Here is a 141,378-nt window from a genome sequence, read left to right on the forward strand (position 1 = left end):
GGACCTACCCTGGTCACGTCTGCATATTGATTATGCGGGACCTATAAATGGTTATTTTTACTTGATTATTGTAGATTCCTTTTCAAAATGGCCAGAAATATTTAAGTTTAGACATCCAACAGCAAAAAACACTGTGAGTGCGCTTAATGAAATTTTTAGCCGTTTTGGAGTGCCAAAAACCTTAGTGAGCGATAATGGAACAGCATTTACTGCTCATGAATTCAAAGAATTCTGTGACTCACTAAATATTCTACATATGACAACACCTGTGTACCATCCACGATCGAATGGGTTGGCCGAAAAATTTGTAGATACGTTTAAAAGGGCACTTAAGAAAAATCTTACTACGGACACAGACGAACAATGTATTCAAACATTTTTAGCAATTTACAGGGTGACACCAAATCCTAATAATAATGTCAATTCTTCCCCGGCTGAGCTAATGTTTGCAAGAAAGATAAGATCTGTCTTCGATAGGCTGCTACCAGAGAAAAAGAAAGTTTTCAAAAAAGAAAACCTTAATACCAAGTGCTTCTCCCCAGGTGAAAATGTATATTTCAAAAATTTTCAAAATGGACGAAATCAGTGGGTTGAAGGTATTATCAAAAAAAGGATTGGGAGCATGGTCTATACCATCCAAGGATTAAGTTTTGTCTGCAAAAGACACAGAAATCAAATACGTCCCAGACTGTCTCCAAATGTGGAAGAGACACCAATGGAAACATTGTGCGATATTTTTGATATACCAAAACCAGCGTGTGTACCGCAAACAATGAATATTTCGCCTGAACCGACCATACGGGCTGGACAGAAACCTTTACCCCGGGTAACGCTGACCAGAAGGAAAAGCGCAAGAAAGAGAAAAGTTACCAGGAGATTAAGCCCTGACCCTAAAAGGAAGAGGTATTTAAGCTAAAATCAGGAAGATTTCAGCTTCAGGGGGAGGTGTTGTGAAGGAACATAACTGGCTATACACCGGTTACAAACTGTATATATATATTGGACTGTTTGGCAGACAGCGGCAGACAGCGGCAGACAAGCAGTCGCAGTAAGACGGATAGTCTTACGTGTTGATTATCAGACTTTCTTCCCCATACTTGTTACTATGTACTTCTATTTACCTTAGGCGAGCAGCCTTACGTTTCTGTATTATAAATAAACCCCATTACACATACCACTCGGTGTAACTCACGTTTGTCTTTATTTCCTAAGTATTTAGGAATATAACAGTTTTCATACAACAGAAGAATGCATAACCTATTTCTTTCAAAACATAATAAGAAGGAAAAAGGAGATGAAAACTTTAATTTGAATAACCTATATAATAAAAATTATTTATCCTTATTAAAACAAAACTTTGGGTGAAAAATATAATTTTAGGCTAAAATCTATGCAAATATAATTTTGAAAATCCTGAAATGTTTCTATTTCAATAATTTTTGTTTTTTTCCCTTCAGTGAATGACTGTCAAATTGAAAATACTTTTTATAAAGCTGGTCAAGTATTCTCTATGAGACGAGGCAGTTTAAATTTTTCTTGCATCTGCATCGATAATGACCAGAGCATTTATAAATGCTGGAAGACGTGTATGTATAGAATTTATTATTTTCTTTATTTATTCAATTTTTAAGAATGGGGGGGGGGGGGCATTGCCATTTGAAAATATAAGTACAGGATAAATAATAGACATAAATAATATATGGCATAAACACGACGCATCGGTTCACAGCAACGTTGACCCTGGTTAGTACCAGATGGGTGACCATTTGGGAATATCAGGCATTTTATGGAGGAGGGTGTTGACACCTCCCTGCAAAAACATACCATCGTCATCTTCCTTGACTGTGATACACATGTGACTGGGGATCGCTTGTGAATTTAATATTCCCTTAACATTTCCTCCTTCGGAAGAAACCGGTTCAAACCCACCTAGGGTGAATACTACTGACATATAGCAAATAATAAAGATATTAAAAAATAAAAATCTGTTTTTTTTTTTAATAATAAATGTCTGCCATGTGGAGCTTTTGTGATACCCTGGTGGTACCAACTCCTTGATTGCATGTTTCAAAAACTTAAGTATGTCCTAGTATTGAAAAATATTAAAAAGAGAGATAGTTTAAATATGAATGATTGCTCATCCCCTCCAATATGAATACTAGGAATTACCGCCCCCATTATCTACACACCACTATTTTTTTTAAAGACTCTTTCTTCTTCTATAAAAGATAATTGTCACTGTCAGCTAAATATTCTTTAAATAAATAAAACAGATATATCTCTTCTTTCTGTATTTATTTAAAATTGTAGCAATTTGATTTTTAAAAAATAAATATTGTCTGTCTTCTTATGTAAAAATAATTGTCAGTTAAATATCTTTCAAATCAATAAAACGAATTTCATCTTTAGAAATATATTTATTTAAATTTATTTATACTGTTGTAGTCGACGGGATGATAATTTGATTTTTGAACAATACATATTGAAATAAGTAAAGTCGGATTTTTTTTAACTTAACTACATCACCTACCAATTACTATATTTTTTAATCAGATGATCTCATATTTTAATTTGTGTGAAAAAATTATAATGTACATACAAATATGAAGTGCTTCAGTAAAAAAATAAAAAATAATAATAATAATAAAATAAAAAAATAATAAAATAAAATAAAAAAATAAAAATAAATAAATAAATTTTTAAAATATCTATAATTTTGAAAATATATTAAATTAAATGTTAATTTTTCATTTATTTTCAAATCAAGCACCCTAAAATAATTTAGGTTTCAAAATATATTAAACAAGAGAAAGGAAGGACTTTATAATTATGTTAGAAACTGGTAAGAGTATATATGTATAGTTTTGTTTGTTTTATCACATATCAACCAATTTGGAATTATTTAATACAGGAAAACAACACCTATTGTATACAATCATTTGTACACAAGTTGTTATTTTATGTGGCAAAAGTATATTGAGTGGCATGCAGAGGTCTCGTGTTGACAGAGGCCAGCTTCTTAACTGTGTGCCTCAAGTATAAGTCTTAGTACTGAGAAATATTATGAGAAAGTGGGGTAGTTTGAATATGATTGGATGCCCTTCATCTACAATTTGGATGCCTGGGCTCATCTCTATCTATATGCTACTTTATGTATTGCATAGTCGATATGCTTTTTATCTAAATAGATTTCACATTCTCTCAAGCTTTTCTCTCAGAGTATTCATATACAAGACTTATGCTGATCATTAACATAATGAAACGACTACATTATCCTGTCTCAATGTGGGACTCTAAAATCATTTAAATCGTTAAGATAAGAACGTGATTTACATTGCCTCTGGTTTCAAATTTCGAGCAAATTTTAGATTCAAATGTAATTTTCGTTTTGTTTCACTTTTCACTTGAAACATGTGTTGCCAACTTTAGATATGAATATTGCTATAAATCTCATTTTGCCCCTTGGCTCTCCGTACACATTGTCTGAGTGTGCATAACATTGAGAACATTTCCGTTTAGACAGCAGATAATGATTCATGAGACTAACTTAGAAAATAGTCTGTTCTTTATAATTTTGCAATTGAAAACCTTAAAAAAAAAAAAAAGAAAAGAATGGCTGCTCAGTATTTAAAAATGGCCTTCAATAAAAATGGATTAGCATAAGAAAAACAAGGATTTTTTTTCCTTTATATAAAGAACTAAAAGAATAGTTATGCCAGGACAGGTCAAAATGTTTTCTGCCAATTTATGCCATTTTACAAAGATTCAAATCAACATATAATGATACTAAACCTCATGTCTAGAATCTTTATTCCAATTTTGATAAAAATCCATTAGATAATTTTGATTCTACAAAATGTCTAATATTTAAATTAAATTTTCACAAAGATCTTTTCATCTCTAAGTGGATATAGCCCACATGACCCACACTTATGTCTAGTAGCTGTGTTTCAAAAGTTATAATGATCAGTTAATTATTTTAGGAATGTATCCTGTTCATATAAATATACAAACATAAACACATACCTAACTTTATATAAATAAAGAATTGCATTTGGTGAGTATGACTTAACATTTAAAGAAAAATATCTTTAATATCTAAACCAAAACATAAAAAGGGCAAACTGAATCCACAACATTCTATGATTTGATTAGAATTTAAAAATAATGATTATATAAAAAATAAATGGATTGACTATAGTCAAGGACAACCTGAAGGATCCCTTTTCATGGACTATTACATTAAGATTTAGAGGAGGACACCGCTGCTTTCTCTGGATTGCTCCACTTACCCTTGATTATCACTTTATAATACTGGATGCTTAAAAAAGGGGCATCAAGTATCATTTTCTAAAATACATTAAATAATGATTTACATGAAGTAAACTAAATTCCATATTTTAAATAGATGTATTTATTTCTAATCATAAGATTACAAAATAATTTTTTATTTTTGTTTATAGAAAACTATTTTTCATTCGATGAAGAGTAAATTAATAAAAATATTTTTCATAATCGTAATTTATAACCTGATAAAGTAATATTTTTATTAAATTCCTCTTTATTCTAGGAAATATCAATTATTAATTCCTATAACTAAGCATTATTTAAATTTTAAATCCTTGAACGAGGATGTTCCACTACTTTGTAACTAATCTCTATTTTCACCTATTATATCTGGGGAGTCTCGAAAGTGAAAAGTAAACAAAATACTTGTAAAAACCCACCTAATAAATGTCATGATTACTCAACACTACTTGTATTTCAAATTAAATAAACGCTTTAAAATAAGTTAAAACACAAGAAACTTATCCAGGACGTTTGGTAACATTTGTTATATATTTATTTATTTATTTTTACTACATTTTCGTTTTGTTGATTATACTGGAAAATGATCACCAAAATTACTGCGAGTAATAAAGATTTAGCAGTTAATTTAACTGCCAAATCTTTATTGGAAACCTATTTTCAATTCAACATTTTTGCATGGAATTATAAACTAAAAGTAACTTTTTTAACATATTAGCAGCTTGTACAACTAGCCGTGCACAAACAAATTTAATTAACTCTGAATTCATAATTGTTTCAGTTACTTGATTTAGAAATTATATTTTTGTTCTAACAATGAAAAAACAAGTAATATAAATTTCATTAATAAATTTACAAATTATTTAATTAATAAATTTTAACTTTATTTAAGAATTAATTATGTATGAAGAAAAAGTATGTTGTGCGCAAGAGAAAGCGAAATAATAAATTTTTTTTATTTTTTTTTTTTTTTATTACATTTTCACCCCAAACAAGGCACATTGCCACTTTGGTGTAGGGGGCTACTATCAGGGGAAACATCTACTGGGGCACTATGTAGGGATTAGGGCAGCGAGATGTTGGTTCACGTTGCACTTGAACTTATGCATGTCAGTACAGTTGGGGAAGCAGTGACCTGGAATGGAATTCCAAAGTCTAGCAGTTCTGGGGAAGAAACTACTGGAGTAGAACGATCTTTTACATCTAGGGATCTCTACAGTGTGGGGGTGGGATTTTGCAGCTTGTCGGGTCTGTCGAGGGTGTTCACGTCGTGGGGGCACAAGTGCTTGCAGTTCTTCAGAGCATTCACCATTATAATACTTGTAGAACAGGCAGAGGGATGCAACGTTTCGACGATGGGACAGAGGCTGAAGTTTTGATGCCAGTTTAGGGCCTATCAGATTTGCGACTCTCTTTTGAACCCTGTCAAGGAGAGAGAGACTAGTAGCCGATGCACCGGCCCAAATATGACAGCAATACTCCATACATGGGCGAATAGTGGCCTTATAGAGGTACAGGATACTTTCGGGTGTTAGAAGTTTTCTAGCACGGTAGAGAGAGCCCACCTTCCTCGCAGCGGCCCTGGTAATGCCCTCGATGTAATTGTTCCAGCTCATGTTTCCTGTGAACGTTAGGCCAAGGAGCTTGAAAGACGTACTCTCAGATAAAGAGTTGTTGGCCATTGCTATAGGTGGTAGAGAAGGTTTCCTGTAATTATTGAATGAAACCAGTTTTGTCTTGGTGGCATTGAACGTTACCATCCATTTTTGTCCCCATTCCACTACTGATTTGAGGTCATCCTCTAGTGTTTCTGCCATTACTTTAGATATATGTTCATTTGTTTTCCTGTCGTGCCTGCTATAGAGTGTGGTGTCATCAGCATATATACCCATCTCAGAGGCAATTTTATCGGGGAGGTCATTTATGAATATCAGGAACAGCAGAGGACCAAGGATAGATCCCTGGGGCACTCCGGCATTTATATTATATTGTTTAGACGTACGACCGTCGAGGACAACCTGGATTTTTCTCTTATCTAAGAAGGATTTAATTATGTTAAGTATTCTACCAGTGATACCGTAAGATCTAATCTTCCTGAGGAGACCCTCATGCCATACCCTGTCAAAAGCCTTAGATATATCTAGAGCTACCGCTCTGCCCTCTCCCGCTTTGTCCAGTGAATGGTATATGCGTTCAGAGATTACAGTGAGGATGTCTGCCGTGGAACGGGCTTGTCTAAATCCATATTGATGGTCGGTCAGAAGTTTAGCATCTGTAAGGTGCTGGACTAGAGCATGGTTAATTAAGGTCTCAAATATTTTGGCAAAAAGTGGGAGGAGGCTAATAGGGCGATAATTTAATGGGTCAGTTCTTTCGCCAGAATTCTTGAATACTGGTACCACAGAAGCAGTTTTCCAGCAGCTCGGAAAGCAAGATTCATTAAGGCATTTGTTGTAGAGTTTGGAGAGAACTGGAGCTACTTCGGCTGAGCACTTTTTTAATAGCACAGCTGGGATGAGGTCGGGTCCACATGCTTTGGAAGTGTCAAGGTTTTTTATGATAGCATGCACCTGAGCAGGGGTGATTTCCAGATCGTCTAGCTTGGCGTCTGTCCGCATAGGAAAGTCAGGTAGGGGGTGGTTTAAAGGGTCCAGTGTAGAGTTGGAGGCAAACCGACTGGCAAGCATGTTAGCCTTCTCGGTTGCTGAGCAAAGAACCTTGTGATTGTTGGTTAGTGGGGGAATCGTTGATTGCCCATTATTTACTACACTGTTGTAGATTTTCCAGAAGTCACGAGTTCCTAATTTTTGTGCTTCGATGCGTTTTTTAGTGGTTTCCGTAAATTCCCTCTTAGCTGTCGCTATTTCTTTCTTAACGTTACTTCTAGCTTCTATGTACTTTTGTCTGTTTGAACTGGACTTATGTCGGTTAAACCTTCGGAATGCATGCTGCCTTTGAGCAATGGCAGTTGCGCAAGTCGAAGTAAACCATTGGGGAGAGTGGGGCTTGCTATAGAATTTCCGCATGGGAACATGCGCTTCGATTGCAGTTTTGAACCATTCAGTGGTCTCAGTTGCACACTGTTCAGCAGGAAGAGAAAAAATATTTCCCCATGGGGCGTCTCTGATAAGATCTCTGATAGCTTCCCAGTCAGCCTTTTTATAATATCTCGTTGTTTTGAGCACTGGCTCTTCAGTTTTGGGTCTAGAGTTTAGGGCGATTTCAACCATTATTACCGCATGATCAGCGTTCCCAAGTGGGCTGTCGGATTTCGTTACACAATCATCAGGAATTGTGGTCAAAAACAGATCTAATAGTGATGCGTGTTGTTCTTCCTGATCAGGGAAGCGGGTTGGAAAAGTAACAATTTGCGATAGGGAGTGAGATACAGAGAAGCTATGAGTTGCGCTGCCTGCTGCATCTGTATAAGTAGAGAATCCAAGCCAGTTTTTGTGATGGACATTAAAGTCACCAAATACATGTACTTGGGCGCTAGTGTCGAAGGAGAGTGCTGTGTCTATGCTGTCAGATACTTTGTTTATTATGGTGCAGTCTTGGGTCGAAGGAGAGCGGTAGAGAAAGTAAAAGTAGCTAATGTTGTGTTGCATGATTAGTCTAAAGCACATAAAGGCTTGATCATCCGATTCTAGGTTTTTTTCTCTAGTCAGGGGAAGGGTATTACGAATGTAAACTCCAAGTCCGTGCATATGTCTGTCAGAGTCCTTACGGCAGAGTGGGAGATATCCAGGCATGTTAAAGTAGTTAGAGGGGATGGAGGAGTGTAGGTTAGTCTCACTTAGTGCTAAGATATCCGGGGTATTTGTTAGGAGAAATGCTTCAACATTATTTAAATTAGTTCTAAGCCCACGGATATTTGTGAATGCAAGCCTCAAGGGAGGAGGCAAGTTGAATTTGTTTGACCCTAAGCCTGGTTTAAGCTTATTTTTAGATTGTACTGTCATCATGTTTTTTAACGAGTTTCAGTTGGGTTAGGGGAAGCCGAACAGGAGGTTATGCAGAATATCACACATGCATCACAAGTAGACCATCAGCTGACCCACCATCAACTAGGACTGTGGCCTCAGGAAAGCCCACCGGGGATGAGTGCAGGGTCCCTTTCCATGCGCGCCATGGCACTGCAAACATCCTGATATTATTCAACTGTTGATGGAGCAGCCGCTCTAAGCGCTACCAAAGAGTTAGGGCTCCTGTACTACCAGTCGGAAACAGCAGCCAGTAACTGTCAATCTGGTACCCTCAACCCATCAGAGGAAGGTCAACCCAATCTAATTGCTCAGGCATATGTGGTACTCAAGCATTCTCAAATGCCCAGCTTTAGGGGTGGGGTGTGTCGGGAGTGGGGGAAACGGCGTTCATTGCCCTAGACAAGAAACAAGATCTACCAATGGGTGTTTCTGTCGAATCACTGATAGCATCTCTGCGCCTGACTAATAGGCAAAGAAGGAGTGTGGAAGCCGGGCGATAGGCAGGACCTATCTACTCCTTAAGCAATTTAGGTATTGCAAACCGGTAATTTGTTTGAGTCACCAGCTCTAGGAAGGCTGTCATCCAAGACTGAAGAGGCCTCCCTCCTCTTTGGTTTAGTTTCAGAGTTTTCCTTCTCCTAGACGGATGATCTGAGAAGATCTACTGGGTCCGTCACCACTGAGAGGGTTTGCTCCGCGCCTGGGTTCTAATCCAGGTATTTCTGCGACCCCGCGTGGTTAGATAATGTTATTGGGTTAGTTTGTAGAGGTTATATCTGCTAAATAGTTACACTCCTCAAAGTGGATTAGGGATATTGTTATTTTATTGTTACTGGATAAAGGGGTTGAGTAGAGCTCATGCAGTGTAAGCAACTATGATTGTAAGGAGGCTTGTTAGGAGATAGTGTGGTTAGAGGCTTTCATTTTTGTTTATGAATATTTTTTTCTCATTTTTTTTTCCTTTTTTATTTTCTTCATTTTTTTCCATTCTATATTTTTCTTCTTTTCCACTACCAAAGCATCTTCCTTATGCAAACATTTTAAGCACGGAGTCATTTCACACCTTTTTGCTAAGTAGTCATGCTAGCATCCTCACTGAACTCAAAACAACTTACAGCTGTTAGATATACATGAGTTATTTCCCTTTACCGTGTTACTCATACTATTCCTCATACCACAATCTCCCGCCACGTAAGAGACAATAAACGCAGTTCAATAAATATTTTGTAGCGTTCAAACGTGTCGATTGTTCATCATACTATCGACTACAAACCTAATACCAAATGGTGTCAGAACACTTTCAACATTCACAGAAGTAAACCCGGAAAAAAGCCCAAAGAAACATGGAATTGCTACCGCATCCAAAGGAGTTAAGCTTGTCATCAGACAATCTCAGACAAGAGTGGGAGATATGGAAAAACCAATTTGATTTATTCGTAGTAGCTACAGAGTCAGATAAAAAAAAAACGGTGAAGGTAAAAACATCAATTTTATTGGTCTGTATAGAAAACTAAGGAAGGAAAATCTATAGTACAAACAAAACGAAAACCAAAGGTTCAACGAATATGTGATGGAATTGTGGCAAAAAGCCAACAAATGTGAGTTCGAACAACTCACAGACAGATTTATAAAAGACATTCTCATATGTGGCATTAATGATAACATGCTACAAGAACGGTGCTAAGGGAGCCAACATTGGACTTGCAAAAAGCCATCCAAGCAAGTCTCAGTGCCGAAGAAACCAAAAGGCATTAAGAAATAATGACTACATCGGACACATATCCATGATTTGCAACACAAAAAGGAAATGTTACAAAAAAATAAGAGATTGACGATGATGTAGCAAGAAGACAAAAAAAAAGAAGAAAAATCAATGCACGTATTGCTTTGACTTACATCAGAAAAATAACTGTCCTGCATATTACAAGAATTGTATAAATTGTAGAAAAAAAAAGAACACCCAATATACCGTTGGCTATCATTAATACCAGCTTAGATTAATCTTAGTCATTTATTCATGCATTTGGGTTCGCTGCTGTTGAGTGAACAGTTTCTCAGAAATGCCAGATTTTGGCCTAAAACCTTGAACTTTCGGCGGGCGAGTAAGGAGGCTTCCCAGACGTGAATTTGCCACACCCAGTAAAAACTCAGCAGTAGCAGCAGCTGTTCAAACAGCCCTTGTCAGGGCTACCTCAGAGAGTTTTTTTCACAACAAACCAACAGCCCTTTTCAGGGCTAACTTCTGGAAGTTTTTCTACCTTCACTGCCTGCACTCTGAGACGCCTGCCTACTCCTTCAGCTGCTTCCAATACCTCCTGCAGCCTTCCAGCAGCCCTCGGTACTTCCCACAACTTTTTCAGTGACTCCTGCAGTTCTCAGCTTTCTAGTGCCGGTCAACGGCAAGCTGCCCATTTCAAAGCCTGTCAATGTCTGGTTACCCGTTCCAGTGCCTGTAGACGTCAAGCTACTCATTCCAGGTCTGGTCGACGTCAAGCTACCCACTCTAGAGCCTGTCAACGTCCGGTTAATTATACCAGAGCTCACTGACGTCCAGATCAGCAGCCCATTGACGCTCACCTTCCAGAGCCTACTGATGTCCAGCTCAGCAGCCCACTGATGCTTACCTTCCAGTGCCCACCAACATCCAGATTCCGATCTTGACACACTACCCTGATGTTTTTTTTTTTTACCTTATGATCTTTCGTTTTTGATTGTCAATAAAAAAAGGACGGTTCCTACCTTTCTTTTTGAACTGAAACCTGTGTTTGTCATTTCTTCTTTGTCTTTGCTGTTACCTTCCTTTGCCTTGTGCCTAATATTTTAGGTGTATGGTCGATTAGTTCTATCACCTTTCGCTCCCCTCTGCAACAACAGTTTGCTCAGATGTGCTGATTGTACAATGTCGGAAAACCGATAATTCAGATTACGTGGAGTCGGTACAATACAATATGGCTGCTATATTGAAAAGAAAATACATGTGTTATGGACAGATAGATATAAAATAAAATTACAAGTAAATTAGGCATCAGTAGATTTTAAAATTGACACTGGGGCAAAAATAAATGTATCACCAGTAAAAATATATAACAATATAAAGCCCAATTAAGAAAGACATCAGTAAGACTAACTGACTAATAGCATGAAAATTCCAATAACTGGCAGCTGCATCGTACAATTATAAAATAAAAATGTAAAAATAAATTTGCACTTTATTATAGCAGATACTAATGCAAATGCAGCCATTGATGCAGAAACATCAGAAAAACTAGGATTAATAAAAAAAACACACGAAATAATCAAAATGGATATAAAAGGCTTGATAGTAAAATATGAAGATTGCTTTGGCGACATAGGCAAATTACCATTCAACCATCATATTATGGTGAACCCGAACGTGAAACCAGTTGTTAATCCTCCAATGAATATACAATTTGGTATGATACCAAAATTAAAAAAGGAATTAGGAGAAATGACAGAAATGTGAATAATAAAACCCATTCAGAAACCAACAGATTGGGTAAATTCTCTCGTAATAGCGGAGAAACAGAATGGCAGGCTAAGACTATGTTTAAACCCCAGAGATCTGAACAAAGCTATACAAAGTGAGCATTTTATGTTACCTACTGCCGAAGAAATATTTGCAGAAATGAAAAATCTGAAGTATTTCACAAAACTGGACGCATCAAATGGACATTGGCATGTACCTGTCAACAAAGAAAGCTAAAAACTTCTAACATTTAATTCGCCATTTGGTCGTTATTTCATTTAATCACTTACCCTACGGAATACATACTGCATCGGAAGTTTTTCATGTACAAGTAACGAAAATAATAGAATTTATAAAAGGAACAAAGAATTCGCAGGATGATATAATGATATGGTGAGAAACATTAGAACATATAAAAATTGTTGAAAAAGTATTCAGATAACTACGCAAAGCTGGTTTGAAATTAAATAAACCAAAATGCAAATTTGCAACAAAGCAACTGAGGTTACTCATCAAAAAATAAACCAGATCCTTCTAAAATAATGGTCATTACAAAAATACCTTTCCCGGAGAATAAAAAAGATATTCAACGATTTTTGGGAATGACGAACTACTTGTGTAAATTCATACCAAATTACTCGGAATTGACTACATCGTTAAGAGAACTCCTACACAATGAAACACTTTGGTTGTTCGATAAACCTCCGATAGAGGCAGTGGAAAAACTTTAAAAAATAATTCTACAATTTTATGATCAAAGTAGAGAAATAAAAATCACTACTGATACTAGTAAAAAAGGTTTAAATGCAATTTTACAAAAAAAAAAACATGGAGGCACATGGTTACCAGTATCATGTGCATCACATTTAACAACTCCTGCAGAACAGAATTATTGCCCTATTGAATTGAAAACACTCAGTATAGTGTTTGCCTGTAAAAAAAAATTCACCAATTCGGTTATGGGAAACATTTTCTCATTGAAAAAGATCATAAACTGAATTATGACCCCCCCCCCCCAAAGAATAGGGATATTTCTATTCCTGCTGCAGAATATAAATTGAGGTGATATATATCCTGGGTCATGAATCAGTAACTGCAAATGCATTGTCACATGCATATTTACCGTACAAGAGATACCAGATACAGAGATGGATAAATATATTCATATAATTTTGAAACAGTATCCAATGAGCAATCAACAACACAACATATACCAAAAAGAAACTAGAAAAGATCCAACGCTACAGATGCTGATGAAATAGTTGTGAAGGGTCTAATATTAAAAGGCAGACGAATAGTGGTCCCAAACTCTTTAAGAAAAGAGGTTTACAAAAGATTTATACTGGACATATAGGGATAGAAAAGTGCATTACAATGGCGAAGATAGTCATATATTGGCCCAATATAAACAATCAAATAAAAAATATGGTCAGCACATGAACATATTGTTTAAACCATAGAAACCAGCAACCATCAGAATTGTTAATACATCATGAAATACTTGTAAAGCCATGGATGAAAGTTGCGACAGATGTTTTTTATCTTTATAATAAGGCATATGTGGTAATCATAGACTATATATACAAGATATTTCAATATCCATAAATTAGACAACTGTATGTCACGCACAGTGATTAACAAAATAAAAAACACATTCTCCAAGTTTGGTATTCCACAAATAGTGATCAGTGACAATAGACTGGAATATGGATCATTGAAATTTAAACAATTTGCTAAGGAGTAGGAATTCAAGTATATTCCAACAAGTCCGAATTTCCCACAAGCAAATGGACTGTTAGAAAGAAACATACAAACAATAAAACCGATACTAAAAAAGTCTTTCAACCTGGATTCATTTTTAGCAATGTTAGCATTAAGAATTACTCCATTAAAAGATAAATCGCCGTCATCGGCACAACAGTTAATGAAAAGAACTCTTAGGACAAATCTTCCTAACATTTTACACAGCAAAATAATGAAAAGGCATGAATCAGGCAAGAAATTTAACAAACTACCAAGTCTAAACAAAGAACTGGAAAGGAAAGGTAGTCAAAAAATTTGAACAGCTTTGTTCGTATCTAATAAGAACAGAACAAGGAAGGTATCTAAGATGCAATAGATGTCATCTTCTAAAAACGAAAGAAAATCTTTCTCACGTCATCACAACTACACAAGATGACTATGAAAATATATTTAATGGAGAAAATAGTCAATGACAAAATGCCTCAGAAAAACAAACACAAATTGAGCAATAATTAATTGCACAAAGGGAGGAAGAACAATCAGACTTCCTGCTAGATATAGGCAATGAAAAAACACATTTAATAAAAAAAAAAAGAAACTAGATTAGAGATATATGAGTTATTTCCCTTTAATCGGGATTACTCATACTATTTATTATACCGCAACTTCCCACCATGTAAGAGATAATAGATGTCGGTTGACTACTATATTTCGGAGTTCAATAAATATTTTGTAGTGTTCTCATGTGTTTGCTGTTCGCGATACTAATCCGCTACTAACCAATTGTAAAACAGCGAGATGTGAAAAGTGAACATTTTAGACTCAAGACCTTTAAAGAGAATGCACTGATTATTACCATATTGGTCTACCATACAAAAATTATTCACGTTCGATTTTAAATATTTTTTTTATTCATTCATTAACCAAAAGACGGCATTGATTAAAAATAATAATTACTTATTAACAGTAAGCTTGTCTGTTTAATATGGTACAATCACGTTGACACACTGGTTCTCATTAGATCACTGAAGTTAAGCATTCTGGCGAAAGAACTGACCCATTAAATTATCTCTTCCTGCTGAACAGTGTGCAACTGAGACCACTGAATGGTTCAAAACTGCAATCGAAGCGCATGTTCCCATTGAGCCTGGCCAGTACATCTTTTTCTCAAGGGTAGATGAGACTCTCTTAAGCCATGAGAGGCACCCCGTCTAGTGATGGCGTCACAATAAAAAAATACCCTTGATAGCCCTGGCGAAGCATCAAGTATTCAGCTAGATTCGAATTACACTACAAATTCATGTAGTGAGTTCAATCTTGGCTATAGCCACACTGGATGAATTATCTGTTTATTCATAATAAGTTTTTTAAAAGCAAATTTTTCACACTTTTATCATGAACCTTGATAAATTTAATCATTAAAAAAAATAAGAAATAATTTCGGAAATCTTTTGAAATTACACAGGTAAAAACTGTTTAATGTAAATAATAAATAATTTTTTAAAAATTCGTATAATTTAAATTATTTTAATACATTTTCCAACTTCTTTTTTCCGAAAAATCGATAAAAATCATAAATCAGCCATGTTTATGACCCAAAATTAAATATATTTTATTTCATCATTCCAGTATATTTTAATATGTAAAACAACTAAGATGTGAATCCCCTCACCCAAAAAACACAAATTCTGATAAGATTACGTATGGAGAGGAGGGGGGAGGGGGAGGGGGGGGGGAATGAGAATTTTGTATATTATTTTATTTGGGTTTATATATAGTTCAGCTTTTTTGTTTTAAAAAATCAGTCTAAAAAAAATTACGAAATTGATTGATGATTTGATTTTTGAGAGAATCTAAAATGTTAAATTGTTTTCATTGTTTATGTCCAAATATAGAGAAGTTACATGCGCTTCCATTTTCTCGTTTTTAGCTTTTTGAGGAATTTTTTGAAAATTCACTGATTTTACAGAGAGTAAAAAAAAGTATTTTTAGTTAATTCGTAATATCAAGCCATTCTGTAACGCATTATCCTATTCCTAAGGCAACATAAAAATAAAAGAGAGAAAATTTTATTTTACTTTTATATTTACTTATTTATTTACTTATTTATTTATTTATTTTCTCAATTATAAATTTTAAGGAAAAAACATTAAGCCATATTAACTCCTTCCAACAGACCTGTTTGCAAATATAGCTGCTTCCACTGCATGAACTCTTACTCACCCCCTCCTCCAGTAACAAACAATGAAATAGCAATGTCCCTTAATCACTTTGAGAAGTATAATCTTTCAGTAGATATATAACCTTTATAAACTAACCCAGTAACAACACTAACCACCCTCGCGGGGTCGCAGAAATACCTGGATTAGGACCCAGGCGCGGGGCACACCCTCTTGGTACTGATGGATCCGTAGATCTTCCCAGGTCATCCGTCTAGGAGAAGGAAAACTCTGAAGCTAAACCTAAGGGGAGGAAAGCCTCTCCAGTCTTGGATGACAACCTTCCTAGAGCTGGTGACTCAAACAAATTACCGGTCTGCAAACCTAAACTGCTTAAGGAGTAGATAGGCACTGTCTATCGCCCGGCTTCCATACTCCTTCTTTGTCTATTAGCCAGGTGTAGAGGTCGAACCACTGGGAGTCGACAGAAACACTTGGTGGTCGATCTTGTTTCCTGACTAGGGCAATGAACGCCATTTTTCCCCACACCCGACACATCCCAACCCTTAAACTGGGCAGTTGGGAGTGCTTGAATACCGTAATGCCAGTACAAGCAGATTGGGTTGACAATTATCTGATGAGTTGAGGGTACCAGATAGACAGTTCCTGGCTGCTGTTCCCAACTGGTAGTACAGGACCCTAACTCTTTAGTAGCACTTAGAGTGGCTTCTCCATCAACAGTTGTATAATATCGGAATGTTTGTAGTGTCATGTCGTGCATAGAAAGGGACCCTGAACTCATCCCCAGTGGGCTATCCTGAGCCCACAACCCTAGTAGATGGAGGGACGGCTGATCATCTGCCTTTGTTGCATGTCTTGTATTCTGGATAACCACTTGCTCAGCACCCCTTACCTAAACTGAAACTCTTAAAAATAAAAATGACAGTACATTAAAAATTTATGCTAAAACCAGGCCAAAAGTCAAACAAAAACAACCTGCCTTCTCCCTTGAGGCTCGCATTTACGAACATCCATGGACTTAGAACTAATTTAAATAATGTTGAAGCATTTCTCCTAACAAACACCCCGGATATCTTAGCACTAAGTGAGACTAACCTACACTCCTCCATCTCCTCTAACTACTTTAACATGCCTGGATACCTCCCACTCTGCCGTAAGGACTGACAGACATATGCATGGGCTTGGAGTCTACATTCGAAACGCCCTCCCCTTGACAAGAGAAACTAAACTAGAATCAGATGATCAAACCTTTATGTGCTTTAGACTTAACATTCAACATAACATTAGCTACTTTTATTTTCTCTACCGCTCTCCCTCGGCCCAGGACTGTACCCTAATAAACAAAGTCTCTGACAGCATAGATACAGCACTTTCCCTCGACACTAGCGCACAAGTGCATGTATTTGGTGACTTCAATGTCCACCACAGCAACTGGCTTGGATTTTCTACTTACACAGATGCAGCTGGTACCACAACACGTAACTTCTCTATATCTCATTCCCTATTACAACCCATTTCCCAGACCAGCAAGAACAACATGCATCATTTCTAGATCTGTTTCTGACCACAGTTCTTGATAACTGTGTAACGAATGTCCACAGCTCTCTTAGGAATGCCGATCATGCAGTGGTAATGGTTGAAATCACCCTAAACTTTAGAACCAAAATGGTAGAGCCACTGCTCAAAACAACAAGATATTATAAAAAGGCTGACTGGAAAGCCATCAGGGACCTCATAAGGGACACTCCATGGCAAAATATCTTTTCATTTCCTGCTGAACATTGTGCAAATGAGACCACTAAATGGTTCAAAGCAGCAATTGAAGCACTTGTTCACATATGCAAATTCTATAGCAAACCCACTCTCCCCAATGGTTCACTTCAACTTGTGCAGCTGCCATAGTGCAAAGGCAGCATGCTTACCACAAATTTAACCGACATAAGTCCAGTTCAAACATTCATAGAAGCCAGAAATAACTGTAAGAAAGAAATAGTGACAGCTAAGAGAGAATTTACTGAAACCACCCAAACACACATTGAAGCACAGAAATTAGGAACCTGAGACTTCTGGAAAATTTACAACAGTGTAGTAAATAATGGGCAATCAACAATTCCCCCACTTTCCAACAATCATGAGGTTGTTTGCTCAGCAACTGAGAAGGCTAACATGCTTGCCAGACGGTTTGCCTGCAACTCCACACTGGACTCTGCTAACCACCCCTCCCTGACTTTCCTTTGCAAACAGACGCCACACTAGACGATCTGAAAATCACCCCTGCTAAGTTGCATGCTATCATAAGAAAGCTTGACACTGCAAAAGCATGTGGACCTGATCTCATCCCGGCTGTGCTATTAAAAAAATATAAAGTATGCCGCCAAAGTAGCTCCAGTTCTCTCCAAACTTGGCAACAAATGCCTTACTGAATCTTGCTTTCCTACCTATTGGAAAACTGCTTTTAGTGCCAGTTTTCAAGAATTCTGGCGAAAGAACTGACCCAGTAAATTATCGCCCCATTAGCCTCCTCCCACTTTTCGCCAAAATATTTGAGACCATAATTAACCAAGCTCTAGTCCATCACCTTACAGATGCTAAACTTCTGACTGACCAACAATATGAATTTAGGCAAGCCCGTTCCACAGCAGACATCCTAACTGTAATCTCAGAATGTATATACCAGTCACTGGACAAAGTGGGGGAGGCTAAAGCGGTAGCTCTAGATATATCTAAGGCTTTTGACAGGGTATGGCATAAAGGTCTTCTCAAGAAAATCAGATCATATGGCATCACTGGAAGAATACATAACATAATTAGATCCTTCTTAGATAGGAGAAAAATCCAGGTTGTCTAAGCAATATGATATAAATGCGGGAGTGCCTCAAGAGTCTATCCTTGGACCTCTGCTATTCTTAATATTCATAAATGACCTCGCTGACAAAATTGTCTGTGAGATGGGTATGTATGCTGACGACACCACGCTCTCTAACAGACACGACAGGAAAACAAATGAACACATATCTAAAGAAATGGCAGAAACACTAGAGTAAGACCTCAGATCCGTAGTGGAATGGGGACAAAAATGGATGGTCACATTCAATGCTGCCAAGACTAAACTTGTTTCCTTCAATAATTACAAGAAACCTTCTCTACCACCAATAGCAATGGCCAATAACTCTTTATCTGAAAATACATCTTTTAAACTCCTCGGCCTAAAGTTCACAGGAAACATGAGTTGAAACAATTACATTGAGAACATTGCCAGGACCGCTGCGAAGACAGTGGGTTCTCTCTACTGTCCTAGAAAGCTATTAACGCCTGAAAGTATCCTATACCTCTATAAGGCCACCATTCGCCCATGTATGGAGTATTGTTGTCATATTTGAGCTGGTGCATCTGCCACTAGTCTCTCGCTCCTAGACAAGGTTCAAAAGAGAGTCACCAATCTGATAGGTCCTGAACTATCAGCTAAACTTCAGCCTCTGTCCCATTAACGAAATGTTGCATCCCTCTGCCTGTTCTACAAGTACTTTAACGGTGAATGCTCTGCCAAACTGCAAGCACTTGTGCCCCCTCACAAACCTGACAAACCTGACAAGCAGCTAAATCCCACCCCTTCACAGTAGAGATCCATAGATGCAAGAAAGCCTTTTACTCCAGTAGTTTCTTCCCCAGAACAGCTAGACTTTGGAATTCCCTTCCGGGTCCCTGCTTCCCCAACTGTACTGACATGCAGAAGTTCAAGTGGAACGTGAACCGACATCTTGCTACCCAACTTCCTACACAGTACTCCTGATGCTTATGTCCCTGATAGTAGCCCCCTACAACAAAGTGGCAATGTGCCTTTTTTTAGATGAAAATGTAATAAAAAAAAAAAAATGAGATTTTTTATAATTTTTCTCCTTGAGAATACTGCAAAAATTACAATGAAACAACTTTACAATTTTTTACTGTTATTATTTGTTTATAAGGGTCGAAAATTCAACCTTTATTATTGTCATACCTAAATTGAACTTACCTCAAAACAAGAAAATTTATCTTATAATTTTACAGCAGAAATAGTTCCCTGATTTTCTGATTAAAATATTTTAATTCAGAGATAATTTTTATGCTCTGCAAACTGTATGACAGGTTCGTTGAATAATGTGATTATTTCATGAATCCATTAACAATAATAAACAAAAACCAACGTCATGATCTTATGTATCGTCGATGGGAAAGCAGAAAAAGAAAAAAAAAACATAAATAAAAGCTATTCAAAATATATTTGTCAACTCAAATAAAGTTATGTAGCAGATGAAATTGCAATGAACACAAACAGGAGCGAATTCTCACGGCTGAAGATTTTGAATACACTTCCTTTCTGGCTTGTCCAATCAGAAGCCAGCTCTCAGTCACATGACCGAGTTTATAAAGATTAAACTGGCAACACACTTTCTCTCTTTCTCCCTAAATCTTGAACTGACAACAACTCCTCGTGGAACGAACCTGTTACCCTCAACTTCTCTCTTGGGACTAAACAGAACTCACCCGGCCAGGGTTTGACTAAGACGTGAATATCAGCAAGCCAACATGGCTATCTCCAAACACGGACTTCCACATGCAGTACACACACACATACTCTCTTTTTACCACAGGACTCTGTAATCTTTTTCCCCCATCCATAGATGGACGCATGCTCTGCCTACCAATTTCGACACATATCCACTGAACACTTTTCTCTTTCAACAGACTTGTATAATAATCAACGTCTCTACATAGAAACTTTTTTTGTGACTAACTTATTTCCTTTATTCTTACTAACAAATATGATCGATAACGTTGTTTTTAAATGATAGAATGAGATTTCTCGTCAATATCTTTATTGGTGACCCCAACCTGATGGCGAACATGCAACGTTTGTTGACACCTTATTCTAAAGATATTTTCATCCTTTATTAAGAGTAAATATGGAACTCAGTTGGGTGGTAGATAATGAAAACGCAAACAGGTCTTTTTAGGTGTGTGTTGATTTGTATTCTCTTGAATGATAAATAAAAACAAAGAAAAGCATTTTTATGTATACTGTATGTTAAGTTGTATGTGTTTTGTGTACCGAAAAGCGTGGGAGTACTTAAATCAACAGTCTGTGAAAATATTTAAAAGAATGTCTAGAATGTGTGTTTCATTATATAATCTACACATTTAATAGCTGAAAATGTCATACAGTTCTTATTGTTGTCCATGAAGTTGACGAAATTGATAATAAATACCACTCTGTATCCAACACTTTTTGTCAAAACAGCGTTCGGAGTTATTGCATTTTTTATATTACTTATGCCATACAAAGACCTGTGCTTTGATTTAAAATCATTCATGTTTTTAGATCGTTCCTGAAAACTTTGTGAAATTGTATCCATGAATAAATAGAAAAATTCACGACGAAACATAGACAACCACAAGTCTGATTGATATGATTTGTCTGCCTATTCGTATCTGAAGAAACGTTTTTTCTACTCCTTGGTTTTGAATAAGCACGACCCACTTCAAGCCCATCAATTAATTCGCTTGCTTTAACTTCGACTATGGCAAGTTTTTCCTGCCTGTATTGTGACATAAATGACATGCCAGCTTCGACATGAAAAATCTGATCATCGATACAAATTGAAGGACTCTGTGTCGCTTATAATGTTTATTTGAAATAACAAGTCGTACCAGATAATCAAACAAACAAGTAGACGCCAACTCCTTGTTTCAGTAAATTAAAGATTGAAATTCGGTGCTGATAAATATATCTCGACTATCAGAGATTTCTAATTCTTTGACTGCTTCCAAAATTTGTTATCTGAAAATGCAACAACTTAACAGCTTCCATTTTTGCTTCCCATTTGTGTCCAAAAAGCTTTTAACTGTAAGGTTGATCACATGCTTCTTCAGAATAGTCCATTGCTTCGTTGATGCTGCAAATAAGTTGCACATACACAGCAGCCAAAGAAAGAAATAGAAGTAATGTTGGAATTTTTTTTGTACCAATAATGGTGCATCCCCCCCCTGTTTACATTTATTATTTTTTATCTAGTTCTTGTATTCGATTTTTTGTATTTCGTATCTTTTAGATTCTTAGTTTCATACATTTTGGGTTTGTACGAAACTTCCTTTAATTTGGATAAAAGGGAAATGCTAGCTCCGTGATGACGTCATGAACTCAGCGCAAGATTCGCCCTCTTTTTTGGTTCCAGCGACGTGGATATTGGACGTGTTCATTGCCCGGCGCAGACAAGGAATTTTGGAGCCTCCTTCAAAGAAGAAAACCCGGCAACAATACTCCGGGCATGCAACGAGGCATGCTTCTGAAAACTATCTATGTTGCTACGTTTGCACGTATTTTGAAGGAGTGTAATTATTAAAAAAAAAAAAGACCATATTTTATGTGACAAGGAATTTTGGAACCTCCTATAAAGAAGAAAACCCGGCGAGAATACCCCGGACATGCAACGCGGCATGCTTCTGAAATCCATCTGTGTGTCTACGGTTTGCACGCAAATATGGAAGGAGAGAAATTTCTAAAAGGACTTTAAACAAGAAAAAAAAGAAAAAGGCACATGCCTGACTGGCTTTCAATTTGTGAGTACGCTCCTAAAATTTACTACATATGAGAGTGTGATTAAAAACTACTATTTTGAATCTTATTATTGTATTTGTTCAAGGATACGACATCTTCATTATAAGAACCAGTGTTATTTTTTTCATTATATGTTACCTTGTTGTTTTTTAAATTTAATGCCCACAAAGGGAAAAATTTGCAACTAATTTTATTGTGAATAAAATTTCTTCTTCGTTTCAAAGCAAGACCGTTATATCTTATTCTTTACCCCCCCCTCTTTTATTTCATGCTGTCATTTTTTTTCAGGTTAATTGCTTTAGTGTCGAATTTATCTGGAAGCAAGATAAAATTCCGACAGTAACTGACGAGCTTTCAGCATAAGCAATTAAGACATTGACTGGTGCATAGCATGTATACAGCTTTTTCATCGATTTCCAAAAAAATTTTTTTTTTTTTACATAGGCATCACCACTTATCAAGGCCAAGAGGCCACTCGAGGATAAGGGTTAAAGAGTGTACAGTAGAAATTGGACAATATAGTAATCGTTAGTAAATGGAAATTTGATAAATTTGTTAACAAGTGGAACGGCTATTCAAGAACTTGTTTACTTTAGACTTGAAGACACCCATATTGTAGTCAGCTGGAAAGCAGGAAAACGGAAGACAATTCCACAGGTGTGCAGTTCTAAGAAAGAAACTTTGTTCATGGAATCTACATTTAGGTTTAGGCACAGATAAAGAGTGGGGGGAATTATTAATATTGTTTTCAGCTAAACGAGTGTTTCTTGTGAAAGTTTGGCGAGGGGGGACCATAGACTGAAGCTCAGTCGAACACTTGCCATGAAAATAACGATACATCAGAGACAAACTCGCAACATCTCTTCTGTGAGATAGAGATTGCAGGAAAGAGAAAAGGACATCTACTACGAGGCTACAAAATCTATTTTGAACTCTATCAAGGCAGGACAAGTCCTTTCTAGCAGCTCCTGTCCATATGTGGCAACAGTATTCCATCCTTGGACTTACCTGGTTTTTATATAGATAGAGAATTGCATCAGCAGTGAAATATCTACTGGATCGATAGAAGGATCCCACCATTTGTCCAGCGGCCTTGGCAACAGATTTGATGTACGTATTCCATTTAAGATCAGGAGTAAAGGTCAAGCCCAGAAGCTTGTCAAAACTTGAGGCCTCCTCAAGACGAGAGCCATTCATTTCAATTGATGCCAGATGTGGATCAGGACGTTGATGATGTAAATAGAGAAGCTTGGTTTTAGATGCATTAAAAGTAACCAGCCACTCCTTTCCCCATTATACCATGTGCTCAAGATCAGAGGAGAGAGAATCAGAGAGAACTTGGTCATTTACTGTCTTAGATGTGCCATCATAAATGGTAGTGTCATCAGCATAAATGTCTACAAATGATGTAAGGATGTGATTTGGAAGATCATTAATGTAGATCAGGAAAAGAGTTGGGCCCAGGATGGACCCCTGAGGGACTCCAGCATTAATACAGTGAGTATTAATACTATCGGATGTAATGTAGTATTTTATTATCACAAGTGAATGTGGCAGAAATGGTACTTGTAGGCTACATAAGATAGCGGCTATCAGGATAGATGCATTGAATTTATGTGTAGTATCTCTTGTTGCAAATCTATGATACTTTGGTCCAGAGGGGAATTTCTGCAATCAAAATATTATATATGGAGATATTGGACCCAATATATAGTAATAATTTAAAAAATTAAAACAAAAAAAAAACAACTCGTGCGCCACCACCGAGAAATGAAACCAAAACACTTAACTTGCAATTTACTTTTTTCTTTTACGTTAATGCCTGAGCTATGAAGACATGTTTGCTGCAAGGCTAAAAATTAAAACATCACTCAATAGCTATTATGCATATTTGGAATGCCATCATTTGACCTTCACCTGGTAAATTCTATTTGTCTAATTTTCACACTTTTGCACCAATTTTCCCAGGCTAAAACCTAAATATAAATTTTGCATGAGTTTGAATACCCTATATATTAAGTTTCATGACTGTCGATCAAAATCTGACAGAGGAGTTTGGTAGGCAAAATTTATTAAACATGTATATGCATACATAAATATATATAGAAAGAGGTTTGTGTTTACTATAACCTTTTTATGCAAATGTTATGCAAGTATAAACCATGTAGAATATCTGCATGAATATAATTACACGTAATATTTAACTAAAGATGAGCATCCCATCAAAAAAACAAAAAGCTAATAGGGAATTAATTAAAATGAATGTTTAAAAGAATAAGCAGATTAGCTAGATCTTGTGTAAATGAATACAATTTCACGACCCATTTATAACAAAATTGTGTTTTCTTTTAAAATAAATATAAAAAAGACACAAAATAAAATTTATAGGAGTGTGTGTGTATATATATATATATATATATATATATATATATATATATATATACATATATATATATATATATATATATATATATACATACATATATATATATATATACATATATATATATATACATATATATATATATATACACATATATATATATATATATATATACATATATATATATATATATATAAAAGTGTGTGTGTGTGTGTGTGTGTGTCAGTCTGCCTGTGTACATTTCCCTACACAATATCTCTGTCAATTTTCAGTCTACAGACTCGAAATTTGATATACAGGGTACTAAGATTTGGATAAATCTTTGTAATCCGTTTTCAACTAGAAATTTGGCTGTTAAGGGGGTCAAAGTTCAACGATTTGACCTTTGAAAACTCTACCAAACTCCTCCGCCAATTTTGGGTCTAAACACTTGAAATTTTAGATATAGGTTCCTTGGCCATGGATCTAACTTAATAACTTGCCTTGAGCCCAAAACAATAAATGTTAAGGGGTCAAAGTTAAAAAAATTGATCGATTTTTTTTTTTTTTGCTCAACATACACCTTCAAACACCCGGGCAACGCCAGTATATATATATATATATATACAGTAATTTATATATGGCGATTAAGCGACACTGAATATTCCGCGTTTTATCCGCTCCAGGATGCTTCTGGCTTATGCACAAATTTTGTGGTTGTCTGTCGTTTTTATATATGCACCTTCTATTGAGATTTTAGTTAGCCAATCAGCTTTCTAGTACCACCGCGCCCTTCCTATCAGCCAATGAACATGCACTTATAGGACAACGGCCCATTTGACCTCTGGTTGACCTGGTTCTTTGTGTGTGTTCTATTTAGTCTAGTATCTTGACCTGTTTTAAATCTAGGTTAGGTTTTTTTTATGTTAGTTTTTTTTTTTTTCTTACACAGTGATCACCACTTATCAAGGCCCGGAAGCCACTCAGGGATAAGGGTTATTGCAAGTACATTACGTTAGTGTGGAGATTTGATGAAATGTTTACATAAGGGGGCGGTTCATTAGGAATTTGTTAATGTTGGACTTGAAGACATCCAAGTTGTAGTCCGGTGGGAAGCAGGCAGACGGAACAGAGTTCCACAGGCGTGCAGTTCTAAGAAAGAAGCTTTGTTCATGGAATCCGCGTTTTGATTTAGGCACAGGCACAGATAAAGAGTGGGGGAAATTTTTCACAGTGGATTCAGCTAGACGGGTGTTTTTCGTGAAAGATTGGCGAGGGGGGACCAGAGATTGGAGTTTAGACGAGCACCTGCCTTGGAAATAACGATAACACAAGGATAGGCTCGCAACGTCTCTTCTGTGGGAGAGAGGTTGCAGGGTAGAGAAAAGGGCATCCCCCACTAAGCCACAAAATCTATTTTGTACTCTGTCAAGGCAGGATAGGCTGTTTTTAGCAGCTCCTGCCCAGATGTGGCAGCAGTACTCCATCCTTGGACGTACTTGGCTTTTATATAGATAGAGAATTGCATCATTAGTGAGATATCTTCTGGAGCGGTAGAAGGATCCCACCATCTTTCCAGCGACCTTGGCAACAGACTTGATGTACGTGTTCCATTTCAGATCAGGAGTAAAGGTCAAACCCAGAAGCTTGTCAAAACACAGGACCTCACCCAGACGAGAGCCATACATCACAATTGATGCCAGATGTGGATCAGAGCATTGATGATGTAAGGATGGGAGTTTGGTTTTGGATGCATTAAAGGTAACCAGCCACATCTTCCCCCACTGAACCACGCGCTTGAGATCAGAGGAGAGAGAATCAGAGAGAACTTTGTCATTTACAGCCTTTGATGTGTTGTCATAGATGGTCGTGTCATCAGCATAGATGTCAACGAATGATTTAAGTATGTGTTTAGGGAGGTCATTGATGTAGATCAGGAAGAGAGTTGGGCCCAGGATTGACCCCTGAGGGACTCCAGCATTTATATTGCAGGCCTCCGATTTTTGTCCATCTACCACTACTCTTATGAGCCTATCGGAGAGAAATGATTTAATCATTGAGAAAACATTTCCAGTTATACCGTAGCTGGAAATCTTGTGAAGTAGACCCTTATGCCATACCTTGTCGAAGGTCTTTGATATTTCAAGAGCAATTGCCCTAGAAAGGAAGCCTTTGTCAAGAGATTCACTAATCCTGTGAGATATAACCATCAGCACATCTGCGGTAGGTCTTGCAGAGCGGAAACCATATTATGTGTCACTAAGAAGGTTATTCCTGCTGAGGTGGTTGACTATTTCTCTATTTAATATGGATTCCAGCAACTTACTCATAACACACAGGAAACTTATTGGTCTGCACTGAGAGGGAGATGACTTATCACCTGAATTCTTAAATACAGGGCAAACTGATGAGGTCTTCCAGGGAGTCGGAAAGCACTTCTCCTTAAGGCAGCGCTTAAATAGTTTCGTAAGTATGGGAGCAAGTTCTGGTTGAAGCTTTTTTAACACTATAATTGGGATGCCATCAGGGCCAGTTGCTTTACTGGAATCTAGGTTCTTGATTAGCTTGGCGACCTCATGCACGGATATTTGTATATTACCTAGCTTGTTCTGTGTTATAGGAGGAAATATGGGGAGTTGATGGCCTTCGTCGCATAGGGTAGAATTAGCTGCAAAGTTCTTTGCAAATAGTTTGGCCTTGTCTGACGCTGACGAGATGACCTCTGGTCCATTGATAATGGTTGGGATAGAACGCACACTTCTGTTCAGGATCCTATTTGTTATTTGCCAAAACTGGTGGGAACCAAGCCGTTGATCAGCTACCTTGGATTTAACAAATTGGGCATATAGCTCTCTTGCATTTTTTATTACTCTTTTACAGTGGTTGCTGGCAGTCCTGAAAGCAGCTTTAGTCTCAGTGCATCTATTACATTGGTAGCTATGGAAAAAGTGATTTCTGTGCGCGATAGCAGCAGCACATTCTGGGGAGAACCATGGCTGGCTGTTAGGTTTTTGTTGGAATTTTTTAGATGGTATGAATTGGTCTATGTCTACAATTAACCATTCGGTCAGATCTGATACTATAGAGGACACTTCCTCTTTAAACATGGAATGCAGAGGTAAATCAGATATGAATGTACGGAAGCTATCCCAGTCAGCCATAGAGTATCGGTATACAGTACGGTGGAGGGGTACGTCTGGGGGCTTCTTACATTTCGTTTTTATCTTAACTAATACGACGGAGTGGTCGGAGGATCCTAGAGGAGAATGAACGGAACATGAACATAGGTCAGGGGAAGTTGAGAGAAAAAGGCCTAGGAGGCTTGCATATTGACCGGGTGTATTGGGCACACGGGTGGGTTCGCGAATAATCTGAGTGAGGTCATAAGCAATGGCAAAATCATGACAAAACCTCCCCTCATCATCTGTCTTATTTGAATGGGTCAGCCATTCCACGTTATTCCATAGTTATATATATATATATATACACACACATACATACATATGTATGATAGTTTTTGTATATGCATGTCTATTTATTTTATTTATTTATTTTCTATTGTTTTTATTAGTTTTAAAGTTATTTTGTATCTCTATCCTAGAGTTAATTTTATCCTATGAACACAGTTGTTCACTATTTCTTTCCTACAGTTTAATAGATGTTGGGGTTCTTTAAAGTACAGGATAGCAAATTTTTCATGAAGGCATAATCTACATGGGTCGTCTAGGTCTCTACAAGTGTTTTTGCTTGTCTTACTATTTTCCATTCGATTACCGGCGAACGGACGCTTTCCTTGAGTTCCCAGTATTTATTTGCTAGCGTTGTTTTCATACAGTGTTTTTTATTGTTGAATGCATACGCCTGAAGAATCCTAGAGTGGATGAAATGCGGAATATTCAGTGTAGCTTAATCGCTATATATATTTATAAATTACTAACTAGCTCTACTTACGTATTGAGCACTTTTGAAGTAAATACTTAAAGTTTACGCATATTTATACTTTTGTATATTGATTTTATGTGAGTAAATGAAGTAGTTATACTTAGCTCCTGAAACAGTTGAGCACTCCCAAAAGAATTTATTTCACCACATTAAAAATAGATATGGAAAGAGTCAATTTCGAAACATCGCTTAAAAACATCCCCACACCTAGCAAGCATAGCTATATTATTAAATTAATTCAAAAACCGATGAACTAATATGCCGAATGCGATGGCGAGCAAATTTCTTCCTTAAAAATGAAAACATAAACAAAAAAGAATCCTATGGTTTTAAAACCTTTAAAAATGTGAAAACAGTAGACCTTTTGATAAACTTTGAAAATGACCTTTTAAACGTAATTAAAAACTTAGAATTCCACAATCAACCTAACAATTTCCAACGAAAACTGCACAAAATCGTTAGAAACATAAACAGCTCTAATAAAATCTTTGTAAAAGCAGATAAAACTAGAAACTTTTATAAAATAGATAAACAAGAATATAACAAACTAATCACAGAAAACATTACAAAAAACTACAAAAAACTAGATAAAAATGAATACGACTACATAGATATAATAAATACTGAAAGTAAACAAATTACCGATAAATTAAAAATTAGTGACAAATTGAAACCTAGAGAAGCATACATTCTGCTCAAAGACCACAAATAGGATTTGAATAATAATCCCAGCACTCACTTGATAAACCCAACTAAACCAGAAATAGGTAGAATTAGCAAAGCAATACTTTCTAGAGTAAACAAACAAATCAAACAAGACCTAGAATTAAACCAGTGGACAAATACTGCCGAAACATTCACCTGGTTTAAAAATATAGACAACAAAAGTAAATGTACGTTTATACAGTTTGACATCATAGACTTCTATCCCTCGATATCCAAGGAACTTTTTAACATTCCCCTAGAATTTGCCGAGGCATACACTGATATATCCTCGGAAGAAATCAACATCATTAAAAAATATAGAAAATCAGTTCTAATAAATAACAATAACCAATGGATAAAAACTAAAATGACAAATTCGTTTGATTTGGCAATGGGTGCCAGGGATTCTGCAGAGGCATCAGATCTTGTGGGATTATTCATTCTATATACTCTCACAAGCATATTTGATACTATGGATATCGGCCTATATAGAGATGATGGATTAGCTATAATAAAAGACTCCAACAAATTCAAGAGAGATAACTTTAAGAAAATCATACACAAGGAAATGAAAAAATTAGGCCTAAAAGTAGACATATTAGCGTACATAAAAATAACAAACTTCCTGGACGTCACGTTAAATTTAGAAAAAAACACATATGAACCCTACTTAAAAGATAATGCTACTCCAATATAAGTGAGCCCTAAGTCCAATCACCCACCATCAATTATAAAACAGATTCCTAACTTGATCGTAAGTAGACTCAGCAATAACTCAAGCGAGCGATGAAAATGCATTTAACAGGTCAACCAATATCTATGAAACAGCCCTAAAAAATAGTGGATACAAAAATATTGATATCCAATATAAGCAACAGAACACCAATAACTATAATAAAATTAAAAATAGAAGAAAAAGAAATATAATCTGGTATACGGCCCCATACAATCAAATGTTAAAAACAAAACTTGGCAAGAAATTTCTAGATCTTATCGAAAAGCACTTTCTCGCAACCAACCCCTTACACAAAATTTTCAATAAAAATACCCTAAAGTTATCCTACAGCTGCTGCGAAAATTTAGAGATGATAATTAAAGCACATAATAACAAAATATTAAATAAAAACAATGTAAACAACAACAAAATAAACAATAAAAGAAGTAGACACCATGACAAAAATAAAACTAACACAAAATTCATATATAACTAGCAGAAATAATAATAATAATAATAATAATATTAATAATACACCAACTCCGGACAACAACAACCATACTAGAAATAAAAATACTAATAACGAACAAGATAAGTGCAACTGTAGATACCGCACATTTGCCCACTTCAAAATAAATGTCTAACTAAAAGCATAGTTTACCAGGCCACAATATTTGCGAAAGAAAACCCGAATAACAAGAAATATTACGTAGGTATGACTTCCTTAGATTTCAAAACTCAATATTATGACCACAAAAGTACATTCAACAATAAAAAACACTGTATGAAAACAACACTATCAAATAAATACTGGGAACTCAAGGAAAGCGGCTATTCGCTGATAGTCGAATGGAAAATAGTAAGACAAGCAAACACCTGTAGATACCTAGACGACCCATGTAGATTATGCCTTCATGAAATATTTGCTATCCTGTACTTTAAAGAACCCCAACATCTATTAAACTGTAGGAGAGAAATAGCGAACAACTGTGTTCATAGGATAAAATTTACTCTAGGATAGAGATACAAAATAACTTTAAACTAACAAAAACAATAGAAAATAAACAAATAAATAAATAAAATAAATAAACATGCATATACAAAAACTATCATACATATATATGTATGGTTGTGTATATATATATATATATATATATATATATATATATATATATATATATAAAACTAACATAAAAAAACAAAAAAAACTAACCTATATTTAAAACAGGTCAAGACACTAGATATCCAGGCTAAATAGAACACACACAAAGAACCAGGTCAACCAGAGGTCAAATGGGCCGTTGTCCTATAAGTGCATGTCCATTGGCTGATAGGAAGGGCGCGGTGGTACTAGAAAGCTGATTGGCTAACTAAAATCTCAATAGAAGGTGCGTATATATAAACGACAGACAACCACAAAATTTGCGCATAAGCCTGAAGAATCCTAGAGTGGATGAAACGCGGAATATTCAGTATAGCTTAATCGCCATATATATTTTATAAATTACCAACTAGCTCTACCTACGTATTGAGCACTTTTGAAGTAAATACTTAAAGTTTATGCATAAATTTATACTTTTGTATAATCATTTTATGTGAGTAAATGAAGTAGTTTATATATATATATATATATATATATATATATGCATTTAACAGGTATATATATATATATATATATATATATATATATATATATATATATATATATATATATATATATATATTATTACTCCGTACATTTACTGAAATAATCAGTTTTCTAAGCTGTGAAATTCCATTCCAGTAGATCTTTTAAAACCTCAGCCATGGAAAGAAATGTTAAAAAAATTGTTTTTTTTTTAAAATGACTTCATCTTATTTTTACTTATTAAAAATAGTTATTTTATTATTTTATTTTGCAGGAAGTTGCTATGATAACAACGAACAATGCAAAAGTGAAGATACTTATGAGCTCCAAGATGGTTTGGACCGTTATTCATGTGTCTGTGTGACTGGGGAAACAAATCAAGTAGTCTGCACACAGACGGGTAAGTTCCACGATAGATTGCCAATCTTTCACGAAAAACACCCGTCTAGCTGAATCCACTCTGAAAAATTTCCCCCACTCTTTATCTGTGCCTAAATCAAAACGTGGATTCCATGAACAAGGCTTCTTTCTTAGAACTGCACGCCTGTGGAACTCTGTTCTGTCTGCCTGCTTCCCACCGGACTACAACTTGGATGTCTTCAAGTCCAACGTTAACAAATTCCTAATGAACCGCCCCCTTAAGTAAACACTTCATCAAATCTCCACACTAACGTAATGTACTTGCAATAACCCTTATCCCTGAGTGGCTTCCGGGCCTTGATAAGTGATGATCACTGTTAAAAAAAAAAACAAAAAAACAAAAACATGTTAAGTTTAATATTTGTTCTGATGTTACACTTCATCTTTTCTCTCCTGGGTCAATTTAAAACAGAGGTAATTTTTGTCTCAATCCAAAGTGTCCTCTTGTGTCTAACTCTGCCCTCATGGGGAACACACCAGAAATAATAATATAAAATACTAGACTACCCGTGACCAGTTGGGTCAGTATATGTTATAGGTAGCTATGGAATAGTGAGAATTAATGTATAAAAGTGCAAGTGAGTGTACAGAATTAATGTATAAACACACAAAAATTGAATGCACGCATACGAAAATAAACATGGTGACCAGTGAAAACAATGCAAAATACATTGGATGATAAAGGTCTTAACATCATTGCTCTTAGGTTAAATGAAAAATCCTTTTTGAAAAAAATTGAAAAAGACAAAAAGAAAAAAATACAAGAGAGAGTATGAGGTTCACACTAGTTTTTTTTTTTTGTTAAGAAACTTAAAAATATTGGGAAATAATAATTAAGTAATATTTAATTTAATGAGACCTTTTCAAAGCAGATCTTAAAAAAAAAAAAAATACCCCACCCCACGTTTTGAAGTGTTTCTACGTATTTTAAAAATGTTTGGAACTTATGATCCCACTTCACCCCGTTCCCTCTTTTTACCCCTCCCCACCACCAAACTTGAAAAAAAAATGCTAACGATTACATGTCTCGTTACGGCTACATGGCCAAGAATAGGGTGCTTATTTTATGTTAAATTTATATAGGAAAGTGATCCCCCACTCTAAAAGGTTAAATTTTTAGTATTTTTAAAAAAATTCCTTCTTTTATATTATCTTTTAAAGGCTGTGTGAAACGTATATTAGCCCAAAAAAGTAGATTTTGATTTCTTATTAGGAGATAAATTACGCTGGGTTATATCGTAAAAAAATACCAATTTTTTTTTTAATATGGAAATTAATCAAGTAGTTTCTTGTTTTGCTTTTTTACATTAGAAAAATATTTGTTTGGTTTTTTGCAACTTGTGATGAAAATACTATCAAAATAATCGTTTTAAAAATTTGGGATGCTAAAAACGTATATGATTTTCGGGGGGGGGGAATCTTTTCCCATATAATCAAAAGCATTTGGGAACAATGTTTAAAAAAATGTTTATATTTTTTAAAAAGAAGTTCTGCATATTTAAAATGGTTAACTTCTGAAATACTAATATCATTGTTTGCATAGTAACATAAGAGTGATTAGGGGAATTTGGTTCCGTTTATGTGATATAGGGACCGGGAGTATTTTGCCACTCAATATCCAATCTTGCCCAATTTTTTATTTTTTTATTTTAATGCGATTTTTTAAAAATATTTATAAGAAAGTTAGATGTTATTATGTGTTGATAGTTAAGTAATTTTATTTTATTAACATGGAATCAATGACTGGGCAAGCTGCTTTTAGTAATTTTAAAGTCTTTAAACTGTCAGACTTTAAAACAGTTTTAATCGCAAACGTATTTGTTTTGTTCTTGTTTGAAAACGATTCCAACTTACAATGAAAAATACAAATAAAATTCGTAAAACAAAAAAAAAGCAAAAGTAATTTGTAGTTTTTCAACATTTACCAGCAAATTATGAAAAAATTATTTGTGTATTATATTATTTTAAATGAAAAAAAAAAAAAAAAGAGTAAAACACTTTGTTTATTTGTAATGCAAACCAATTTTTAAAAAAATTATTTTTGGTTTTAGGAGTGTAGAAAAATAAAATGTATAAATCTATTTAAAAATAAATAAAATAAGAAAGACAATCCTATGAATTGTCAATTAAAAAAAAGAAGCTTTTATGGCTTTGTTTTTATCAAAACTGGAAGTCATAAACAGGAAGTAGATATATTGTTTCAATGCCCAAGTAAAATGAGTTTTATAATTTAATAGATTAAAACAAATTAATAATGTGGAGAGAATTAACTGGAATTTAAAAAAAAAAATCCAAACCTTTTTGGATATCAGAATTGAAAAAAAAATTTGCTTGTTTTCTGATGCCAAAAACAATTCTTTCAATTGCTTCCTTGGTTTTTCAAATTCAATTTTCCATTGTTAATACCAATGATAAATATTTATTAATATTAAATTACCAGTAAAACTAAAAACTATAGATCACTCCTCTCCCCAATCACGCATATTTTTACGTTTGCATGGAATCCGAAAATTAAAGAAAGAAAAAAAAACAAAAAAACTCAGTAACTCTTTATTAAATAAATATTTAAAGATTTTTAAAGAATCGGAATTGTATTGAAATTTGGAGTTTAGAACCAAATCAATAATTGCATTGGTATCGGGGAAAATATTGGAATTGTCCCATCACTACAAATTATAATATATTTGGAATGAGGAAAGGATGGAGCTATTTCAACTTCTAAACATGAAAATAAAAGACCAGAACAAATCTGGTCTGCGATTTTCTAGCAATAGGCAATCTTTGTAATGAGATGTTTTATTTATTTCTTTAATTGCAGCAAGCCACTGTACTGATGGGACTAAGACATATTTTGTTGGTAAACACTGGTTGATGGTAGGAGTTATTCATGCAGATGTCATGCAGAATGGTCTGGCTATCGAATCTGCTTTTTAAATACAACAGAAAACAAGTTTTAAAGTCACTGAAAAAAGAAGAAATCAAATAAAAAAATAATTTACATGTAACAGATTTTGTGTTTTGCTTGTTATCCAAAGAACTTTAGTAGCTTCTGTAAAATTATAGACTGACATTTTTTTTAATTAAAAGTTTGCTTTGCACATCTATTTCCAGTAAAAAAAAAAAAATCTCTAAGTAAAAGGATTCCCGTACGAATTATCCCCCTTTACAACTACAACTCTTTTCAGTGCTTATTTAGAATTACACTTAATTAAAAATACAGAAAGATCTTTATGATGTAATAGCATGCTACCCGGTTCTAATTCTGAAATATATTTTAATTGATGCAGATTTCGTATTTATTATTATTATAGAGTCAATTCTCTATTGATTATTAGATTGTAAACAATAGTGATTTCAAAAGTTAAAAAAAAATATATATGACTCGAGTGTGATCAATACCAAAACGTAGTTCTCCAGCATTATTTGTTACCATCTGAGCTACGTCCTTATGCATATCAAAACATTAAAAAAGTAATTTTGTTAAATGTATATTTGTGCATACAGTGTTTATACATTGTCGAACTATGCCAACCAAGTTACATTTTTTCAATTTTTACTACTTAGCAGCTATTTTTCAGGCTAAAAATCAAATCGATTTTGTTCTACAGTTCTGAATACCAATATATCAAGTTCCAAGCTTGTAGAATAAAAATTGACAAAGCAGTTTAGTAGAGACTATAATAGATCGAGATTTACTCTAAATACAGCTTCAAATGCTATGCAGTTATGCACAATCTAGAAAATATACACGAAGAGAACTAATAGTGAAATTAAGTAAATAATCCAGTAAGAAAATAGAAAAAAACGAACAGTGAATTAATACAAGTTCTTTTTTAAAGAAATATGCAAATTAGTACAGACAGAAATCTGTGTGAAAGGTGATAACATACAAACAAATGTGTGTGAAAAATGATTATGTATGTACAAACAACTGTGAATGGTAATAACATAGGAACATAATGTGTTAAATGTGACAACATATGTACAACCATAAATATGTGAAAGGTGATAAGATATGTACGAACATAAGTGCATGTGTGAAAGGTGGTAACGCACATACAAACATAAATGTGTATGAAAGATGATAATGTATTTACAAATAGAAATGTGTATGGACAAACACAAATGTGCGTGAAAGGTGAGAACATATGTACAAGCATATGTATGCAAATGTCCCTCTCTTTCAAAAAGCGAAATCCCTTGTTTTGTGAGTGAAATAAAAAAAAAAAAATTTTTTTTTTTTAAATCACTTTTAGGATACTACCGGCTCTGTTCAAGATATTAAGCACTTTGGATTATGGCTATATCTAGGATATTAAGAATTTTTGATTATGGCTCTATCTATGATATTTAGCACTTTAGATTATGGCTCTATCCAGGATATTAAGCACTTTGGATTATGGTTCTATCTAGGATATTGAGTACTTCTATAAAGTAATGAGACCCCCAGAGCACTACTAAAACCAATTTTCTAATCCCTCCTCTAGAAGAGAAATTATTTATGTGATCAATGAAAATTTAAAAAAAAGGCCTGTACAGCGCTACTAAAATCATTAAATATAATTAAGGACACCTTCAGAGTACTTTTAAACTCCTTTCTTTGTTGTTAAAACAAAGATAAATTCACACAAAATATTTTTTTTACTTCATTTTAACATGAAAAGTTTGCTAAAAATGATGTCATGATGTTAAAATTTGAGACAGTGACATCTTGACAAGCAAATTCAGTGATTTAATATGATATACTGTCACAGAACAAATTAAGGGATATTTAAAAATTCACATAAATTAATTAAGTAGTTTTGTATTTTTTTAAAGAAAAAAAACAATTTTACAATTTTCAGCAATTAATAATTTTAGGTAGCCATTGATGATCTCTTATTTTTAGAGAGGGTGTTAAGGAGGAGGTAACCAGTGATGAATGTTGCCTTTCAAAAAATGTTTATTTTAAACCTTTTACGTTATTTTATCAAATGATTATTTTGTAGGTTTCATAGATTTTAAACCTTTTATGGTATGTTAATAAATTATTTTATATCATATTGTATGTTGTTTTTCCAACATTCTAAATAAAAAAAGTAAATATTTGTCAGTTTATTGAATGTGCTGAAATAATATTGAGAAAGACATTGTTAGCGGAGGGGAGGTCTAGTAGATCTATATTTAAAAAAAAAAACAAACATGAAAATTCTAGCCCCCAAAAATAGCACAGTTCATAAATATCAGTAGTCAAATCAAGCTATCCGTTCTTTAATTTTAACACATTCTAAAAACTACCATGATGACTCTTCCATTATAAAATTTGTTGTTTTTTTTTTCCTCGCTCTGATTTTGATATAAAAAGTTTACTTTTCTGTTTAAAAATTATTAAAATGAACGTCTTAATATACTCAGTCATGAATATGCGAGCAAATTCATAAAAGGGTTAATTAATTTTCATATTCCTTTGAAAAACGAGCTTTTATTGATTAATTATTTTTGTTTGTTTCATTTACCTATCATGTTTAATTCTTTTTATGCATGGTTTCCACATTGTGCATAATTGTGTAGAATTTAGAATGAAAATGTTCTAGTACACAAACATGTCATTTTTTTTTAACTTTAGGAATCATATTTAGTCTATAATAAATACAAAATTTGCATGAATGAAAATATATTTAAGCATATTTTACCACCGGGCAGTTAGTTTTAAAAACTAGTTGATCAATTTACATAATTTTTAGAATTTGACATCTTTGTTTAGTGATGGGTATGTACACCATAAAGATTTGTCTGTATTTTATTTTTAATTAAATCGAGTTCTAAGAAACAGTATTTTTGCTGTTATTATAAAAACCAGAAAAGTAATAATATCTACAAATTAAAATCTTTAGAACTACGTAATATTGCTGTAAATTACAGGAAAAAATTGTTTAAATTTTAATTAAAATTAATCAGCTTAATATTGTAATTTTAAATATTTAAGCTGAATTCAAGGCAAAATTAGAGTAAAAATATTTATGCCCCAAGTGAGGTTCTGTGTTGGAAAGTGCTAGAGAAAAAGAAAAATATGTATGACAAAAGAGAAGAGAAAATACGTTTATCAGGTAAACAAAATTATATGAAATAGGGTTGGTGAAAAAACAATGGATAGGAAGTTGTTCACCAAGGAAAACAAAAGGAAGCTGAAGTGGTGAAAGTGTGGCAATGATTGCGACAAAGAAAGCCAATATATTTTAGAGTTGGTTTCAGGAGAGTCAAAGAATCTTGCGACAGTTCATGACACTTTGTGGATAGTATTGGGTTTGCGATAGTTACAGTTGAGAACTGTTGCGAGTTGACAGCCAAAGGTAGATCATGGCTCTGAGGAGATGGAGAAAGTAATTTATCAACCAATTGACAAACAAAAGCTTGATTGTAGATGTAGATTTAGTATGTAGAGGGTCTATGGTGTCACATACATGCAACCAGAGTTCAACTGATATTTGCAGAATGTGTGTCAGAGTTTGTGTTTTGTTTTTTATACTTGTGAACCGATATGCACTCTCTCAACAACTGCTAATGTGAGAGACAGCCAGAACAAGAAAAGACAAACAAGACCATGGCACACAATGTTAGAGTCAATGATGTTTTGCACTCAGATCAAACTCTTTACTTGTTTCATATTAATTGAGCCACAGGATCAATTAGGAAATGGCGAAACCACTATCAATAATTTCCCACACTTTTTATCTGTGCCTAAACCTAAACGTAAATTCCATAAACAAAGCTTCTTTTTTAGAACTGCACGCCTTTGGAACTCTCTTCCGTTTGCCTGCTTTCCAGCTGACTACAATCTAATTGTCTTCAAGTCCAACGTAAACAAGTTCTTGATGAACCGTTACCCTAAGTAATCCAATTTACAAAATTTTCACTACTTATGTTTACTACAATATAATCCCATTGACTAAATATATACCCATTAACCCTTATCCTTGAGTGGCCTCCGAGCCTTGATAAGTAGTGATTCCTATGTAAAAAAAAAAAAAAATGCTATTAATTATATAAACCAGAATTGGGGCAGCTGCTGTTTTAGTTAGGTTTTATTTTACCATTCTTCTACCTTTTTACAATTAAATGTGGCTGAGGCTGGTGAATTTAGAAAAATTGTATGCTATTAAATTTGGTCTCAGTGATATGGGCGTCTTATTTAGATTAAACAATATTGCAGTTCAAAATAACACAGCAAGAAAATTATTAAATATACTTACGTATCAGACAAAAGTAAGTGTGTACATAAAATTACAGAAAATTATCAAGTAGAATTTTTAAAAATAAAATTAATTTCTCTTCAAAGTCCATGATTTCCAATCCCAAACCCTGCATGGCGTTTTCATATTAGAAGGGAGATAAGCCTTCTATGATGTGCTGGCTTTGCTTTAACATTTACTCAGAAATATGAGTGAAACATTAATTTTACTTATTACTAAAATTAAACTTGATAACTTTCCATAATATTTTTGGTGTACACAAATACGTTTACCTGATACACAAGTATATCAAATAATTTTTCTGTTATTTTATTGTTAATTGCTATAATTCACTTCTAAATGACAACTGTGGCTTCCGAGTGTTAAGATAAAAGCTATTCCTCTAATCAAAATTAAAATATCAATCAGAACTACAATACTTTTTCTATTTTCAAAAACAGACCAATATTTACCATGTATTATTGATGAAACAGATTTAATTGTGTATCTTTTATTTAAAAGCTATTAATCAAATATATCAAAGGATTAGCTCTATTTTAAATACAATAAAATTCTAAGTTAGTAAATTTCTTTTCTGAAGTAAGAAAAAAAAAAAAAAAAAAAAAAAAAAGACGCCAACAACCATCAGATGTTATTTATCTTTATTATGAAAATTTTAAATGCAATGATGAACATTTGAATGTTTCAGTACAACAGCAATGGAAGAAAATGAATTGAAAGACAAATTTTTGTTGTTTAAAAACAGACAGGAGGAAAATAGACAAAATCCTAAATAACCTAATTTTTTTTAGCAGATTTGAAACTATTCTTTTGTAACATTATTTGGAAATAATAAATTTAAAAAATAAGATGTACCTCACTCCGAAATAAAATTCACAATTTGTTGACATTCAAGAACAAAGGAATGCATTAAAGATTTAGATGATTAAAGATTTAGATGATTTTGTAAAAATAAAAATTTCAATCTTTTTTGTTGGCCTTTTCAAAATATTTCAACTTGTCATTTGGATCAGGTATAATCTGTAAAAGATGAAAAAAAAAAAAAAAGAAGATTTTTATCCAATCAAAATCAATGAAATCTTTTGAAATAAATTTACAAAACTTAAAAAAATAAATGAGAAACTGAAATATATGACTAAATGAAAGATTTATATATTTCTATGTAATGGATTCACTCCTAAAATAATTAACAGATCATTATGAATTTTGGTTTTGTTGTTTTATGGTATATCAACCCTTGTAGGGTTATTTAATGTCAAATCCAATAATTTTGGAAGAAGTTTTTATGCTTCACGTTCTTTATATTTGTTCTGTTTGGTTGTTTTCTAGAGGAAAATGGTGTTTTTTTGTTTTTTTTAAGTTTGAAAAGAGAAAGGAAAAACAAAACACCAGCGCTTGGTGTATTTTAGGTCAGGCAGCCAGTATCTTCAGACAGCCTGATCTAGTAGCACCAGCATGAATTTTGGAATGCAATTGCTGGATATGAGCAATATTTAGATTTATACAAAGAGGATAAAAAAAATTAAAATAAAAGATAGAACTCTTTCATGTAAGTTCAGATACCTCCAATTTTTGTGAAATTTAAACAATAGATATTAGATATCAATAAATATTTCCCAAATTTCAGTTTCTTTGGAGTATTTTAAGGAGTCATAGGGAAGCTCTTATGTGAAAATTGGCATATATCAGATTGGCACTGAATTTTATTTTATAATCAAAAGCACCAATTAAGATTCCATGAATTTCAATTCACTCTCAAGAACCCTTAAATGTAAGCCTTAAATTTTAAACATTTCCTAGAGTCAAAATCATGTAATGGATCTTGATTAAAATTGATAGAAGAAAGTTTATTATCAAATGCTAATCGTAATCTTTATAAGGAAAGTCGTGCAAAACTGTTTGGGAATTAATTTTACGCATCCCTCTTAGTTATAAAATTTATGTTTAATTCTGAAGATTTGAATTCCTGAGCAAAGTTAGCATAATTTTATTGTTTACTGACCGTATCAGCTCCTGGTTTCCAGCCAGCTGGACATACTTCTCCATGACTGTCTGTATATTGAAAAGCCTGCACAAGACGTAAAGTTTCATCAACTGAACGACCAACAGGTAAATCATTCATGGTGATCTGCCGCAGTATACCCTTGGCATCAATAATAAAAAGACCACTGTAAGATATAAAAAACAATTTACAAAACACTTTTCCATGACACACTATAATTTCAATTATAAAATTTGCTTATTACTAAATAATTGGTTTTTCTTCATTATAATAGTGAAATTAAAAAATGGAAATATAATTAATTTCAAGTAAAACCAATGGTATCTACTTAATTATCATGTCATAGAAATGAACATTAATTAATTATTAATGAAAATAGTGTTCAAAGACAATTAGCTAAACTAGAGTTTTGCTAATAAAAAAAACGGAGAGGTCGAATCTTAACAAGGCAGGCAATTTTCCGAAAACTTTAAAAATCTTAGAAAAACTCAACTTTTGCTAATTGTCTTCATAAACTTAATTTTTCACCTTATCATTTTTTGTAACTTTTTTATATGTTCATTACTGTAACATGACAATTAAATAGATATCATTGGTTTTACTTAAAATTCAATGTTTCGATTTTTTAATTTTGCTATTTTAACGAAGTGCAAATGATCTTATTTCTGAAATTCTAATAAACTGTACATGACACATTGAAAAAAAAACAAACTTTATTCCACTTTGACTTCACATCAAAATTTGTAAGCTGTGACATATCTTACGATATTCTAAAAATAATGTCTAACTGAAAATAAGTCTTTTTAAGAGACTTCTTTTTTTTTGCTATTTAATTTAAGGATGTGTTTTCTGGTGTGTAAATTAGATGGCCAAATAAAGCAATTAAGAAATATCAGTGAAAAAAAAAAAGTCAACCTAAATGCTCACAAAAACATTAAAACAAAATATTAGAAAGTGGTTGTATCAACGGTGTGAAAAAGAGCACGAGAAATATATAGATGGCAAAGAGATGGGTAACTTCTATTTAGCGTCACTTATTCAGGAGTCAGACATTTTCTGATTATGCAAATGCATTTTCTAGTTCACACAGTTCAGCGGTGGTCAACTGTTTTAAAATTCCACTCTGCAGCCTTTCAAATATAACTCAATCCCAAAACTAAAGTCTATTTACTATATACTTTAATATAGGAAAAATACCTTCAGCAAAGAAATGTTGATTCATTCAGCTTTAGTATAATAATGAACCATCAAACACAAAAGATGTTTCTGTAAGTTTTCATGTAATGGAGTAAATGTGCATCATTAAATAAACTAAATTTACAGACATTTCTTAAAAACCTTATATTACTTGTGAACGGGATAGAATCGATTGGAGACTCCTTATGCCGGCTTGTACAATTGATTTAATTTGGGGTAAATCATAAAAATAAATTTTCTATCAAATAACTAAAATAATTGGAAAAACATCTGACGAATAAAAAATTACTTCAGTATGTTACATAGACTAGCTAAAATTAAATGTTTGAAAAAAAATTATTTGTAAATATTTAAAAAATTTTATTTCCAATTTTAGAATCGATTATTTGGTTGATTTACAGCATATCAACCATAATGCTGAATCCAGTAATTTTGGAAACAGATTTTATGCATCAAATTCTTTATATCTTAAAATTTTTATTCATGATGTTTGATTTGATTGTTTTATCAAAGAAAAATGTTTTTATTTTTGACTTTGCAGAACAAAAAAAAAACCATCAATGTTTGGTGCATTTTTGATCAGGAAGTCAGTATCTTGAGAGTCTGATCTAATAGCACCAGATATTACCACTGCAGGCCAAAGTGGACCTGGAAGTAATCTATAATATAAATCTCACCTGTCTGTTTAAAATGTATGTATGTATGTTTGTATATCTGCCTAAAACTTTCGACAGATGCGACGGATTTTCACAAGATCGGTATAGTTTTGAATGCACGACCCTTCGGATGACAAATATCAAAAAATTGGCTAAAAACATAATTTCCTTCACCCTCAACTGAGCACTTTTCTACAGGGAGGGGTCGCTTTTTTCACCAATATTTTCGAAAGTCATCCCCTCTTTTCGATTGACTAGCCTTAATTTAAACATTCATCACTTCCGGTTTGGTGATGGGCGCAACAGCAAAGACGTCACTTTTTTTTCATGTTCTTTTCCTCCTTTGTGGTACGGTTTCAAGCCAGCCTGCCGGCCTACTACTACTTTTTTTTTTTTGCTCAACACAAACCTCCAAACACCCGGGCACCCAGGCTAGTGGTAACTAAAAAGCAACTCCACATTCCCCACAACCCCTAAACGGGGCCTCACTATTTAAAAGTTATACCCATGACCTAGGAATGATTAAATTTTCTTTCATCATTTTATAAAATAACTCAAGATTACATTTCCTGTATAATTAACTTTCATAAAATTTTTAAATTTGCATTAAACTTACAGTTTTCACCTCAATCCTTACCCAATTACAATTTCTCTATTAACACTGTTTATCCTCACATGTCCACTTTTATAATAGTTCCCAATCATGTCTAGCTTTTTAGAATTTTTAAAAAATATTTTAAAATAAACTAATCAAAATCTTAGAAATTGAGCAATTGCCATACTTTTTTTTTTCTTTTAAATGCAAAATCATTTAATTTTTTCACATATTAAGAAATGACAAAATATTTGGATAAAGAATATTTTTGTGTTTATTTATCAACAATTTACATTACATTTTAACAACAAAGTTAATTTTGAAAAAAGATAAATGAATGAGGAAAATTAGCTTTCGCCGGTTTCAAAAAAGAGGTATATTTCCAACAATTAGTGGACAACTTGCATTATGTTAAAAATGTTGTTTTTAAAGGTTTCCTTATAACACATCATTGAAGAGAATATTAAGATAGTTTTTTTTTCTGATTGTTAAAAAAAAAAAAAAAAAAGCATATGAAAAAATCAAAATCAATATTTTACAAGTGCTAATAATATCCTCAAGCTTATTTTAAAATCATTTAAATTAAGGCATGGTTTCAAAACCTTGGAAGTTCAATTTATTCTAAATTTTAATTTCAAATTGTCAGTACCAAATATTTGATAAATACACACTTTATATATAAGTGTTCTAAGAAAGCGTTAATTGCTTGAAAATAAAAGGATAATTAAAAATCGTTTCTTACCGTAAACTGTGACCAAGATTCTGCAAATAGACACCATATGCTTTGGAAATTTCATGTGTAATGTCTGATAAAAGTGGAATTTTCAAAGGACCCAACCCACCTTTGTTCCTTGGTGTATTCAACCTAAAAAAAATTTTTTTTACACAAAATGTTTATCCAATTCAAACAGATTTTGAAATCACATTTTTTAAATGAGAAAAGAGGCAAAATAGTTTTAAATTATTAAATTTAACGTAAGCTAATGCTGTTATTGAGAATTTTCATTATTTAAAAGATTAATCTTACTTTTACAGAGGGACATTTTGACATACATAGTTTACTTTCAACTTGAATGCAAAACCAATTCTATTTTAACATTCAACATTTGTTTACTTGTAATTTAATGAAAAGGGGAAAAAACACTTTCATAGACATGAATAAATTTTTTTTTGCATTTTTTGTAGAAGTAACTGTGAGCAATAGAACATGTAAAAACTGGGGAAGTGAAAAACATTTTTTTAATATGATGAAATTGCTAAAACTGATTCTTTCAGTTGGTTTAACCAGGATAGTGCTAGGTGACCTTGCTAGTGAAATGAAAACTTACCAAGCTAAATGAGTAAACTGAGAATCAACAGAACAAGCAACTACTTCAGTGTTTAAGGCTCGGAATTCTTCAACTCTGTCACTGAATGCAATAATTTCTGTTGGGCAGACAAACGTACTGAAAAGAAAAAATGTCTCATTTAAATTCTTTACTGTTATATAAGCAATTGATTTTAAGAAATTGCAAAATTATTTGTTTAAAAAGTTCTGTTAATATATACAATTAAAACAGGATCAGTCTTTCTCAATTTATATTCCATCATTTACACAATGAATTCATGTTGAAAATAAATTTTATTGACAAGGCAATATTTATATAAAAATTTGTAGATAATCTAAGCCTATGAAAAAATATTAATGATTGTTAAGTATTCCCTTGCTAAAAAATGGTGGGTACATCATTCAATTTGCCTAATTTTTCATTTTCAGTCAAAGTTCATTTATCTTGGCCTCTATTTTATCGTAAAGTAGCATCGAAAGGTAAAATATCATTCCTAACAAAATTTTGAAAAAATAAATTCCAGGAATTATCTGATCTTTTCTGCATGTTCGAATAAAAAAATCTTTTAGAAGCTTTTATTAGAAAAAAATTTCTTGGAAGCTTTAAATATTATGATTCTATGAATATACATGTCATTTTCTTTCATATTTGCAGGTAAAGAATACTATATGGATATTTGATTTGCTTAAAAATATAATCTTTAAATTTGAAATGAGATTTTGAATTTCTTCTATACTTCTGTATTAAATTTGAAATTATATGAAGAATTTTAGTAATTTAAAAAAGATTTTAATGAAATTAAAAAAAAAAAAAGAAGAAACAGCTTTTGTTTTTATTATTTTACAATGTGATAAATGATAAGCAAGAAAATCTATGGAGCTACACAATGCAAAGAAATTAAGAAAAATATTAAAACATAGAAAAATAAGGAGAACCAGAAAGGTAAAAGAAAAAATCCTTAGATTAACCAGCTTAGTTCAGAGTGGAAAATTAAATAAATTCTGGTATGTTTATGTTTTGTCAAGATCCATATGCCTATATTAAACTTTTGGATGTAATAAAAATAAAATTTTGGTTTGAGATACCTATTTAATAAGTAAAACTACTAACAGATGGTTTAGTTAATCTGAACCAATTTAATTAGTGATAATTTTGTTTAACTGTGCACTTGAAAACAATATTCAAGTGCTTAGTCTATTTTTTAAAAAATTTAAGTAAAATACAGTTATAATTATGATTACAAGTTAAAAATACCTTATGATTTTAAAAAAATACCTTATGATTTTAAAAAAAATACCTTATGATTTTAAAAAAATACCTTATGATTTTAAAAAAATACCTTATCATTTTCTACAAAAGAAAAAAAACATTTTTGACTTGTGGACTTCCATACTTGGGAATGGACACAAAATGTGGAACAATTATATTTGAGACACCTCAGAATGAGCGATGATCAGAAAGACATTTTGTTTTGATACAGTTTTCTGTTAATTCTAGTTAAATTATAAACAAAAATTGTGCCCAATTGCTTATGTAAATTTTTTTGTTTTATAAAAAAAAAAAAACGTTTTTATTTACAAAACGTTTTGTAAACTTTGGAGAATTTATTAAAAAAAAACAAACATTTTTTTAAAGCTACAAACTTTAAACAAAATGTATCAACAGATGAATCAAATTCAAAAAGTGGATGTTGTGCAGAGATGATTTGAAAACAGTATTTTCTGGGTGTCTTTCATGACACAAATTCTTCAAATGGAAATTTGAGTAGCAATACACACAGCCGATAAAATGCTTTGGATAATTACGGATTTCAAGAGGGTTCTGCTAAAATCGTCATATTTTAAAAACCAAAGCAGCTTAAGTCCTCAAAATACCACCATTTTGTTAAAAAAGGAATATACTTTCCAATCATAATATAATTATATATTTTAAGAGTTTTAAGCAAATAAAGTGCTAAAAATGTTATTAAATAAATCAATCTTTTTACTACATTTATCCGTTAAAAATAAAAATGTAACTGGCTTTATCTTGTGGTACCGAACAATTTAAAATCATGATATCTGGAAAAAATCATTCTATTTTTAAAAAGTATCTAAAAACGATCTGTAGCTACCATCGCTGATATTAATTACTTTACTGTAAACAAACTTTTTTTTTGTTTTGTTTTTTATTCCAGAACAAATTAAAAATTTAAAAAAAATGAAAATATGAATATAATGTTCTTATGTATTTAGTTGGAGCTCATATCATCAAAACATAATTAGCTTAACTAGAGCTATTCAGTTATCAGAATATATAATTTTAAAGCAATCCGGCGTTATTTTTGGTCAAATTTTAAAAGTATACTTGAAAAAAAAATTAAAAAAAAAAAAAAAAAATGTAACTTGCATGCACTTGTATCCATTACTTTAGTTTTTGACGATGAATTAAACAGTTTTTTGTTTGAAAAAAAAAAAAAAAAAATAAATAAATAAAAAATAAATGAAAATGTGAAATATGATTTTTTTTGCTTCATGTGTAAACTCCCAATACATTTTTTTTTTGTCTTTTATACAATTTTTTTCATCGGATTATAATCGAATGGACTACTCAATGTATGTATATATATATATATATATATATATATATATATATATATAAAAATACAAAATCAATATTTAAATATTTGTAGGAGGTACTCAGTTTCTAGTTAAGTTCCTATTTACTTGCCTCCCCATGAGGTCAGTTAATGTGAGGAAAATCCAGCTTCCCAAAAAAGGTCAATCTGAATAGAAACAAACAAACAAAAATTGTCTCGGTCATGAAGGATTTCTCCTTCACTGACAGAAAAGGCGAAGTGTAGCATCAGAATACTACACTGTGATCTTGGCCCGAAGTCCAGGTAGAGAAAAAAAAAAAAAAACGTCTTAAACTGGAAAGTTTAATGAAATAATGTGTCACTCGGACAAGAAATGTAATTGGAAATAAAAACCAAATTTATCAAAAATTTGTGAACGATTTCTTAGCTTTAGCAAAAAATGTTTTTTGATATTTAAATAAGTGGGCAAAAATACTTAAGTTTTCCAAACGTCACGGTTTTCTGTTAGTGATGTCACTTGTTTTAACTGAAATTTATTTTTGTCTATTTTTCGTAATTCTTGTTAAGTTTCACACCCTTTAAGAATTACAACAAATAAACAAAAATAAATTTCATATTTAAAAGTAATTCGATGTCCAAAATCTAAAGCATAACATTTTCAAAAGCCAATAATTATGACACACTAATCGTAAATATGAGGGTCAAACACCTTAACCCCCCCCCAAAAAAAACCCTCCTTTAATCCTACTTCTAACCCTAGGTATGAGTGGCAAGCTCCTCACCAAACAAAGTTCTTTGGTAAGCTACATATAAGTGTCTAAAAAAATCCTTCCTTAAAGAAAAGTGCACCATTTATCACCCATAAAAAAATAAATTAGTCAACTGTTCTAAAACGCTAGAATGGTCTTGAAATGGTAAATTATTTTACATTAAATTTATGTAAAACTAACCACCACTCTAAATTCTAAAATTGTTTTTGTTTCTATCAAGTCTTCAGGGTGTTCACACATAATTTTCCTTAGCTCTACCATTATCCCAAAGTCAGAGTGGCAACCTCCCCATCCTCTCATAATTGCACAAAGACCCTCTTAAAACCACACACGTCTTTAGAAAAAAGAAAGCGCATAGGATTTATCTCCGATAGAAAAAAAATGGTTAACTGCCCTAAAACGCTAGAATGGTTCAAAATGGGGAATCATTTTACATTAAATTCTAAAATAATACTTGTTTATCTTTCATTAAAGTTTTTTAAGGTATTCACATGTAATTGCCTACAAAGGTAAAATCGCATATTTTGGAGAGGTGGTCAGATGGGATGGGGAGTTAACGGAAGGTATTAATCTACAATAATACCAAAGAAATATTGCAATATATTCATTTTTAAACAATCCTAGATTTCGATTTTAGTTATTTGTACATATAATGCATTACAATTCAGCTTTGAGTTCTTTAACTTCTTTTCTTTTAATGAATACATGACATTTTTAAGGAATTGCAGCATATTTATGTGCATTAACTGTAGATTATTTGGAAACCATTAATTTTTGGAGATTTTCAGTAGCATATTCTAATTCTTAGCACAAAAATACACTTATAGGGAAAATTTCATTGCTTAATCTTGTATTTTAACAAAGATATGACATTTTTACTGAAAAAGTAGTGTAAAAAATGTGACAAAACGCATATGATCTTAAAGAGGGAAAAATATTCAAACGTGTGAGGCACAAAAATAGTCATAACTTCCTTAATTTTAATTGGACTTAAAAAATTTAAAAACATTCTTTCTTAGCTCATCAAGCTCTTTCTATAGATACCAATATTGAAATATTTTAAGCTATTTCAATTTTTTCATGTGTATTGCTAAGATCTAAAACCAAGCATTCTGTCAATGAAGGAGAAATCTTTCTAGACTATGGTAAATTTTTTTGTTTGTTCCAATCCAGAATGCCCCTTTTTAGGGGGCTGGATCTTTTCTACATTAAAAATCATATGTCTATTCTTGTGGGGGAGGAAAGTAAATAGTTTGTTTTTTATTTTATAATAAATTTTGAAAATAAAATATTTCAAAAATTTTTATTATGCTTGCAAACAAATATTTAATACACTACTCCCACCTCTGTTTTAAATATAAAAATCTGCAAAGGTAAGTTATAAATGTGCATATTGTTTTGTTTATGATTAAACTGAAAGTAAAAGTTTAAATTGTTGTCAAGACAAAATGTGTCCTTTTAACCACAGCTTCTTCTAAGGTGACTCAAAGTAAAATTGATCCCAAAGTTTTTTTGTTTTAAATATGTTGTGCGATGACTGTTTACTGTAAAGAAAAAAAAGCTTTTTTTTTTAAATATTTTCCAGCATATGTATTTTTTAACACTTAAATTTTTTTTTTTTTTATATTTTTTGTGAATTTTTACATTTACTAATTTTAATCCTCCCAAAATTATTAAATGTTCTTAAAATTTTCATTTTTTTTTTTTATTTTAGTGTATAATTCCAAAATCAGATTATGTATTTAAAATAGAAAAGAAAAATAAAGGAAGATTTAATTTTAAACCAAAGGAGAGTGTATCTTATTTTGTTTTGTCATTGAGGTGAAAAAAAATTGCAAGGAGAGAGAAAGAAAGAGTGAATCTGTAAAGAAAAAGAGGGCAAGCAGACGTTTAAAAGAGAAAGAGAGGGTACACTGGTTAGCACGCATGCATGAAGATATGCACATGTGAAAAAGAAAATGTAAAGAGAGTGAATCTATCTAGAGAGGAAGAGGAGGAATACATTAAGCAGCACACATATGTACAGATATGTGCCATAAAGAAGAAGAAATGGGAGTGAGAACTGCTAGAAAGAGGCAGTGGACAGACCAAGAAGTTGAAGACAACAGGCTGAGGGAGAAAACAGTGAAAGCTCTGCTGTATCTCCAAGTGAGACGAGCAAAGGATACAAAAGAAGAAATGAAGAAGAGAATAAAAAGAAAAAAAAAACTTTTTGGTCAATGACAATAATGTTGAAAGAATGAACAGTTAAAACCCCACATATAAAAAGGAAAGGAACTGAGTTTACACCCTCTTTATTTCTCCTTCTGTCTTACACATATATACCAACAAACTTATTTTTGCTTTGCTTCTTCTTGGGCCATTGATACATCTTCTCTCAGCATATTTACTGATAAATTTTACCAGAAATTGTTTTGCTCAGTTGGATTTTTTTTTTTTTTCTTTTTACTCTTAGTTTGTAAATAAAGTTTATTTGGAAATTTTGAAGTTTGCTTTTCCATTTTCCTTTTTACTGTGCTTTCATCTGTCTACTTCACAATTCATGGGTCTAGAAGAATTTTCATCTTTCTTTTGTGTTTATCTTATATATTGAACACCAAGTCACTTTTTATTTCACTCATAACATTATATTAGTTATTTTACTGATAATTAGCCTAATAAGCTTTGAAATAAAATTGAAATTTAACCATAAATAATTGTCATTGTTATAGTTTTTAACTGAAAAAAATTTTTTAATTAAAAACTAAAGTCATAAAATGCAGCAGCTCATGATTAAGTATGAACGTGAAGAGAGAAGAAAGAGGATAAGGTGAGGGAGACAGTTTCCAACTTACAAATCAAGAGGATAAAAGAAGAATACAAGATATTTTCCTTTAAAAGTTTGCAAACTAATTTCTTCAAATTTCCCATTAATAACGGCTGTACCATTCCAGTTTGGAGCAGGCTTGGAGACTGAAAAATATAATATGGAAAATAATCATTTAGAAAAATAAGATTTTGGTCTATAGTTCATTTTCAAGTTTCGAAATTAGAATGAAAACCTTTAAAAATGCATAAAAATTTGCTACTCTTTTTAAAATTAAAAAAAAAAAAAAAAAACACACACAAAAACAATGTAAATATTATGGATTTCTATAAATCTCCTAACATTCAGTTTTTTTTTTCTCTGATGGAATCTATAAAAATTATGTATTTAAGCTTTACCTATAAGATCCCATCTGATGTACATATTGAATGCAACATAAAATGTTGGTAACTGAAATGTGCTTTTACAACCATCATTGTAAAGAAATTTTGAAAATTAATGGAACATTTCATAAATTAATCTGTGTTTATCTTATGCAAACAATAAAATGCTGTCAACTTGCACGTTTGACGTTCCAATAATTCTTTATGAAATTTGTATTTTTCACTTAATTTATATGATCCTAAAGCTGTACATATGCTACAATTGTAATTTGATGTTTTCTCCCAATGTTAAAACTAGTGCTAGAAGTTTCAGGAAATGTGGCTACTAATATGCTTAAAACAACATAACTTCAAAAACAGCCACTTCATCACACCATTTTGCTGATTTGTATCCATTTATGTCTGGTGTAAGAAAACACCAAAGTCCTTCTCTAGAACCTGGAAGTTTCTATAAAGAAAAATATTTGCAACCATTGGGAGCCAGAGAAATCCAATCCATAGTATCGTAAAATGTGCCTTAGTGAAAATGGTGGTTCAGGTCCCACTGATTATTGCAGCTCTGTCTAGTCCTCAACACAGTAGAAACAAATGCCTTAATATCTGTCATAGTAACCCTATTTGACAGGACTCAGTGATAAATATGAATTCAAGTTTTGATGCCACACTAAAATTTTGATTTTATTTTAATCTGATTATTATTGATTAGTGCCTATTTTATCAGATTATAACAACAAACTGACTTCTGAATTAATAACGCAAAATATGACTAATTTTCTAATTTCCAAGTTATAATTTTATGGCTAATTGAGCTACCTAAATAAATTGGCATGTATAAAGGTTGCGTCCATGAAAGAAGTTGAGAAAAGATGTTTGGGCATTAAAAATGGTTTTATCTTGTTTTTATTCAATATTATTAATAAATATTATAAAATGAGGAATCATTTTAAATTAAAATTACAGTTTTATTTTTAGATAATCATGATATCAGGTCAAATTCGGTGGCCATTTTGTTTCGGCTTCTTATATAATGTTGGCACTAATCAACCGGACTTTAGATGCATAATACTAACTGAATTTGTAATGGAAATGATTTGTCAGTTAGTAATAGATAATAAAAACAAAACTATTTTAAATGACTATGGCCGTGACCTTTATAAATTGCCAATAAATTTTATACCATTGTTTATGTTTTGCAGAGATCTGTATGACGACACTTAATGTTTTTAGAGAATAAAACTTTGATTTGGAATATCTGATACTATAGAAACTTACTAAATTGAATACCGCAACAACTTAAATTATCTATTTTTAAAAATTTGTTTTTTGTTAATGTCTAAACTCTACAAAAGAAACAAATTACATTGAAAAGATAAAATCAAATCTGTAAATACAATCATGTGAATTGCACAGCTGTTAGTAGTTATCTCCACCTCTTTGGATAGATTGCAAGACAAGGTTTGTTTAAATGTCATTCAATGGTTAAAGTCATTTTAAAAATTTATGTGAAGTGACGAGACTAATTGGACAGATACATTTTGATCAGAGCTGCTGTTGCAATGGGTATTAGTGTAGCTAACTAATGCTTTAAAAGTTCCATTCACCAACGTCAGAAATATAGCCCTCTGAATAACTGATGTGAAACAAAAGTTGGGTTGATGGCAAACAATTAGAAGTATGAAACAGAATTCTGGCAATCGTGGCTCAACAAGCCATTTTTGATATACACCAATTACTCAGTCAGACATTGCCAAGGTTGCAGCAAGAAGGTGGGCTCTCTCTACCATACTAGAAAACTAGTCACACCTAACAGTATCATATCTTTACAGAATCACCATTCACCCATACATGGAGTATTGTTGCCACATATGGTGCATCTACCAGTAGTTTTTCACTCTTAGACGGGGTCCAAAAAAACAGTCTCCAACCTAATAGGTCCCGCACTATCAACCAAACTCCAACCTCTGTCCCATCACTGAAATGTTACATTTCTGTGCTTGTTTTACAAGTATTTTCATGGAATGTGCTCCGACGAACTCTTAGCACTTGTGTCCCCCTCAGCATAAATACTTCCAATTAATCTAACAATCAGCAAAAACACTGTAAAGATCCATAGATGCCAAAAGGTTTTCTACTTTAATAGTTTCTCTTTGAACTGCTAGACTTTTGAAATTCTTTCCCAGTTCTCAGGCTGTACTGACATGCACAAGTGTAATTTGAATAGACATCTCGCTGTTCAACTCCCTACATAGTATTCCTGTAGATTTAGTTCCAAATAGTAGCCCCTTATGTACAAATGACACTGTGCATTGTTGAATTAAAAAAAAAGTGCCTAGTAGTAAAATGCCTTAGCCAATTTCATAAGTAAGAATGGTTTGTAAGTAAAAATGAAATACGAAGATATTTTGGTTAAACATATAAGCAGCCTAAACTAGACTTCAAGAAAAGGATCAAATAACCAATAGGACATGAATGCAGGTCATTAAAAAATCGGTTATTAACCAGAAGAATCCTCAAATCTGAATAATGGTCAGTAATATGTAAGAATGTTTAACTCTCATTCACACGGCCTCTATTTTCAATTCTATGGTGTCGTTGGCCTCATTTGACATGAGCAATGAAGTAGACACCACCTCTAACCAATTCAGCATTGTTCAATATTGCCCCCTCCCTCTCACGCCACACACAACTAGCGGTTTTACACGTGGCAATTTCGAGTGAAGAAAAAAAAACAGACACGAATAACAGACGTAAAGCAAAAAAAAAAAAAAAAATTGTCTGACCAAAATCAATTCCGTCAATTAAAGATTGACTATTTACTTCGCAAATAAAACGAAAAATCTTTAAATACGACTAAAACGAGGGAGAATGACAGACTTGACATTTTTGTCGGCTGCTTTAGTTTTCTTTAATATTAAACACTCATTACGATTTGATTCCATTAACCAAAAGAGCACTCAAATTTAATGAAAGTGATTATTTTAATTTAATCGTTGAAATAAATTTTTAAAGCAGAACAATTTTTATTTTTTAATGGGAAATAGATAAAACAAGAACAAATGATAAATGAAATTAATTGAGGAACGATCTTCTGTTTTGTTAGGTGAACTGAACGAAAAACATGTTTATAACATTTTATTTAGGTAAGAAGATTCGCACACAGTTAAAGAACTGTTGGTTTCTACAGAATTTGAACCAAATCAAACCGACTTTTGTTCTTTTGTTATCCAAAGTTATCAAATTGAATCTTTAACCTCTAGAAGAAAGTCATTTAGAACTTTATTTTAAACAAATCTAAATTTTAGTTTAGGATTTTTAAAAAGTTAAAATAAAACTTATTTAAGAAAACTAAAAAATATTCTTGGCTATATATCGCCTTAAATCTGGGCTGCAACAGACAGCTCAACAAGAATTTATTAACATTGAACTTGAAAACGACCACATTGTAGTAAGCTGAGAAGCTGCCCAATGGTCTTGCGTTCGTTTCACAGACGTGTTGCTTCCTCTACACAAGCACAATTCGGTGATGTTTAAAAAAAAAAAAATCTCGAATACCAGCCATATTTGATATTTCTTTTGCCGTAATCTTACTTGAGGTCCAATCTATGCCCCCCCCCCTCGGCCTGACTTTCACGAAAAACACTCATCTTACTAAAACCGCTATCAATACCCCCCACACACTCTGTGTCTAAACCTAAACGTAGATTCCATGAACAAAGTTTCTTTCTTCATTACGCGGGCACGCCTGTGGAACTTTCTTCCGTTTCCCTGCTTTCCAACTGACTACAATATGGTTGTCTTCAAGACCAACATGAACAAATTCTTGATGAGCCATCCCCTTAAGTAATACAATTTATTAAATTTCCACTACTAACGATTACTTTGACATGTTCCCTTTGACCACTGTACACTCATTAACTCTTATCCTCGAGTGGCCTCCAGGCCTTGGTAAGTGATGTCTCCTGTAAAAAAAAGTCTTCATCACCAAATAATCATAATGCGTTGCGTGCGATCCTAGATTAACATAAAACACAAAGTGGTTAAATGATTGATGTGCTTCTACAAAATTTGAACCAAACCAAGTTTCGCCGGTATTTAAAAGGCTCTCCTATCTCCACTCACTTCCTATCCTAAGAATATTATTTTAGCAACGTCCTTACGTTATAACGTAAGAAAAAAATTTGGAACAGGTAACATTTTACTTACTTATCGACCACCAAGATCGTTTAATGAGTGAAGATACAAAATAGTTAACAAAGCCCTGTTAAGAATGGGTTTCTAAATAACGTTTTCTAGAAACGTATCATTAACAATGATGGTAATCGTGAAGAAAGAGAGAGCCTGTTTCCTCCGTTTGACTATAGGTGGCGTTAATGTCTGTCCACCCAGTTACGGAAGCACAAAATGTATATAATGGCACCGTTGAAATAAAAATAAATGTTTAATTTTAAACATGTTTTTTTTTTTTGTTTGTTTGTTTTTTGCAAACATATTTAAGTTTGTTTTTGTTTTTTTTTTCAAACATATTTACGTTTGTTTGGTCGACCTAGACGAGAGGATCCAAAATGGCCGACCAGGACTGAGATATGACACGTGCCGTTGTTTCCTTAATAAATTATTTCAGTTAGGAAGAAATATCTCATGTATTAATAAATGTTAAATAATAATGAAACCTTACCAAAACAAAACGAAGTAAAAAAAAAAAAAAATATTTGACAATTCATCGGCTCTAGCTGAAATAATTTATTAAGGAAACAACGGCTCGAGCTTATACTAATAAATAGCAACTTACACACAAATAAATGTTAAATAATGAAACCTTACCAAAACAAAACGAAGTAAAAAAAAAAAAATATCTGACAATTCATCGGCTCTAACTGAAATAATTTATTAAGGAAACAACGTGTCATATCTCAGTCCTGGTCGGCCATTTTGGATCCTCTCGTCTAGGTCGACCAATTACGAAAAACGATAAGGTATCGTTTGTCGTAATTTTTGGATAATTAACAAATAAATGTTATCAAAGGCAAGATAAGTTACTTTTCTACCTAACTGGATATGTTTTTAGTGTTTTTATTTAATGTAACATGTTTATTCAGCTCGAAAAACAGTGTTTACCGATGTATTGGAAAATTAAAAATGGCGCCCGCCCGACTCTCTTTGACACAGTAAGTTTGGGAAAAGGAGTTAAAAATAAAAAAAAACTAGACAAAATACTGTTAGAAACTCGCTCACTACATGTTATTGTGAGATATATTCGGTGGATTTTTAACAGCATTTTGTCTAGTTTTTTTTAATTTTTAACTCCGTTTCTCAAACCTACCGTGTCAGAGAGAGTCGGGCGCCATTTTTAACTTTCCAATACATCGGTAAACACTGTTTTTCGAGCTGAATAAATATGTTATATTAAATAAAAACACTAAAAACATATCCAGTTAGGTATAAAAGTAACCTATCTTGCCTTTGATAACATATTTGTTTTTTGACAACTTTTTCGAATTTATGTGCATAGTAATACAAACACAACTTGACATTGACCAAAGCGCCATATGACTGGCACTTATTTGTAGTAATAATAATAGTTTTGGGAGAAAAATAGAAACATCTGGAATAAGTATCATTATTATACCATTTTTTTAAATTTCGTCCATCTAGGATGTAACAAATATGATTATAGAGTTTAATTTGAGTGTACGAAATGGGAGTTTCTTTTGAATTTCAAAGATCCACTAAAATCTTTAAAGATTCCGCTGTATTTTAACATTTTAAGATCTTGCAATATTTCAAAGATATCAATTCATATACTTTTAAACTATTGGCAATGAATCTCCATGTTTTCCACACACATAACAGGATATCTCTGGTGCATTTGGTGCTGGTGCTCTGTTAAGATAGAGCTGACATTGATTTTTTTTAATGTCATTTTAAGCAAAAAAAAAAAATATATTACGTACTTAATTGTCATGTCGAAAATAGTAATATATCCAAAAATTACGAAAATTTATTCAGTAGAACTGATATCGTGTTTTTAATTATAAAAATGTAGTGCTGCTACTGCTGGGGCGGGCTGGACTGCTGCAATAGCGCGGATCAGTAAGTGCACTGCCAGTGCACTTACTGATCCGCGCTATTTTTTAAATCGTATTTCCAAGTTTAATTAAAGTTTTATGACATTTTTTTTTGGTATTATTATACAAACACCGTGACAGCGTTAGGGTTAGGATTAGGGTTAGGGTTAGGGTTAGGGTTAGGGTTTAGGGTTAGGGTTTAGGGTTAGGGTTAGGGTTAGGTTTAGGGTTAGGGTTAGGGTTAGGGTTGGGGTTAGGGTTAGTGTTAGGGTTAGGGTTAATTCGCTGTCACGGTGTTTGTATAGTTTTACCTTTTTTTTAAATTCAATTGTAAGGTTAAAGTATAGAATAGGTACAAAACACCCTCCCCATGTTGAATGAAGAATGACTTTTAAATAATAACGTTATTGAAATAATCACGGATCAATAAGTCACTGCGCTAGTACCAAATAACTTTCTATTCAATGAATTTTCATAATTTTTAGATATTATTTTCGATATGACAATCAATTTAAAGTACGTAATATTGTTTTTGCTTAAAGCGACATATTTAAAACAAATCGATCTGTCGACTATATCTTAAGAGCCCCCCCCCCGGGGTTTTTTTTTGGGGGGGGGGTATTTTCCAAAGAAAAATTATAACTAATTATTTTTTCATGTTTAACAGAAATTATATCAACCAAATTATGGGAAGAAGGACACATTTTCTGTCGAGTTTGAATTTTACATTAGAAAGAAAGAAAAAAGCCGGTCTTTTGACGAAACAAAAACAACCGAAGTTTACTTTTTATTTAGAGTGGTAAAAGCAATCATAAAATTTTAGATAAATAACGCATACTTATAGCTTTACTCCATTGGATGGTATGTCCAGAGGTTCTTCTGTCTTCTTGTGGATAAACTTGCCCACCAGCAAACGAATAGCATTGTTCGTTAGCAATGCAAAGTGTGCAACACAATAAAACGAGAAGACACGAAAAAGGACGTAATCGAAGAAGCGCCATTTTGCTTTTTGAGACACGTTGTCTTTAAAATTAAAGTAAAGGCATTTTTTTTAGTTGCGTATACAAAACTTTATAAAATCAATACTAAAAAAGAAATAATTGTCTTTGATTTATTTAAAAAATAAATTTTTGTAAATATTATGAATACTAAAATGTTTTAAACCACTTTTCTTGTTTATTGACATTAAAATTATGTAATATGAAAGTATGGTTGGAAATGTTGTTAATTGTTTACAAGTTACCTTGGCGACGTTATGTGTCTGTCTCCTGTATTTCTGGTGGCGATGATGGCCATGCGATTTTAAACGGGAATAATGTTGCCAGGAACACCACAAAAATTACAAACTGATTCTCAGGCAAGTTAACACTTTTTTTTTTTTTTTATCATTTTGCCTTAAATTCTCACTTTCATTTTGTTTCTTTCCAATAATAAGTTAAAAAAAAAAAATACAGTATTAGGTGCTGCTAAATGCAGTGTATAATGCAGTGCCAGTGCACTTACTGATCCGCGCTATTTTTTAAATCGTATTTCCAAGTTTAATTAAAGTTTTATGACATGTTTTGTTTTTTTAAATTCAATTGTAAGGTTAAAGTACAGAATAGGTACAAAACACCCTCCCCATGTTAAGAATGGCTTTTTAAATAATAACGTTATTATTTCAGCACGGATCAATAAGTGCATGATGAGTACCCAGTATTATTATCATCATTATTCTTTTCTCGTATTTTGTGCTTATTTATTTATTCTTCAATAAAAAAGAAATTACTGAACGCAGATTTCCCACTATCATCATAAAGCGAATGAATTAAAATAAAAGGAAATTAGGCCAAATTAGAATTCTAATATTTGGAGCATGCCTTTCATACTTACACTAGAAAACATATTTGCTAAAAAATAAGTCTAAAATATTTAACAAATTCGTCGCTTTACACGGATATTGTCAGAAATTGATGGAGAAAGATCACAATTTTAAACATGTAACTCTCCATCCAAGCGATATCATTACAATAGTATGTGATCACGTTTATAATGATAAGAAATTTATGGTATCCCTTCTCCATTAACATTATAGGAACTGTAATAATGGAAAGGTCATCTGACTCCAAAGATCGAAGTTTACATAGAAATATTTCTTTTTTTTTTTATTTTGGTTGGAATTAAAACATTTAAGTATCAATCTTTATAAATGGCACCATATGACTTGGAACCTTGACCAAATCGTTGGCGATTTGAAGAAATCGATTAAATATGTCTTGTCCAAACAAGTGTCTTCATTCCAACTGCTCTGAGATCGAAGTTACATGAATGATATAAGAAGAAATCTGAACATTCTTGTGTTCCAACATCGAGACTTCTGATTAGACCAATCACTCCAGTGGTACACTTGTCTATTTACAGCAAAAGAAAATAGTACATAAATATATGTAAGTGATGCATCATTTTAACCATCCACCTTTGCAGCTCATTTTAAAGTTCTTAGTACTAATACTTGACTGAACATTATAATTCTTCTCTCCTTATTTACATTGTATGTGTATGGTAATAACATTCTCATGATTTTGTAAAGTTTTATTGACATACATCTGTATTAATGCTAATTGTAAACCTGTACTTACTTGTAGTTGAAATAGTATTCACCCTCAACACTATGCCTCTCACAAAGGGTGATTAAGGTTAACGATTTGAAGTTGAGGGAGTTAACTGATGCTAGGACAGTATATATGTCCCTTATATGTGTTCTAATTCAAGCATTTACAAATGAAACAACCGACACAGAAACAATAATGCATGCAAAAAACATTTATTCATTGCAAAGCCGATAAGGTTTGCTTTGAGATTTTGTTCAATAAAAATGTGTAAAGTCTAAAGAGGATGTGTGTAGGTGTGTATGGAAGTTGTGGGAAATGTCTTACATATCGTGAGATGTGTATGCTTATCACACACGTGCTGCTGAGTTTGTTCATGAGAAGAGGAGAAAGGAATAAGAGTGAATTTTCATGTGCATGACTTTTTATATCACAGATTATTGTGCCCTCTATCATTGTAAAAAAAGGAAATAATTTGGCATTGAAATGCTGTCTGGTAAGTGCATGCATAAATGTGTAGAAAAAGGTAGAGAATGCTACAAAATTAGGCACTGCCAAAATTGGGGGGGGGGGGGGGTGGAGGCAGGTAAGTACTTTTTTTTTTTTAAATCTACCAAAAATCAGGTAATTATCCAATCAATACGAAATTTTCAGAGATTATTAAGAGAAGAATGAACTTTATAACAGTGTACTTATTTTTCATAAACGATATTTATATTTTTTTCTTTTTGCTTACAAAACCCCCTCTTGTTTTGAGGGGGTTCCAAATATGCTTAAAATAGTCATCTGAAACTGAACAAAACATATTGTCTTGTAAGGGACAGGATTATAGATTAAAAAAAACAACAAAAAACTTGTTTGCATACCTTATTTTGATGTCTGAATATCAGAAATTCGATTGTGTTTAATTATTCCACTTTTGAGTTTTGAAGTGTGAAGTAAAATAATTTTGAAGTGTGAAGTAAAATAATTAATTTAAGTTAAGCAAAACAAAATAAAAATTCTTTTAATATTTATACGAAAAAAGACATTTTAAAATCTTTGATAAATAAATTAACAATTTTTTTTAGCGAGCCGAATAATGCATGACCATTATTAAACAGGGAATGCTTTGAAGAATCGATACAAAAAAAAATCGATAAATATTGTGCCTTTTGTGTTAAAAATATCATAATTTTTTCGATCCCGTTTGAAAACATTTGCCGCCTTTCGACTACAGTGGACCAAACGCGCTGAAATAATTTTTTTTATTCTGCTTTAAATTGCCCCCCCCCATTTTGGGGAGCCTGACCCCCCACACACATACACATTAAAAACCAAACTCATACAAATGGTCACTCATCTGGTACTGGCCAGCTTCAGCGTTAATAATACATTGAAATTTTCGTCACTGAAAAATAAGTTTTTTTTTGCCTGTTTGGTCTTCCATAGTTTGCTTTTTATCAAGTACAAATGTAAACATTGTCTCAAATCGACGCGAAGTAAATGGTTGCCTAGATGAATAAGTGGAATTATTTGAAATTCAGGTACTTATATTATAATATTTTTGCATATTCTCGTAGAAAATCAACCTAAATCTTAGTTAGACAAGAAATAAACAAATTAATTCTTTCAAAAACCTTTTTTTTTTTTTTTTTTTTAACTATTTATATACGTTTTTGTGCAAGCCAAAAAAATGTCAATTGTTAACTTTTGGGGAAATTTTAACATTTAAAATTTAATTAAAAATAGTAGAAAAAGTTTTACATTATTCTGCTTTCTATATGATAAAATTTAGGGTTTTATCTTTCTGGAAAAAAAAAAAGTTACTCAGAAATAATGGATTTTAATAAATGTAATTTCGTTTTAAAAAACAACAACAACAACAACTTGATTTTTCGGCCATTTTTGGTGGTGTCTATACAAAATCAACGATTGGGTGATCTCTAGGTCTAATAGCAAACTTTGTAAACACAAGGGCCGAGGTTGGGTTCTAGGTCAGCTTTAATCATGATCAGCCAAGTTTTTTTGTTGTCCACCTTCACATTTTTAAAAATTGTGCTGAGCTGGGGTTCATAGATGAACTCTACCAGTTGATAGTGGTGGGCATGACTCAGCATCATGTAAGGATGACTTTTCAGAGAGAGTTAATAAACTATTATTTCCCACTAACATTCATTCCATTGACTACTTTAGTTTGACCAATTTAATTGTTTTGATTAAGAGATGATAGCTAGTTTGGAAGAATATTAGGATGAAGACAGCTGTTTAGTAGAGTTGATCACCAAGTCTGAACAAATCTGACTGGAATTAAATATCAAATAAGAAAAGGAGTTATAATCCTTCAAAGACAACACTAACATCTTCACGAAAATATAAATCAACTTTATTCACAGGGAACATTCGAATATAAAGAGAATTGTTTGTCAGGTTGGCTTCTGTCAAAAACAGAATGTGGTATTTTGAAGTTCCATCTCGTCTTGCAGCTTTTGGCATAGGATGAGGACATCTGAGGACATCTTGTTGTTCTGACATCTGGAACTGAATCATCTTTGAGCACTGATTTAAAGTTGAGTCTTCAATCTATGCAAAAGTGTTCTCTTGTCTATGCAGTTACATAAGTTTAGGCATCGCAACACATGTGCTAAGCCAAACTACAACATAACACAAGATATTAAACGTGCATATAAACAAAGCAGATCTGTCATGCAACTGATACACTATAATCTCATTGTGTTGCTCATCAATTCTACCATTTCATAGTCATATGTATTTCTATCATGAAATTCTTTTCCTTCACAAAACTTTGTAGAGGGAGAAAATATCAGATCACCATTTTGCAGTCGGAGTTGCTACATAGATATTCCTCTTACTGAATTTGTTGGATATGAAGACAATGCATTACCAAGTGTTGGTTGAAAAGGACAAACTTTTTTTGTCTACAGTTTAAATCAGTTTTATTCAGCAACACTAAACATGATTGAGAAAGAGTTACGAAGACAGGGCTGCAAAATAAGTTGAGTTTACTGATGTATTTGTATTGTAGCAATGGGATTGAGTTGTCTTTTATCTCACCCCTCACCACAGTCCTGATGAGAGGTAAGAAATGAAATATGGAATTTTATCAACACGATACTCAAAGTCTGACTGCTCATAAATCGTAGGAAAATGTTTGGGTGAAAGGAGAAATTTGCCTTTCCCACAAAAAGTGTTTTTAACAAATAATATATATATATATATATATATATATATATATATCACTCCCTCCACAAGTGAGACATGCAAGTGTGTTTTTATCAGTCCATGGATTAATTACTCTGAAACTGAGAACATACAATGTCTTATCATTAACACACTGTCTTTTTCTGTCTGTTTTAACAATTCAAATATTCTCAACACAGTCAACAACAATACAAAAAAGAAAAGCTAGAATTTTTTCCTGGAAGAATTAAAATTTGCATTAGAACATGTAGCTCAGACTTGGGCGTGCCCATGTCACTCTTTATCTACGAGCTACAGAGTCAGATATTAAAGCTAAAGAATTAATAACCTTCATTCTATTTACATCGGATGAAAGGGTAAATATTGGATCAAAGGGTAAGTATATTTACTAATAATTATATCGTCAAACATACTCAAAGTGCACACTATAATGATATTGCCTACTCTTTCATTCCGGATTCCTGGAACATCAATCTGTTTTTTTTATATGTACAAACATGCATGCACATTATCAATAAAACATACGCCATGACAACTCCTCAATTTAATTAACACACATGTTCGTGTTATCATTATCTATTAATACACATCCATGTGTACCACTTGAGTGACCGACCCATATAACACTACGTGTATAGTTACTTGGAAGTCTTTTTTTAAGGAGTGAATGCATACCTGGAATTAGGTATGGTTTTATCTGGGCGATTCTCCATTCCTTGAAGATGACTTCTTTATGTTGGATTCTGACTGAGGTGGCAGACCTCATCTTAATATTAAAGCAGATCAAACAACATACAACACAGATTGTAATAATATATATAAGAGAATTTTAACTATTTTATTTTGCAAAAATATTACAATATATTACAATTAAAAAATTATTCATGACAATCAAACTTTTAAAGGGCTTAACTAACCTTAACTAACTTATTGCATTGAGAAAGAGGGGGGGCCCTTCCTTTTCGGAGAGACAAAATTGTGCATCTTTACCCCATGCTGGTCGCCGAAAAAAGAGAAGGAGTTCTGGTAAAATGGGGACAGGCAGACAACAATTGTATCTCTACACAGCGGCCCATTCACTATGCAAAAAAAAAAAAAAAAATAGATGTGGCACAACATAGTGTCACACATGCATCACTAGACATGACGCACAGTAAGAAATTAATTTTTTTTTTACTTAATTGCAGAAATTAGGCTCAGCATGAAACAAATAAAAATGTGTGTTCACAAAAATATAAATAACTATCTGGTCATGTGAAGGTCAAAGCCAGATTTATCAAAAACAGATTCTATCACACAGATTTCTTAGCCATAGAGCAGATTTTTAGATAGGGGTAAAACAAATTTGTACTCAAGTGGGGAGACTAACAATGTGGATTAACATAAAAATGTTGGTTTTATTTAGCTTACTCTTTCTATCTCACTGTCCACAAAATAAAAATAATGATTTCACATAAACATGCCAAATTCAACATTTTCGACTAATGAAAATGATTCTCACTTGTTTGAAACAACTCTTCTAATAAATAAATTATATCAAGAATAGCAAATTTTTCAAAGATTTCATGCAAAAAAGTTAAGTGTGCTTTTGCATATAGATTTCCTATATTTGACAACTTGTGATCACGCTGTGAAGCTACATACTGCAATAAAGTAATAAATTCCGTTCATTAGTTTTACACAGTCAATATGTAGCCTTGACCATGTTTTTTGCTATAGATTCATTTTTGCTGGTGCTGTTACTGCATAGCATCTACAAAGTTTCATAAGGTCTTCAATTTCTTTATTCAGGTCAAGACAATAAATGTAACTACTCATAAGGGCCTTCATCTTAGTGATGGAGAAAGAGAAACAAGCATGGTGGAAAAGCCACCAAAAAAACAAGAGCTGAAAGATTACTGGAAGCCTCTGTTTGAGGATGGGGGATTGCAATCAAGAGACCAAGTGGATCCTGGATATAGCCCAAACAAACGGAAGCAAGCCAGAGCCAGAGATAATGTCTGGAATGATCTCATAAAACAAAAGTTGGATCAATTCCAGAATAACAAAAAACCTGGAATAGACAACTCATCCAATTTCTGACTTAAACAACTAACAGCACTTCATGATAATTATAGTAGCTGCTTCATCAGATTGTTGAGGGATGAGGAAGCCACAACAACATAGCTATTAAAAGGTGATGCCATTCTCATACACAAATCGAGATAAGGATATTGGAATGATATTTAGTCTGGGAAAATGTGCCAAGTGCTCACTCGGAACTAGAAAGAAAATTTAAATAGGAAGTATACACCTTTACGAGTGTATTGACATCAAAGACCTAGAAGAACAGAAAGAGTACAAATACCTTGGCGGAATGAGAGAAAAAGTAGACAGAGAATATGTAAGCTGTGTAAGAAAAATTTTCAAAACACAGTCCACAAATAAAAACTAGTAACTGCCATTAAGCAGCTCACTATGCTAGTAGTAACATACAGCTTGGGCATTATTGACATTAACAGGTTAGACACTAAAACAACAACAAAAAAACATTGCTGCCACTGTACAGAGTAATGTAGAGAAACCTGTATCTGCCCAGAAGAGCAGGTGGTATATGAGCACCAAAATACAAGAGCCAATAGAATTACTTTCATCAAAAAACTAGCCAAACATTTTGGACAAAACTGTTTTACAAATGAGACGTGGAACCAACCAACAGTGTGCCAAGTATTTCCTGAAGGCTAAAAATTAAAACAAAAAATGATTTCAAGATATAAAATCTTTCAATACTTTTTATCCAATGATGTTGGTGATCACTACAAGTACATCCTATAAGAAAAAACAAGAAAAATTTTTATTTCATTTCTTTTCTATAAAAAATAATTAAATTTGGTTTCAAACATAATCTTGTCAGTAGTTATTGGCAATTCCGTTTCTGTATTGCAAAGCATGTTCTGATCTTAATGACTGTTTCCTCTAGACATTCACTTAGTTTTGGAATTAATAAAACTGATCATAAATTAATAGGGTACTTTTTTAATTTTCAAAGCTGATTGGAATTTTTCACTGAGTTCATATTAGTGGCCTGGCAAGGCCACAGGGGAGACAATCAAGCGAAAATATCCAAAGCAAAATTCATCTCAAAGCAGCAAAACTAAAGCTTGTTTGCTAGGTTACTATATATATAAATGTATGTTAATTTTGGCATATTTTATTGGTTTGAAAATATAAGTTCTTTTTAACCAATTGTCATAACCATAGAATAGTATTATAATCTTCTAAAAGCCTGCAAATTTTCATCTAGTTTCAGCCCATAGAACCAAAGATATGAGCATTTCACTATTTAAGTTGGTGACGTATAGATATATTCAAATATAGATGTACCACTCTTTGGGTCAATTTTATAAGTTCAAAATCTCAGCAATTACTAATCAAAATTTAACAAATAAAGGCTTGTTGGAAAGCTAATGACCTGAATTGTGTAGTGGGCTCTATGACATTTGCTCCTGAGGTCGCACATTACTGTTTTAAGAAGTGGGGGATCACTTTTTGATATTAATTTAACGTAAAATGTGCACCTTGGCTATAAAATACATGTATATTTTAGGTTAAATTAATAAAGAAAAGTGATCCCCCACTTTTTAATTTCTTCATATCTTGGAAACTACTCATTTCCTGGGATTTTTACTGTTATATTCGTTTTCAGCACCCTCAAAAACCTTAAATAGTGGTAATTTTAAAGTTTTTTTCATGGGTAGAAAGATACTGTACCTTTATCAATACTTCAATTATAGTCATTTGTTTTCCTAGTTTTGCATATGAATTACAAAATATCTGATATTTCCCCCAAACCTCTTGATGGAGGGGAGACAAAAACATGCTGCTATGGTTTCAAATGATCTGAAATAACAGCAAGGGGAGAATTGATTCCAAATATTTCTCATATGTTATAATGTTTTTATACATAAAGTAAATTTCACAGTGTATAAGGCTTATTTGGTACTGGAGATATTCATAATCGTACCCTATTTCCAAAAGAGAGAAGATATAACATGAGACATATTTAGAATTATTGCTGTTATTTCAGATCATTTGAAACCATAGAAGCAAGTTTTTGTCTCTCCTCCATCAAGCCCAGATGTTTGGGAGAAAAAAAAAAAAAAAAAAAAAAAAATATATATATATATATATATATATATATATATATATATATATACATACAGGGTGTCCGTAAAGTTACTATACAGTCTTACAAGTTACTATACAGACACCCTACAGCTACACAAAAATAAATATTAACTATTAATACAAATATGATACAATAAAACTGTATAGTAACTTTACGGACACCCTGTATATATATATATATATATATATATATATATATATATATATATATATACATGCATGCTAGAATGTTGTAAGCAAGGGTTTCTTTTTTGACAGTGCAATAATTTTTCTAGCAGGTGTTGAACCGCCTAGATAAATAACTAATCAGGTGTTTGATATCATTTTAGTCATCTATATATATAAAAGGCAAATGCAGTGCGTGCATTTTCGTATGTCCATAGAAAGGTTATTTTTGCCGGGCTTCTCGGGGGGGGGGTCTATTATGTCTTAGAACTCTTTATATACCCCCTAGATCATAATATGTACGATTTGCGGAGGGACGTCGTGTCTAGATTTATTTTGATCGACTTTTATAAAATTCGCGCTATTTCGCTCTGTCACGTGTTTGTTTGGCTTTTTAGTATAAATAAAGTGAAACTAATCTGAAGCGAAGGTGTGGTTCTCGGCCTCATGCCATGAACGTCCAGAAAGCAATCAGCTTTTTATCAATGCGGGGGGGAAACCCCTTATATCAGACAATTGCTATTCAATTTGGACGAATGGGGAGCAACATCTTGGGGAAATAAAACCAGCCAAAGTTGGGTAAACAAACCAAAAAAAATTGCCTCGCAGTAAAAGTTAACTGCGCTTTTTCCATCTGACCTCATTAAATACACGCACCTGTCAATTCAGTTTTTAATCCTTAAATAAATTCAAACGTCTTTCTCTTACTCTTCTCTGCTGGTCTAGCGGGTAATGTGTCAGGTTTTTTTCACACTTTATTTTCCATCTTCACCTCAAGGCTTCTGGTTTGAGCCTACCTACCTACCAAAACTTTTTTTTTTCTTTTACCACACGGGTGACACTGGGCAGTTTGCTATTTTTTTGGGTTTTTTTTTCCGATTTTTTAAAGAAGTTTAACATTTCTTTTTATATATATATCCACACCTCCCCCCAACACACACACACACACACACACACACACACACACACACACACACACACACACACACACACACACCTCCAAACACCTGAGCAACGCCGGGTACCCCTGCTAGTCTAATATATAAAAGGCAAAATGTGTGTTAGTGCGTGCACATTTTTTGTATGTCCGGCAAAGGCTTTTGGAGGGGGGGGGGGGCTTGGGGCAGTCACTGTTTCTTAGAACTTTTTATATACTCGCTAGATTATAATATCTACGATTTACAAAATGAGGTTGCATCTATCTTTTATTTGAGCAACTTTTACACACTATTTTCGCAATATTTCTTATTCTCTGCATGTTTTCTTTTCAGTATAAAAGTGAAACTGAATCCGAACAAAGGTGTTTACCTGGCACTTGTGCTGGGAGGTCCAGAAAAAAAATCAGCTTTGATCAATGCAAGCAAACCCGTCATATCAGACAATTGCTATTCATTTGGATACTCCCCTTTTATGGGGAGCTGATTTTCCCAAACATCTTGGGGAAACTGGCTTGCAGCCAAAGTTAAGTGCGGGCTTTCATTCCCCTGTCGCATGATGTTTGACCTCATTATATTTACGCACCTGTCACTTAACTTTTTAATCGTTTAATTTCAATCATTCTCACTTCTCTGCCCCCATAGCGTTGCGGTAAGTTATCAGGCTATTTACACCTCCGAACGCCCGGGCAATACCGGGCACCCTTGCTAGTCTATAATATAAATCTCACCTGTCTGTTTAAATGTATGTATGTATGTATGTCTGCCTAAAATTTTCGACAAAGGCGACGGATTTTCACAAGATCAGTATCATTTTGAAGCTTGACCCTTTGGACAACAAATATAAGAAAATTGGCCAAAAACATTCATTCTTTCACCCTCAACTGGGAATTTTTCTACAGGGAGGGGTCGCTTTTTTCGCCGATATTTTCGAAAGTCATTGCCTCTTTTCGATTGTCTAGCCTTAATTTAAACCTACATCACTTCCGGTTTGGCAATAGGCGCCACAAACAACAAACACATCACGTTTTTTTTTTTTTTTTTACATTCTTTTCTTCCTTTGCGGTACAGGGTCGAGCCTGCCTGCCTGCCTGCCCGCCTACCTACTACCATTTTTTTTTTTTTGCTCAACCACACACCTCCAAACACCCAGGCAACGCCAGGCACCCAGGCACCCAGGCTAGTTTTGTAATAAAATGAAGCCAATGCCATGGTCAGTAGCATCAACAGCTAAATGAAATGACCGTGTAAAGTCAGGTTATTTTATAAAACAAATTTTTATTATTTGAATTATTCAGACTACTTTTCTCATCTTGGATGTTATTCTGACAACGTTTCAGTCAATGTAACCTTCAACCTTCTTCAGGTGCATCTTGTCAAACTCAGGAATCTCTATGTGGAACTTTGGAATCTGTATGAAATTTTGAACGGAACCCTTTCTTTACCCCATGGAGGTAGGCTGCTTATTGTTCTGTCATCCATGACTGGGTAAAAGTGTTATGTAATTAGTATCATTTGTAGTGAGAAGGCTGTTACAGATAAAGTGTAAAATAATAATCAAAACTGATTATTATTTAGCACTTTATGCATTGTATCACAGGTTCAAGTTTGGCATAATGATTCCCATGTAAGCATAACAGTAGTCCAAAAATCCAAATTATTAATTCTCAGCTTAAAAATTCTAAAAAAAAAAGTAACTTGGATGTTAGTTCAGATACTGCAATAAATAAATAAATAAATAAATAACGATTCAATAATTAAATTATTATAAAAAAAAATTTGTTTTTCTATATGTCTCCTATTGTTACAAGAAAAGGTTCCCCTTTTCTTGTAAGTAAGAAAAACATTAGATAAGTAAAAATGAGATTAGATAGACTGAGATTCGAACTTTGTAAACAAGGTTCAGAAATGGAATTTCGCATTGTTCAGTTTCACATAAAATAGTTTAGATATTTTGTTGTAAAAGGAATTCTTTTTATGAAAACCGAATTAAAATAAGGTCAGCTAGAGAAGAACGAACAATAGCAATTTAAAAACATATTGTAGAATAAGTTAGGTCGAAAAATAGGTTAGTGAGAATTCTTTGTCTGTAGAAGTGTATTGGGAACATGTGCCGAGCCACGCATGTTTAAGCCATGTGAGACGATCACGTGTGAAGCCATACATATGACGTCATAGCAGGAAAGGAATTTCTCAATATAGGAGTTAGTTTTAGTCAGATCGGGGATGGAGACAGAGCTGACATGGTCAGAGGAGGGTCCCTTTGGAAGCGAAGGGAGAACGTTTAACATGTAGAAACGACTTTGAATTCCTGGATGTGATCATCATTTTGACCGGTCAAATTGAATAAAAGAACATCTCATATTTTTGTTACTGCTGTCTTCGTGTCGTCTCCGCAAATTAAAGGTAATGTGAATCATCTTGTATGAATTTTGTTCCCACTCATCGTTAATAATGAACTTTGTATAAACCATCTTCCAAGTAATGTGTCCCTCTCTTCATAATAAGTAATGACTGTCCCCTCCTGTGTTAAAAGAACTGATCACCCTCACCCTCTCTAATATATGTTATAAGAAGAAACAACCACAGAACTGTATCTCTCTTCTCTTCCCCTCATCAATATGAATGTCCCCTTCCTATCTCTTTAATATGACCCCGGCTATATAACATATTTACCAAATTTGAATGAGGTTTGGTTGGCAAAGTGATCAAGTTGTTATGTGATTGATTGAAATGTCAGTTATTTGGTTTATATTTCCAAAAATAGCAAACTTAATTTAGAATGCGTAACTATTTATTGATGACTTACACTCAACAAGAAATCGATGAATTGTTAATCTCGATCCATTAACAAACGATAGAATGTGTTTATACTTATAGATTTTTTCCACTATCCCCTTATTCCAACTCCCCTACCATTCAATACTGCGGAGTATGTAACATATAAACGTGCTTTTTATGCGACCGAAATTAATGTTCACAGCATTTTCAACTTGTGAATTTTAATTTTTATTACTAAGTTCAGGATCTGGAAAGAGAAGGCTCATCTGGACATTCTTTAGTTCTTTTTCAACATTGACTTATATCTTCGCATAAAGAAAATATTTTACAGTAATAAGAAAAAATATCTTTCAGATAGATGGACTGAAAGGATAATCTCATGATGAAGGAACATATACTACACAAACCTTTTCCCCCAAAGAAGGAGATAATGCCTGGGAGGATGGTATTATGATGAACAAACATATACTATATTGACCCCTCCTTCTCTTAAAGAAGGAGATAATGCCTTGGAAGATAAATTTATGACAACAGAAAAATACTCCACTATCACCCATCTGAATTGAACATAGTAATAGATAATAGTACAGTTTCGGTTTCAGACAGATATCAAATCTTCGTAATTAATCAAGTTAATAGTATAGTTTCTTTTTTTTTTTCAATTTTCACCCCAAACAAGGCACAGTGCCACTTTGAAGCAGGGGGCTACTATCAGGGACTTAATTAGCGGGGTTATTATGAAGGGAGATGAATAGAAAGATGTTTGTTAACGTTCCAAAGACCCGCAGTTCTGGGGAAGAAACTATTGGAGTAAAAGGCTTTCTTGCACCTAGGGATCTCTACTGTAAAGGGATGAGACTTAGTAGCTTGTTGGGTTTGTCGGGGGTAGTTACATCGGGGAGGTACAAGTGTTTGCAGTTCGTCAGAGCATTCACCATTAAAGTATTTGTAGAACAGGCAGAGGGATGCAACATCTCGTCGATGGGACAGAGGCTGAAGCCCAGATGACAGTTCAGGACCTATCAGGTTGGCAACTCTCTTTTGAAACCTGTCCAGGAGTGAGAGACAAGCAGCAGATGCACCAGCCCAGATGTGACAACAGTACTCCATACATGGGCGAATGGTGGCTTTATAGAGGTATAGGATACTGTTTCAGACAGAGCAATAATAAATCTCTGTGTGAAAGGGATATATTTGTTTGAAGTTGATACATGGTCTTGAAAACTATCATATTTATGAACTGAAACATAAAACATCACTCTAAATAGATTTGAATATTTCACTGATATGACAAAACTTCATGGAACACTAGCAAATTTCGTGCCTGCTGTATGTCATCTATTGATATAGGGCTTGATAAGATCGCCACTATGTTCTCAAGTTGATGTCATCAATCCCATTGTTATTAGAGAATGTATGTAATGCTGCATTTTCCTTTGATGGCTTTTGAGTCATCGTCTACTATGTCTTTGATAGCAATTTTTAAAAATAAAAAATAGTTTTCTTTGTGATATACTTGACTTAAATGTATGTGTTAGTGATGGACGATTAAAAAATATTTCCTGATTCTGATGCAATTACTAATTCTGTTCTAAGTTCTCAATTTAAATACAATTACCGATTCTGTTCTAAATTCCCGATTCTTATACTATTACCAATGCTGTTTTAAATTCTCGATTCCAGTGCAATTCCGAATTCCGATTATATTTGTTGCTTTTAAAAATTTTTTAAATTGATATAAAACCTCCACATAATGTCCGTATATTTTCACAAACATTAAAAATTCACCTAGGAGAGAGAGGGGTATATATTACACGAGTAGATCTTTCTAAATATTTTTCTCAAATGTTTTGTAATTCATTGAAATAATGCGGCAACTAAAGATTTATTTCTCTTTTAAAACAAAGCCAATTTGCATTAGTTCATCGTTAGTTGACCCAATGGCTATTCGAATTTTTTCATAAATAATTGAAAATAGTGAACGATTGGTCTATAAAATAAGAAGACGAAGTAGAAACAGAATAGTTAACAAAGCCTTCTCTTCATATCAAAACTGAGTTTCTAAATAAAATGTTACTATTTAGAAAACCATTTTTATCATAAGGAGGCTTTGTTTTGTTAACTATTGCTTTCACTCTTTCAAAGAATGTTCACATTTTTATCCAAGATGTGATGGGTTATTGCTACTGTCAATATAACAGATATGTTCTGGATTGATTTGTTTTACTGTAAAAAAAATTTAAAAAAATAAAAAAAAAACAATATACAGATAATAATAGTAATACTACTAATAATAATGGCAAATTTGTAAATCAACTTCCTCAGCTAAATCACCCCCAAAATGAAAATCTACATTTTTAGGTGATTCCATGTGAACAATTTAAAAAAAATTATATGTGAACTCAAAAAAAAAAAAAAACAATTATTTTAGAATTTAGAGTAAGAGATCCGTTTCATATATAAATTTCATGTAAAATGATCATCATTTCCGGGCCATTCTAACTTTTTAGTGATGTTCACTAATTTTTTTTTTTTCCATTAACATTAAGTCCAACTGGCATTGTTATAAAACCATGCATAATTGCTTAAAAAAGTAGACACCCCCCACCCCCTCCAAAAAAATAGAAGCACATAATTTATCTTGCAGAGCAAAATAAAATTTTTTGGTTAACTGTTCTAAAATGCTTAAATGTTTGAGAAATGGGAGATCGTTTTATGTAAATTTATGTGTGAAATTGATTCCCCACTCTAAAGCTTTAAATAATTTTTTCAGGGTGTTTATAAAAAAAAAGTAAAATCTCATTTTTAGAGGTGAGGGTTATTTAGCAATGACCGGAAAAAAGCCTGCCAAAACAATTAAAACATGGACAAAAGCCCACCAACAAAAAATTAAATTAATTTTGAAAAAGTAAGAAAAAACTCGTTTTATATTTATTTTTTTAATAATTATCAATAAATTTTTATCAGAAATTTTTATTCTTAAGAAGAAAGTTTTTATTTAATTTTTAAACATTTTTCGCGTACTTTATAAATATTACATTCTTATGCATTCTTATGATATTATCAGTTCTTGTTTTCTTTCTATTTTTTGTTGTTAACAATTCGCAATTATAACTTTTTGTTGTGAAACAAAATAAGGTGTTATTAGAGCTTTGCATCCTATGCTAATTCACCCAAAAAGAAAATTCGATTCTCCATTTTTTAGGCAATTACATATAAATAGATTGAAAAACTTAGTTGTAAAAATAAATAAAACAACAAAAAATCGGTTTTGCATATAAATTTAATGTAAAAGGATCCTCTCTTTTTAACCAGACAGCGTTTTAACCATATAACCAATTTTGTTTGTTTTAAATCTCGGCCATTTTCATGTTTCTGATCAAACTTTAGTATAAAATATAGCATTGCTAAAAGTCATAAAATAAATATGTCTCCTTCCTACTACTAATGCTAAGACCAGATGGTAATGCAAAAAATAAATTGATTATGTGTGTTTTTATGATTTGCCAGTTGGAAATATAGTTTGTGACAAAAAATTTAGTTAACTGCAATAAAAAAATTAGAATGGCCCTAAAATGAAAAAACTAAAAAAAAACTAAACCCTCATCACTCTAAATTCTAAAATAATTGCTGTTATTTTTTATTTATGTATTTTTTTTGTGTTAAAAAAAAAGTAGAATCTCAATTACTTTTTGGTAATGGTGATCGTGGGAGTGTTTTAAATAAAGATATAATTTCTTTTTTATTTTGACAAACTTTAAAGCGTTTTCCCTTTATGTATTGTATCCAAGATGTTGATAAACTCATTGTGAGATTTTCATCTATAGTTTTTATTTGTGGCATTTTTCCCCCATTTATCTACTTGTGCCATTCTTACCATTTAGCTAAATTCAGTAAAAATAGCTATTTTAGTTGTCAGTCATGCATTTCCACTAAAAATAATCATGAGGAATAATGAAATAAAAAATCTTTTCATCAATAAAAGTTTTTTTTTAAATACCTTTTTGATTCACAGGAAGCAGCTAAGAGAGCAGCACCGAATCAGCTTACCATTCCGGAAGTTCCCAACCAGACTGAACGGCCTTTGGAATGGAGAGATGATAACCAGATGAACCAAACCAAAGAAAAAACTGAAAATGAAAATATTAATAAAGGTCTTTATTTTAATTACTTTTACTTTATTTTATTTTATTTAAAAAATTTTTTTTTTTTTGGCGTTATCGCTTATCAAGGCCAAGAGCTACTCGAGGATAAAGGCTAATGAGATGGAATGAGTGTAAATTGAGAGATGAAATAATATTATAAGAGGATTGAAAATGATGAATGGAATAAACTAGAATTGATTAATTATTAGAAACGGTTTATGACAAGTATTTGTTAACATTGGATTTGAAGGTGACACTTTTTGAGAAACAATCTTGTGGTGTTATATTCCACAGATGCCTTTGCAAAAAAGTTCTGTTTATGCATAATCTATCTGGTGCTAGGCACATGAACGGGGAAAGCAAAGTTCTTTTTTTCTTTTTCTTTTTTTCATTGCAGTAATGACACTAATATTAATATATGTGGTAGAAGTAATTGATATGTGAAATGAACGAACATAAGCTACTCCATTTCTTTCTCTATTCGTTTGACTTACTCTTTCTTCTTTCCTTTTCACTTCTTTCCTTGACATTGAGATGCGATTTAAACAAATACTAAAAAGCAAATGGCTTTAATTTCTACCCTTTTTCTTTTTCCATTTTGTTAAGATTCCCTCTCTTCATCGCTTGAAAAGCAAGTTGGTTCACGTAAGTGCTTTATGACAAAACATTTGACAACTTTTATTAATGAACATTTTTGTGGAATGAGCATGGGTTCAAACTGACAAAAATTGAAAGAAAATTATAAAATTCTGTAAAGAACATAATTTCAAAATCATTATCTTGAGCTGACTTTGAAATTATAAAAGATACAAAGACCAGTAGACCGATTGTAATTCAAATGAGTCATAATTACTGTTACACAAATTTGGAGTTCATTGAACCACGTTGGTCTGTTTATGTGAAAGAAGCATTGGATAATGCAAGTGAAGGTAATAACTCATCTTTTAATAAATTGAAATTGATCCATACATGTTCGCCATATCTCCCTCCCTCTTGCAATAATCAAAACAGGTGGCAATAAGAGTGAGGCAGAAGTGTCTACCATTCGAAGTAACAGCAGATGAAATCTGCTCTCTAATTGTATGCATATTAAATGGAAGGAGTGACGGCAGCAATGGTGATATTTATGGCAATCTTGGTTCTGATTATTGTGATGCACCCTCCCAGAGAGGAGTTAACGGTTGCACATAGCATGGTGTAAAAGGAACATGTGATGAAGAATATGGTAGTGCATTTTTACGTTTAGAAAAATATCTGCACATTTAATGTGTTTTTACAGTAATTGAGGAAAAAAATAACAACTTTATAGTCAAATATTTCAAGATTTTAAAGAATCGAAATCGCTAATTGTAACAGAATTGAGAATTTAGTATTTACAAACTGCCTAAACGAGATTGTGATGCTTACACTGAAAGAAAAGGAGGAAAGAGGAAGAAAAACGTTGTTTAAGGTTATATAGTATACAAGAATATTTGCAACTGAATATCTCTTTGAGTTGTGATTGGTTGTAAGCAACTATTGATTTGAGCTTTCGTTTAATCAAGCATTGATCCATAAAAACACTCTCTGCTGCTACTTCCAACATCTTTGGCCTTTTGGCCAAGATCCAAGTGTAGTATCTGTTCTTCAGATGCGGCACTTCTATTTCTCGTTCTCTTTCAGTGGAGGAGAAATCCTTCACGACTGAGACAATTTTTATCTTTGTACCTTTTCTCCACGTTAAAAAAACGACCCTGGTGTCTAACTCTGTCCCGTGGGGAGGCATTGTAAATAGGTACAATACTAATATTTTCTAGCCAAGTTCCTGTTAGTATGCGGAAAATTTGCGTCTAAGTCCAATGGCAGTTATCCGTGAGTCATAGTTACCAAGGTACTTAAAAATGCAACAACAACAGCAAGAAAGAAGCAAAAAGCGACCGTCTAGAAGATAAAATAATTTATTGGAAAAAAAAGATTTAAAAAAAAAAATGTTAAAAAAATAAGATGTAAAATGTTCACTTGTGTCTGTAACTGCCAAATTTGTCCCTTTAGCAAGGTCTAACTACAAAAAATTAAGAGAGTGCAGAATAGAAGGAGGAAAGAAGGAGATATATAGAAAGAAAACAATTACTGAGATACTTCTTATAATGGTCGACCATTTTTATCTTTTTTACTTGTGTAAGGAAATAAGTCAACAGTTACCTCTCCTTAATTGCCTTAGATATCTCTTTTTTTTATCATGGTAAACAAATCTGACAAAGTTCTTGTAGGTGACGAAAAATAATCATGAATGTTCGTTTAAAGTTCTTTGGAAGTTCTCATAGATTTGTCTCTTTGACAGCTGGTTCCTCTCCACTTAGCTTGGTGAAATTTTCTTCCTTAATCGTTTACACCTCAAGTGATTCTCCATTGCAATACACCCACTTAGCCATCCAGAATTTTGACCTTGTGTTAAGGCCATAAACCAATTTCTCCATTCCTAGAAGAAATGTACTGCAGTTATGTTCCAAGAATATTTCGGATTTTTATGTCTTTACTGACATTTCTTCTTCTTCAGCATGTTCATGGTCTAGACATGCCATCAGGATAAACATAAGCATCATTTGGTTAGCTTCTCTAAACTTCCAGATTTCCAACTGGTTTTAAGTCCATTTTTAGATCTTTATTGTCAGAGATAAAGTTTACACATCTGTAGCATCGAACAGCAAATCTCTAACTAACGAAAATGTCGCAAATCTTCTAACAAAACAAGAGGGAACTTTCCAAACCAATCAGCGAGTACAATTCAATCATGTAATACAACAGTCATCACCATCATCATTAGAAATAGATAAAAAGGATAAGAAAGAAGAAAAAGAGGAAATAGAAAGGAAGAAAGATTAAGCAAGAATAAAATTCCAACACTTAGAGTTTAATAAAAAATAATCTTTCAAAAATTTGCAACTTTTCACTATTTTCATGCAAATAGAAAGAATTTCTAATAAAAGCTGTTATTTATTAACTTATTTATTTAACTATTACTATGTTTAAAATGTTTTGAACCTTATTTAAATTGTTTAAGACTATTATTACATTTTGTTATTGTTTTCTTTTACTGATTATTCAAAATAAAATATTTTTTTATTTTTACTTTCTTCTCAGATATTTTATCCTCAAAGGAAATGAAATCAGAGAAATTAAGAGAAAAGTGAGTAAATCATTGTTTATTTCATCAAAATTTTAACTTTTTCATTTTTTTTTTCACAAAATATTCCAACTACCCTCTATCAAAAATGATGGAAAAAAAAAATTATGCTTTGCTAGTGTTTGCAGTAATATTCATATTCATATAATATAACGTCTTAATCGATGAGGTGAAAACAAAAGAAAGAAAGCAAGTGAAACTGGAAAGTTTTAAAAAATGAAAAGAAATCAATTGGTATAGAAAGAAGAAAGATGAAAAGAAAGGCAATTCACTATGAAACAAAGTAAACGATTTCTTTTCAAATTAATTTTAGATGATTGGGGTTTTCAAACTTATTATTTGATTTCTCCCTTTTGTGTGATGGGGTTATATATTTATTAATATATATATATATATATATATATATATATATATATATATATATATATATATATATATACAAATAAATAGACATGGGTCTTTATCATAGAGTGGAAGATTCTCATCTTTTTAAGTTTGCTTACTTTGAGAATAGTCTATATTTAGAACAGATGAAAAATAGTATTAGTCTTTTCAAAATTAAGGCCAATAGGCATCTCCTGTCTTTGCAATAATCATCTTTCATTCTTACATCAAGTGGTTTCACACCTTGTCGAGTGATTTTCATAAAAAAAGAGCAATTGAATGAATTTAGAAATAAAATATGGGGAAAAGAATTGAATTACAATGACATTTTTGACTGGTAAAATATTAAAAAGAGTTCATCTGTATTCTCCTAGTATATGATCACTGAAATTGTAGATATTTGCAAATATATATATACATCATAGCGTTTTATATTACATGCCAAAGGTAGTCTCTTTCAAAAACTCCTTTTCAATTTTTCTTTTTTAAATAACTGTTGGGGTTGCTTTTTTTCCTAAATCATGTGACAAATTAAGTGATAAATCATTGGTTGATTTAAACATGTGATCATCATTATAAAGAGTGTGAGTCCATTTACTCTTTTTGGTTTAAACACAACCACATTGTTTGCCTATGGTTCCTCTTTCATCCAGATCAGTTCACGTATTAAGGAAGTTTACATCCATGCATATTTTGTGTATTATTTTTTAGCACAAAATAAATCTTGCTAGATTTTTATCAGTTTTTTAGTTCCTTTTTCTTTTTTGTTTACACACAAATAATTAAGAAACTTATACTTATATAGCATTCTTTGCATGAAGTCAATCCAACATTTGTCTGATGATTCTGTCGGTAAGAATTGTTATTCTTACCAACAAATATTTCTTTTCAAATTCATTAAGTGTTGAAACTAACTTTTTGGGGTGGGGGGTGGGGGGGATCATGGCGTTCTATTTTATACTTATTGTGCAACTGAACTGGAGGCTGATTTCAAAAGCACCACTTTTCATTTTTCTTATTAATAATAGCATCTCTTGCCCAAAGTCGCTTTAATATTTCTATTTCTAATAATAAATGTATTAATTGATTTTTTTTAAGAATAATTTGTGTTTTTCTTTCTAAAAATGATTTAAAAATAAAACTATATTGAATTTTAGTACAGAAAACAGTAAAACAGAAGCAAATTTCATATTTACATATGATAAAATTAATGAAAATTTAATTTATTAAAAATGTACTTATGTAAAATTAATGTCATTAAATGAAATTTATTGAATTCCCTTTGATATTTTTAGATATGTGAAATTGAAACATTTTAAACTAGGCCTTCGGTTCTGATTCTTAGTTGAACCATGAATTGATCTTAGTATAGAACAACATGGTTTCAAATAAAAATTGAAATCAACACATTCAGTTAAATATAAAACCTGACTAAATTATTTTGAGTTTTAATTACAGATATGATGCGAAAAAAAAAATATGTTGCAAATATATGAACTTCAGTAGCATAAGTGTTATTTTCATTTCAGACAAGGCATGAAGCTACTTGATGTAAGGAGCTAAAAAGAACAAAAGATGATTATTGAAACAACAGGAGATGCCTATGGACCTTAGTTTTGAAAAGATCAAGGTTATAGATAGGAGGAAAACAGTTAACAGAAAGAAAGTTCCAAAAGTCTGCAGTTCTTGGAAATAAGCAATTAGAATAGAACATGAAGATTTATGAGATATCAAAACAGCGAAATGATGGAGACCATTATACCAACAAGTTAAACAAGCTGGAACAAGCAAAGTAGGAAACAGGTCAGATAATTTTGAAAAACATGCCATAATAGTATTTACAAAAAAGACTTAGACTAGCAACATTATGTCTGTGAGAAAGAGGTTGCAAAGAGGAAGAAAGGAGCCAATCAAGTTACAAATACGTTTCTGCACCTTATTAAGAACCTTCAACTGAAATAGAGATTCACCAATCCAAATATGACAACAATACTCCATACATGGTCTGACAGTAGATTTGTAGAGATAGAGAATTGCCTTGGGTGGGAAAAAGTGTTTAGAGCAATAAAGAGAACCGATTTTACAAGAAGCAGAAAGAACAATGAATCTTATATATGAACTCCAAAAAAGATTTGATGAGAAAAAAAGACCAAGAAGTTTCAGAGTCGATTTCTACCCAAAAGCAAAGCCATCTGTGAGAATCTCAAGAAGAAAATGGACACGTCTACAATTGAAAGCTGAGTCAACATGATTAAATAAAACAACCTATTTAATACCTCAATCCGCAATTGATCTCAGGTCAACTTTAGATTAGCTGCATATTTCAACTCAGCCCAGACAGATGAATGAGAAGCAATAGAGAGTAATAGCACCAGCATAGATGTCACTCTTCTGAATAATATTCTTAGGAAAATCATTGATGTAGAAAAGAAACAGTGTTGGGCCTAGAATATAACACTGAAGAACACCAACGTTGATAGGAAAAGAGAATGGAGAAACTCCATCCAGAGTTAAACACAATCTTTAATCAGAAAGAAAAGAACTAATAATGTCAAGGATCCCATCACCAAAACCATACCTCTGAAGTTTATGTAGAAAACCATACGTGTTATGCTTAATTGTATTTTTTGGTAAAGTTAATGTCATAGAATTATATTTCATAAATTTTATAAGATATATTTGTAGATATCTATAATAAAAGCATTTTTAAATGATCCTCCAGTTCTGATCTTTATTTGCAAAATAAGTTATCAATTAGTATGGACGCCATTATGTAAATATACTTATTTTTTCCCATTATAATTTCGAATTGAATTATTAATTAAAATAAAAGATGTCCAAAAAGGCATCATAAATGAATAAATATGTTTTTCTCCTTTCTTTCTTTTAGAGAGAGAGAGAGAGAGAGAGAGAGAGAGAGAGAGAGAGAGAGAGAGAGAGAGAGTGAGAGTGGAGGGGGTTAAAAGAAAGATGTTACACATATTTTTGGCTTTTTCATTTTGATTTCCATACCCTCCAAGCAACATCAGGTAGCCCTGCTAGCATATAATGAAGAAAAGTTGACCGGTTTGTCAATGTTGGTCACTGATAGCTTTTTTAAAGATGACACAAAATCTTTTTTGTTTTTACATTTCAGTTATGTTTATTAATCAAAGTAACTATAATCTCGGGTAACACCGGGTAGAAACAGCTACTAAGTAAATATATTTTTCTGTTTTTTTTAATAATATACTACAGTTGTTATCTCTGTATTTTGGATCTCATAATTGTTTTCACAGACTACCAAACAGTAAGCAACTCTATGAGAAGGTTCTGTCTCCATTAAAATTTTACTCTGACCAGCTAATTATTTAAGTAATAAATAAAAATATTTGCAATTATGGAAATATTACCCATATCTTAAAATGATTATTATTGTTCATGATATTACAATTGATCTCAAATTATCATGTATATTTGATATTTAGTAGTTTGAAATTTTCACTTTTTTTAGCACAAATCCTGTAGAAGGTGACTTCTCTCAAAATCACAGCAATCTGGATCAGGTAAGCATATTGGATTTAGACTATTTTTCAGAAAAACAAACCTATTCATATTATTTGGATTCTTCAGGCTATTGTTCTCATCTTGAGTGTTATTTTCAGAACATTTTGGTAACCTCCGACCTTCTTCAAGTGTATCTTATTGAACTCTGGAATCTGCACAAAATTTGGAATGGAACCCTTTATTTAATCCTTCTTAGATAAGAGAATATCCAGTCCTCGATAGTCGTACATCTAAACAATATGATATAAATGCGGGAGTGCCTCAGGGGTCTATCTTTGGACCTCTATTATTCCTAATATTTATAAATGACCTCCCTGACAAAATTGTCTGTGAGATGGGTGTATATGCTGATGACACCACGCTCTATAACAGGCACAACAGGAAAACAAATGAACACATATCTAAAGAAATGGTAGACACACTAGAGAATGACCTCCAATTTGTAGTGGAATAAGGACAAAAATGGATGGTCACATTTAATGCTGCCAAGACTAAACTTGTTTCCTTCAATAACTACAAGAAACCTTCTCTACCACCAATAGCAATGGCCAAAGACTCTTTATCTGAAAGTACATCTTTTAAACTCCTCAGCCTAACATTCACAGGAAACATGAGTTGAAACAATTACATCGAGAGCATTGCCAGGACCGCTGCAAAAAAGGTAGGTTCTCTCTACCGTGCTAGAAAGCTACTAATGCTGGAAAGTATCCTGTACTTCTACAAGGCCACCATTCGCCCATGTATGGAGTATTGTTGTCATATTTGGTCTGGTGCATCTGCTACTAGTCTTTCACTCCTAGACAAGGTTCAAAAGAGAGTCACCAACCTAATAGGTCCTGAACTGTCATCCAAGCTTCAGCCTCTGTCCCATCGATGAAATGTAGCATTCCTCTGCCTGTTCTACAAGTACTTTAACGGTGAATGCTCTGACGAACTGCAAGCACTTGTACCCCCTCGACATAAATACCTCCGACAAACCCGACAAGCAGCAAAATCCCACCCCTTCATAGTAGAAATCCCTAGATGTAAGAGAGCCTTCTGCTCCAGTAGTTTCTTCCCCAGAACCACTAGACTTTGGAATTCCCTTGTTTGGGGTGAAAATGTAAAAAAAAAAAAAAAAAAATTAATCCACGAGGGTAGCCTGCTCTCATTCTCTCAGCTATAACTGGGTAGAAGTCATAAGTAAATCACAATTGTCTTTTGAGTGTTGTCATGCAGATTTCCGAGTTTAAGAGAAGCATTCCCGCTTTTGATAACATACACTTGAAGATGGTTGGAAGTTACATTAACTGAAAAGTTGTGAAAATAACACTCAAAATGTCAATAGTAGTCTGAAGAATCCAAATAATCCAAATAATCAATCGTCAGCTCAAAAATGCAGAAAAACAAAAGTATACAATATTTATTCCTTAACACCTTTGTAAAATCATAGCAACAATATCATAATCTGCAGTTGAATTTCAACCCACAGGTTTCAGACATATTTCTTCAAATAAATTCCACATTCTGAAATAAGATTTAAAAAGGGGTGATTTAGATAGGAATAATAATTAAAATAGTCTTGCTTGAAATTGAAAAGTACAGAGTTTATTTTATATGAAAACTCCTTATAGAGTAGTATAAAATATGGAAGACATAGTTCTACTGTTCATTGCTGAGCTCCACTCAAAAAGCAAATGGCTACTTCCGTCTGTTCTTATATAGTCCTAAGAGGTAGATAACTCCTTGATACTTCCTGTACTAGGGGCAGATAATTCCTTGATATTTCCTGTATCAGGTGCAGATAACTCCCACTCACTATTTCAACATAGGAATAAATAACTCTTTTATCTATACAAGAAGCACATTTAATTGTGTATATTTCCCAGTGAGGATTTCAAGGAATACAAAAAAAATGTGCGATGTAAGAAAGAAATGTAAACAAAATAGGAATTTATAAAACGGTTTTGAATGAACAAAAAAATACTTACAAGACAAAAAAATCACAGTAAATGTTTAAACAAGTAATGATAAAAAGTGGAAATGGTGAATACTGACAATATTTAGTTTTAAAATAAATATATATTCTCTTGTTCAAACCAAAGTTCTGTTGCAATATTTTTACTCTATAATGGTGTATGACCCCCCCCCCACACACACACACAGTTGGGAGATTCTATTTATAAACGATGCTGTTAGGAACTGACGAATTGAATTAATTTACGTTCTGTTACCAACTGATTAGAAACCAGAATTAGTCCATGAATATTAAACCTTTCTGTGGCAACTTCACATATGTTTTCTTCATGTCCAACTCGAGAACTGTCTACTGAGAACCAGTCACCTCCAGAACTTCGGAACCATCGGAAACTGTTCTGTCTACTGCAAACCAGTCACCTCCGGGACTTGTGCAGAACAACTAACCATCGGAAACTGTTCTGAAACTAAACATGGCTTACACTTCTAGAGGTTATGGACCCAATGTGTGTCTTTATTTCGATGGATCCAAATCAAAATTCGCATTGTGGCAAATGAAATTTTTGGGATATCTACGAATTCAAAAACTACGCAAAAGTACTTCAGGCACAACCTGAAAACAGAAACGACCCCGACTTCATTGAAAAGAATGCAACTGTCTTTGCAGAATTAATACAGTGCTTAGATGACCGAAGTCTATCACTGGTAATGAGAGAAGCCCTGGACGATGGCTGCAAAGTATTAAACATATTGAGAGAGCATTATTTATTGAAAGGAAAACCCAAAATTATTTCTTTATATACTGAACAGACCTCTCTAAAACGAATGGAAGCCGAAATCATTACAGATTATATTATAAGAACTGAAACGACTGCAAATTCTTTAAAAATGTCTGGTGAAGTTATTAGCGACAGTCTGTTAATTTTCATGGTCCTCAAGGAGTGATTTCAAGCCATTTACCACCGTGATAACCTAGAAAGAAAAACCCATGACTTTTAGTCAATTCAAGGTAGCACTCAGAAGTTACAAGGAAATTAAAAAAATAATCACAGAAAAAAAAGAATCTACAAATATCATGAAATTTAAAAATGCACACATAAAAACACCAAAATTAAATTATACCCATGCCAGGAATAAAAACCATAACTTTGCCAAAAACAATTTTTCTCCTAAGAAAAGTACAAAAATTATTTGCTATAGTTGTGGGTGACCTAATCACAAGAGTTTCCAATATAGATACAGGACTTTCAAGGGCGACTCCATTAAAAATGTGGAGAGCTCCGTTAGCAGACATACATTCTTATTTCCATGTAAGTTTAATGCTTCAACAAACAATAATAATTTTCTTGTCGATTGTGGTGCAACGGAACGTGATTACAAAGGAATTTGATTTTATCAATTTTGATCCCAACTTTAAGCCACAACATCATTTTGTAGAACTTGCTGAAAGCAGTCGAGTAAACGATATCGTTTTGAAAAGAGGCGATGCTAAAATCTCGCTAAGGAACAATAAAGGTGAACTATGTTTCTGTATTCTAGAAAACGCTCTTCTAATCCTGAAATTTAAACAAAATATATTTTCTGTACAAGCTGCCATTAAACAAGGTGCAAATATAAACTTTAGCCCCAATAAATCAAAACTGGTGTACCCGAATGGAACTGTATTCATCATTAAAGAAAATGGAAGACTATATTATTTAAATAGCATAGTCCCATCGAAAACCGCCTGCCATGATTTATTCTTGGGCACTACAATATTCTTGATATCAAAAAGTTGCCGCCTGTAGTTGATGGAATGAAAATAACAACATTAAAAAATTTTAAATCCGACATTTGTATGCAGGGAAAAATGACAAACTATCAAAACAAGATACCAGACAAGAAGGCCAAGAAAATCGTATCGCTGGTGCATTGTGACTTGAACGGTTCCATGGAACCGATGGCTAGAAAACATTATAGATATGTGTTGAATTTCGTAGATAACCATTCAGGTTTAATAATGATTTACTTTTTAAAGAACAAATCTGATATCCTGCTAGCAACTAAAAAATATTTAGCCGACATGGCTTCCTACGGTGAAGTAAAGTGTATTTGCTCCGACAACGGTACGGAATTCACTAATAAAGACTTTGAACTTTTACTAATTAACCATCGTATCAAGCATGAAAAATCGGTCCCTAAATCACCACACCAAAACGGGACTGCAGAAAGAGCATGGCGGATACTTTTTGAAATGGCAAGATGTCTATTCATTGAATCAAAACTTCTCAAAACCTTCTGGATATACGCACTTATGGTGGCTGCTTATATGCAGAACAGGTGCTTTAACAAAACACTATCAAAGACCTCATATGAAGCTTTCTGCGGTAGAAAACCAAATTTAAGCCAAATGCATGTATTTGGTTCAACTTGCTTTGCATATATAGATAAAAAGAGTAAATTAAATATTAAAACCGATAGAGGCATATTTGTTGGATACAATTTAGTATTTTTCCAGAGAAAAATAAAATAAAAAGAATCCGATGTGTAAAATTCACAGACACGTTTAATATTAATGACGAAACCCCGTCATATGAAGAAGATGAAATTATATTTCCTCAAATTATTAAAACAAATGAAGACAATGAAGATGACAGGGACAAGAGTATTTATGATGATTATGATGATGATGATTATGATGATGATGATTATGATGATGTTACCTCAAAAGAAATAGAAAACAGCCCGATTTTTTTCTGGTCGACAATATGAAAGATTATGAAATCGACTATTGCTATACCATGGAAAATATGCCAAAAAGCTTTAACGAAGCAATTAATTCAGAACATTGTGATCAATGGAAATTAGCAATGAAAAAGGAAATAGATGCTTTGACCGAAAATAATACCTACACGGTAGTACCTCTCCCAAAAGATAGACATGTCATTTTGACAAAATGGGTCTTTACATAAAAGACTACAGCATCAGGCGTTGAACAGTACAAAGTTAGATTTGTTGCTAAAGGCTACTCTCAGATTTATGGTATAGAATATTTTTCTATTTTTTCACTGACCACAAACCTAACAACAATCAGAATTTTATTGCAAAGCGCATCGCAATATGACCTAAACATCCATCAAATGGACGTAAAAAATGCTTATTTGAATTATGTGAAATTTATATTATCCCTCCAGAGGGATTTATAATGAAAAATAAAAATAGCGTGTGGCGACTTAACAAGTCATTGTACGGTCTAAAGCAAAGTGCTTAGTGTTGGAATACAGTATTTCATGATTATATGATTAAACAACAATTTAAACAATGCGCTGTAGACCCCTGTTTATATACTCAACACAAAAACAATAAACTACTGATTTTGGTTTATGGGTCGATGATATTTTAATCGCTTCAAACTGTGACATAATGTTGACCGATGTTAAGAACAAATTAAGTAAAATATTCAAAATGACCGATCTTGGCAAAATATCCTGGTTTTTGGGAATAGAATTTACTCAAAGCAAAGGACTTATTACGATGAATCAATTGAGATACATTGACAAAATACTATTAAAATTTGGAATGGGAGAGTGCAAGAAACGCTCTACACCGGTCGAAAATGATATTAATAAAGACATACACACAGAATCTGAAATAATAAATGATAAATTATACTGAGAAATCATATTTAATGACTCCGACAAGACCTGATATATGCTATACAGTAACAAAACTATCACAAAAATTATCAAGACCAACAATGAAGGATTTAAACAGAGCTAAACAAGTCCTTCATTATTTAAAAGGAACTAAAGAACAGAAGTTAGTATTTAGAAAATCAAAAAATCCCCTAAAATTAGGATTTTCAAATTCAGATTAGGAAAATAATGAAGATCAAAAAGTATATCTGGATATTGTTTCAGACTGAGAAAATGGGCCTATTATTTCATGGAAATCTAAAAAGCAACAGATTGTATCTCTCTATATGACCCAAGAAGCACTCTACCTTAAAAATATCTTAAAGACTATTTTAGAGCTAGAATTAATTAAAAGTCTCGTAGTAATTAATTGCGATAATCAAGCTAGTATAGTCTTAGCACAGAAAACAATACTCCACCAAAGATCTAAGCATATAAATATAAAATACCATTTCATAAAACAACGAGGTGAAAAAGGAATCCATTATTTTGAATTACATATCATCAGAACAAAATATTGTTGATGTATTCACGAAACCCGCAGTAAGAATAAAGTTAAAGCGTTTTGCTTCAAAACTTTTGGGGGATTCGACTTTGAATAATTTTTCATGGGTCTGTATGTATATAAATTTCTATATATTGAAAAATAAAAAACGTCCTGGGCAAGACGTTAAAGTGCATCCATTTTGTTTGTAATAACACTTTAACCTACTAATGCATAACTAATACTTTTACTGAAATAAAAAAAAAAACGTTAAAAAAAATGTCACTTGAAAACATTTTCTTTGTGAATTTTCTTTTCGACAAATACTTTTTGCATATTTTAAGGCGCGCATAAATTACAATTAACTTTTACTTTTTATGCACATTAGTTTTCTTCCTTATTTATCAAAAATATCCTACTTTTTTGCATTGTTTTAATTAACAAAAAAAAAACTCTCTTTTTTTAACGGGTACATATTGCATGTATGTTTATTTATATGTATATTTATTTATATGTATATGTGTGCGTTTTTGAACAAAACTGTATAATAAAATTTAAGAAATGGCTTCTTTTTTCACATGCCCACCCCTTTTTACAGTGAAAATACAAATCCATTTTTTTATTTCTCTTTTTTTGTACACATATGTATGTTTGACATTTGAACAAAATTAAAACTGGCGTCTTTTTACATGCTAAAATTTTAAGATCCAAATGATTTCTGATTTTGTTGTTTAATTAAACATAAAAATATATATTTATTTTTGAGCAGAATGAACACAATCGACTTCCTCTATTATAAAAAATAGGGGAGGGGGGCAATACTTTTACTCCATAATGGAGTATGATCCCGCACAGTCGGGAGATTCTATTTATAAACGATGCTGCTAGGAACTGATGAATCGAATTAATTCACGTTTTGCTTCTGCTGTATCAGAAACCAGAATCGCTCCATAAATATTAAACTTTTCTGTGGCAACTTCACAAATGTTTTCTTCATTTCAACACGGGAAGAATCTTTTGCTCTGTGGATTCCAACTCGAGAACTGTCTGCTGAGAACCAGTCACTTCCAGGACTTGTGTAGAACAACTAATCGTCGGAAACTGTTCTAAAACTAAATATGGCTTACACTTCTAAACTGTAAATCTATGGAATTCTCGTACATGAAGGAGCACAGAATCAATGAAATAACAAAAATTACTATTGATACTCTTATCCCCCCCCCCCCCCAAAAAAAGTATGTTACATAGAAAACGAGTCAAATCCAATCTACAGGGTGTTTGGAACAAATTGGATAATTTTTTTAATATTTTTGAAAGAGAGTGATTTGCATCATTGATGATTTAAGCCAGATTAAAAAATCCGAAAAAACTTAGTTGCAGCTCAGTGCTACTTGAATAGTTTAAATACCATCAGATGTGAGCTTGAAAATTGTAGTGGATATGTGGAATAAGTGACTGGCAAGAATGAGCATAGCAGGCATTCTGACTGTGTCTGCACAAGAAAATTTATTGAGAAGTTGCAAAGAAAAAGTGCAGTAAGATTCAGGTAAGGCAATACAGAGAAATAAACATCAGAGTGATGACTACGAAAAAAATGTTGGACAACTATTCACCATCAAGGTCTAAGAAAACCACCTTATGAAATCTAAGAAACTCCTCAACAAAGTCAAACACTATGTTGAACTAGGCTACTATGATTCTTCTCAGGACCAGTTGTAGAATGTGCAGAACAACAGCTGGCCAGCACAAAGTTTTGCCTGTTATGAAGATCAAGTTTCCTCGAAGTGTGATGGTTACGTCATGCTGTCCTACATTGTCAAAAAGAGACTTAGATTCAATTCGAATGGCTATATTGAGTTGCTGTCCATTGTTGTCAAGCATAGGAGTGAGAAGGTGACTGCAAGAAGGTCATACATGTGGTAGTAGGACTCAACTCTTTGTCACATTTTCAGGAAAACTCAAAAGTGTCCGTCTCAGAACTTCCCCTACCCCACTCAGCTGGTCTGATTTCAACTCTATGAATTATTATGTGTGGGGTACAGATGAGAAAGACACCAGTATCTGAATTTTCACAAAGTGTTTCCACCCTCTTTGAATAAAACTAAATTAAATTAAGTATAGCCCACATTACCCACTCTTACACCTAGTTGTGTTTTCAAATTCATAATGATCAATTAATTAGTTTAAAAGTAAATCCTATATATACAAATATATAAACATAAACATACACCTAACTTTATATGAATATAGGTCTAAGGAAGAATGAAAATTATATATACCTGAACGTAACTTCAATATTGTTTATACATGAAATTATAATATATTCTGATTTGTTTATACCAAAAGCAAGAAATGTGTAATAATAAGGGAAAATTTTATCTTGTAGAATTATTCTGTAAATTCCAAAGATGGCCAGTCCAATGATGGGAAGCATGTAAAAGAGAGCAAAAGAAGTTCAAGAGAATCTTCATTGAAGTATAAAGACACCCAGCCAACTAAAGGTCACTTGCCTCCTTTCCCTAGTATTTCGATTGTTTCACCGCAGGGTGAGGAGAGAAATGCCAGCCTAGAAGAAGGAGGAGGGGAAGGGGGAGGAGGAGGAGGAGAGAAGAAAGCGGAAAAAACAGAACCAACAAAAGATCTAGACAAATATTCTCATGACAAATTCATTGAAGAAGAAGAGCTACGATCTAGAGAATCTTCCATAATTCTTTCGGATAAAGATTCTGATGAAGGTTCAGTGACAGACGATCAAAAAAGAGCTCTCCTCGAATTGGAACAACAAATGGCTTCTTTTTTCACATGCCCACCCCTTTTTACAGTGAAAATACAAATCCATTTTTTTATTTCTCTTTTTTTGTACACATATGTATGTTTGACATTTGAACAAAATTAAAACTGGCGTCTTTTTACATGCTAAAATTTTAAGATCCAAATGATTTCTGATTTTGTTGTTTAATTAAACATAAAAATATATATTTATTTTTGAGCAGAATGAACACAATCGACTTCCTCTATTATAAAAAATAGGGGAGGGGGGCAATACTTTTACTCCATAATGGAGTATGATCCCGCACAGTCGGGAGATTCTATTTATAAACGATGCTGCTAGGAACTGATGAATCGAATTAATTCACGTTTTGCTTCTGCTGTATCAGAAACCAGAATCGCTCCATAAATATTAAACTTTTCTGTGGCAACTTCACAAATGTTTTCTTCATTTCAACACGGGAAGAATCTTTTGCTCTGTGGATTCCAACTCGAGAACTGTCTGCTGAGAACCAGTCACTTCCAGGACTTGTGTAGAACAACTAATCGTCGGAAACTGTTCTAAAACTAAATATGGCTTACACTTCTAAACTGTAAATCTATGGAATTCTCGTACATGAAGGAGCACAGAATCAATGAAATAACAAAAATTACTATTGATACTCTTATCCCCCCCCCCAAAAAAAAAGTATGTTACATAGAAAACGAGTCAAATCCAATCTACAGGGTGTTTGGAACAAATTGGATAATTTTTTTAATATTTTTGAAAGAGAGTGATTTGCATCATTGATGATTTAAGCCAGATTAAAAAATCCGAAAAAACTTAGTTGCAGCTCAGTGCTACTTGAATAGTTTAAATACCATCAGATGTGAGCTTGAAAATTGTAGTGGATATGTGGAATAAGTGACTGGCAAGAATGAGCATAGCAGGCATTCTGACTGTGTCTGCACAAGAAAATTTATTGAGAAGTTGCAAAGAAAAAGTGCAGTAAGATTCAGGTAAGGCAATACAGAGAAATAAACATCAGAGTGATGACTACGAAAAAAATGTTGGACAACTATTCACCATCAAGGTCTAAGAAAACCACCTTATGAAATCTAAGAAACTCCTCAACAAAGTCAAACACTATGTTGAACTAGGCTACTATGATTCTTCTCAGGACCAGTTGTAGAATGTGCAGAACAACAGCTGGCCAGCACAAAGTTTTGCCTGTTATGAAGATCAAGTTTCCTCGAAGTGTGATGGTTACGTCATGCTGTCCTACATTGTCAAAAAGAGACTTAGATTCAATTCGAATGGCTATATTGAGTTGCTGTCCATTGTTGTCAAGCATAGGAGTGAGAAGGTGACTGCAAGAAGGTCATACATGTGGTAGTAGGACTCAACTCTTTGTCACATTTTCAGGAAAACTCAAAAGTGTCCGTCTCAGAACTTCCCCTACCCCACTCAGCTGGTCTGATTTCAACTCTATGAATTATTATGTGTGGGGTACAGATGAGAAAGACACCAGTATCTGAATTTTCACAAAGTGTTTCCACCCTCTTTGAATAAAACTAAATTAAATTAAGTATAGCCCACATTACCCACTCTTACACCTAGTTGTGTTTTCAAATTCATAATGATCAATTAATTAGTTTAAAAGTAAATCCTATATATACAAATATATAAACATAAACATACACCTAACTTTATATGAATATAGGTCTAAGGAAGAATGAAAATTATATATACCTGAACGTAACTTCAATATTGTTTATACATGAAATTATAATATATTCTGATTTGTTTATACCAAAAGCAAGAAATGTGTAATAATAAGGGAAAATTTTATCTTGTAGAATTATTCTGTAAATTCCAAAGATGGCCAGTCCAATGATGGGAAGCATGTAAAAGAGAGCAAAAGAAGTTCAAGAGAATCTTCATTGAAGTATAAAGACACCCAGCCAACTAAAGGTCACTTGCCTCCTTTCCCTAGTATTTCGATTGTTTCACCGCAGGGTGAGGAGAGAAATGCCAGCCTAGAAGAAGGAGGAGGGGAAGGGGGAGGAGGAGGAGGAGAGAAGAAAGCGGAAAAAACAGAACCAACAAAAGATCTAGACAAATATTCTCATGACAAATTCATTGAAGAAGAAGAGCTACGATCTAGAGAATCTTCCATAATTCTTTCGGATAAAGATTCTGATGAAGGTTCAGTGACAGACGATCAAAAAAGAGCTCTCCTCGAATTGGAACAACAACAAAAGGAAATTAGAAACGCTGGTGAGACATTTGCTATTTTACTTTTTCATCTTGGCAGTAAATCTTAGTAAATCTATATACAGGGTGCCCCCCCCCCAAAAAAAAACAAAAAAAAACAGAGGACATTCAATTGTTTTTCTGAGCATTTTACAGTTAATGGAGAAAAAAAGGCCAAAGACCCTAGTGTTTTGATGTGATATTTTGAATATAATAAACTAGTTATGACCAAAGTTTCATTTCATTCAGACGAAACACTAAGAAACGGGGCCTAATTAGAGTTGGGGCCCGTTTTTTTGGGGGGTCACCCTGTATAAAAATCTGTGTGTCCCCTACAGATGTGTTGTTGAATGTATATATAATTTTCTAGCTTGCACTTTCAAATGCTTTCTAAAATCATATATACATCTGATAATTCTTTTGTTGTTATGCTCAAAATAAACACAGAGACGAATTTATCAACATATAAGTTTTATTTACAGTTAAACTTTTTGCCCATCGACAAAGAGAGATGTTAGTTGTATGGGATTGGTTGGTGTGCAGCACATCAATGGAGAGGTGTCAAAGATGTCAAACACATCAATGAAAAATTTGCTTTTCATCATATTTTCTTCTCATCAGTAACTCTTAGTAAATCTATATATAAAAATGTATGTGTATGTGTGTCTACTACAGAAAGAAACATGAAAAAATTTACATAAAAACTAAAAGTATTCATATGTAAAATTTTCTAGGGAAGACAATGGAAGTGGTTCTAATCTTTAAGTGCCCTGCTAAGAGACTTATGGGGACCAAACATCCCTTAAAACTTTAAATATATCCTATTTTGATGAAGTTTAAATCTCTGGAGAGGACAATGGAAGTAGTCCTGAATCTCTATGTGCCCCTCCATATGCTGAATCTCTACGTACTACCTACAAAGGAAATTATGTGACAAAAATCCCTTAAACTTTTAATAAAATTTAAACCATATGTATAAGACTCTAATTCAAAGAGTTTTCTAAAATTTTTGTTTCTCTCGACTATATTAAGAAGTGAAACCAGAGTGGGGGTAATAAGCAAAAAAAAAAAAAGAAAAGTAATATGGTGTTATAAGCATAGTGAAAAAAGCATAGTATTCCTCATTCAATCCCTAGTAAAGTCGGGTTTTGTTGCTAGTAGTTTAATATTTCACCGATAACACATAATTTTATGCTTTTGGATTGGTGATAGTTACTGGAATATTTTGCCTGAGCATGTCTAGGATACAATTAGCATAAATAGGTTTTAAAAATAATACACTTTTAACAATCAGATTTACCATAAAAACTGTAAAGTTTGAAGATAAGTTTCATGCAAATATGTATTATTGTTATATATATATATAATATATATATATATATATATATATATATATTAGAGAAGTGGTACTTTCCACTGAAGAGCCATGTATTCAACAGCTGTCCTATTTTTAAATCTCCAAAACAGCTACATGGTAAATAGCTGATAAGCCCCGTTTTTTACTTAAGTTTAAGTTTATTTTTTGTTTTTCACCGTTAAATAGTTGAATTCTCTTGTGTAATTGTGGATTTTCTAGCAGAAAGTCGGCTTATGCAAATGATAAATCTACAATATGTTTTTTCACAAAGGAGTCTCAACTTATCAAGGCCTAGCGGCCACTCATTTAATGAGTGTACAGTATTCAATGGGACAATATTGTAGTAATCGTTAGTAGTGGAAATTTGATAAATTGGATTACTTAAGTTCATTGGATTAATTACAGTTCATTGAGAATTTATTTACATTGGACTTGAAGATGACGATATTGTAATCAGTTGGAAAGCAGGGAAACGGGAAAGAGTTCTCACAGGTGTGCAGTTCTATGAAAGAAGCTTTGTTCATGGAATCTATGTTTAGCTTTAGACACAGATAAAAAGTGGGGGAAATTATTGATAGTGGTTTCAGCCAGACGAGTGTTTTTCATGAAAGTTTGGCAAGGGACCATAGATTGGAGCTCAAATGAGCACTTGCCATGAAAATAATGATAAAGCAGAGACAGGCTTGCAACGTCTCTTCTGTGGGAAAGAGGTCGCGGGGAAGAGAAAAGGACACAAACACAAATATTTTTATCCATGAAATAAAACAATATGCTTAAACAGTTTAATTTAGTTGGTTTTTTTTCCAGGAATTTAAACAGCATCTTTATTATTTTATTTTAGTATCTTTTTTTTATAAAATACTATAAGCTTCTTTTGACTATATATATATATATATATATATATATATATATATATATATATATATATATATATATATATATATATATATATTACTAACTAGCTCTACCTACGTATTGAGCACTTTTGAAGTAAATACTTAAAGTTTACGCATAAATCTATACTTTCGTATATTAAATTTGTGTGAGTAAATGAAGTAGTTATATATATATATATATATAAAAATGGAAATGTATAAAAAAGAATACGAAAAGTATAAAAGCTCATAACTTTTCTTTATTCGTTTTCAATTGGTGACGTGCAGGAATACGAAATAATATTATGAAAAAAAATTAAAAAACTTTTTTACAAGTATATAATTTTCGACCGATCCTTCAGTCTTCATCGGTGCAGTGAAAGTGATGAGCAGACACGGGGAAAAGAGGAATGGAAATATATATGAGCAAAGAACAAAGATTCTCTCTTTTCCGATTTGGAGCACATGGTGCAATGTGTCGAAAAAGTGGCTTGTTATTTTTAACACTTCTAAAACCATGTTCTTTTTAAGCATATTGTTTTATTTCATCTACAAAAGTGTTTGTGTTCAACTGTTCCTGTCCTTCCTTTGTTTTAGCTTACTGATGTGATTTTCAACAAAAGTTAAATCTAAGTTAAATCACCCTCACGCCACCATTTAGACAAATGGATTTTTTTAATGTTTTTATTTACGATCATTTAAAAAAAAAATACATTTGTATCAAAATTATCAAAATGTTCATCTATATGAATAAATGTGACACTTTTCTGTTTACTGCAAAGTTATGAATAAAATATTTATTATTCAAATTTTCATTTCAAGTATTTTACATAACAAATTTTGAAGCAGTAGCGAGTTGGCATGTGAAACCATGCCCCCCCCCTTCCCATCCACGGCTGTCAACCGCTATCATTTCTGTCATGCTTTTCTTCCCCTTTATGTCCTCGTTTTGGATATGTTATCTTTCATATTGGAAATCATCAAAGGTGCGTGCACTGGCCTAAGTGTTTAAAGAAATACAGATTCACACAATAAAAATATAAACACACAGATATATGTTGTGTATTTGATATGTTAATGACGAGCATATATGTGCGTGTGTGTGTCATCAGGGCCCCATTGTTAGTATCCATATTTGAGTTAAGTTTTAGTTTTTCAAATTCATAAAACCTAACTGAGATCATTTACCTATTAAGGCAAATCATTTTCTACATGACGTTATCTACTTGTCAACTTCTGTCATTGTCTGCTCAACCTGATCTGCAACATCTCCCTGAGCAACTCTTACTTGCCATACTCCTCATATCTATCCCAATTTGATCTCTAATCTGTTTGTATTCCCAATATATTTAATTTTAAGCAGAAATCCTAGATGTCCCATTGTTTTCTCAGTCAATCTCAACTGTCCACTCAAAATAGCCACATCTGCTCTTCAACTCATCACTATTTGATCATCTAAAATAACTAACAACCAAACTGTCTGGGCACCATCCTGTCTAGGGAGTTAAATAGATTGGTAGGCCCTTTCATTGTTGCCCACATATCTGAATTCCTGATCTTTTTTTCCTGTTGTGAATTGTTTCCTAACTTAGCATTTTTCAGGGTTTGGTTTGAAGGGGGGAGGGGATGGGGAGCATTCCATAATATCACAGACGAAACTAGTTAGTATAATATATATATATATATATAATTATTTATTATTTGGGGGTAAACAGTTACATATGGTCGCTACAAATAGCCATCTGTTTCAGTCAAAGAGACTTCATCAGGCGACCTGGAACCTCTCGACGCCAAAAAGAAAAATCCTGGCATTTTTCTTTTTAGCATCAAGAAGTTCCAGGTCGCCTGATGAAGTCTCTTTGACTGAAACAGATGGCTATTTGTAGCGACCATATGTAACTGTTTACCCCAAATAATAAATAATATTTTGCGCTTTTTATTGAGCACAATTTAACAACCTCGTTGTCTTCATTAGTACCGACTTTTGAACACCCCAAACCTATATATATATATATATATATATATATATATATATATATATATATATATATATATATATATATATATATATATTGTTTTTAAATCCTTGAAACAGTATTTCATGGTAAACAACTGATGATTCTCGAAATGATATTAGGACTATTAATTCATGAAAGCAAATTGATTCTGCGATTGCAAAATAATTTCCAATGAAGGAGTAAAAGATTTTGATCTATTTATTTTTTTATACAGTTTTAAAGGTTAAAAAGCTTCCAAGACTATATATGAGAGTGCTCGATTATGGAGGTAATAGCAAAATATGTATTTATTTATAAACATATAGTGCATTAATGAAACTTGAGTTTCATTATGAGATCTGGTTCAGTTTACAAAAATGGATTCCTTGATCATCAGTCTAGTAAACCCTCACATGACTAATGACCAAATATTCCATTTACTTGGCTTTTTATAAACTTGATTGTGTCTCCTCATGAGACTTAGGTTTACATAATGTATTCAAATAAATATGTATAAATCGAATGTAAATGTATATAAAACATCATATTTAAAATAAATATTTTTATTTCCACACATTTGCTGTGCTTTGCAGCATCTTTTCCTTTTGAAAATAATATTAAAAGCAGATTGCACCAATTAAATGAGCAGTTGGCAAATGAGGAACCAGAAACATCTGAGCGAGCAACAAAAGTGGCCTTTCGAGAAGATTTGGTCCAAGTCATTCAATCTCCAACTCAAGACTATCAACACGCTAAGACAGCCAAAGCTCGTAAGAACATTTTTCATGTTATCTTTTTATTATCAATATTATATGATAAATTAAAATAAAATTATATTTATTATATTTAAATAATTACTTTTACACTGTACTTTCAGTATCCGATTCACAATGTTTTTATTTTTTTTATTATTTTATGTTTGAGATTCATGTTTTCTTCAATTTTTTTCCTATTCAATTTTGATACAAGGTTTGGTGAGATTGTGACTCGGTTACAGCATGAAACTTGTCAAAATGGAGACGTTCTTACAACATGCATCATTAGCGTTGGACATCATTCATTCACTTTGTATAAGTCAGATGATTATTGTTGGCATTCGTTTCCCTGATATCTTTCTAGTTAGATTTCTTCCTAGAAAGACAGCAGATACAAAAGAGACCATGTGAAGGTTGCCAACATCCCTAAGTGGAAGTGTTTCTGAATTCAAACATGGCATACTTAGGTTGCCAGTCCATATCATTAACCACTTAGCCACCATTACCTACTTGGCGATGCTGTCAGGTAATGCTTTCAGCATCATTACACCTAAAAAGAAGAGATCCCATAGCCTCCAAAAAATATTCTACTATTAAGAATTTATTTTTCAATCTAACAAAATTCTTGCTTTCCCTTTTAAACTTAACAAAAGACAAAAAAACTAAACAAAGTAAATTAAATTATAATTGTTCTGTCCTGACTCTAAAGTTGGTTGTTAGAAACTTTGGTATTTGATGAACATCTTCTGTATTTAATTAAATGATTTATTAACGTCTCTAAAAGACACAATAACCAAAGCATACAAAGCCATATAATTTTATTTATTACTTTAAATCAATGTAACTAAAAAATTAATAATCTTTTGCTTGCGGGTGCATAAACTAATAAAAGCTAAAGTAAAAAATGTTTTGTCCCAATGTTAAATAGTTTTACTTTAAATGTTTGAATGCAACAAACATTTAAAATATTCATCATAATTTGGATTATTTGGATCATGCAAACTACTCTTCTCATCTTGGATATTTTTTCTCACAATGTTTCAGCCAATGTAACCTCCGATCTTTTTCATGTGCATCTTGAATGTAACTTAATTTAGACACATTCAAATGTTATCTTTCTTTTCCATTGCTATTTGAAATCCATATTTGATCAAAAAACATTCACGAAATGTACATGGTTTCTTTCTTCAAATAAATTTCTTAGTTTAAAATTGAGGCAATAGTCCCAGAGAAACTTCCTTTTGGAGAGGTGAGGGCATTTTATAGTCTATCACACAGTCTTTCTAATCCTGTTTGGAGCAGGGTATTTTCAGATAAATTTATTTTGTAACATTTATCAATCTGGTAGGCTATTAATTGACTTTTAACAGTTCCGGTACACCTATTAGAAGGGGGAGAGTATCATTGCTACTCAGTTAAGGTTAGTGTTAGGATATAAAGAAATACAGTGCTTCTCTGTTATTTAGAATCAATCACAAACACTAAGATAATGGAAGATCATTTTCCCACCTCCTTTTGAATGGGGATGAATTTATTGACTGTCACCTAATGCGTTCTTATCCATGACTGACTAGAATATTTTGGGGGCAAAATTAATTTAAACAATCTCATAAATTGATTTTGCTATGTTAACTGCATGTGTATCATTTCCATCTTTTTTCTTTTATATTTTTTTCCAGATTTAGTGTTAGAGATAGTGTTATTAAAGACCACATATTTTTTATCAAATATTATCTTCTGTACAGTGTTTGTGTATAGATATACACTTGTGCCCGATATTATTCATACCCCTCGGATCTTTGAGATTTCTATAAGAATATTGCTCAAACCAGAAGGTAGACAATATTAAAGGGATTTCAAACAATAAATCAAGCATAAGCATTTAATTTAAACTCAACAAATAAATAAATTATGCAAGTTTGAAACATTATACAAAGAAAAACAATAATGGCACTAGTTCAAAATTATTCATACCTCTCTTACTAATAGTCAATAGCATGCCCTTTATTCTTAATAACTGCCTGTAACCGTTTGGGATATTTATCAACAAGGTTTTTACAAGCATCAACACTGATTTTTGACCATTCTTCAATGCAGTAGTTCTCCAAATCCCTCAAATTTCTAGATTTCCGCTTTTTAACCTCAGTTTTCAATATGTGCCAGAGGTTTTCGATAGGGTTCAGGTCGGGACTCTGGCTAGGCCATTTCAAAACATTAATTTGATTATCCTCAAACCATTTCTTGACTATTTTGGCAGTATGTTTTGGATCATTATCCTGTTGAAGGACCCAGTTTGGTCCTAAATGGAGCTTCTCCGCATCCTGTCTAATGTTTTTCTTGAGTATCTCCAAATATTGCTCCTTCTTCATGGTTCCATCTATCTTGACCAAACTACCTGGACCACTAGCCGAAAAGGAGCCCCAAAACATTAGGCTACCACCACCATGTTTCACCGTGGGTATGGTGTTCTTTGGGTTGTAAGCTTCTCCTTTCTTCCTTCAAACGTAAGAAGCATCCATATGGCCAAACAATTCAATTTTTGTTTCGTCAGTACACAAAATACTTGAGAAAACGGACTCTGGAGAATTCACATGGGTCCTAGCAAACTTTAGACGTGCTGCAAGGTGTTTTCCGGTGTGCAATGGAGTCCTTCTTGGTCTTCTTCCTTTCAGACCATTTTCATGCAGAGTCCTTTGCAATGTTTGCCTTGATATTTTTATGCCAGAAGACTCCAGATTTTCTAAAATGTCCTTATTAGTGGTGGTTGGATTTGCATTAACACTTCTTACAATATTCCTGGTGGCTCTAGCAGACAGTTTCCTTTTTCTTCCTCTACCAATCAAGTTGTTTGTTGTGTGGTGGCTCTGGAATTTTTTGATGATGCTCTGTACTGTTGCTGTAGGGACCTCAAATTTCTTGAAAATTGACTTGTAACCTAAACCATCATTATGTGAATTCACAATTTTAGTCCTAAGATCATTACTAAGCTCTTTTTTCTTCCCCATTCTAATAATTTTTATTCTTTTATTGGTTTTCAGTTGATATCATTTTAATTTCTGAAAAATGCAAAAAACGAAATGAAATTAATCAAAGGTTGTATAAAAGCATTCAAAATAAGAATCAAACAGAAAACAAACAGTCAGAAACTCGATTAATACTGAAAAAATAAGGGGGTATGATTATTTTTGAACATTGCAGATTTTATAAATAGCTGTATATTTCTTTTATTACAAGTATCCCGAGATTTTAAAATGACGAAAATGATCAGAAGAGGTTTATTAAGAATATGTATCAATATGGACGTAAACAATAAATTCTTACAAAAGTTACACCTAATAAACTCAATTTTCAAGGGGGGTATGAATAATATCGGGCACAACTGTAAGTACTTACCCTCTTCCCTAAAAGAATTTTGTTCCTTGTCTCCAAGAAAGCATGTTACTACATAGTTATGAAACGTTTAAATGTTATTGATAAGTTTTATTCTTTTTTTGCTCTTTTTCACCCCAAACAAGGCATATTGTCACATGGATGTAAGGGACTACTATTTGGGATCATGTCTAACAGGGGACTGTAGGAAATTAAACAGCGAGATGTCTATTCACATTACATTTAAACTTTTGCAGGTTAGTACAGTCAGGAAAGCAGGAAGCAGGAAACAGGGAGGGAAGTTTAAAGTCTAGCAGTCAGTGAAAGAAACTATTAAAGTAGAAAGCTTTCCTTGGTTCGTTGAGTTTCTCCGGGCAATACCAGTGTACCGTCCCACTAATATATAATATTACTATTGTTCTCTAGAAAAATGTATACACATTCATTACTTTTTGTTTTTTTTTCTTTCTTTTTTCTTTTAAGCTAAAGATATCAAAGATACTAAGAAAATTGAAGATATAGACGAGGAGCTTGAACCGAAAAAGGATGTGAATGGCACGAATGGGGAAACAATCTTTGATATGGTTGTGGAACGAGATGGACACTTTGATCTGGTTACTCCAGAAGATATGACTGCCTCGGGGGACAATATAAGACGACAATTATCTTTCAATGATGAGAAGACTAAATCAACGAGAAATAAATCTCGTCCCAGCTCAGCCATCATTACAAGAAATATATCTGCAGATTTTAGAGTTCCCAAAACTCGCCCTATTTCCCACCATACTTATCGTTCGCCTTATGGTCTGACGCCAGAACAGAAAGAAATAGTGCGTCAGAAAATGGCATTGGAAGAAAAAACAAAGAAAGAAGAAGAAGAAGCAAGAAAGATGAGAGAAAAGGAGAAGAGAGAACAAAATGAATATGTATTTCAGTGTTGGTTGAGACGTATACGTCAACATGAACAGGCAACTCGGAAAAAGGAAGAACATGCAAAAAAGGTGCAGGAAAAAGAAAACCAAGAAAAGGTTAGTGGATATTTGATAATATAAAAACAAAATAATTGGAGATTCTGTCATAAAAATGGATAATTCGTGTCATAATGAAAAAAAATCTCATTTACTGAATTTGTAACAAAAGTTTTTTTTTAATTGAATAATTTCAAATTTTTAAAAATAATACTTTTTTTTTTTTTTTTTTTTTTTTACACAGTGATCACCACTTATCAAGGCCCGGAAGCCACTCAGGGATAAGGGTTATTGTGAGTACATCACGTTAGTGAGGAGATTTTATGAAGTGTTTAATTAGGGGGGCAGTTCATTAGGAATTTGTTAACATTAGACTTGAAGACATCCAAGTTGTAGTCCGGAGGGAAGCAGGCAGACGGAACAGAGTTCCACAGGCGTGCAGTTCTAAGAAAGAAGCTTTGTTCATGAAATCCGCGTTTTGTAGTCTATTTGTTACTTCACTCTAAGAATTAATAATGAGTAATTACGCCTGTAGAGAGAAGAGGTTAGAAAGACAAATTCTTGTCTTAGATTTATTCATATCTTTATTTCACTTAAAAACAGCAAAATGCCATGGGCAGGTTAAAGTTACAGAAATTTCTATAATACTCGAAGTTCAACCAGTACACATATATCTGCCCTAGTCAGATATTAAATCCAACTGTTTCAGACATTTTTTTTTTCCTTTAGTAAGCCATAGTCATAAAACCATTAGCAATAGACAAAGGCTTCTAAGCTAATTAGCGAATTCATAAAATTTAGGAATATCATGATAGTTAGACAATACAGAACTCTGAAAGTATGTCAGCGATACATGTTGATTCACACAATTCCAAGGCAGTATGTTGAGGACTGCAGAACACAATGCAAAAGGAAATCGTTGGTACATTTCTGAGAAAATACCAGTGTGATTTTGCAAAGGGTTTAATGTGAATGCATATCATTACAGGTTTGGTCTGTTCAGCCACAGCACAGGGTGGTATTTAAGCATTGCGATGGGGCAAAAACCATGAAATAATCTGTAAGCCACAAAAGCAACTGTTACATTTCAGTGAGTAGACAGCAAATCTAATCTAACCAGATCATATACCCCAGAGAGTTGCGGCAGGAAATATGTAGTATATATCTGATGGCATGATGTTGTATATACTCAAGAAAATCAGAGAACACCTTGCCAACTTTGACGAATACTAGGGACCCACCATTGGGTCCAAGTGAGGACAAATCATTGCACTGTAATGCCTAGTCAGCAAATGACATTCATGACAAATTTGGTAGCTCAGGATATGCCAAATGTAAAGCTCCTTATTAACTCTAAAGACAAGTGGTCATTAAACCTGAGATTGTTACTCCCGGATAATTATGACATTTTGAGAATGGTACAAAACTGTTTTTGCTGGGTTGAACACCATGCCCCAGTTCCCCATCCACTCAGATGCAAAAAAAAGCAGCAATTGCAGTTATGTCAACATTATGTAAGTGTCTGGGTGTGACACAGAAATTTGTGTGTCATTGCCACAAGAGCTTGGGAACACAGTCAAGTCGTCGCAGTTAAAATGAGATGTTGCACTGTCCATTAATGTCAGCATGTCGTTGATGAAGAGCAAAAATAACATTAGCACAGTAACACTTCCCTGCTACACCAAGTGCTCATTTGGGCTCCAATCTATGGTTCCTCTTGGCCTGACTTTCATGAAAAACACTGGTCTAGCTGAAACCACTATTAATAATTTCCCCCACTCTTTATCTGTATGTTAGCCTAAACATTGATTCTATGAACAAAGCTTCTTTCTTAGAACTGCACACCTGCGGAACTCTGTTCTGTTTTCCTGCTTTCCTACTGACTACAGTATGGTTGCTTTCAAGTTTAATGTGAACAAGTTCTTGAATGAACCATCCCCTTAAGTAATCCAATTTACTAAATTTCCACCACTAATGATTACTATGACATTTTCCCATTGGCTACTGTACACTCATTAACCCTTATCTTCAATTGGCCTCTGGGCTTTAAGTAGTGACTTTTTTGTAAAAAAAAAAAAACGAAAAAAGAAAATACAGCTGAGACAGGAAGCTCATCCAACAAACACCCAGCGACCAAAATAGCCTGCAGACGATCAAACAGATAGTTGCAGATCCAAGAAAAGAGCTTGCCTCGTATGCAAATGAGGGTAGTTTCTGTTGCAGGGCTGAGTGAGGAACGGTTCCAAATGCGTTTGTAAGATCTAAGTATGTCACAGATACTTAATATCTTCGATTCAACTTCTAGAAAAAGGGTGAAAACAGTGTATAAAAAATTCATGGGAGGTAACTCCTACACAAACTGTTTTGGTTGGGTAAGTTGAGTCATTTCATGTGAGAGCATAGCTTTAAAAGAAAATAGTTTATTCACATAAAACTCTTACATACCAATTACTATTTCTAGAGGATAAATTGAAAATTTTGACTTGGTACATGTATATGAAAATTGCAAAAAGAGTGGATCTTGGATATAATAGAGTTTGTTAAAAGCAGCTGCAACAGCGAATGTTGTTTTTGGATATCAACTCTTTGTTAGACAAAATCTCTGATCAGCAGTTTCTTACAACCAAACAAAGAAGCAAGATATTCACTGCAGAAAATTTTCATACGCTATAATAACTGAAACACACAGCTTTCTTCTTTTCTTTTGATTTTTTCTTTTTGTGACAAGACACATGCATACAAAGTCATTTTGACATGTAACACAGACTTGACAAGAGACACACATGACCTACTAAACAAACTAACAACATATATACATATATATATATATATATATATATATATATATATATATATATATATATATATATATATAGCTGAAGTCTTTTACACACAGGTTCATACATACACTCTTTCACTAACAAAAGAGATACACGAATATATACACATATTTTCATATCTAAACCACTTACACACATGTAAACATACATGGTACAATACAATGCGAAATTAACATGTTTATTCAAATTGGACAACGTTTCAGCCAAAATAATATCTGACCTTCTTTAGATGCATCTTGTTGAACTTGAAGATCTAAACAAAATTCTGAACAGAATCTGTGATACAGCAGATATAAATGCTAAGTAATAGTTAGTTCTAAGTGACAACCCACTGGAGGTTGTAGGTTCAATCCTCAGTACAGGCAATACTAGGTGTATCAGAATTTTTGTAGGAATTTTTGATACCCCTAACACGAAACTGCGAATAAAATATAAAAAACTCGTAATTTCTCTTTTAAAAGTGGATTGTTTATTTTCTTCATGGATTATACTTCCAAAATAAACTATTAAAGTTGTTTTAAAAGTAATAGAAATATTTTTTTTTATTTTTTAAAAAACAGTAATGAATTTTACGAACTCAATATTTTTCAATTTTTAAACTTTATAAATCTATCAAAATTTTTCTATTGATTCTATTTTTACGATATTTTTAGGGTCAATGTGAAATTTTATGCTCTTTCCAATAAACTTAATATAATATTTTAGACAAACGTTTTTTTTAAATTCACGTTCCCCCATTTTCAAGTGTTTAAAAAGTAAATAATTAATTTACTCACCAAAGTTTTATATATCACAAATTGAAGAGAAAAGGTCAATAAATAATATATTCAAATTTAAAACAAAAAAGTAGTGTTTTTTAGAAATTTACCTGTAAAGTTCGAGGTTTAAAACCTTTTTTTTTTTAAACCACGTTGTTTGTTTTTTCTTTTGTTTTTTTTTTTGGTTTTTTTTAATGAAACCTTGGTCCTTGCTCCTTTAATTGAAAAAAAAAAATTAGGGCTTGAATTACATTTTTCGAGGAGTTATAAGCTTGGAAAGACGGGGTGGAATTATTCACTATTTTTCACGAAATTTCTGACACACCTAGTAAAAATACAATTACAAATTACTTAAGATTTCTACCCTACCTAGCTCAATTAAATAACGGGTTCCATTTATAATTTTGCAAAGATTCCCAAGTTCAACATAAAAACTTTTGAGTTTGGCAAGATTCACCTAAAGAAGGTATAAGTTTACATTGGCTAAAAATAATATCCAAGATGAGAACAATAGTGTGAATAATTCAAATAATACAAATTATTAATCCTCATCTCAAAATTTCCGAAACATGTTTACTTAATTTCTTCTTAACTGCTAAACAACTCTATCACTCGGAACATTCCTTGGAATTTTTGAACTCTTTTTCATTGCAAACATTTTATTTTGCATTATCTTAACAAGTTGACAATACAAATTAATTATTTTGCATGGTTAGGCTTTTCTATTGTTTCTTTTGAATTTGGTTTTTCCTTTACAAGTTTGTTTTGTTTTCTTTTAGGAAAACCAACAAAAAAAGTTGAATGAAGAAACATTCCATAAATGGGCTCAGAGTAAACACGAGCAGCAAAAACAAGAAGAACTGTTAAAATGCCATGAGATCAAACAATACAATAGTTTCTTTCAACACAGAACCCAAGAAGAAATTGATAGAGCTTATGAAAGGTAGGCTGCTCTTCTCCAAATTTAGCAATGACATTTGTTGCTGGAAATTTAGAGATGAAATATATTCATTATCCAATTAAAATTCAAACATCTCCATTTTTGTTGTTTTAAGATTTTGAACAGTACATATTGAAATGTTTCCTGTGTACATACCTTATTCTGTTTTGATGTAGCATACACCCTGGAAAAGTTGAGCCAGCTTTCTCTGAAAGAGGAAGTTTATAGGGAATATTAAATTCATAAGCAGCCTGAGTCGCATGTGTATTTCACTCAGGTTACATGATGTTAACAATGTTATTTTTTTTGCAGCCTTTTTGCAGGGAGGTTTCATCACCCTTCTATGTATAGCACCTGCTATTCCCAAATAGTCATCCGTCTGGTGCTAACTAAGATCAACGTCACTTAACTGCAGTGTAATATATCATAATATTTAATGTATATTTTATGCATGAAGTGTTGTTTGATTTATTTGTTTTATGTCATATAAAGCCTTTTTGAGTTAATTAATACCAAAACACTTCACTATAAATATTTCATTGAACACTCATGTTTGAGGAAAGTCTTTTTTTTTTTTTTTAATTTCTTTTGATGCTTTCTGGTGGTTACTTAGCCTAATGGAAATACAAAATTTTTTGAGTGAAAATAATCTTCTTTTTTTTTTTTTGTGGTGGTGGTGGGGGGATATATATAATTTGTGATGTTGGAAAATTTAATTTGCATATCAACACAGAATATTATGAAAAACAAGTCATTTTTTGTGCTTTTCATTTTTTAAGTTGTACATTGTAAACATATTTTTTTTTGTTTTTGTTTTTTTAATACGAAAATATATTTTTGTAGGAAGTAAAAATTATTCTAAGTTCTTTAAATGACAAAAAAATGTTACTCTGAGACCAAATCAGTTTGAAAATACGTTTTTATGCTTTATTTATGTTTGGTAAGGTGTGACACATTTGAGTAATGTCTAATACAGTGTAATGTTACACTCATTCCTTCGTAGACCAACAGAACTGAGTTGTCAAATTTCCACTTGCTCCAATATTTGAATCTATATTCTGACCAATCAGCTTTGGCCATTTCTCATAATTTACGTTGTCTATTTCACTTTATAGAAACTGATGAGATGGTGGTGATGTTGATAGTGGTGAATTAAAAAAAATATCTTTTAATGATTGGATATAGAAGCTAATTTTTCAAATTGAGACACCAAAAGATACATAACACATAATTATAATGATCAGCAAGATTGAAATGTTATAATAGATTATTATAATTATTTGATATGCATCATTTTACATCACCATTTTTAATTATCTTCTCAGTTCAATTATTACAAAAAGTATTTTTAATTGATCACTAGAACTACCTTAGTTTTTTACAAACTGAAATATACTACAGAAATTAGAAGTGATTGATCATAATACAAATTCAAATATTTGACCAACTTTTAAAATTTTATTTTAAAAAAACATTTAAAAAAGAACAGGACATCGTTAAAAAAAAAAATGAAGACTAAACAAAAATGAAAGTAAAAGAATGTCACAGTCATGAACGTTAACAGTTATTTCATTGTGGAGAACATTCCCTGTAAGGTGATGTTGTCACACGAGAACTAATCAGTTTCTAGAGCATATTAATTTCAATCGTCCCTTGAAGGATTACTACAGACCCTTTGAGAATTGCAGATAGAAGCTCCAAAGAGTTTCCAGAAAGCAGCAAAGAAAGACATCGATTTCCTCCCTCCTGCCTTTGTCACTAATACTGAGCAAAGCTGAAGAAATACACAGCTTGAAGAAAAGTGACAACTCATGAACTTTCTTATTTAATTCCTTTCTTCACTTTGACACTATCTTAACTTTTGCCAACCTACACTCAACAGTGTAGTTAACTTATATAAATGCCTTTCGTTGTTGTTTTTGACAACGGTTTTGTTTTTCTTTTGTGTGATGACTGTTCTGGTTGTTGCAAAAAAATGGAATCGGTCTTAATAGTCTATGTAGGATTAGCTCCTATAAACTGTTGACGCCATGAGTAATCCCAGGTATTTATAGCTAATAATAAATATTATGAAAGCGACGATTCAAAGTAATCTTATGATGACGCATTTCTATTATTGTTTTTCTTTGTTTCATATCATTCCACATTTTTCCCATGAAGATGGCTGAAAAGGAAAAACCAAGAGATAAGACGGCAGAAATCCCTGGCCAAACAGAAGTACCGACTTCAACAACGTCTGCTGCGCCGTTCCCGTCTCATTCGAAATATGACATGGGATGTGTGCCTGAATAATTCTTTCCATTTCACTGACCACTATGGACTTGGTTAGCTGAACCACCGGGAGGCAAAATGCATCTCACATCAATCAAACATCGGCAGAATTATTCCATTGTTGAGACTGTTTTGCACTTATACATTCCTTTGTAATAATCTATTTCACTATATAAAATATGTATTCAGTATATATCTAGATATCCTGCTATAGATTCTCATTTAACACTCCTCCCACCCCACCCTCTCTCTCTCTCTCTCTCTCTCTCTCTGCAACATTTATATATAAATAAATGAATGACTATAAATTTACAAGTAATTCCATACACAGCATAGTCTTCTATCTTTTGACATGCATAAGTTTATAAAATTTAGATAATTCATACACTTGAATGGACTCTCCCATTGATTTTGATATATGAGCTTAAAACAACAACAAAGTTATCCCGAATGTCCCCAGATGATTTGTTTATAATTGTGACGGTTTTGTATAAAGCCATTTACACTTTTGGGAACAACTGCTATACTCAGTCAGTACAATTGATTAACACATACAGAGCAGACAGTAGATCTCAAATTTTCCATTAGAATTTTCCTTCTCCTAGATGTATGTCTTAATGAAGACTGAGAGTGCGTCTTTGCCAGTGGTTTTAAACATGTCCCCAGATACCAACTTGGAAATTTCTATGTCCTAGCACCAGTACTTACAGCAACTAGTATTCTCAAATAGTCACCCATCTGGTACTGGCCAGGCTCATCGTTGCTTAACTTCGCTGATCTATTGAGAACCGGTGTGTCAACATGATTATGCCTTATATATATATATATATATATATATATATATATATATATATATATATATATATATATATATATATAAGTTTAAATTAACTTAAAAAAAAAGAATTTCGTAAACTGTTTTGTATACATGTTTCGATATTATTAAAGGACTGATACAATGTAAAACACAAAATTAAAGTAATAAGCTTGTTTTTTCCTCATCTATTTATACGCTTTTGTTTCTCTCTCTCTCTCTCTCTCTCTCTCTCTCTCTCTCTCTCTCTTTCTTTCTCTCAACCCACACGTACACATGCAAATACACATATATATATATTCATACACAAACACATGTTTCAACACCATTGCAACTCATCAGTGTGGCTAGAATTGGCATAATTCAAAACTGGAGCTCCAGTGGCCAGTCTCATGAGCTGAAAGAAACTGATATGCATATATACATATTTTCAGAATGTGAGAGATTATATAATTATTTTCAACAACATTGCAACTCACAAGAGCCATGTCAGCTAACAAACCGGAAGTCCAAGACTCAAGTTCCGCCCTCATTTGGACTCATCAGTTAGATATATCCGAATTCAGGTTTCGAATCCCGAGTTTGGATATGTCTAACTGATGAGCCCAAATGAAAGCAAAACTCAAGTCTTGGACTTTCGGTTTGTTGGCTGTCATGGCTCTTGTGAGCTGCAACGTTGTTTGACTGTGGAAATAATTATATATATATATATATATATATATATATATATATATATATATAAAATGGGTTAAGAAATTCCAATGAAAGAAAGATGTATATTTAAATAAGGGGGTAGTCACCAACAATGTGCATTTTTTAACATTATTTTATTATTCCGTGTTTTGGTTTTTCATTGAGAATTACAATGATCCAAACATAATTCTCAATGAAAAACCAAGACACAGAATAATAAAATAATGCTAAAAAATACACATTGTTGGTGACTACCCCCTTATTTAAATATACATCTTTCTTTCGTTGGAATTTCTTAACCCATTTTATATATATATATATATATATATATATATATATATATATATATATATATATTGATAGCATGTGTTTTTCTTCTAAGCTCTTCAACTTAAAGTATGTTTATTTATCTAATCTATTAGGTCATCCCATAAGTTCTGTCTGTGCTTTCTCTGAAATATAATAATAATAAAAAAAAAAATGCTTATAAATATTATTTACAAAATTTAGAAATGTTTCATGACTTTGTCTGCAAATTTACCATTGTCTTCAGGCAATTCATTAGGTACCAATTTTCAAAGTTTACAAATATTTCCAAATTGTTGACGATGCTAACAAACAGTTGTATGGTTTTTGGAAAGCTTCATTGCTAATTATTCAACTGATGTGACAGTGATGCAGCAACAAGTTATTCACTGAACTCAACGGATGTCATAATTGGTTTTCATCTTAAAGAAGCAAAGTTCCATTTCTGAATTTTGTAAAGAATTTTATGTACGTTATTTCATGCAGGTATTCTTCTCCATAAGCTGACTAATTTGAATGGCTTCAACTGCAGATTTATCTTTTCTTAAACTTATAAAGCATTTATGTGCCCAAAAATAAGATTCTATAAAATTAAATGTCTACAAATACATGTATAAGGTATAAAAATATTTAGTTTTATTAAACACTAGCGGGGGGGGGGTACCCGGCGTTGCCTGGGTGTTTGTAGGCGTGATTGGGGAGGGATAAGTAATAACCCTGAAACGATGTTAAAAAAATCGGAAAAACCAAAACCAAAACCAAAAAAAAAAAAAAAAAAAAAAAACAGCGGAAAAAAAAAAACGCTGTGTGGAAGTAAATTAAAGAATAAGCGAAGTAAAAAAAATAAAGAAACGTTACCCGCATGTCTAAAGATGTAAAAGAAACAAAAATAATTTTGGTCGTGAGGCTGGATTGAACCCGGGAGCCTTGACGCAGAGGTGAAACAAACTCCAACCACTTAACCGTGTAGGCCAAGAGTAAGAGGAATTGATTATAGTGTTAAAATAAGGCTTATAAAGCGAGTGAAAGAGGTTTGATTGACAGATACCCACTAAATGAGGTCATCGCGGGAGCGTTACGAGATGACGTAGCAGTATTTTATTTTTTTTTGTTTTACTTCACATTAGCGTTTATTAAATTACGTATTTCGTTTCCTGTCTAGACATCTCTCTCTCTCTGTCTCTCTCTCTCTCTTTGCGTTTGTGTATGTCTCTCTCTCTCTCTCTCTCTCTTTCTCTCTCTCTCACTTCGTCTTCCTTACTCTAAAGACTGTTACTAAAAAAGAAAATGGCGTCTGGCTGTTTTTTTTTTTAAAACTTCGATCGTTAATATTTTTTGTAAGCATATTTTTTTTTTTACTTCACATTTTTGGCTTGTTATTTTTCATTTAACTATCGTATTTAACTATTTTGAATGTGCTAATAACTTTGGTAACGTTGTCATAGTGTAGAAGTTCATAGTTTAGCTTGTGTGAGGGTTAAATTTTTTTTTACCGATAACAACAATTTTTAATTCAGACTGCCATTAGAGCTTGCTGACATTAAGATCACGTGACATTACTCAGTGGGTTTTAAATACAAGTTGACCCAAAATAAACGGCCCTGTGTATACTTTATGTAGAAGAGTTGGCACCCATATTTTTGGGGGCAGTTATAAATCGATTTAAAAATATGTAATGTTTAACATTAAAATGTCACTTTTTGGCCCCCACCCCCTGCAGAAAATCGATCAGATATTTGTCGTCCGGAAGGTGGGGCTTTCATATGAGACCAAGTTTGTGAATTTTTGTTCCGTCGGTCAAAAGTTTTTAGCAGACACACAAGCATACATACATACATATATACATTTTCGCTTTTATATATATAGAAGAAGATTTCTATTTACTATTAAATTTCGGAGAATAAAATGTAGACAGAACTTATGGGATGACTTGATAGTTTGTTTTAAGTTATCTCCCTTGGTTTATTTTTTTCTAGTTTCAAATATTTTAATTGGAATCTTTACTTCAAACAAGTAATCTGCTACTTCCATGGCACTTAATTTTAAAATTCATTTTATTATCAAGTGATGCAGCAATATTATGAACTCTCCTTTTATTTACATTTGTTTTTACAGCTTAATATTAATACAAACAGATTAGAAACTATTCATACAATCTTTCAATCCATTATTTTATATTTCTTTGTCCATTTTTATTGATTCTAAAGGAAAATGCTAATTTGCTTTTTCTTCATAAATTGTTAAACTTTTTTTTTAATCAAAATTCAGTTCAAAATACAAATCTTCTTGGAAAAAAAACACATATTGTTGACTTGTTTCTTTTCTTTCAAAATGTGCAGACCAACATCTTTGTGCATAAACTTGAAAAATAAAGTCGAAATAAAACTTTGAATGTTTTGGCTAAATTCTATTTATAAACTTTTGGAGAACTCATGCTTTTTTTTTTTTACATGGGGGTCACCACTTATCAAGGCCTGAAGGCCACTCAGGGATAAGGGTTATTGCATGTACAATAATCGATGAGATAGTATTGTAGTAATCATTAGTATTGGGGGTTTTGATAGAGTGTCTTACTTAAGGGGGCGGTTTGTCAGGAGTTTGTTTATGTTGGACTTGAAGACGTCCAAGTTGTAGTCAGGTGAGAAACAGGCAAGCGGCAGAGAGTTCCACTGGCGTGCAGTTCTAAGAAAGAAGCTTTGCTCATGAAATCTACATTTGCATTTAGGCACAGATAAAGAGTGGGGAAAATTATTGACAGTAGTTTCAGCCAGACAGGTGTTTCTCGTGAAAGATTGGCGAGGGGGGGACGAGGGATTGGAGCTCAGACGAGCACCTGCTATGGAAATAGCGATAAAACAAAGACAGGCTTGTAACATCTCTTCTGTGGGAGAGAGGTTGCAGGGAAGAGAAAAGGGCATCCCCCACTAAACCACGAAATCTATTTTGTACTCTGTCAAGGCAGGATAGGCTGTTTTTAGCAGCTCCTGCCCAGATGTGGCAGCAGTACTCCATCCTTGGATGTACTTGGCTTTTACACAGATAGAGAATTGCATCAGTAGTGAGATATCTTCTGGAGCGGTAGAAGGATCCCACCATTTTCCCAGCCTCCCTGGCAACAGATTTGATGTACGTGTTCCATTTCAGATCGGGAGTAAAGGTCAAACCCAGAAGCTTGTCAAAACATGGAGCCTCTCCAAGACGAGAGCCATCCATTTGAATTGATGCCAGATGGGGATCAGAGCGTTGATGATGTAAAGATAGAAGTTTGGTTTTGGATGCATTAAAAGTGACCAGCCACCTCTTCCCTCATTGTACCACGTGCTCAAGATCAAAGGAGAGAGAATTAGAGAGAACTTTGTCATTTACGGCCTTTGATGTGTTGCCATAGATGTTCGTGTCATCAGCATAGATGTCAATGAATGATTTAAGTATGTGTTTTGGGAGATCATTGATATAGATCAGGAAGAGAGTTGAACCCAGGATGGACCCCTGAGGGACTCTAACATTAATACTGTGGGCCTCTGATTTCTGCACATCAACCACTACTCTTATGAGCCTATCGGAGAGAAATGATTTAATGATTGAGAAAACATTTCCAGTAATACCGTAGCTGGAAATCTTGTGAAGTAGGCCCTTATGCCATACCTTATCAAAGGCCTTTGATATGTCAACAGCAATTGCCCTGGAAAGGAAACCTTTGTCAAGAGATTCATGCTGTGGTAAAATAATATTATTGTTGTTCTGGTTATCTGCTCTTGTTAAAATTATTTCGCCATCGTCCTATTATATTTCAGCAAAATAGATCTCAAAAGTGCTTACCATCATATGTTCCATTCACAGATCTTATACAGTTTTCCAATATAGGAGTCAACTTTATGAATTTTCTGGGATACTTTTTAGTGTGACGAATGAAAATGTTTGTTTTCAAAGAAAGATAGATGTGTAGTGTTGAGATAATGAGAAGCATGTTGGAGCTCACTATTTGGTTGTAGGGTCCCTGTGTCAATATCTATCCTTATTTGAAATGAAGAAAAGGGTCACCAAATCTTTGGATAAAAGGACAAATTTCTTCTTTGCTATTAAATCAATTTATTGAACAGTTCTGTCAACAGAACACATAATCTGGAAAGAGTTATGAAAACACAAATATAAGACAGATTGATTCATTTAACACATATGTACTATAAAATTGGGTCCATTAGTTTCAACTTGTTTAGCAGAACCATTAGTAGAGATGATATCAAAGGTATATATCTTGACACAGTATGCAAGCGCGTGCATATTTTTGCCGTGTGTGCGGCAAAAATGTGCATGTACGATAAATCAATGTTTTATTTTATTTATTTATTATTTTCCTTTTTTTTCAGTTATTTTTAATAATAATAAAAAATTGATTAGCTCCATATTATCTTGTAATTTTATTCTGTTTCTGCATGTGGTATAAACAAATATGCCCCCTACTTCACATGGCAACATAACATGCGGAAAAATATGTTTGAAATATCATGAAAACTAGTTGCCTGCCTCAATTTTAAATGCGATATTCGTTTTCAGCACAACCGAATATTCTAGAAAACAAGTTTTTAAAGGTAGGTTGTGTGTTGGTCTACAAGATCACATTTACCAAAAATTAATTCAATTTATCGTGTTTCAAATTTAATTCCCTCCCTCTCAACAAAACACACCCTAAAAATTTTAATGAAATTTATTGTGTTATTTTATGTTTCAAATGTAATACCCCACAAATTTGTCATGCTGTGAGACCTGTGTTGTTTATGAAATTGTTATGTGAAAGTACAGAATGGTCTCATAAATAAAAAAAAATTAAATTTATCCTGTTATTTTGTTTCAAATTTAATCCCCACCCTCCACAAAAATTTGAATTTGTCATGTTTACCTCTCTCCCGCACCCCCTCAATCACCAAACTTGAAAAAATGCTAGGAGTGACATGTCTTGTTAAAAGCAAGGTAACCAAAAATTGGATGCCCATTTTATGTTAAATTTATATAGAAAAGTGATCCCCGACTCTAAAATGTTAAATTTTATGTTTTTTTTACAAAATTTCTCCTTTCAAATTATAAAAGCTGTTTAAACATATTAGGCAAAAAAAAAGTAGATCTTTTTTTTTAGGGGTTAAACGACGCTGGGTCACATCATAAAAATTTACCAAATTTTCTAACAAGATCAAAGAACTAAAATCCACTCAAACATTTCCATTGCTAGCTTCTCACATCAAGTGACTTCATGCCTTGCCTTGGGCAATTTCTATAATAAAAATACATTAAAAAAGGAAGCTTTGTCAGTTTTATAAACACTAAAAACTAATTTAATAGATGTCAGCTTGATTGCAATGTCATGTTTGTCCTAGCAATCGAAGTGTATCATACAACTCTGTATCATAAGTCAAGAGAATCAAGTTGTCTTCTATTCATGATTACGAGTAACAAATGCATCAGTGGAGAAAGGGGTTTTTGCTGTTTGATACTGTTGAGAAATGTAGACACCTCCTAATTGGTAGACATTTCATTCGATAGACTAATTAATTGTGCAATTTATATTCGATGCAGAAAATCATGGGAAAATCAAAATTTTTGCGCTAACAAATTGTTTTATTATGTATCCATGTGTAAGAAGAAAAAATAATGTGTATATGTTTACACCAAGATGGTAGACTTGTTATACTATGGATGACCGAGTGGCACCCAATGACCTAGCAATTATATTATTATATCTTATTAAAAATTTAGATGTTTTTAATGCGAAAGATGTAATAAAGAAAAATGTTGATGGAAACGAGATTTTGATAAGGTTTGAAATTCAGGGAAAGAGAAAAACAATTATGTTGAGTCGTGATGGAATTCGGTATCAAGCAAGATAAACAACTATGAAATGTTGGAAACAAAGTTAAGAATTTTTGTTTTCATTAGTAACGAATGGATTACATGACAACAATAAGGTGACTGTTCTTTTTTGTGTTATATATTCAATTAGTAGTCATGTGGTCAGAAAATTAAACAAAGATAGTTTTATATATACACGTAGGGAGTTGAATCAGCGGAGCCAGTTAGCAATTTGAGGATGATTGAGTTAGAGGTTGGTCAAGTTGGAGAGCAGAGGCATAGCAAGATGTGAGACCAAGTGAGAAACATGCAATTCGAACGTTGCCAGGGACGCTGGGAAACATGCAAACGAGGGGAGTACATCAGGAAATGAAGTTGCATAAAATAACCCAATTGTTTTTCCTCACAAAATATTTTTGCAGCTTACAAACCGTCAGTCAAGACCAACTGGTAGAAGAAGGTATGTTCCCCCTTTTTGGCCTGAATACCCTCCTCCAGAAAGATGTTTATTCATCTTGTAAGGAACTGTTTGTAATTTGTTATATGTCCGTGTTTGTTGAACTGCATGTACACTTATAAATATATGTGCACACGCACTAGGCATTATCACACATATCAACAAGTATGCACTCAACATCCTAGAGACAATACAGACGGTGATACAAACATACATGAACACTAGACGGTCACAACACATTATATATACACATTATATACGCCCATTCAATAGACGCATTGCACAAGTTAAAGATACGTAAATATATACATGCATTATATATGCCCTGACTAACAGTCTTTTTATGTTCTCTCCAAGATTTTAATTCGTTCATTAAATAACATAACATCTTTCTTTTCAATAGTCTTTCTTTTTTTTAGTGTCCATGTTATGCAATTTTTGTTATTTATTTATTTTATTGCATTTATTTATTTTTATTTTTTGAGATCTAACTTGAAGGATGGTCTTGCTTCTTGTCAAGACTTGGTTGTCATATAAGCTTAAGAAGTCAAAGTTGAACAAGCTGTTTTCTCAAGTTTTTTTTTTTTCCTTGGTTGATAAGCATCTTCATGGAACTCTCATTTGTAGACCTCAACACTTTTGCTTGGTGGTTTGGGCACAATGTGGCAGTGATTAGGCGTTTCCATTGACCAGCAAATATTCCACTATGGCATGAACCCTTTAAGATTGAGGATTGAAATGAAAATGTTGTCCCAATCTTGAATACCTCTTTTTAAGGGTAACAGGATTTTCACCACATTATTTGTGCCCAACTTTGCCATCATCGGAAAGCACGTAAATATTGCAATGCTTTTTTTTACATGTGGAAAACTTTCTTTTTTTAATGTTCACTCAAAAATAAACCCAATTAACTTTTTGAATAAAATACCCATGTTTCAGTTAACTAAGACTTGTAGCAGCATGAATTGTAGCTTCACAGAGGTGTTTACATATGCTGCATCTTAGAAAAGGTGATCCACACTGACAATTAAATATAATAATAAGCGTTGGAAAAATTAGTAAAAATAGATCAAAACATGAATGTTGGCTCTTTGGGGAGGCAAGTAAATAGGAACAAGCATTAAAATGCAGAATAGTTAACAGTTGCGAAATCATAAAAAAACAACAAAAATCAACAAATACCTTATATAAAGCAATAAAATTCATCTGTTTATAATGAACCTGCTTATGTTTATATATGCTGAAATTTTTAAAGTTTTTTTATTTCATTTGTTTTAGCTATCTTTACAACAAATAAATGGTTGCTTGTTTGTTGCTTAATTGTAAAATTGTTTAAAAAATCTATGACTGCCACTAATTTTAAATTTCAGGGTGCAACTGAAACTTAGGGCCAGTGGTAGAATAAGTCATTTGTTTACAACTTTTCAGGAATTAAGCTCCTCCATCCAGTTAAGCAAAAAGTAGCCATTTATTTTTTTTATTCAGTGTGTAAAGACCATTTTGAACAACATATTTGGAAATTGTTAACATAATACCTAAGTTATATGTCCTTGATGGAATTCTCTACCTTTATATGAAGCAACATTGCTGGGTATGGATAGCAACTGTCATGGCAGAGATATAAAGCACACATGTGCGTCATAAGTTGATATCAAATGTCCGTATCCTGTTATTATTTATGAATGTATAATATTCTATCTTAAGTATGCATGGTGTCAGAAGTATGATTAAAAAGAAAAAAAATAAATAAAATGGGAATGCAAAAACCCATCCCAAGCCAAAAATGGAAAGAAAATGTGAAACAAAGCCAACAGATGCGAAATATAAATATTTTAAACCCGTACTCTCATATTTACACCTAAATCTTACCATTCATTCATTAGTGCTTTATACATTCTATGCATTTTGACTTTTTACTCACAATAGCCACTAAAAATGCCTAACCCATCAAAACAGACCGAAGTCGACCAATAATTTTCATAATGTAAATGCAGCAACAACAGCTTGCCATGCAATAACAAATAACACACTTTATGGTACGTTTATTGCCTGCCAAGCAAACACGTACTCACACTGTTGTTGCACACATGAAATCCAAACGTCCAATCATAGAACCAAACTCATCAGATAATAAATAGATTATCTTCAAAGATGCATTGCTCTGCTACAAAGAGATGATAGAAACCTGAAACGAGCTATGATCCGCATGTAGTTTGTCTAGTAATGACATACTGTTTAATTAATTTGTCTAGATGCACTAAAAAATGCCAGAGAGATAGCTGCTAGGATACATTACATCTGTTACAGTGAAATCCGTCCATCCTGAGGTATACCGTCAACAATTCTTTGTGATGAAACGAGTGATGGTGAGACTATCACATCCTTCATTTCCTGGTTGAAGTCACAAGCGATGCTCTGTGCTTTCAAAAGATAATGTGGTTAAAGCAACCAACAATGTACAACCTCATTCTCTGAGGATATTATTAAATCCTAGATCACTGCCGGCTTATTGGACACCTCCCACCAAAGTAAAATTTTGACTTCCTGCAAACTCTAAATTACTTAACTCTAAATTACTTAACTGAATATCTGTTGACTCTGGAATCTACTGCTAGAGCATTGAACGACTTTTGACTAGCAAAAAGCCACAAATCGCCTCAATCAAATCTACATCATTACAAAAGTTTTTGTCACAAGATAAAATTAAGACAAGAAATGACAACAAATGCAAAGGTTGTAGTCACAAAGCACAACTAAAAGGTTGCAGGCAATATTCTGCTTAAAGTACATCACACAACAGATGCAGAAGAGAAAACCATTTTTTAAATACATGCTGCAGCATAGCATTATCTAATGCCATAATGGAGGATGGCCCTCATGACATCCAGAGTGATGACACTTTCTTCATATCAACCACAAATTTGCAGTCAAGATGACTAAAAGAAGACTAGGGGATTCCACATGATGCATGGACAACAACCAGTTCACACCAGGCCGACCAAAGCCACCCCCATTAATTAATATTAAAGTCACATTAAATATGATTGTTCACATGTACATTGGACCATTGATATGAACAGACGTGAAACTATGGACTTTGTGATGTAACATGCTCAGAAATAATATCTGTCCAAGAATGAAGAGCCTATACATATCACAAATGACCCTAAAAAATGGGGATTATTGACAAGGACTTTCTAACACAAACAACTAAGGAGTCAAGTAGCTTCAACAAAAGTAGACCATAAACCAACTGACAGTATATTAGCTCCTTGTGGATACCCATACAGATTGCCTTGTCCACTATGACTAGACAAGCTACCATTCTCTGCTACACCCAAATATCACAAGATCTAGAAAATTGGAGTGTTCTTTGCCAGCTGGGCATTCAATACATCCCAGTTAGATGCTGATGTTGCCATGAACATAATTGAACCAGTGACAGCTGGGACACTAACAACATGGTGTTTCACAATGATCACAGTTTCCAAAAAAGATGACAGCCCATGTAACACGGTCGACCTGTAGAATTTGAATCCTGCAACGAGACGGGAGACACACCACACACCCTCTCCATTCAAACTTATCGATATGGTACTCCTCCAGGAATAAAGAAAACCATTCTCGGTGGCTGGAATAGATATCACAGTGTTCCCCTTCCTGCAAAAGCATGAAATATCACCACTTTCATAACAGAATGAGACAGCTCCCCAATGTTTCCAAGCATCCAATGATGGCTACCCAAAGAGATTTGACACTATTACTGAAGGTTTCCTTCCTGTGGCCGATTCGATGTCATTTCATGAGATGATCATATAGCACTATCATTTTGGTATGCTATACATCATGCGTTGTGCTGAAAATAGGATCGTATTCAACCTAGACAAATTCTATTCTGCAAAAACAATGTGGAGTATCAACCTAACAGGATATAAAATAGTTGAGGGCATCACAGACTTCCCATCTCCGACAAATATAACAGGAGTCAGATTGACAAGATTTCATATGCGTTTGCTCAGGCATCCATCATGTCATCTTTTAGAGGACTGCTTAAATATAACAGCAGGTTTTAATGGAATAATACATTGGAGCAACTCTTTCAGCAGTTCAAAAATAAAATCCTAGACAGCATCCAATATGGCATTCGAACATTTAAGATAAATCACCTACAGACTGAAGTTAAACAGGAATCGCAGTTACTCTCCTCCCAAAACATTGTGAGTGCCGTAGACTTTTGTGGACCAGAACACATGCTGGCTCCAGATTTACTAGACCCGCTATTACACACAGATCAAAGCAAAAGCTTTGAAAGCTTGGTTTGGAAAGCTGCAAGTTGGTAAGTTTGAACAGGTGATAGGAACAGTTACGAATAAAATGACAGTAGTAGTTCACAAATCCAATGTGACAATATAGTTGATGCTAAGAAGTGGATACAGGAAAATCTTGGATTGCTTGCATTTTTAATGGCAAGGGCGTAAATCCAGATTTATCGATTTGATGTCCAAGGAAGTCAAGAGAATGAATGCCAAATTCGCACTTTGCAAAATTCATTTTTAATCTGAATGATTGTAAGCACTGGAAAACCTCGGTCATATGAGCCAAATATTTTTCCTGGGAAGAACTTGCAATCAGTATATTGTTGATGTATGCAAAAATGAACGGTAATCTACAAAGTACTTCATCGATAAAGGAATACATATCACTGTTTTAGAAATATCTTCTTCACTGACGAGTATTTGATTGTAGGCGTGGACCAAATTGATTTGTGGAAAAACCTTGTCTCTCACAGATAAAGCCCTGACAGTTTTTCATGCTTCCAAAGCGGCCCTGACACATTTTATGAAACTGTAGCAACCGACACACTGCAAACACAGGCAGGAGCTGCTTCTCACGACTTTGAGATTTGAAATCCATTGTCTCCCTGGCTTGTCCAATCACAAACCAGCTCTCTATCACATGACAGAGTATATAAAAGGCAAAATCGGATGCACGCTCCTACATATGTAAACATGTTAAAGTCTTTGCCCTTTCTTTCTCTTTTAACCGGCTTCCTTCATACCAATGGCTACTACCTATAAGCATGTGTAAACGGAAATTAACTGTTCTCTTCTTCAACCAGCCAGCATAATATTAATTCTATCTTTACACAAGAACACTTCAACCTACTAACCTGTATCTCTCTTGTGTACACGCTACTGATGAAGATAACAAATAAAGTTGTTTATTAAATGTTAAAATGAGACTTCCTTTTGTTAGCTATCATTATTAACTAATAACCTTTCTTTCATCAACTCCAACCCAACAGCTAAGCTGCTTCTTTCAACCGATGCCTCTGATATTGTTGTTGAAGCTGTACTCCATCAGTTAGTGGATAATCAAATGCAACCACTCTCCTTTTTTCCGCTAAGCTGAGCACTTCCCAGCATAAATACAGTGTTTTTGGACATGAATTACTCGCTTTGGCAGTAAAACATTTTTGTTTCATGTTGAAAGGGAGACAATTCACTATTTTTACTGATCACAAACCTTTGATTGCTTCCCTTACATCATCTTTTTCAGGGAAACATACTCTGAGAGAATTACAGTAGATGGATTTTGTTATTCTGCAGATATTCAATATTTACCTGGTGATTCAAATGTAGCTGATGTACTGATATCACCAGCTTGAATCAAAATTGCCCTGGAACAGGGGAGGTAGCTAAACTTATCTGGTGTGATATTGCACATCTGAGAGCTTATTTCTTGCCGGAAGAGAATTTTCCTGCATTAATTTGATGCACCCTGGAAAACACACAACAGTCAAATTGATAACGTCTCGATTTTTTGGAGCCTTATGCTAATGGACCCAGACATGTATTTCTTGTCAGACTACCAAAATACATCATCATACTAAGTCCAACCCTGGAATCTTCCCCAGTCCTGATGCTCATTTCTCGCATATTCACCTGGACATGATGAGTCCTCTACCTGTTTCCACTGATTGCAACTACATCCTCATTATTGTAGATCGTTTTATTCACTGGCCAGTAGCTGTCCCCTTGCAGGACATTTCCTCAGAATCTGTAGCCCATTCATTCATACAGAATTGGATCTCTATTTTTGGTGTGCCCACCACTATTACTACAAACAAAAGGTCACAATTTTCCTCATATACCTTCGTCAATCTTTGTCAATCTTTTGGAATTTCGCATATCGTGACTACCACCTACCACCCTTCTGTAAATGGCTCGGTGGAACACTTTCATCATCAGTCTGTCCTAATCACCCAACCAGAACCACATAAATGGAGTAAACATTTACCACTTGTACTTTTAGGATTTTGGTCCATTATTAAAGATTTGAACACTACCCGAGCTGAAATGGTGTTTGGAACTTCTCTTCACCTGCCCGGCAAATTTTTCACTAATTTAAACTGGTCCATACCCACTGATACCCCTGGTTATTCAGCCTGTCTTATGTTGCAGGTAATTTCCAAACCTTATTATTCACTAAATCTTCTGCTATTTCCAAACCTTATTATTCACTAAACCTTCAGAACGCAAAGTTCGTTTTCGTCCACATTGACTCAGTACACAGATCTCTTAAACCCCTTTATGACAGACCATGTTTAGTATTGGAACACTCTGATAAATATTTCGTTATCGACCACAATGGAAAGCAAGACATTGTCACGATAGACAGTGCCAAACCAGCTTTTATCGATAACTCATCGGATTCAGCACCTACTGCAATCAGTTTTTCTGATCCAGAACCTGTCATTTTGTCTGCTCCAGACTTTGCATACACCTCTGTGACCTACATGACTCGTAGAGGTCATCATGAAATTTTCCATGCAAGTATGCAGACTTTGACAAATCCTGAACTTTCTTTGTTTGTATATTCCTTCTTTTCATAAACAAATGTCATACCATCAACCAACATAAGAAAAGGCAACCCATCTGAACTGACACAATATAATAATAGTGGAACATGTTGAAAGCTTAACATTTGACATTCTCTGTTATTCAGGTAAACGAAGCTTTTATATATGTGAACTTAAAACTGCAAAACAGAAGTGGAGTTCATAGGTTGCATGTAAAAATTAATACAGGAGCTCAAGTAAACATACAACCAATATCCACAATTCATAGAATATTCCCACAGAAATGAGACATTGATGGTTTTCCAAAACTAAAAAAATCATACAAGTAATAAAAATCTGGTTGCATATAATGGCATGCCAATAAAATGTTATGACCAACAGCAGTAGGCTGCACTGGCCTAACAGGCACTGGTTCAACACCAATAATAACAACAGCAGCAAGCAATAGCAACAAGCAGCTCCAGTAGAGCAACAGACACTTGCACAACAGCAGCCATAACAATCAAGTATAACCTTCCAAATCCAGCTGAACATTTGATATAATGAGAGCAAACATAGTTGCAAAAATTCCAACCCAAGATTTTCCAACACTGACCATATCCATGAAGAGCTTAGACATTAGACATAGACAGGATGTGCAGAAAATGTATCATGATAGAGCAGCTTATAATCTACCACCACTTGTCCCTGCACAAGATATATGCATGTTGGATAACCAAACAGGGAAATGATAACCAGCAAAAATTATAAAAAAAAAGTGTGCAGAATCGAAATCCTACATCATTCAACTCCCAGACGGATCATCAAAAATAAGAAATCAAATCTAAATAAAAGCAGCAGGTTCATTATAATGACTATAGCACCTCATTACAAACAAGACATACAAACAAAAATAACACCTCACACCAAAGACATCCAAAACAGTCAACATATAGTCGTGGAATACATAGGCTAAAAAGAAATAACACAAGTAGTCAATAAAACACATATCAGAATAATATTTTTTTCTTTTTTATCTGATATAGGGGATGTAGTGATCTCATAGAACTACTTTCTCACGCACGAGGATTGTAACCCTTTGGTGTAGGAACACATGAACACATTCATTAGACTTCAATACTAACAGCATGCTATAACAAACATGTCTGATGTTATTTTGTGTATATATGTTAATAAATCATTAATATAACAACAACGCTTTTATTATAACTGCCCAGCTTTTTCATTACAGACACTATTTATGTGTACCTTTCATAACAATACATTACATTCTTTCTTTTATGATGTGCAGAGATTGTGGTAAATCATAGTTATCTGCTCTTGTTAAGATTAAATTGCTTTGTTTTCTAGCTTGTATACATGTTTTGGACATACATAAAAAGCTAAATCCCTCCAAGGTATCATCTTTAAATTTTTAATTCACCACACATACATTGGTCATTAATTTGTGAATTGATATTATTTATTTATTTCATGGAATGAAACAAGTGTACAAATAACAAGAAAGTTTTTATTTGTAATTTAGAGATTTACCTTATTGATGCGGCTTTGATTATGGTGTGTTCCAATCGTTTTCTCACTTCCGATACAATTACTGATTCCCTACTAAATTCCTGATTTCAATACAAACATGGATTATGATTCCGATTCTTTATAAATCACTAAATATTTAACTATAAAGTTATTTTTCCCAAATTACCGTAAAAGCACGTTAAATGTGTGGATATTTTCTCAAACATAAAAACACACTTGTGGAGGGAGCACTATAGATTTTAGTTTTACTAGTAGATTAATATCAATAAGTATTTATAATTTTATTATTACTGCCAGCAGTGGAATATTTTGTTTTAAACAAAATCAAATAAAAACAATAATTAAAGGAATCGTTTTTTTGCACTGGAAATGTTTCCCATTCCGATACCCCAAAAGTTCCGATTCCTGATTCTAATTCCGATTAATAGTCCCAACACTAATATATAAATTATTATTATTGGCTCACAAGGAGCTTTCACACAGGTCACCAAAGATCTCTCCTTGAAAATAGTCCGTGGTGTTTCCTGGAAACTGAGTGACATCAAGTCTCCCCAGATTTCCAGTAATCCTTACCTATTTCGATAACATTTGAAATAAATTTGCATTATCGCAACAGCTGCTTGCCATTGATTTCTCGTTAGCAGCGGCTATTGGTCTTCACTGGAATTTAAGTGTCAATAAGCCTCTCCAAGGTCCCAGTTCTCTTCACACTTATCCGATGGAGGTCTGGTCAATTCCTTGGTTTTTCCTTCCTCCTTGACTCTACTTGGCTATTTGGTCTCACTCTTTTTTTTTGGAGGGGAGGGGGTCAGTGATGTGGTAATCGGGGGATGGGGGTGGGATTAGAGAACTTATATATATGCTGTTTCAGTGTTCTTGGTTCCATATAGCGCTTCATGTTTTGCCTCCACAGCAGTTTGTCTGGCCCGCGCTTGTTGCTCCTGTGTGTTATTTTCTACATTCAAGGATTTTTCTTAATATTTCAGCTGTTTTCACTATAGTTGTATGTTGTATTTTTTCAGTCATTCCTTTGATTCCAATTTCTCCCATTCTTTTTTCAAAGTTTTTGGGATTGTTCCTAGTGCTCCTACTATTATAGATATTATTTTGATTTTCTTCATCTTCCATATCCCCTTCACCTCTCTATCTAGCTCCGTGTATTTGCTCCGTTTCTCCTTTACTTTGATATTCACCCTGTGGTCAGCTGGAACAGCAAAGTCTACAATTTGATAGGACTTTTCTTTCTTGTGAATTATTACAACATCCGGTCTGCTTACTTTATCAGTTTGTATGTCTATGTCCCATAGGATTTTGTGATTCTCGTTTTCAAGTATTGTTGCCAGCTTATGTTTGTACCACTCGTCTGTGCATTCAAGATGCAATTGTTTGCATAATTCCCAGTGTACTACCCTTCCCACTTGGTCACGTCTGTTCTTGTATTCCTTTTGGGCCAGTTTGCTACATTCACTTACTATATGGTTTATCGTCTCGTCTCTTTGTCCACAGAGTCTGCATTTGCTGTTTTCTTGTGTTTTGTCGATCTTTACTTTGATGTGGTTGGTTCTTATCAAGTTGTCTTGTGCTGCAATTATTAGGGATTCAGTTTCTCGGCTTATGTGTCCTTTTCGCATCCATATCCAAGAGTTTTCATTATTTTCATCTTTTGTCATCCTTATGAATCTTCTATGTAGTTGTTTCTCTTCCTATCTTTCTTTTTTTGTCTTATCCTTTGTCTCTCTGTTTTCTGTTTTATTGATTTTTCAGTGTCTCTTGCTGCCATGATTATTCTTTCAGTGTTTTGCATTATGTATTTTTTTAGTTCTTTTTTGGTGTCATTCACACAGTCTTCTATACAAACCAGTCCCCTCCCGCCATCTTTCCTTTTAAATAGAGTCGGTCAACATTGTCTTTCGGATGTAGTGCATTGTGCATGATCATGAGTTTCCTGGTCTTCTGATTGAGGTGTCTCAGTTCTTCTTTAGCCCAACCTATGAATGGTCCAGAGTATCTTACTAGTGATACTGCCTAGGTATTTATGCCTTTTATTAGGTTTCTGCCATATAATTTCGAGAGGTTTTTTGTTCTCCTGAAGTATTCCTTTCCAATTCTCTCTTTCATTTCTGTTGTTTTGATGATTTCTGCTTCCAGTACTCCTAGGTATTTATAGACGTCTTGTTCTCCTAGTGCGCTCATCTCTATTTGGATGGGTTTGGTAGTTCCATACCTTCTGGCGTCTCTAATTTTCCCTTTCTTATAACTAGTAGTGCACACTTTTCCATACCAAACTCCATTTGGATATCCTGGTGGTGTTTATTAATATCTTTAGTTCATTTTTGGTCCCTGCGAAAAGTTTCAGATCGTTATTATTATTATTATTTTATTTATTTATTTATTTTTTTTTTATTATTGTTATTATTTCATGTGTCTGCATAAAATGTTACAAGGAGATATATTTTTTACATTCATTGTCAGTATTTGCTTCAACAGTGCTCAGTAGGTGAGTAGAACTAGGTAGTAAGTTATGAAAATATGTGGCAATTAAGATACACAGAGTCTTCTGCATTACATTCACATACAGAATCGTCAGACTAAAATGCAGAGAATTCGTGTTACCTGCTGTTTTTATATATCCACATGGTGTTTAGTTTAGCTAGCTAACCAATCAGATTCCTTTTTATTTCTATCCACAAGTTAAAGTTTTCATTAGCTAATAGCCAGGCTTCATTCAGAAAAAGTTCTAGCTGATATCTACTTCCTATTCTAGTGTTCTACTTTGTATAGTGTAACGCACCTTTTCTTTTGTGAATGAGTAGAATAGTTGAGCTTACCTAAACACATGCTATCTTATAGTACATTTTTTTTTTATTAATAATGATTTGATTTGATTTTTCTTATGCATTGTTGTTCTAAAGTAATCTCTTTCTTAACGTCAAAAATTTTATTACCAGTTTCTTGTCAAGTTTTTTTCTCAATTATCTAAAACCTTATTTATTTTGCTTTTGCATCCATGTGAATTCTACTTTTTTATACATTTCAGCAAATGGTTCAATTAGTTCACTGTATTTGATATTTGCTGTAAAATTCTAATTCTTTCTTGTTCATTGGTTTTTCTATTTTTTAGGTTAGCTTTTCACGAGGACGCATTCCTTCTATATATTTGATATCCTAGATAAGATATATTTTCACATTCTAATTTACATTTGTCTCTATTTACTCTCATTTCTGCCTGTTTTAATCTTCGTAATTCATCTTTGGTACAATCACCCAAGCATATATTATTATCATGTTGTCCACTTTTCCCAATAGGATTATCTCAATAATTCTTTGAAAAATATAGCTTATAGTTTTCATTCCAAATGACAACTGAGACTATCTCAATAGCCCCACGGCAATGTTCAGTGTTGTAATTTCTTAAAATTTTGATTTGATTGTAAATCAGTCTGTGTAACATGTTTTATATTTGCTAATTCATGACTGGTGGTTTCAATACTCAGTAATGGAAACGAATCTAAACATATTCTAATTCTAATATCCCCATCAGGCTTTTTAATAGTGACTACTGATGACATATAATTGCTTCCCTCTGTGTGACCTTTTCTAAAATTCCCTGCTGAATAATTTTTTACCTTTGACATTACCATATGTAAAATATATATGGGTACTTACCTTACTTGGATAAAGCTTTTTTTTTTTGTGGAAATCACTTTAGACAAGGCATGAAGCCACTTGGTATAGGGAACTTTAAAAAATACCACTTCAAGGTCAAAAACTAGCCAACTATAAGTGTCAGATGGATAAATTCTTACTCAGAAAACAGCAATTCTTCCCTCTTTGTCAGAAACATTGCTCATAGAATGTGAGAACTAAAAGACAGAATAAGGGAAGTGAGAGGCTGTTGAAGTAAACTCAAAGTTCACTTTCAACTCTCTAAAGTCCATTTCTCTTTCAATTGAAGCTTGTTTTGTAATATTTTATAATCAGATTTCTTGATCTTTTGACTCCATAGAATTAATTAATTTTGCTCAGTCAATTTTTAATACATTTATACCTAGCAATGCAAATGCCACGATTGTAATAGGTATAGTCTCAAAGCGATTTTTGGATCTAAACATGGCTAATGTTTTAATTATTGTACCACCGAATCGTTTTAGTTGCAAGGTATACATTTTTAGCCTTGGCTTTCCTAAAACCTATCAAATATTTACTGGAATCAAGGTTATGTCAGAGTTAATATCGACTTACACGTGGAAATATTTCCCATTTATTTTTATTTTTTCTTCAATCCTTGGTGAGTTTAGCATGAAAATTTCTGCCCCTCTTCTATCATTTGAATTTTCTCAACTTCTCTTTTCTATCCACATACGTTCGTGGCCTGATTTGTTTATTTTGCAAATCAAGTAAATCTTACTGAAATCTGGACATTTAATTTTTCCTTGACATGCTATTTTCCACCAAACTTAGATATGATTCAATGTCCAGATGGGTTGTACATATCTTCTATCAAGTGTTGCATGATTAATTCATTCTCATCGCTCATTTCACCAGCACCAAGTTTTTCAAATTTGCAGTATCTTGCTTTTTTTTTTTTAATTCATGTACAAATTGCAAAATAGACTTATTGAGATGCTGTCTTGTTTTCAGAAACTTTGTTCTTTCAGCAATGACTAACCTTTTCTTTGGTCTGGTCTTTCTTTTTATTATCTCGCCAATTTATTTGAAGGTCAGCTCTTCGAAATTTCTTGGATATGTTATCATTGAAACTTTCTGAATTTGCTTTACACCCAGCTGTTGCCAGAACATGTCAGTAATTTCATTTTTTCCCCTTCAATTTACTTATCTTTTAGTTTTTTTTTATACTTGCCAGCACCTCAAACATGTTTCTACATAGTCTGGATTGTCCAGTGTGTTCATACATTTATCGTTGTAATCGCATGTAAAGTCTCATGATTGCAATAATACATGATACGCGAGGTTTGCTCTATTTATTTCGGTATCACATTTGCATATCATACTACAAGTACAAACTGATTAATCTCTTGTGTGTCATGAATAAATTGTTTGAATCTGTGATAAATCAAGAAGTTGTCAATCATCTTAGCAAAGCAATTTGCTTAATGGCAAGCATTATGCGTTTTATTATGCTATATAAACAGCTGACATGATAACTGATATTGCATAGGATCAGTGAATCTGGGGCCTTCGTTTATAGAGTGATAGCAGTCAAAATATCAAAGGCCTTTGAGAGAGTCTAACACAAAAGTTTGATTCACAAGTGTTGTGATGTTAGTATTTGAATAATTGATGAGGGAGAACACAGTAACAGTTAAATAGATATGTATTAACGAAAATACATGAAAAAGTGAGGAATATCTTTGCTGAACTAGCTGGTGACCTTCGCATCAAGTCTGACTGACTTTGTGTGTGAACCATTTCTCATTATCCGGAAGTGACATCATGGTCGGAAGTGACGTCATATAATAGTTCATTATTCCAGGCAGTAGGGGTGCGTCTCTAACACCCCTTCCCAAGCTTTTTGTTTGTAAAAGCTGCTAATACTTCTTTTGTTTAGGACCGATCATTAGTGGATCGGTGACCTTTCTTTTCCGAACCGACCATCATTGTTCAGGTGTTGTTTAGGGAGGTTCGAGATCAAATGTCAATAAAATAGTGTTGATCAGTTCTTCCTATAACGGTAGTGTATCGCTGTTGGAGTGTTAGGATTAGGTTTAATCCTATACACATGTAGGAATTGTTATAGGGCTTCATCTGTTGAGGTACTTTGAGCCTTCTTCAGTGCTCTTTTGAGAGTGTCCACAAAGCTTTCCTCTTGCCCATTCGATCTAGATTCGATTGGAGAGTGGTGATGTGTTTAATTTGGAACATGTCAGAAAAACTTTTGAACTCTACAGACGTGAACTGAGTTCCATTGTTGCTCACGATGCAGTCTACTAAACCAAAACAAGCAAACAGTTCATGTAGGAAATTTATTGTTGGCCCAGTTGTCGGTCTTTTGCACCTTAATACCTTAGGCCACTTGGTGTAGCTATTGACTATGATTAAGTAATAGAGGTCATCGAGCAGACTTGCAAAGTCCATATGAATTCTAACCCATGGCTGGTCAGTCTTCGGCCAGGGTTCGAATGTAATCAGTGGTGTTTTTGCATTTTGCAGCAAGGGTACAACCTATGCAAGAGTCTATCATCTCCATGATGTCTTTATCCATGTTAGACCAGTAGACGTAGCTTCTCGTCAAACTCTTCATTTGTTTTTTTCCAGGGTGCCCCGTGTGAAAATCCTGTAGAATTTGTTTCTGGAGACTTTTGGAATCATCACTCTTTCGCTATATAGTAAGACCTCATTGCAAAGCAAGAATACTTAAGGAATAGTATCATCCTTCATGGTGATCTTATTTTTGATGTCGTAGATAAAGTCATCCTTATCTGCTTCTCTTTTAATTTTAGGTAGGGATACCGGAAGTTTTCTAATTGTGTTGCCTATCATTGTTTTTATTTTGCAGTCAGTATAAAGAGCAGCAATGATGGAATTCTCAAAAGGTTCCCTTTCTATAGGTATCAGTCTAGATAGGCTATCAGCATGGCTGATTTGTTTTGATGACAAGAAAAATGTAATGTATCCAATACTTTTGCATAGCACTGTATATATATATATATATATATATATATATATATATATATATATATATATATATATATATTCTCTCTAAGAACAGGGTTAAAGAAAGCTTGACTAGTGGGGAAAAATTTTTTCCAAAGTTTTACTGCAACAAAAATGACTTCGAAGCCTTTTAACAAGGAAGTGGAAAAAGAATATTTGCAAGTTGTCCAAAAAAAAAAAAAAAACAGGAAAAAATGTTCACTTTGAAAATGGACAGTCAACCAGAAATAAGACATTTCACAAAATTCAAGCAATAAAATGTTGCATTTTTTCTTATTTCTTTCTTATCTTTTTTTTTTTTTCAGAAACAAAAATTAATTTTGGCGCAACTTAACAAGAAAAAAAAAAAAACATTACCAAAAGACGTCTGGTTTACAGTTCTTCACTAGTCCAAAACTTTTCTTGTATTTAAGTCAGAGCTTACTTGCATTGTTTTTTTGTTTTTTTTTGTTGTTTTTTTTTCAGGGTCCTAGCGTAAGATATTTTGAATAGTCGCTGACAAGTTATTTTGGTGTAAAATCAAATTATCTTGCCACCGAACAGTTGTTTTTGGGGTTTCTCATATAAGTGTGAATTCTCGCTCACCAATGTAGTGATGTTAGTATTTGAATAATTGACACTGTCCCCTTTTCCTCTATAGCTGTATTATGGGTTTTTTGCTTGGTAAATTCTGCCCTTTCTGAATTTGATTCTTTGTGTTTTTATTTGTTTTTTGTACCACGATTTTCCATTTATGGAATAGAATTTAGTGATTATGTTAATTGCTGTGGAAAAATGTAAAAACGAAAAAGCTATTCAGTATTAGAGTGTCTGAATGTATCTGAATGGAATTGAATATTGAAAGAATAGGGTCATCATTTTCTATGGAAAACACCACCATCTTCACTAAAGTATAAATCAACTTTATTCAAAGGTAATACGAGAATATAAAGAGAGTTGTTTGGCAGACTGTTTTTGTCAAAAACAGAGTGTGAAATCCTGGAATTCCATCTCGTCTCGTCATCTCTTGTGAAGGATAAAAACAAAATAAGACATCTAATTGAGAACTAAATCATATTGTGTACCAATTCTCTGAACATAAAATTCAAGTTGAATTTGTGCAGATAACCTCTCGCCTACACAGTTATAAGTCCATGCATCATTGCAAATATGCCATGCTTAACCACAACTCAAGATATTGTACATACATACAAACACAAGCAAAATAGATCTGTCATGCAACTGCTATTGTTTTATTAAATTATTAAATGACGATCTAATTTACTTTCCCATTACAGCTTATAGGGTTTCTAGTCTTAAAAATAACTTTGATACTAGAACTTCTATTTGTTCCTTTTCTTTGAGTCCTGATGCACCATTCTTTCAATTAACCTATTCAATTGAGGATGATATAGTGGAGTCTTATATGGTTTACACCCTACTTTCTCCAACTATAAATTAAGATCTTCATCACGAAACGTTAGCGCATTGTTGGACACCAGCGTTTTTTGGTGTGCGGTTTCTGAAAAATATGACCCTTAGAATTTATTTTATTGTAGAACTTTTATTGTCTGGCACATGAATTATAGAAACAGACTGTGAATGCACTGCAAGTAATCCAACAAATTGTATTCCTATGCCAAGACATCCAATCGGTAATGAGCCAATCACTGAGTAGTACCTATTTATTTACATCAAAAGAAAATAGTACATTAAAATATGTGTTACAAACTCACCAGCAATCTTATCATAGCCTCGCCGTCGCCCTGGAAAACAATGGCGAGATCTACTTAACCAGAATAATGGTGCACAGCATGTGTTTGCTCCCCAAACGTAAAACCCAGTTGCGCATACGGCTTTATAAAGAACGTTCCAGCTACATTTGCTTTCTTACACCCATGCAAATAACTTTATACTATTAGTGTGAAACGTGCAGGGACACAATGTTGTGATTTGCTTATCTGCACAGCAGATAAAAGGACTACGTTACGCCTACTGTGTAGAAATACAGTAATAATTCAGAACTCAGTTATTTAAGCTTTTGCGCGCGTAAATTAAACAGTCGAGTCGATCCTAGCATGGTGTAAACAACATATTGATTCCATCCACAGGACGTTAAACTCGTACGTGCCTGTTATTTAATTCTCCATGTGGAAATAAACTTTTTATCCTATTCTTATTTTTTTGCTGAAGTAAGCAATTGAATTTTATGTTCCAGTTATTTTCAACCTAGAATTTTAAACTTTTCTACTTCAGTTAAGAAAGAACATTTTATTACCTTAGTCGCAGGAAGAGACTCTCAATTAAGGGGAAACTTTCTGGTCTTCTCTTTCCTCTTATTTACGATTTTGAGAAAATAAATTTTATATAGAATTTATTCTCCACCTTGGTCATCTTTGTTATGATTGTTCAGCTCCATTTTATATATATTTTTATTTTTATTTTTTTTTTTAGTTTGCGGGGCTAACATCGATATCCACAGTCCCACAGCAATCTAACCCTAATCTTAACTTTTTTGTGAGAAAGCAACAGTTACAGCATAGCATGTACTGACTTCATAAACTTTTTTCAAGTGTCCGATCTGGACAATGAGATCATGAGAAAGACCAATAACAGGGAAAAATGGAGAGCCATGATCGTAGATGTCTACAACAACGATCATGGCTCTTTCTCATGAGCTCATTGTTGGTGCCTTTAAATTGTTGCAAATTTGTTTAAACTGTCTGTGAATTTTGTGCGTTGTCTTCCTCTGCTCTTGTTTCCGCATACTTTACCGCTCCAAAACAGTTTCTTTAGTTCATCAGCCCTGATTATATGGCCAAAATTTTGAGCTATCTTTCTCTGATGGTATTGAGAAAGGATCTCTTGTATTCAGCCATGTCCATTATTTCTGCATTTGTTTTTTTTGTGTCCATGAGGCTTTCATGATTCTCCAGATGAACTACATCTCCATTGCTTCAAGTCGCTGTTCTGTGTCCTTAGTTAGGGTCCAGCATTCGCATCTGTATAGAAGAATGGACCATACATAAGCTCTCATAATATGTATTTTTGTCCTAAGGCTTATCTTACTGTTGGTAAGATTAGCCTCATGACAAAGATACATGTTATAAGAGCTTACGTATGGTCCATTCTTCTATTGTTTTTCATACAACCAAAGGAGTTAATTGAAAATATCAACAAAACAAAAAAAAAAGAAAGAAAAATGTACCAGAAAATGTAGATGTATACACGATGAACAAAACAAAATTAAAATGCAGATATAGCAACTATGAATATGAATATCAAATGAGCTTTCAAACCATGTATAAATGGCAACATAATGTAAAAAATGTCAAAATAAGACATGTCCCTATAAATAAAATGGAACCCATGTTATTTTTTCAGTAAAAAATACTTTCAAGGCAATTAAATTGAATGGTATATAAACTTAGAAATGTAGATACTTGAAGCAAAATAATACTTATTTTGAGGAATTTTTGAGAACAACTTTCTCAATAAAAATTACAAAAAATATCTATGAAAATTAAGGCAATTTTGAGAAATGCATAAAAACATTAAGATTCTTTAAAGGCACCTTTAATTTAAAACTATCACTATTATGCTCTTCGACTGTGTAAAAAAAATTATGGTGTAGTAGGAACTGATTTATTAATAATTAATAACATATATACTTTGAATATTGAAAATCCCGAAACTGGAAGTTTAAAAAAGTATAAGGCCAGTTTTAATGTAAAAAGACAGTAATATATATTTTGAAAGTTGTAGACTCTCTTCATTTATATAACTATGTAAAATGGTGAAAGAAGGTTTTCTCCAATAAGTTCTTCCTGATTGAAGCAAATAGGCTTCGTTCATAGTTATTATAAGAAAGCTGCATGATGATTTTCGAATTTACAGTGATTATAAATCAATGTAAATCATAATATTTGTCCGGATTTATATTCTATTCCAAACATTGAAAATATATTATATGCAGGAATAAAATTTTCCTTTACAAAAATGCCTTAAAAATACATATAATTAAATTTAAATAGATGAACAGTTTAAAGAAATTACCACAAATAATATTCTCATAGATAGTATTATTTACCATATGCAATTAAGACAGCAAGTTTGATTTTTCAAAAGGTAATAATCTATTGGAAGACATCATCGAAAATATGAGAATATATCAGAATGGTGCAAGTTAGTATTCCCGGGATAGCAAATTGAAAAAGCTGGTAGTTTACTGGATTCATATTAAATGCAGAAAATATTCTAACGATAGAAATAATCTAGAATTATTTATTAGATTAGCTAATTTCTATAACAAATTCCTACCAAAATAGTCTGACAAAATTTGTAGGGGACTAGGATATATAAATACCCCAATCCCGTTACAAAAGAATAATGAAACGAATGGGAATTGAAGGAAACAAAGACTCAAGTAATGGATAAGATAAACGTCGTTTATTTGCTGTTGACAGAAATGAACATTTTAGTTATAACATGTCCGCGCGTATGTAACCAATGTCCGTTGCAGGACTGGTGTTGTAGCAAGAAAAGGAAATGTGTTTTCATCTCAAGTTTGGGTCACTATTGTTTGTTTGCGCGTGGGAACTGAAGTGAGTGTTGTAGTGGAAATGAGAATCCAGCGTGTAGGCAAGGAAGAGGATATTAGAGTTGTCATCAGTTAGTAGTCAGCTACGCGAAGGTGTTCTTAGTGACCAGTAGTAGATGGAGAGAGAAAGAGTGAGAATGTATACATACAGTCATTAGCTCGTGCCCCATACATAGTAGGAAGTGGGCGTGAGGTGCGCGTGCGCGCGCGCCGAAACGACGGCGGCTTGTTCGCCCAACCTCTCTAGTTGAGAGTTGGTCCTAAAAAGAGGATTAGAAACAGCTTGTCTCCATGTTTTATACTCGCTTCTGGAGTGTCTTTTGCGCATGTGTATTTCCTTAGAAAACGGAAGTGACGTCGTCCATGTGTGTGTTCGTGTTCGCGTGTGTGAGTACATGTGTATACGTAAGCGTGTGTGTATATATACGTGAATGTGAGTGTATGTACGCGAACATGAATATGTGCACATGTGTGGACGTGGGCGCGTATGTTTGTGTGCAGGTATGTATATGACAGCTTGAAATATGAATGTGTGTTTTGTGTGAGACTTGAAAAAGGCTCGTACAAATACTCCCCTTCCTAGGAAAAAGGAAATATGCAATGTATATATATTTATGTATATATATATATATATTTTTTTTTGTGAGTAATGTTTTCGGCAGTTGATTTTTTTTGTCCTGTTTTTTTTTTTTTGCTGTTGGTGTAGTTGTTTGAAAAAAACGTCAAAAAGGAACAGAATGTCAAAAACGGAGTGTGTTCGTAAAAAAAAGTATTTACTTACGCGTGGAAAATGCGTTTACTCTTTTTTGGGCTGACATTTGTTGGTTTGGTTTCTGTTGTGTGTTGACATGTGCAAAGAGTTGCTTGGACAGAGAAGTGAATTGTTCCGTTTGGAAGGAAAATTTTTGTTTCGTGTTGACGGTGTCGTGTGTGTGCCCAGTTGACGGTATCTTCGCATGTGATTCTGCGGTAATGTGTGCATCGTTTGGACGGGCGCTAGTCGTGCGTTCGTTCTTGTTGAACGGGGTCTGGTTACTGTTGTCTTCGCAAGTGCGTCTGCGGTAGTGTGTGTACATTGTCTGTACGGGCGTTTGTTGTGTATTCGTTCGTGGTTGCCGGCTGTCAACGAAACTTCCAAGTTTTGAGTTTATCCGCGTGCGTCGTGCATCTCAACTCGTATTGTTGATTCAACTTCTTCCTATGTGTTGATAGGGATGTCCTGTTTCTTTGTTGTTGGTCTGCTGTGCGGGAGGGAATTGCATAGGCCTATGTGATTTTACTCCTCGCGTTTGTTGCAGGGTAATGTCAGGAAACCGTGAAAATGTTTGTCGAGCTCGAATTTGTTTTTAAATTCGATATGAAAGTCGACAGCTCCGTGTTCGTTTTTTGCTGAGTCTGACGAGGGTTCGTCATTGTAGCTGGTAGTAGTTATTCCTGTGGGTAGTGGTTCACTTGGTTTTCTTTGTTGAGAAGTTCGTTTTTTTCTTTATCAAATAAAACGCGCGTCTCGCTCAAAACAATTAATCTCAAAACGGTAGGGTCGCCATGCCTGCTCGTTCCACGTCAGTCAGGCGCCAGTTTGTTGTGGACTTGTGGCATAGGAGGAAATGCGTGCTCCTCTCGCATTCCGAGGGAAAATGAATTGTCTCGAGGAAGAAACGAACGACGTGTTAAATTGAATTAAACGAACAGGAATTTCTTTGGTGAAAGAAACAAGTAAAAGAAAAGGGTACCACACGTGGTTAGTTTTGCGTGCGTCTTTCGCTGTTAGCTGGTGAGAAAGAAAATTTATACCTTGGCGTGCGTCTCTCGTTAAGTGGTGAAGAGGGAAAGTTTATCTTTGTAGAGAAAGAGTCTGTGTGCGTATGAGTGCTTCATTCAACCTCATCCATTTCATTTAAATAAAGGGGTCACCAAATTTGTAGGGGACTAGGATATATAAATACCCCAATCCCGTTACAAAAGAATAATGAAACGAATGGGAATTGAAGGAAACAAAGACTCAAGTAATGGATAAGATAAACGTCGTTTATTTGCTGTTGAAAGAAATGAACATTTTAGTTATAACATGTCCGCGCGTATGTAACCAATGTCCGTTGCAGGACTGGTGTTGTAGCAAGAAAAGGAAATGTGTTTTCATCTCAAGTTTGGGTCACTATTGTTTGTTCGCACGTGGGAACTGAAGTGAGTGTTGTAGTGGAAATGAGAATCCAGCGTGTAGGCAAGGAAGAGGATATTAGAGTTGTCATCAGTTAGTAGTCAGCTACGCGAAGGTGTTCTTAGTGACCAGTAGTAGATGGAGAGAGAAAGAGTGAGAATGTATACATACAGTCATTAGCTCGTGCCCCATACATAGTAGGAAGTGGGCGTGAGGTGCGCGTGCGCCGAAACGGCGGCGGCTTGTTCACCCAACCTCTCTAGTTGAGAGTTGGTCCTAAAAAGAGGATTAGAAACAGCTTGTCTCCATGTTTTATACTCGCTTCTGGAGTGTCTTTTGCGCATGTGTATTTCCTTAGAAAGCGGAAGTGACGTCGTCCATGTGTGTGTTCGTGTTCGCGTGTGTGAGTACATGTGTATACGTAAGCGTGTGTGTATATATACGTGAATGTGAGTGTATGTACGCGAACGTGAATATGTGTACATGTGTGGACGTGGGCGCGTATGTTTGTGTGCAGGTATGTATATGACAGCTTGAAATATGAATGTGTGTTTTGTGTGAGACTTGAAAAAGGCTTGTACAAATTCAAGCATTTTCTGACGTAAAAAAAAGAACACAATTTATTTGTAATTTATTTGAACAAATACTAGCCATCTTTTATTTCATTTAAAAGAAGCTCTTTCAATCGTGTGGTAAAGATTTTAAACCCTCAAAAACATGCTGTTAACTACAGCCGCTAGTAATTATTTTGTTTCTGCAATTTTATCATAGGAGTGACATTCAGTTATATATATTTTGAAAATATTAACACCAGATGAAACAAACTACTGTAATATAGAAAAGGAAGCACTGATAACTGTATGAATTTAAACAATATTTTTCATGATTCTAATTCTAATAACAAGAGCACTAAAAAAAAAAAATAAATAAAAAAAAAAAAACAGCCACAGGATACAAGTAATACAGACTACAGAATTCATTAAATGGTGTCAATTTTAGTTCAGTTATATAGAAATGCTTCCAAAATTGGAGTTTTACTTATCACAAAGAGAATAATGAATTTAAGATATAAATATATCAAAGTTATTTTTTGGAAAAATCAACTAAAAATTTGTTTACATCAGTTTTTTTTTCTTTCTCTTTAATAATTTTGTGGTGGAACAAAATCTATAAATAATGGATATGTTCATTTTTTATTTTTATCTCACTGGTAATTTATAATATATAAAATACACATTAGAAAACTTATATATAAATCATAAATACCTTTTCTGTAATAGAAACTTATGCATGGTATAAGAGCCATAGGAAAACAATTTATTGATATTTTTCAACCATCTTTCTTTTTTAATTAAAAATTATTAATAATTATTGTAATTTTGTAATGGAGATTTAGTAGTTCCACCAGAAATTTGTAGAAAAGACATAATAAGAAATGTGCGCAATAATATTCATTG

General features: G+C 33.1%; 3 protein-coding genes across 5 annotated transcripts; 2 read left to right on the forward strand and 1 right to left on the reverse strand.

The window, feature by feature from the left end:
• Positions 1–39,925: 39,925 nt before the first annotated feature.
• Positions 39,926–58,712, reverse strand: LOC145286053 (peroxiredoxin-4-like). Its single transcript, XM_080134699.1, has 6 exons — positions 58,518–58,712; positions 51,260–51,377; positions 45,078–45,194; positions 44,492–44,614; positions 41,302–41,467; positions 39,926–40,319 (listed from the first exon to the last, which is right to left on the reverse strand). The coding sequence occupies exons 1-6, from the start codon at positions 58,678–58,680 to the stop codon at positions 40,260–40,262; spliced, it is 747 nt and encodes a 248-aa protein (XP_079990825.1). The 5' UTR covers positions 58,681–58,712; the 3' UTR covers positions 39,926–40,259.
• A 193-nt stretch (positions 58,713–58,905) lies between these two features.
• LOC145286051 (uncharacterized) lies at positions 58,906–91,766 on the forward strand. Of its 3 annotated transcripts, none has more exons than XM_080134696.1 (6): positions 58,906–59,040; positions 75,536–75,670; positions 76,268–76,306; positions 78,782–78,827; positions 82,702–82,753; positions 91,255–91,766. In XM_080134696.1, exons 1-6 carry the CDS (start codon positions 58,995–58,997, stop codon positions 91,762–91,764), a joined length of 828 nt encoding a protein of 275 aa, XP_079990822.1. In that variant the 5' UTR covers positions 58,906–58,994; the 3' UTR covers positions 91,765–91,766. The 3 variants fall into 3 exon arrangements, with proteins under 3 accessions (XP_079990822.1, XP_079990824.1, XP_079990823.1); XM_080134697.1 differs by lacking the exon at positions 58,906–59,040 and adding an exon at positions 70,098–70,189 and having other exon boundaries at positions 75,532–75,670; XM_080134698.1 differs by lacking the exon at positions 76,268–76,306.
• A 1,124-nt stretch (positions 91,767–92,890) lies between these two features.
• Positions 92,891–103,278, forward strand: LOC145286488 (uncharacterized). The gene is made up of 4 exons (XM_080135392.1): positions 92,891–92,983; positions 93,477–93,897; positions 98,696–98,872; positions 102,710–103,278. The coding sequence occupies exons 1-4, from the start codon at positions 92,891–92,893 to the stop codon at positions 103,276–103,278; spliced, it is 1,260 nt and encodes a 419-aa protein (XP_079991518.1).
• The last annotated feature ends 38,100 nt before the right edge of the window (positions 103,279–141,378 follow it).

The sequence above is a fragment of the Euprymna scolopes genome, chromosome 10 (assembly GCF_053919585.1).
Source record: "Euprymna scolopes isolate OS-2025 chromosome 10, ASM5391958v1, whole genome shotgun sequence".
Lineage (NCBI taxonomy): Eukaryota > Metazoa > Mollusca > Cephalopoda > Sepiida > Sepiolidae > Euprymna > Euprymna scolopes.

Bases quoted from the DNA above. Each gene is read 5' to 3' on its own strand.
- LOC145286488 (XM_080135392.1), top strand. From the start codon at position 92,891: ATGCTGTCCTACATTGTCAAAAAGAGACTTAGATTCAATTCGAATGGC. The intron at 92,984-93,476 runs GTGACTGCAAGA...TTTATCTTGTAG, and splicing joins TCAAGCATAGGAGTGAGAAG to AATTATTCTGTAAATTCCAA. The intron at 93,898-98,695 runs GTGAGACATTTG...TGTGCTTTGCAG, and splicing joins AAAGGAAATTAGAAACGCTG to CATCTTTTCCTTTTGAAAAT.
- LOC145286053 (XM_080134699.1), bottom strand. From the start codon at position 58,680: ATGGCGCTTCTTCGATTACGTCCTTTTTCGTGTCTTCTCGTTTTATTG. The intron at 51,378-58,517 runs GTATGCGTTATT...TATATTTTTCAG, and splicing joins CCAATGGAGTAAAGCTATAA to TCTCCAAGCCTGCTCCAAAC. The intron at 44,615-45,077 runs GTAAGTTTTCAT...AATTTTTTTTAG, and splicing joins CAGTTTACTCATTTAGCTTG to GTTGAATACACCAAGGAACA.
- LOC145286051 (XM_080134696.1), top strand. From the start codon at position 58,995: ATGTTGCCAGGAACACCACAAAAATTACAAACTGATTCTCAGGCAA. The intron at 75,671-76,267 runs GTCTTTATTTTA...CATTTTGTTAAG, and splicing joins AAATGAAAATATTAATAAAG to ATTCCCTCTCTTCATCGCTT. The intron at 78,828-82,701 runs GTGAGTAAATCA...CACTTTTTTTAG, and splicing joins TCAGAGAAATTAAGAGAAAA to CACAAATCCTGTAGAAGGTG.